This window comes from Chenopodium album, chromosome 1, assembly GCF_948465745.1.
Source record: "Chenopodium album chromosome 1, dcCheAlbu1.1, whole genome shotgun sequence".
NCBI classification, from domain to species: Eukaryota; Viridiplantae; Streptophyta; class Magnoliopsida; order Caryophyllales; family Amaranthaceae; genus Chenopodium; species Chenopodium album.
In genome coordinates this window covers 39,861,673-40,005,851 of record NC_137834.1, presented here as the reverse complement: position 1 = coordinate 40,005,851, position 144,179 = coordinate 39,861,673, and the positions used below count along the sequence as shown (strand labels likewise).

At 41.9% G+C, this 144,179-nt stretch overlaps 3 protein-coding genes across 4 annotated transcripts; 1 reads left to right on the top strand and 2 right to left on the bottom strand.

Moving 5' to 3' along the window:
• Positions 1 to 26,296: 26,296 nt before the first annotated feature.
• Positions 26,297 to 33,586, bottom strand: LOC145631526 (uncharacterized). The gene is made up of 2 exons (XM_081683633.1): positions 33,442 to 33,586; positions 26,297 to 26,823 (listed from the first exon to the last, which is right to left on the bottom strand). The coding sequence occupies exons 1-2, from the start codon at positions 33,584 to 33,586 to the stop codon at positions 26,297 to 26,299; spliced, it is 672 nt and encodes a 223-aa protein (XP_081539759.1).
• Positions 33,587 to 43,999: 10,413 nt separating this feature from the next.
• LOC145631517 (uncharacterized) lies at positions 44,000 to 65,973 on the top strand. The gene is made up of 4 exons (XM_081683620.1): positions 44,000 to 44,090; positions 46,408 to 47,459; positions 65,105 to 65,241; positions 65,358 to 65,973. Exons 1-4 carry the CDS (start codon positions 44,000 to 44,002, stop codon positions 65,971 to 65,973), a joined length of 1,896 nt encoding a protein of 631 aa, XP_081539746.1.
• A 229-nt stretch (positions 65,974 to 66,202) lies between these two features.
• On the bottom strand, positions 66,203 to 91,360 carry LOC145555522 (NEDD8-activating enzyme E1 regulatory subunit AXR1-like). 2 transcript variants are annotated; one of them, XM_081617258.1, is made up of 14 exons: positions 91,031 to 91,360; positions 89,991 to 90,163; positions 89,256 to 89,419; positions 86,214 to 86,324; positions 76,309 to 76,388; positions 75,795 to 75,945; positions 75,526 to 75,619; positions 73,741 to 73,829; positions 71,360 to 71,433; positions 71,109 to 71,271; positions 69,111 to 69,196; positions 67,327 to 67,410; positions 67,065 to 67,245; positions 66,203 to 66,680 (listed from the first exon to the last, which is right to left on the bottom strand). In XM_081617258.1, the coding sequence occupies exons 1-14, from the start codon at positions 91,066 to 91,068 to the stop codon at positions 66,597 to 66,599; spliced, it is 1,572 nt and encodes a 523-aa protein (XP_081473384.1). In that variant the 5' UTR covers positions 91,069 to 91,360; the 3' UTR covers positions 66,203 to 66,596. The 2 variants fall into 2 exon arrangements, with proteins under 2 accessions (XP_081473384.1, XP_081473390.1); XM_081617264.1 differs by lacking the exon at positions 67,327 to 67,410.
• Between the last annotated feature and the right edge of the window lie 52,819 nt (positions 91,361 to 144,179).

Here is a 144,179-nt window from a genome sequence, read left to right as displayed (position 1 = left end):
TATGGTGGCTCAGATGAATTAGTTGTTGAAGGTTATACTGACGCAAGCTTCCAAACAAACTAAGACGATTTCAAATCACAGTCTTGAAACATGTTCTGTCTAAATAGAGGAGCGTTTAGTTGGAAGTGTGCCAAGCATAGCACAACTGCAGATTCTACAACTGAAGCCGAATACTTGGCAGCTGATGAAGCAGATGAGGAGGCAGTTTGGATTCGTAAGTACGTTGGTGAACTTGCTGGATTACCCTCCATCAAGGGTCCAATAACCCTTTATTGTGACAACAATGGAGCTATTTCTCAGGCTAGAGAGCCAAGGGAACATCATAAGGTCAAACATGTCAAGTGGCGATTTCACATGAAAAGGGAATGGAAGTCAGAGGATGAAATCAGAATTTGTAAAGTTGGAACATACGACAATGTAGCCGATCCATTTACTAAACCTCTTCCTCAAGCGAAGCACAAAAAGCACGTTGAGGCGATGGAAATCAGGCACGTTGGAAATTGGCTTTGATTTCCCTATTTAGTGTTTTAATTAATTTTGAACATGTTAATCTGAGACACTACGATGAACCATTCAAGTTTTGGAGTAATTTAATTTCATGCAATTTTATCACTCCACTTCTATTTAATTGTGGTTTAGGATTAAATATTGAGTCCATTCAATTATGAGAATATTAAAATAGGGTATCAAGACCAGTCCTAGATAAAGAAACATCTATTAAGTGAACATTGAATATTATAATTGAAAATTATCCCTAATCAAGGCCATTTAAATGATGGACGACTAATGACCACTTGAGATTAGTGTGTAGTTTGATTTATAGCACTGTTTCTTGTGCTACAGGGGCATAATTGTCTTAAATCATTTTCACAAGTATTGGTTTAGAACTATACTGGATCGATCTATGAGATTACTTTAAGAAGATTTAAAAATCATCATAAGTAAACTTCTCATTATGTCTATCGGAACCTCTTTCCTCGACCATGAATATTGTGAGTTCTCTTGTTTGAGTACTAGTCCGTTTTGATGTTAGTCAAACGTCTGCCGTACATAGAGATTATAACTGCAACACTCGGGCTTCTAGGTCCTCTTAGTAAGAGAAGCTGACAATATAATAGTTGGAATGTCCTCCTATTTACAATAGGGAATATGTCTTTATTGTTTACTAGGCCTCTCGTAGAGCGAGACTGTAAATGCATGGTAGTGTTCAGATGGATTTTAAGATATCATCTGTTTGTTGACAGTCAAACTTGGATTTTGAGAAACACTTCTGGACTTAACAAGGATGATGAATAATCTTACCTTATAGTTCATGAAGAGAAATTAAGTGACATAGGAAATAGGCTATACACAAAAAATGCACTTGTCCGGAAGGACAAGTGGGTGATTGATAGGAATGGTGTCCTTCTAACAAGTGTATTATTCTGATAGAGGGTTCGAAATTATTATAAAGCTAATTATTCAGTGAGGTCAAGCGATCAGAATGTCTAGTAAAAGGTCGCTTCCAATCAGTAATATTAATCCATAATTAATATCAGCTTAATCTTGACTGAACCCTTCTGGTTACACCCAAACAACTAACAATCCGATATTTAATGAGTCGCTAGAGTATTATGAATTCAGACGTCGGAAATGGAGCTAGGAGCGTCGAGACCGAGCGTCACAATTCGAGTCGAATTAATAAAAGACGAGATGATAAAATCAAATTAATTAATCAACAATTACCAAAATACCCCTAACATCCGAATGCCCCAAGCAAACTGAGTGCTAGGGACAATGTTGCTAGCATGCGCACAACACTAGGGCTAGAGTGTTGGGTGTGCATGGCTAGCTAGCTAGCTGGCGCAACGCTAGCAGCACCAGCCACGCAAAAACAGCACCAGCAGCCCGCATTGCGTGCATGGCTTGCTGCCACATGTGCGGGCTGGTACAACGCCAGCACGTTGCTGCTAGCGTACTAAGCTAGCTTGGATGGCAGTAGGCTTCGGCCAGTAGCCCACGTATACGCGTGGCTTACTAGGCCGAGCCTTCAACTAGCCCACATGCACGTTGCGTGCACAGCCAGCTCGGCCAAGGCAAGCCTTGGTGATATGAAATAACCAAAAAAACTCAAGAAAAAAAGTGGAGAAATCAAGTAACAACAAGTTCAATAAAAAAATAAGGATAAACCTATTTCAAAATCACAAAGATAAATGAAATAGGGGTCTTAATCAAAGCCAACACCAAGTAAAGCTAGGATTAAGGTGTAACCACAAAGATTACAAGGTAGCAATCACAAAGAAAGCAAGATAATCACAAAGAAAGCAAGATAATCACAAAGATTATGGTAGAGAGAGAAATTCTCTTTGATTACAAAATCAAGCAAAGTTCAACATTTAATTTCTTGCAAAACGTCTTAAAAACAACTTAAATAGTGCGCATAAACTGACAAAAAAGCGGGAAAAGGTTCGGCCGAACTTAGGGTAAGTTCGGTCGAACTTGTGGGTAGGTTCAGTCGAACTTTTGGAGTTCGGCCACTATGAAAAAATAAGGTCTGAAACTGCCTGGAAGTTCGCGCGAACCAGCTTTGGTTCGGTCGAACTCCCCTGCTCCTGGACAGGTCAACTACAAACGTTCATAACTTCTTCGTTTCTAGCTCAAATTTGGCATGTGACCAGTCGTTGAAAAGCTCTTGAACTCTACTTTCACCTCCAACTTGAATAACCTAAAAATTTCTTGTAACGAAGGAGATATGTCTGAATGAAGTAGTTGCATCAAATAATAAGCTTCTTGTCTTCAAGAGTGATGATGGTTAGCCCCGAAAGGTGACCTTTAAGGAGCTTGGCCCGACTTCGTGTCGTGACACATGGAACGTCTTCCACTTCTTCCACTAAGTTCCATGCACCCGCGTCACTTGGTGCGCAAGCCTAGCGTCACATGGCGAGTGGTGATTGGTCCTTGTGGCTTGAGAAGGGCGACTAAGGGGAAGCTTGGGGAGGAGGGAAATGGTCCCCTCCCCTTGTGGTCCTCACCTACCCTCTCCTTCCATGTATTTCACTTGTTGATTAATTATTTGTTTAAGATTTCTTTTTATTTTAGATTTAAAAATAAAAAGGAAATTGATTTTACCAACTCTCCCACATTGATGGGAGAGTGGAATTCTCATATGACATTCTCTATAAATACCCACCTTGGGAATTGGAGAAAATCACTTTAGTAGGAACTCAAAAAGGCATCTCCACTTGAGAGAAAACGTTTAAGTTAATGTAGGGAATATTTCAAGCCATCCCACGCTTGAGCCCCATTGTGATTATACACTTAAGCATAGTGGCATCTAAAGGGAAGGAAGCTACAGTAAAAGAGTCGCCAACAATTTTTAGGAACTTGTAAACCGTTTACAGGGTGAAGGTTACACCCCTTAACGATCCAGGAGATCGTTAAATCCAATAGGTCTGGAACCATGACTGCAAGTTCGGGGATGAAGGTACAAATTCAACCTAAAAGAGATTGAACCTGCCCTAATAATAGGCATCTACTTTAGTCTTCTCGTATTCATGTGCGCTTTCTGACTAACATACAATCAATAGATTAACCCTAAACCTGTTTAATCTATGTTGGTTAAATATTTAATGCACAAACAAACCTATTATTGGCGATCACTTGAATCATATTATCCTAAACAAGATTATTATCTTATTAAGCGTGATTACAAGTACAAATTCCCTTTACACATGCATAAAATGTGTGATCAAGCAATAACAATAATAATATATCAAGCAACACAATAATCACAAATTATATGTAAATTATCTGTCAATTAACAACTAACATGAAATAATTCGTAAATTAACAAATTACGTAAACAATTCGTAAATTAACATATTACGTGAAACAATTTTCTAATTAACAAATTACGTTAAAATATAATTCGAGACAACAATAATCATCATCATAATAATATTTATAACAATTATAAAAATAATCTTGTTAACAATAAAGTATAATAATATTAGCAAGATCCTAGGAATAATACTAACACGATTAATAACAAACTCTATCATGTCACTAAACATTAAAGATCAAAGCTTTAGCCCTAACATGATACTAACATGATATTAAGAAAGAAATAGGAAGCATCATAAAAATCATACTTGATATTAGAAATTTTATTTATTACCCTAAACATGATACTAGGAAGATCAAAACACCCTAACATGATATTAGGAATCAATAAAATAATCTAAGCATGATTTCTATATCAAAATATCAATAAAGTAATTAAATTACTTACTTGGATGCCTCGTATCTCTTCTAATAACAAAATACACACGTTATTAACTTCAAGGAAAAATAATAATCAAACAATTAAATTAAATAATTGAAATAGGGATTTGGGACCAAACCCTCAGAAATATCAAACCTTTTTTTTTTGGTAAGTAAGCAATTATGTTAATCACAATAAAAAGACTGTACAAAATGTACAAAAACAACAGACTATGAAAGGCTACCCAAAACAGCACAAGAGCCAAAGGCCCAAACCAACCCCTAGAAGCCTAGAAAAACCTCAACCACCTCCAGGAAGGGTGCTGAGGAAAGACAGGTGTAGACACCTAAAAATGTCTCCCCAAAACCAAACCCGATGATAAATAACCTTTCACCGCTACTATTGGTCGGGTTTAGTATTTAATCCCGAGAGTGCTTAAAAAATCGTATTTTAATAAATTCATACTTTTGAGCGGTCCATGGATTAGTCTTAATGTTTGGTAAAAGCATAGTTTTAATTTCAGCCCAAACTTATTAGTTAATTTTTAGCCCAAACCTTTTTTATTTTGTTGTTTTATTATTTATTTTTGGCCCAAACCTTTTATTTATTTTTATTTAATTATTTTCTTATTTTAGCCCGAATAATAAAAAGTCAGAAAAAGCCCGAAATTATCAATCGGCACTTTAAAAGCCGAAAGAAATTAGGGTTAAAAATGAATTTAGACGGTTGATGGACTGAAAAATTCCCGCGCCACGGCAGACTGCCACCGTGTCACGGGAATGCTTCCCGTCTGACGGTAGGACTTCCCGTGACACGGGAGGTCTGCCGTGACACGGGACGTTCCGTGTCCTTTCCGCGTAAACCCTTAACGCGTTTTTCATCCTGTTTTCTGAAAATTTCCCGCGTCACTCCAAAACTGTACCGTGTCACGAGAAAGTGTACCGTCTGACGGTACAGTCTGACCGTGTCACGGTACAGTCTGACCGTGTCACGGTACAGTCTGACCGTGTCGCGGGATACTTTTTTAGGGTTTTTATCATTTTAGGGTTCCGTGTGCTCCCTCAGCACATTTTCCCTATAAATACCCCCTCATTTCTGATGTACGGGGCACCGAGAATTTTATTATTTTTATTTTCTCTCTTCTATGATATTAGCCTAAACACTAGCCTACCCTTTTCACTTCAAAATTCCTTCTTCAAGCACTCAAAGGTGTCCATATTTTACTCGAGGTTCTGTCCTTAAGCCAAGGCGTGAAAGGTAGAACTGTTTGAGGGTTTGGCCCCAAAATCAATTTTATTTAATTTAATTAGTTATTGTTTATTTTATTTTCTTGAAGTTACTAACTCGTTTATTGTTTTGTAGTTGCAAACAAACAGATTCAAAGTAAGGATCATGCTCTTTTATTTTTATTATCTTTCTAACGATTTTATGTTGTTGGAATTGTGATTAAATTGGTTTTAATATTAATATTTGTTCTATTATATTTATTTTGATAACCATATTGCATGTTTAAAGGGAATATGTAATTGAAAATCACGCCTAATAAGATAATTTGGACAACCGGTTTAGGATCCTCTTAATCTTATTATTAATTGAAGTGATCACCAATACTTTAGAATTATGTGTGCATTAATATTAAACCAATTTAGTTAAATAATAGTTTGGAGCGAATTGAATATTTTGTTTGTATGCCTTTGAGATCACAGGAATACTTTTCACTATAAGAATCGAGTAGAGGCCAATACGGGCGAATGTGACTCCATGACTCACTTCGTACCATCATCCCCGATCCTCCTTTCGTGGTTCCGAACCATATGGAGTTAGTAATCTCATGGATTATGAATGGGGTGTAACCTTCATGGGTCAATCGTTGTTGCCTTCGTTGTCCCTTAATCGTGGTTGCCTTTTTATGATCCGTGAACGGTTTACAAGTTCCTTAAAAACTTGTTGGCGACTCCCTACTTTTTTGTCCCTAATCGTATATGTCAATTCCTACTTCCTATGAGTGCCAAGCATATTCACCACATGCTTTAACGTAGGCGCAGTTCGAGCGACGCTTACAATTTGGCGACTCCACTGGGGAGGATTCTTAATTATTTATCGATTTGAGTGATTGGTATTTAATTAAGATGAGTGGATGAGACTTGAAAGATTCTTGAAAAAATATTCCTGTGATTAATTTGGCATTTTTGCATCTGCATAGACGTTTTAACGTCGCGTTCAGGTCTGTCCCGTAGGAAAAATTGGATAACTTGGTTGCGCGCGAAGGAAAACAGGGCACCAGTCAGATTTTTTGACTGTCGTGCCACGGCAGAATCTGCCGTGTCACGGTACAATGCACCGTCTGACGGTGCACAGTACCGTGACACGGGAATTTCTGTCGTGTCACGACAGTCCTAAAATCAGCCCGGTGGCTTATTTTCTTTCCTCACAGTCGACTTCCTTCGATTTTTCTTAAAAAACGTATGTGTTCTACATGAATCTTAGCCCCGGGGGATTTAAGTTCTATCGACCCTAAAACGCTCATGGCAATAAGGGTTCATCCGAGTTATTAAATCCACCCAAACCATAGAGTCGAGTTCGATTTCATCACGAACTCGTGGAGCCGCCCGTTGGCATACACCCTCAAGGGAGGCTGCCTTGCTAACGCGTCCAAACTCTTAACCATGGTACCCTTTTGACACCCAAAGCTTGACCAATAGTTGAACATAGATCTCGACTCTAGGTTGCGAACTTTTTTTACATCATCGTGCCTAAATGCTGTGTGGTTGTTTGGTGCTAACCCTCATGTGTTTGCCCTTTTGTTTAACCCATGACCGAGGGTTTTTATTCTCACATAGTAATTAGTACGGACCTAAAATCGATTAAAATCTGAATAAATCACGAAACTGACCTGGAACTGCGCACCGTGTCACGGCATTTTCTGCCGTGCCACGGTGAACAGTGCCGTGACACGGGGCTGCCTGCCGTCTGACGGTAAACTGCACTGTGTCACGACAATCTGTACCGTGACACGGTGCCCAGGAAAGTGTCCTGTTAGTCTTTTTTTTTTATTTTTGTGCGAATGTTGTGTCCAGTTTTGTGTTGTGTCTAGCTATACGGTCAAAATACGCGTCTATAACCTCACCTAATTACTCACGTATCGTGTTCAAACACTTTTTTTTTTTTTTAGTCATGCACCACTTTTTGACCGTATTTTAGGGAAGTCTCGTTTTTGTGTCGTTTTTTTTTCGGAGTAAGTCGGATAGTATCCTCCCATGTTTTTTTTTTAAAAAAAAAAAAATAATAAATTTCTGTTTAATCCGGATAGATTAAGGTTAAGTTTGGTCATTAAAGGTGTGTTTGTTTCGGTGTCATAGCACTTGGACAAGAAGCAGGGGTAGATTGTTACGGTTCGAGTCCATACCTCAAAAACCTCTTATACCAAAGAGGCGTACAAGGAAACCACCTCAATCATCTCCACGAGATCCATCTCCTGTCTACTTTCAACCAATGGCCACTAAGGAAGACATTGAGAACCTCAACAGGACAATCGAAAGATTGTCTGACATGATGCAGACACTCACCACTAGAGTCAGCACTGTAGAGCAAGACAATCAAAACAATGTCACTACTGCTGCAATGGACAAGATCAAGGAACAGATGAGCAAGATTTCTGAAGAGTTCACTTATGTGGAACAACCTGTCACCTCTTCGTCCATAAGAGAGAAGCTTCCTGAGAAGTTTTCCACTGCTGACATTCCCAAATTCAAGCCTACTGATAATCCGCTTTTCCATTTGAAGGCTTTTTCCGCAACTATGGATCTTAAGGGAGTAGATGTGACACTCTTCCCTACGGTGTTTCCTCTTTCCTTAGAGCATGCCTGTCAACAATGGTTCTATTCTTCGGAGTCCAAGCATGTCGCGACCTGGGAGGATGTTGCTGAAAGCTTTATGAACCGGTACAAGTGTAACATCCAGGCCAAGACTTCTGAACGTGAACTCTCCATTCTCAAACAGAAAGAGAATGAAGGCTTCACCACTTACTTAAGCAGGTGGAGAGAAACAGCTGCGCTCTTGGTGGATCCTCCCAAGGAGAAGGAAATGGTTCGCTTGTTCATTGCCAATCTGACTCATAAGTACAAGCAACACTTAAAGTTTCTGCCTCTAAGTACCTTTGAAGCTGTATACGATGTTGGAATCAATATCGAAGATGAACTGATGAAGTCTGTTGGTAGCAACAATAACAACATCACTTGGAAAAACAAGAAGAACGACACTCCTTCTTCTTCGTCTTCTAAGCCCAATAATGCTACCAACAATATCAACATCAATGATGTGTTGGCCCTTAATGCTCCTCCTCAAAGATTCCAAAGGCAAAGGAGGGTTTATACGCCTTTGGGAATGACTTATGATGCTGCTTATGACCGTTTGCATGGTCAGGGACTGATTATGCCAATCGGACCATTTCCAGAACCTCGACCTGAGAATAGGACCGCTAGCTATGACCCCAATGCTTATTGAAAGTATCATCAAGGCAAGGGTCATAACACTGAGAAGTGTTGGAGGCTGAAAGATGCAATCCAAGACCTGATTGATGCTAACCAACTTCCTGTCCCTCCAGGGGGCAAGAAGCCTAACAGTCAAACAGGTCCTCTTTATGATGCTTTGGCTATCATGGGAGATGAAGTCTCCTTTGATCCGTCAATACTCATTCAACCTATGAATGAACCTCTGCCGGAAGTTGTATTTATCTCAAGTACTGAAGAAGTGAATGGGATCTGGGATAGTGATGATGAAGACGTCTATCTCAAAGACATAGCCTGTTCATCTCTCGGCACCAGTGAAGATGTTTGGGGGGACTTTGAGGTTAAGGTTCTCACCAGAATTGGACGGTTGCAACAACCTAACTCACCTCCACTTCCACCACAATCACATCCGATAGTTGATCCCATCGACCCTGTGAATAGCGATGTGGTCAAACAACTGCAAAAGACCAAGGTGGAGATGAATGTATGGAAGCTTTTGGCCACTTCCCACGAGCATCGAAAGGTTGTGATGAATGATCTGGTGAAAATAGGAGTCGATGATGACATGACTCCTCAAGGATTGGTCAACTTTCTCACTACTGAGCTGCCGAGTACTAGCAATCTGATTTCCTTTTCTGATAAGGATCTATCCCCGAAAGGGGGCCAACATAATAAGGCCTTACACCTCACTGTAGTGTGTAGGCAGATGAATGTTCCCATGAGCCTGGTTGATAATGGCTCTGCAATCAATGTGTGCCCACTCCGTACTGCAAAGAAGTTGAGTATAAAGAATGAAGAATTGACTCCCTCCACTCAAGGGATTCGAGCTTATGATAATACTCGCCGTCAAGTCGTGGGTACTATCATATTGAATATAACTACCGGGGCCATTGAACGTCGCACCAAATTTCAGGTGGTCGTCCATTAAGGCCTCTTTCAATCTGTTGTTAGGACGCCCTTGGCTTCATGAGCTAAAGGCGATTCCTTCATCGCTCCACCAGAAAGTGAAAGCCATAGTTGGAGGGGTTCCGATTACTATCGATGCTTCTCCTATGCGCATTCAAGTTATTGATACTCCTATCGTCCATGTTGAACATGACGAAGAAGATGAAGATCTTTGGGGGTTTTCACTAGATGATGTTCTTGTGATCGAAGAAGAGGAAAAGTGCCATCTCGACTTCGATCCCTATTCAAACACCAGTATCAACGCCATTCTGAAGAAGCAAGGTCACTTCCCAGGAATGACCCTTGGGCTCTAAAAGAAACTGGCTAAATCTTGGGGTCACCCTGGTGCGCTCCAGAAGGACACTTTCGGCTTAGGATTCGAGCCGACAAAGGAAGATCTGAAACAAGCTGCCTTGAAAATGAAGGCTCGCAACAACGCTCGAACCACGAAGACGGAAATGGCCATGGATCCATATCCGTTCACTCTTAACGGCCAGTACATCAAAGAAGGGGAAGACTTCCCATGCTATGAATTCCCTGAACCATTTGTCCATAATGGGATCCGTGAACCAGGATTCGAGGTGTTCCTCGATTGTGACTTCATTGATGAAGAGCTCTCCATAGTCGAGAAGTCAGCTAGCCTGAACTCTGATGATCTGGGAATCAACCTTCTTTTTGGAATGGAGAAGAATGAATCCAAGCCGGTCTGCAATGATAACTCTGAGCTCGTTCAAGCCATCATAGCAAACAAGGATTTCGACCCCTCCGAGTTAATCGTCCAAGCTGATACCATTTCAAGGGGATGGCGCAAGACATTGAGGATCACTACGCCGAGTGGAGAGAAGTTGGAAATAACTGCTGGCGAGGTTCCTATGTTTGATGAGTCTGAATCGTCTGGGTCCGAGTCCGAGTCTGAGTCTAAGTCTGTAGACGAGTCCTTAGAGTCTGAGGCCGACCCTCTTTCTGCTATAGAGTTCAACCCTGAGTCTCTTGTTGAGTCCTCTCTTTCTAGTCCTAATAATTCTGGTGAGGTCGCAGCTGACCTTGCCTCTCTTAATGTATTAGCCAATGAATTCAATGAAATGAGTACATTTGCTTACGATGCGTGCCATTCCTCTAGCACTGATCAATATTGCTTTGCTAATGATAAAAATGACAAAGAAATAATAAAAGCAATGGAAGAACACGAAAATAAAACAGCAGTTATTGAAGATACAGAAACAGTTAACATTTCTAATGATACGACTGTTAAGGACGTAAAAATTGGATTAACACTAAGTCAAGATGAACGCAAAGAGCTAATTAATTTGCTTAGTGAATTTGTTGATGTATTTGCTTGGTCATACCAAGATATGCCAGGAATTGACAGGGATATAGCTCAGCATACGATACCACTCATTCCAGGTATGAAGCCTGTCAAACAAAAGCTACGCCGAATGAAACCAGATGTTGCTCTCAAAATCAAGGAAGAAATCAGGAAGCAATTGGCCGCAGGTTTCATCAGAGTATCCAAGTATCCGGAATGGATAGCAAATGTGGTTCCAGTTCCAAAGAAGGATGGAAGGGTCAGAATGTGTGTTGATTACAGGGATCTCATTAAAGCAAGCCCAAAAGATGGGTTCCCTCTACCTCACATTGACATTCTGGTCGATAATACAGCAAACCATGCACTCCTGTCATTCATGGATGGTTACGCCGGATATAATCAGGTATTGATGGCCGAATAAGACATGGAGAAAACCACATTCATCGCACAGTGGGGTACATATTGCTATACGGTAATGCCATTCGGGTTGAAAAACGCGGGTGCCACCTACCAAAGAGCAGCTACAACATTGTTACATGACATGATGCACAAAGAGGTGGAGGTCTATGTCGATGATATGATTGTCAAATCTAAGGATCGCCCAGGCCATATCGTCGCACTTTGCAAGTTTTTTGAAAGACTCCGTAAGTACAACATGAGATTAAATCAAGCAAAATGTGCATTCGGAGTCACGTCAGGCAAATTACTTGGATATGTGATCAGTTCCCGAGGGATTGAAATAGATCCTTCAAAAGTAAAAGCGATCATGGCCATGCCACCACCCAAAAATGAGAAGGAGATTCGAGGCTTCATTGGAAGGTTGCAGTATATAAGTAGGTTCATATCAAAGCTCACAGCAATATGTGAACTTATATTCAAGAAGCTTAAGAAGAATGTCCCAGTCACATGGGATGATGATTGCCAAAAGGCTTTTGACAAAATCAAAGAGTATTTGGCAAACCCACCCGTGCTAGCGCCAGCAATACCTGACTTTCCTCTTCGACTCTACCTTACGGTCACAAGAGAAACGATGGGGGCAATGCTAGCACAAGAGATCGAAAGCAAGGAGAATGCAATTTATTACTTGAGCAAGAAACTTCAAGGATATGAGACGCGATACACACTACTCGAGAAGTTGTGTCTCGCACTTGTATGGGCCGCACAGAAACTAAGACATTACATGCTCACTCATACAGTGCATGTCGTGTCCAAGATGGATCCCCTCAGATACTTGTTCGAGAAAGCAACACTCAACGGCAGATTATCAAGGTGGATAGTCAATCTGGCTCAGTTTGACTTGAGATTTGTGCCACAAAAAGCCATCAAAGGTTCTGCAGTTTCTGACTTCTTAGCAGACTTTCCGCTAGAAGAAGCTGAAAAAGAAGAAGATGAGTACGATTTCCCTGACGAAGATTTACTCATGACCGAAGATGATAGCTGGACGCTCTATTTCGATGGAGCTTCAAACCAAAAGGGATGTGGTGTAGGAGTCTTACTCGTATCACCCAATGAAGAGCACATCCCAATTTCCATGAAGCTCGACTTTGATGTCACCAACAATGCCGCAGAATATGAAGCATGCATTTTGGGGTTAGAAACAGTTGTCGCCTTGGGAATTAAGAAACTCAGAATCTACGGTGATTCTTCACTAATCATTAACCAGATCTCCAAGAGATGGAAAGTGAGAAGTGAAAGTCTCGCTACGTATCAAGATCATTTAGAAACTCTCACTGAGCAACTAGATGAAGTGGAATATACGTATTTGCCAAGAGAAGAAAACCAGTTCGCCGACGCACTAGCTAAATTAGCATCAATGGTGCAAATTCCAGCCGACACAATCAGAATGCCACTGACCATAGAGAGAAGATATGAACCAGCTTATGTTCATGCACTTGACGATGAACAAGAACCACAGCAAGAAGACGAAGAGCCATGGTATACGGACATCCTTAATTATGTGACAAGAGGAGAATACCCTCCTAATGCTGATAAAAGGGCACACCGTGCTTTGAGGCTCCTGGCGTCACAGTATGTGCTCATCAGAGGAGAACTCCACAAGAGAACTGCAACGGGAAGGAATCTCTTATGTATAGCCAAGAAAGAAGCACATAAAACCATGGAAAACCTTAACGCTGGTATATGTGGAACTCACATGAATGCAAAGATGTTAGTCCAGAAAATTCAACGACAAGGTTACTATTGGACTACTATGGAGAGAGATTGTCACGAATACGTAAATAAATGTATGAAGTGTCAAATCTACGCAAACTTACAGCATGTTCCACCTTCGCTTCTCTACACGTATACTTCTCCATGGCCTTTCTCCACTTGGGGCATTGACATCATTGGAAAAATAACACCACCAGGACAAGGGGGGCATGAATTCATTCTCGTAGCAATCGACTACTTCACCAAATGGGTCGAGGCTGCCTCATATGACAAGCTGACGGCAAAACACGTAGCTCAATTCATTGAGAAACATATCATATGCCGCTATGGGGTACCACATGAGATGATCAGTGATAATGAAACACATTTCCAAGCCGAATGCGCGGAATTATTACAGAAATATCATATCAAACATCATCGATCATCACCTTACAGACCACAAACAAACGGAGCAGTCGAATCGGCCAACAAAAATGTGAAAACTATCATCGAAAAGATGACAGAAAATTATAAAGATTGGCCAAGTAAGCTACATTTCGCTCTTTGGGGTTATCGAACTTCTGTTCGTACATCGACAGGGGCTACCCCTTTCTCTTTGGTCTATGGAGTTGAAGCTGTACAACCAATCGAGCTCGAAATACCTTCTCTTCGAATCGCATTGGAAAGCCAACTAGATGAAGTCGACTGGATTAGAGCAAGATACGACGAACTGGTCTTGCTTGATGAAAAACGCTTGGCAGCTTTGCATCATGTCCAAACCTACCAACAGCGTATGGCACGACATTTTAATAAAAAAGTCAAGACCAGAAATATCAAAGAGGGTGACCTAGTGCTTAAGGCACTTCGTAAAAATGTGTTAGATCCAAGAGGAAAATTCAGACCGAACTGGTCAGGCCCGTACATTGTTAAAGCCATCCTGTCTGGCGGAGCGGCACAATTGGTAGACATGGATGGCAACGGCTTCCATAATTTAACCAACTTGGATCAACTCAAGAAATTCTATGCCTAGTCGCATGGGTTCATGACCCAATAGAGCTACGTTTGGCCTGATTCCTTTTTAGGATACGTAGGCAACCCCTCAAGGGGGCCCGTCCACTTTGAAAAAAAAAAAAATCCGCCCTCTGTTGATCAAATACACGCGTTGGTTCAGCACTGCGTCACGGCCAAACAAAAAACAAAAAGGAATTGCCGCGACACGGGACAACCTACCGTGACACGGGACTGTTCACCGTGACACGGTGGGTCCGAACGAAATAAAAGGAAAGAGGAACTCCCGTGACACGGGAAATTATCCCGTCTGACGGGAGAAGTTCCCGTGCCACGTCACCCTCTGTCAGCAAAAAAAAAATAAAAAAAATAAAAATTGCCGTGACGCGGGAATTTGTACCGTGTCACGGGACCCTTTCACCGTGACACGGTGGAATTTCAGTTTTTCCGTCTTATTTTTGGAATATTGGCGCATTCGTTGCGAATTAATTGTTCGAGTTTTTATTTTCGTTCTTCCATTGCGTCCGACTCCTTGACTCGGATAAATAAATAATAAAATAAAAGTCATTGTAATTTTTTTTTATTTTTAAGGCTGAAATAAAGGTGCTATTATTAAAATAAATGCGACTACAAGTATTGGCATCATATGCCTTATTTTAAATAATAATTATAAATCATAAAATGCAAAGCACAACTGATCTAATCTCTCTTCTCTTTAGGAACATCCTTCTCTTGCTCAATTAGGTCGGCCTTCACCATTAATGTGTCTTTTGTATCCCGAACCGTCACACCCCTAGTCGAACTTTCACCCCTTTCACCTCTCTTGAACTTTTTCGGTTGTTTCTCCCTATACACCATTTTTTCTTTACCCTTCCCTTTCACATAGTTCTTCTTTCTTGGCATCATAGGAGTCTTAAACTCAATCCCTTGTGTTCTCGGACCTAGACGATCTTTAGGAGGAGCTTTCTTATTTCCAAGACGACTCTTCACATCAGACTTGCGTGATCCGAGTCGTTCCCTCCTACTTCTAGGGTTCAACCATGCCTTATATGCACTAGATAAAGGAGGAGGAGCTTGGTCACTTGCAGAAACGGTCCACAAAGGTCTTCCAATCCAATAAGCCTCGTACTTGTGAACGTTACTTTCATGCAACGATACTTCACGAGGACTATCGTTATAGCGTGGAATTACTTGTTCAAGTCCATACTGCCGCATCAGTCGAGAAGGGCAATAAAAGGTCAGTTTTGAGATACTAGGAACACGGCAATATGGAGTTTCATTCGTGCCAACCATCCTAGTAAGCCTCCACCAAGGCACCACCCAACGAATGGAAAATTCCCTCTTTGCAAAGAAATTTTTCCAGTCTTCATACGACATGTTCGCAGAGTAATTCTTTTTCCTACGGACTAGGTCGTTAGGGCCATATTATTCAATATCGTCGGGGGCTTCAAATAATTCCAAACGCTCCATCAACCAAATCTGCAAAAAAAAAAAAGAGAAAAAAAATCAGTCAAAAAAAAAATCAGTAAAATTTTCCCGTGACACGGGATTTCATCCCGTCTGACGGGAGAAGTCCCTGTGTCACGGCAGCAAAAAAAATAAATAAATAAAAAAAAATAAAAAAAAAATAATAAAAAAATAAAATCAAGCAGATTCCCGTGACACGGCAGGTTTTGCCGTGTCACGGCAGACACCCACCGTGACACGGTGCCTGTTTTGTGTCACGGGGGCTACTCAGAGCGTATTTTTACCTGCAGTAGTACCAGAGAGCCCTTCCTGATGGCTTTCCGGTCAGCTTTTGCCTCGTCAAGACCACGAAATGTTTCTCCAAGGCACGTCGGCATAGGAGATCTTCCGGATTCAACATGCTCAAGCACAGACGCTAGACAAGCATGTCCTACCCTACCGTTTGCAAATAGTAGCTTGCTAAACATGCAAAAAATATATGCCCTTCTACGATATACATGATAAGACTCAGAGATAGGGCGATTAAAATATAAATTAGCAAGTTTTTCTAAGTCTACTTCATTACCACAAACAATTCTATTTAAATCTGGATCTGTTAGATTCAGATGGCGTTCAAAATCTTGGTAATAATATTCACGTAGGGTAGGCATGGCAATAAGATTTCTAGCAGGAAATCCAAAGATTGCACCAAATTCCTCCGGCAGAGGACAGATTTCATCATAATCAAATTTAAAACAGTGTGTTTCTGGACTCAAATAATCTAATGCTGCCCTAAGAAAATCATGTTCAATAGCTACGTGTCGCAGGGCTAGCAAACCCCTGACATGAAATAATTCTAACTCTCTTTTTTCAGCATTGGTTAAAGAATAAGACCAGTCGCGCAATGTATTGTCAAAATTCTGAGACATGATTATTGAAATATGAAATTCTAAATTATTTTGTGTTTCGTAATTATGCATATCATGGATAATCTGGTCTTATTTGATAGCAAAAGCGCTCGAAACTGCCCAGAATTTATCTTTTCATACGCGTAAAACACACCGCTGAATAATACGCGTCCCGTGACACGGTGGATAATACAGCATATCATGTATTGTCACGGCACTTCACGCGTTCTCTTTTTTTTTCAACTTTTCCCGTATCTATCCGGATTTTTTATAATATTTTATCTTCACCGTCTATTTTTCAGTTTTTCTGAGAGTTTTACTTCTAATAAAATTCTCACTTTTTTTTATCTATATTCTTGTTATTATTATTATCTTTATTTTATTTATTTATTTATTTTAAGATTTTATTATCACTTTATTTATTTTTTTGTCTTTTTATTTCTTTTTATTTTGGGGAAGGTAATTTCACTTATTTTATTTCTTTATCATTTTATTTTTGGGAAGGTAATTTCATTTATTTCATTTCTTTATCATTTTATTTTTATTTCTTTTGGGGAAGGTAATTTTATTTTGCTTGTCTTTTTATTTCTTTTTCTTTTGGGGAAGGTCGGTACCCTCCATTACTCCACTTATGTTTTTTTCGTCGTGTCGTTAATAAATACACAATCACACACAAGGAGTCTCAAACACACACTAACACACAATAATAAATATATAAACCGTAAATAATGTACAAAGAGTCGTAATACATAAATATGTCAAGTGTCATCATAGTATGTACAAACAAAAACCCTCGGTCAAAAGTCCCTAGAGCCAGAATCAGTCTCATATCCACCCTGTGCATGTGGCCCATCCTGTGCATATGGGAACGGCGAACCGAAGAGTCCCTCGACCATCCGAGTACGGGGAGTAGCGTCCCTACTAGTCCCCGTAGCCCCAGCAGTAGCCAAGCTCAAGGCAGGACCCGTCCAACCGGAAAACGGAGTAGACTGGCCTAGAGACACTGGAATCGTCGGTGAAGGCATCGTCCCATACATTGGAATCGAGAACAAGCCCGACAGCGGTGGAGGAATCCCGGATAATGGAACTGAAAATGAACCAGGATCTAAAGGAGTAAGAACAGACCCAAACTCAGGCTGTGGAGGCTGTGAAAACGACTGTCGCTGCCCCTGACACTTGCCCGGAAAGCGCTGGGAAGACTGACCATGCTGCCACTGAGCCTCCTGAAATGGCTGAGTAGTCTGAGGCTCTCGCTGAAAATGAGAACGTTGGTGAGCCTCAGGAGATCGTCTACCACGACCAAGCTCCTCCTTGTCCGAGTCTCTGGGCCTCGAACGCGAGCGGGACCTCCATCGCTCCTGAAAGATACAAAATCAAAAGGTGTCAACAATGCAAAATAAAACAAATGGTAGAAATGAAAAAAAATAAGTGATACCTCAAGAACGTCGCTAGAGCTCCGACAACTCGCACCACGCCGAAGCTTGATGATGCAATACTTCGGGGCGTCAACCAGCTTCATGAGTCCCATCATCTCCGGGCGGTTAGGCTGAGGATAAAACAAAGAAAAGTCAGTAACAAGTGGCGTTAAAAAGATGAATAATGCATCAAAGAAAACTCACCAGCTCAAAGACCTCGGGCAGAGACTCCTGCGCCTGTCTGTAACCCTCTGGCGCGTCAGCAATATGATCCTCGGTGATACCAATCGGCCCTGGATAGCGGACAGACTGAGGAGGAATCTCGATCCTCCCCACAGGGCGGATGGTCGTCTGAAAATATGATCGAATAATCAAGTTATTCGACTATTTAAAATAGAGACTAGTAAAGAAGATTCTCAAAATAAATCATACCTTAGAAAGACGGGGTGGAGGAGCTAGAGAGGGAAGCAAGTCCCGCGCATAGTCACTCTCCATGTGAACCAGCTCCTGCCATGGAAGAGTATAGCGCTCTCCCCTGTTGATTAGCTCTCTGATCAAGCGGGAGTCCAGCATCGACTCTGGTGGGGTTGAGGGCACCACAAAGCGATCGCCGCTATGCTGACGGACGACTCGCTCCCCCAAATACCAGACAAAGCGTCCGGTACCAACCAAAATGGTACGGTACGCTGAAAGACGCAGGGCCTCAGGTAGATCAGTCATCCCGCCCCAAGGACGATACTGGACATCGATGGGAACCTGGAAACCATAGAAATAAAGTTAGGCGTGAAACAACGGAAACAACATCAGAAGGAAAGAACGCAACAAAACTAATCCTTACGCCAACGGAAGAGGTGCCTCGGCGTAGTAGCCCACGAAGTGTCGGAACGGACTCCACCCGCGACTCTCCTCGGTCACGCCAGCTGGCCCCGACAGGGATATCATGGACCGCTCCGCGACGCCGGCGAGGAGCCAAGCCTGGGAAGTACTCGTAGAACCATAGCTGCGATAAAAGTAATCTTTAGCACATGAGTCGAACAAGCTAAAGTGAAACAAAAAGGGAAAAGATCATCACCTCTACGACTCTCCACAGGCCATAAACGGTGATAAGGGACTCGTCATCCAGCAGCCGGCAGCCATGACGTAGAGACAAAAGAAGATCCGCGTACCCAAGACTGGCCCTGCTATAGGATCCTATCTCGGGGATCCTGGCCAAAGAGGGGAGGTAGCAAAGGAGCACGCGTGAACTCCTGTCGGGAGAGAGGGTCATAGAAATCAGGATCAAGATGAAGATCCGCTGCTCAGCCGTCGTATCCTCCATCTCGAAGCCGCGAGCTAGAATTGAAGCCAGCTCCGATCGTCCACTCCTAGGACCACCTCGAGATACTGGTCGGGTCCTGATGTGCTGAACAATCGGACCCAACAAATCAGCTACCTCAGCCGATCCCCAAGATAGATCGGACATCTGACCTACAGCCCGGTCGGTGAAGCGCAGCCCGCTGATCATGCTGAAGTCTAGAGGGGTCACCGTCATCTCCCCCCAAGCAAAATGAAAGGTGTTGGTAGTATCCCAGAAATACTCCAACAATGCGCGAACGACTGTCGCGCCGCAACCCCGGGGGCTGCGAAGCCCTACAACCGCCACGTAGAAATCGATCAAGCCAGCCGATTCCCATAAGGCGCTCGTAGCAGGATCCCTCATAATGACCTGGTGAAGTCGAGGAATCAAATCGCCGGCTCCGGAACCATGTTGGCGAAGCGTGCCATCGACTATGCCGGAGAGTGCGCGATGAGAGACGTGGTTTTCACGGTAGAAAACCAACTGGTCTGGAGTCCACGGAGGTGGAACCCACCTACCCCTACTCGTAGAAGTCCGAGGCTCGGACTCTAAGAGGTCGTCGTCCATGCCCTCAGGGACAGTGGGAGTGTCCTCCCGGAAAGCCCGACGCCGGCCGCGGGTAGAAAGATTGCAATTTCGTCGTCTAGGCATGCTATTATCAAAATCTAAATGTTTAGCATCATTTCCTAAACATTTAATTCAAGTTGCAAAAATAAAAATACTTAGCATCATTTCCTAAGTTATTTAATTATATGCTAAATTTTTACCTCAAGGCTAAAAATTGGCAAAATTATTGTATTTAGTTTCTCCATGACAAACTAATACTACAGTTCTCCTAGCCGCATGATACTATGTTCTCCATGACAATATAGTACATACGCAAAATATGAATCAACACATCATTTCACAAGATTCACCACCATTTCAAGAGCAAAACATGAACATTATTTCACAAAGTAGCACCCAAAAATGGTGATTTGCTCAATTCTCCATCAAATCATGCAATTTTTGTCTTAAATCTCTCACAAACACACATGTATACATATACAAGTAAAATCATGGCAACAATTTCAACATAAAACTTCAAAATCAAAAACCCTCAAATTGATTTTTTAGGGTTTGTCATGAAATTATTTATGTGAAGCAAATTCAAAGCAAAAATCAAAGGAAACTTACATGGATGCTTGTAGAGGGTCGAAAATGAGGAAAATAGCAAGAAATTACAGCAAATTGGTGAAAATTCGAACTCCAAAAGCACGAAAAAACTTCCGGCCACCAGCAGGACCGTCGCGACACGGTCAACAAAATCCGTGACACGGCGAGGCTGTCCCATGTCACGGCGAGCTTCACAGGCGACGGAGCTCTGGCGGTTCAGACGGCAGCTCCGGCGGAGACAGCAACAGCAGAAGCGAACAACAACAGCAACAAATCGCAACAAAAATATTAAAAAAGAAAAAAATAGATCTGCAGAACCGCCGTGTCACGGTTGCCGATAACCATGTCACGGTGAGCTTCGACGGCCGGCGGTTTACCTTAAACGTGGCACGGCAATTTTTGTAAGCAAGAAGTGAAAATGGAGAAATATAGAGGAGATGAGAAATGGCGAAGATGTGAAGCAAAAATGTGATTTTAAAGCAAAAGGTAACCGTGCAACGTACCCCGTTAACCGTGTCACGGTTACCGTTATTTTGTAACGGCACAATTTGACGTGGCGCGTTGACCAATTCAAACAGCAAAATAAAAAAAAGGGGGGAAAAAGTTCCCGTGACACGGGATTCTGTCCCGTCTGACGGGAGTCATTCCCGTGTCACGGGAAGTATTTGACGTGGCGCGGCAATTCTGCACTTGTTCAGGGAATATTCCTGGCCTTTTTGACTAGTTTGACTGATTTTTCGAGATTATTGAGCGGTTATTTTTCGCTAGAATTACGCGGAAAATTCCAACTGATATTTAAGAGGGACTAAAATTACCATTTACCCCTGGCAAGCGTCAAAGTCTATTTTTCGGCATTTTAAGCATTTAATATGGTCAGATAATCGGCTTAAAATTGTGAATCATCTGCGGCCCACGTTCGGGGATAATCGAACCATCATACACTTACCAATTTCAGCAATCGTCGGCTTTCCTCAAGCTTGGAAAGCATTATCGGTGGATTTTTCTTCAAGTATAGAAAACCGCCAAGTCGGCTTTCCTCAGGCATGGAAAGCATTATCGGTGGATTTTTCTCCAAGTATAGGAAACCGCCAAGTCGGCTTTCCTCAAGCTTGGAAAGCGTTATCGGTGGATTTTTCTTCAAGTATAGAAAACCGCCAAATTCTTTTGTCGGCTTTCCTCAAGCATGGAAGGCATTATCGGTGGAATTCTTCAAGCATAGAATGACACCAAATTCGTTTGTCGACTTTCCTCAGGCATGGAAAGTATTATCCGGTAGCTTTCTTTTGGCTTAGAAAACTACCAAACTCTTCAGTCGGCTTTCCTCAAGCATGGAAAGCGTTTCAACAAATGTCACTCGGTGGATTCCTTCAAGCTTAGGAAGTTGCCAAATTCGTTTGTCACCGATACACTGGTGCCAGATACGTATTCTATCCCTTTACTCTTTTATCTGTGGAATTAACATTTTTCTGCAGGTATCGGCGTATGCAGAGTGATTTAGGATAGCAGAACGTCTTAAATCATTCTCCGTCCCTATCGGATACTTTGACTATCGTTTTCGAAACTGACGTTTCTACAAACTCAGTCAAAGTGGGGGCTTCTGTAGACACCTAAAAATGTCTCCCCAAATTCAAACCCGATGATAAATAACCTTTCACCGCTACTATTGGTCGGGTTTAGTATTTAATCCCGAGAGTGCTTAAAAAATCGTATTTTATTAAATTCATACTTTTGAGCGGTCCATGGATTAGTCTTGATGTTTGGTAAAAGCATAGTTTTAATTTCACCCAAACTTATTAATTAATTTTTAGCCCAAACCTTTTTTATTTTGTTGTTTTATTATTTATTTTTGGCCCAAACCTTTTATTTATTTTTATTTAATTATTTTCTTATTTTAGCCTGAATAATAAAAAGTCAGAAAAAGCCCGAAATTATCAATCGGCACTTTAAAAGCCGAAAGAAATTAGGGTTAAAAATGAATTTAGACGGAAAATGGACTGAAAAATTCCCGCGCCACGGCAGACTGCCACCGTGTCACGGGAATGCTTCCCGTCTGACGGTAGGACTTCCCGTGACACGGGAGGTCTGCCGTGACACGGGACGTTCCGTGTCCTTTCCGCGTAAACCCTTAATGCGTTTTTCATCCTGTTTTCTGAAAATTTCCCGCGTCACTCCAAAAGTGTACCGTGTCACGGGAAAGTGTACCGTCTGACGGTACAGTATGACCGTGTCACGGTACAGTCTGACCGTGTCACGGGATACTTTTTTAGGGTTTTTATCATTTTAGGGTTCCGTGTGCTCCCTCAGCACATTTTCCCTATAAATACCCCCTCATTTCTGATGTACGGGGGGGCACCGAGAATTTTATTATTTTTATTTTCTCTCTTCTATGCTATTAGCCTAAACACTAGCCTACCCTTTTCACTTCAAAATTCCTTCTTCAAGCACTCAAAGGAGTCCATATTTTACTCGAGGTTCTGTCCTTAAGCCAAGGCGTGAAAGGTAGAACTGTTTGAGGGTTTGGCCCCAAAATCAATTTTATTTAATTTAATTTAGTTATTGTTTATTTTATTTTCTTGAAGTTACTAACTCGTTTATTGTTTTGTAGTTGCAAACAAACAGATTCAAAGTAAGGATCATGCTCTTTTATTTTTATTATTTTTCTAACGATTTTATGTTGTTGGAATTGTGATTAAATTGGTTTTAATATTAATATTTGTTCTATTATATTTATTTTGATCACCATGTTGCATTTTTAAAGGGAATATGTAATTGAAAATCACGCCTAATAAGATAATTTGGACAACCGGTTTAGGATCCTCTTAATCTTATTATTAATTGAAGTGATCACCAATACTTTAGAATTATGTGTGCATTAATATTAAACCAATTTAGTTAAATAATAGTTTGGAGCGAATTGAATATTTTGTTTGTATGCCTTTGAGATCACAGGAATACTTTTCACTATAAGAATCGAGTAGAGGCCAATACGGGCGAATGTGACTCTATGACTCACTTCGTACCATCATCCCCGATCCTCCTTTCGTGGTTCCGAACCATATGGAGTTAGTAATCTCATGGATTATGAATGGGGTGTAACCTTCACGTGCCAATCGTTGTTGCCTTCGTTGTCTCTTAATCGTGGTTGCCTTTTTATGATCCGTGAACGGTTTACAAGTTCCTTAAAAACTTGTTGGCGGCTCCTTACTTTTTTGTCCCTAATCGTATATGTCAATTCCTACTTCCTATGAGGGCCAAGCATATTCACCACATGCTTTAACGTAGGCGCAATTCGAGCGACGCTTACAACAGGCAACTCTTCTGAGAACCACACAAAACCTGCTACCTTCTAGGAAGGGCACAGGAAGAGCTGAACTCAGGAAACAACACAAAAAAAACTCCAAAAAGAGACTAACATCAGAGATAATAAAACACTAAAAAGCAATTATAGCATATGCCTAAGCTTAAACAGCCATTTACAGTCTTCTGTCTTCCATCTAGCATCAATAAGTTGTTGAGCTCTTCCACTAACTTCTCTTCTGATTGTTTTTACCAACACCTCAGGATGTATTACAGCATGCTGCCAGAACACATGATTCCTGGCTAACCAAATGTTGTAAATAACAGCACTCAACGTGGCAAGATAAAAATTGCTCTGAATCTTATTTTTCCCCAGATTCCTCCAGCTCTTCCAGGCCTCACTAATATTATCCTGCTGTAAACCAATGCCCATCCAACTACAAACACCAGTCAAGCATCTCTTACTGTAATTGCAGACAAAAAACAAATGGGTAATAGTTTCAGTCTCTTCTCCACATAGAAGACATAGATCATCAGAGCAAACCCCAAACCTTGAGAGCTTATCCCTAGTTTTGAGCCTCCCCAACATTGCCAACCAATTTACAAAAGAGTGCTTAGGAACATTGAACTTATTCCAAACCCACTTGCTCCAAGGAACCTTATCCAAATTGCCCTGCAACCACTTATAACAATCTGCAATTTTATATTGTTTGCTAAGCCACATATTACTAGTAAATCCTTCCTTTAGCTCCTCCTTGACCTTACACATCAATTTCCACCCCCATCCAGCACTTCTCTTGGGACTATACTGCCACCAATCTTGCCCTTTTAGATAAACTGAGTGCACCCATTTTACCCACAAAGACTCAGTGTTCTTAGCAATCTTCCACACATAGCTACCAAGAGCTTCCCTATTCCACAGCAAACAGTTTCTAATCCCCAAACCACCAGCAATTTTAGGTCTACACACCCAATCCCAAGCCAAGGTAGGAGCTCTACTCAAAACAGCCTTGCCATCCCATAAAAAAGCTCTGCAGAGTTGAACAATCCTGAGCATCACAGTCTTAGGAATTAATAAGCACTGAGCCCAATAAGTGTGAAGGCTCATAAGCACTTCATTTATCAAGGTAGCTCTAGCAGTATATGACAAATTCCTACTACTCCAACACTGAATCTTATTAAGCATTTTGTCAACTATAGCATCATAATCAGTGACTCTCAAATACTTGTCATTCAAAGGAATTCCAAGATATTTAAAAGGCATACTACCAACAACAAAACCAGACAGCTGTAGAATAGCATCCCTGGTCTGATTCTACACATTACCAAAATAAACAGTTGTCTTATCAGTGTTAACCTACAACCCAGATCTTCTTTCAAAGGACTTCAGAGCTCTGAGAAGTAGCTTAACATAATCCACATTCCTATAAGAGAACAGCATCAAATCATCAGCAAAGATAAGGTGGTTCAAAGCTAAGCTCTTATATCTCTGATGGTATTTAAAATCCTTTTTCTTCCCAATTTTCTTTAACATCCTAGTCAAGTACTCCATGACCAACACAAATAATAAGGGAGACATAGGATCACCTTGTCTTATCCCTTTTTTCCCAGCAAAAAAACCATGCAAACCACCATTTAACATCAAAGAGAAAGAAGGAGTACTAACACACTCCATAATCCAATTAGTAAACTTTACAGGAAACCCTAAAGCCCCAAGAATATTTTTTATAAAGCTCAAACTTATAGAATCATAAGCTTTCCTCAAATCCACCTTAACTGTACACCTAGGAGGCATTCTCTTATTACTGTAACTCTTTAGCATATCTTGACAAACCAAGATATTGTCCAAAATGGATCTTCCAGCAACAAAAACACCCTGGCAAGGATCAACTAAATCAGGAAGCACTTCTTTGAGCCTTGCACAAATGAGCTTTGAGATGATCTTATAAACAACATTACAGCAAGCAATTGGCCTAAACTGAGTCACATTATTAGCATTATCAACTTTAGGCACCAGGGTCAGAGTAGTGGCATTGACTTGCTTCAGCAACTTACCCTCAGCAAAAAAATTCAGCACATCTTTAGTGACAGCTTGACCAGTAACATCCCAAGTACTCTTGAAAAATTTACTTGAAAAACCATCAGGGCTCGGGGCTTTATCATCATCAATTTTCCAAAGAGCCTCTTTCACATCTTTCTCACTAAAACTCCTGCATAAGCTATCTAACTGTTCAACACCCAGACATTTCCCTTCCTGAATAACACTATCATGCACCTCACCAGTAGCAACAGCACTGCTACCTAGGAGAGCTTTATAATAGTCCAGAAAAGCCTCACAAACTTTCCTAGGTTCAGCCAATACAGTCCCATCCTCACAAACAATAGAATAAACACTTTTCTGAATTCTCCTTTTCCTCAGAATTGCATGAAAAAATGCAGAGTTCATGTCCCCATCTTTTAACCAATGAACCTTGGCTTTTTGCTTCAAAAAATTATACCTAGCAGTATGAGCCTGAGTATACTCCTCCCTTGCTATTTTCTCTTGCAAAATTAAATCTCCATCCCTAGGGTCACTCTACAACTAAGACTGTATATCTAACAGCTTCTTTTCAGCAACAGCATCAGCTGTCTCAACACAAGTAAAACTAGTCAAATTAATGCTCTTAAGTTTCTTTTTGGCTTCAGTTAACTTCCTAACCAATTGAAACATATCAGTTCCCTGGAACCCAATAGCCCAAGCTTCCTTTACAGCATCCAAAAAACAAGGAGCATTAATCCACATATTAAAGAACCTGAAAGGTTTTTTCAACTGCATACCACCATCAAACAGCTGAAAAACACATGGACAATGATCCATAAGACCCTCAGGGAAAAAAGTGGCTTGCAGATTAGGAAACTCATCCAGACAAGCATTATTCACCAGAACTCTATCAATTCTAGTGCTCACTCTACCAATCCCACCTTGTTTATTATTCCAAGTATAGAACATACCCCCAGTTTGCCAGTCAAACAGCTGAGCATCACTCAAACACTGTCTAAATGGCTCTACTTCAGCAAGAGTTACAGTAGAGCCCACCCTATCACTAAGATTAAGAACATTGTTAAAATCTCCACCAATAAGCCAAGGACTATGTGTTGTATATTTGGAGTATCAACCCGAAATATACAAGGGATAAACCAAGATAAGTAAGACTAATGAACCAAATAGCTTCTTAGCTACAGTCACACCACTAAGAAACGAAATGGGTTCCTAAGATCACAAGCCAACTAGTAGTCTAAGCTAGTTAACTAAGCAAAGGAATTGAAATTCCAAATCCAAGAATTTCTGGTTTGTTTCTAATCCAAGAAACGAGTGTAAAACACAAAGTTTGTTTGTTCGAATAATCTGATTTTTCATTCACATTTGCTTGCTATTTATAGTAAACAAGCATCCTTAAGTACAAGCTAACTTAAGTGACTTTCAGCTTACTTGTTACACGCCTAAGCTAAGCATCAAAAACAGATTTTGTGTCTAGATACATTAATAAAAGAAGCTAAGCTTAACTAGATACATCAAAGGAAAAAGTGGCGGTTTGTAACCTCCACATTAAGGCTTCATAAAATCAGAAATAAAGAGCATAACTCTCCCTTGATTCACGCCCAACAAAGCAGCAAGTAAGAAGCAAAACAGCCCCTTAATTCACGCCCAATTCAAACAGCAAAAAGAAGTGTAACTCCTCCTTGATTCAAGCCTTGGATCAAGCTTGAATGTATGTAGACAAGAGTGTACTTGGACGCCTTTTAGATGCTCATTTGCTGACTGAAATCTACGCCCACTTGAAGGCTTAATTGAAAGCTTGTAACTCCTCATTGAAGCTGATTGTAACACCCAAGTTAAAGCCTTGAAATTCCTTTTAAAGAATTTCGGATTCTATGCTTCTTTCACAAGCTTAAATGGCTGCCTTCTTGATGTATCTTGCACTTGTACTTTGTGTGAATGTGACATTACATTTCCGAACTATAATCAGCTAAAAGAACTAAAGAAAAATGTAACTAATTTGCAAACTTAAAATAAGACTAAAGTTTACAACTTATTCAAAGCATAAAAGAACTAGAATGAACTAGTTAATAAGAACAACAAGAAACTCAAAGGATTGAATATCTTGCTGCACATAGATAGAACGCATAGCACCAATGCATGATGCTACGTCTTGGACCAAAGAAACGTCCATAACCAAGTTGTTAGGCTTGGCTACAACATTCCCCCCTTCTTGAAAAGAGTTTGCCCTCAAACTCGGCAACTCTTCAAACTCATCATAGTAAGGTGATAAATCAGCCACATTAAAGGTGCTAGAAACACCATAGTCTCCGGGCAATTCAACCTTATAAGCATTATCATTCACCTTTTCAACAATAGCAAATGGACCATCACTACGAGGACTAACCTTGGAACGCCTCTTGGAAGGAAATCTTTCCTTTCGTAGATGAATCCAAACCAAATCACCAGGTTGAAAACGGACCTCCTTTCTCTTCTTGTCATAGTAGGCTTTAGTCTTTGCATTAGTTTGTTCAATTCGAGAACGAACTTGCTCATGCATAGACTTGATTTCTTTGGAACGCACCTCGGCATCATGACTAAACTTGTTAGGTGAGGGAATGGGAGCAAGATCAATAGGAGTACAAGGATTGAATCCATACACAACTTCAAAAGGACTCAAACCGGTTGTCTTGCTAGGCACTCTGTTGTAAGCAAACTCCGCATGAGGGAGCATCTCTTCCCATTGCTTGGGACGTTTAGTAGCCAAAGTTCGCAACAAAGTTCCCAAAGTTCTATTAGTCACTTCGGTTTGACCATCTGTTTGAGGATGACTTGAAGTGCTAAAGTTCAATTTTGTGCCCATCTTCTTCCATAATGTAAGCCAAAAATGACTTAGGAATTTTGGATCACGATCACTCACCATGGACTTAGGTACACCATGTAAGCGCACAACCTCGTTAAAAAACAAGTTAGCAACATGAGTAGCATCATAAGTTGTATGACAAGAAATAAAATGAGCCATTTTAGAAAAACGGTCCACAACAACCATAATGGAATCTTTCTTTCGTTGGGTCATAGGAAGTCCCACAACGAAATCAAGACTAACATCTTCCCATGGAGCTTGCGGAATAGGTAAGGGCAAAAGATAGCCTTGTGGAAGACTATGACTCTTGGCCTTTTGACAAACCACGCATCTTTTCACAATAAACTCCACATCACGAACCAATCTAGGCCAATGAAAGTACTCTTGCACAAGAAGAGTAGTCTTCTCTATGCCAAAGTGTCCCGCCATTCCTCCTTCATGAAACTCTTTGATAAGAGATTCTCTTAGGCTTGATCTTGGAACGCACAACCTGTTTCCTTTGAACAAATAGCCATCTAAAATGTAATAATCTTTGTAAGCATGATTAGAACATTTTAGAAATGAATCACCAAAGTCATGATCATTTTTGTAACTTGCTTTCACATCTTCAACACTAATTACTTTTGCCTTGAAAGAATTCAAGAGTGTGTATCTCCTTGAAAGGGCATCAGCTCCTTTGTTCATGGCGCCTCTCCTATGCTTGATCACAAAATGAAAAGCTTGCAAATACTCCACCCATTTGGCATGGCGTGGTTGGAGTTTTTGTTGGCTTTGAAGATATTTGAGAGCTTCATGATCTGAATGAAGGATGAACTCCTTGGAAATGAGGTAATGTCTCCAATGGTCCAAAGCACGAACAAGAGCAAAGAACTCCTTATCATAGGTGCTATACTTCCGTTGTGCTTCATTGAGTTTTTCACTAAAGTAGGCAAGGGGACGCCCAACTTGTGACAAAACAGCACCAATACCAACTCCACTAGCATCACATTCTACTTCAAAAACTTCATCAAAGTTAGGTAAAGAAAGAATAGGTGCACTAGTAAGTTGATGTTTTACCTCATCAAAGGCCTTTTGAGCCTTATCATTCCAAACTAACTTCTGATTTTTAGTTAGCTCGGTGATAGGTGCCATGAGAGTACTAAAATTTCGCACAAATCTCCTATAGAAAGAAGCAAGTCCATGAAAACTACGAACTTGTTGAATTGTTTGTGGCGTGGGCCACTCACGAATTGCAGCAACTTTCTTTTCATCAACTTCTATGCCTTGAGAGGAAACTTTGAAACCAAGAAAAATAACTTGGGAAGTGAAAAAATGACACTTCTCTAAGTTACCATATAGTTGCTCACGAGCAAGGGCTTCAAAAACCTGTTGCAAATGCATAGCATGCTCTTCTTCTTCCCTACTATACACCAAAATATCATCAAAATAGACTACAACAAATTTACCCATGAAAGGTTGCATAACCTGATTCATAAGGCGCATAAATGTAGATGGTGCATTAGACAAACCAAATGGCATCACAAGCCACTCATAGAGGCCCTCCTTTGTCTTGAAAGCGGTCTTCCATTCATCTCCTTCGAAAATTCGAATTTGATGATAGCCACTTCTCAAATCAATTTTAGAGAACACTTTAGAACCATGCAAATCATCAAGTAAATCATTCAACCTTGGAATAGGAAACCGGTACTTGATAGTGATCTTGTTGATTGATCTACTATCAACACACATGCGCCACTCTCCATTCTTCTTAGGCACAATCAAGGTAGGACAAGCACATGGACTAAGAGACTTACGAATAAGACCCTTTGACAACAATTCCTCCACTTGTCTTCTAATTTCCTCGGTTTCTTTGGGATTGGTTCTATAGGCTGGTTTGTTTGGGAGCATGGATCCGGGCACAAGATCAATCTTGTGTTGGATGTCACGCTTTGGGGGTAATCCGTGAGGGATATCTTTGGGGAAAACATGGGAATAGGTTTGGAGAAGAGAGGTGAGGAGTGGGTGGTTTTCTTCTTTGGACGGTTGAGAGGGGGTATCAAGTTGGCTCAAAATGAAGTGTTTGTGAGCCCTATACTCACGAAATTCAGATTTTATGAGAGTGGTGAGGGAAGTGGGAGGCGTGGATATGGGGTGGTCATTTTTGAGGATTAAAGGGGTTAGGACAATTTTCTTTCCATCCTTGGAAAAGGAGTAGGTGTTTTTGTAACCATCATGCATCACACGTCTATCAAATAACCAAGGTCTACCAAGTAAAACATGACATGCATCCATAGGTTCAACATCACACCATAATTTTTCCTCATAAGTTTTACCAATGCTAAATGATAACAAGACTTGTTGTGTGACATGAATCCCTTTACTATGACTTAACCATTGAATTTTATATGGTGTAGGATGAGGGATAGTTTTCATTTTCAGCTTGTCTATCATTACTTGTGAAGCTACATTGGTACAACTACCTCCATCAATAATCAAAGTGCATACCTTTCCACCAATGGTGCAACGAGTGTGAAAGATTGCCTCACGTTGCAAGCTCCCTTCTTGGTCCAACAAATTGCTTAGTGTGCGTCGAACTACCAAGCATTCTCCTTCATCCGGACCTAGGCACGCATACTCATCATTCTCTTCAAGATTGCTGTCCTCTTCAACCTCTAATTCGTTCTCCTCTTCATACTCTACCAAAGTAACAATTTTTTTATTTGGACAATCACTAGCCATATGTCCAAGGCCTTGACACCTAAAGCATCTTCTTGGGGCTGGTTTTGGGTTGGAATTTTGGGTGTTTTGTGAAGGTGGTTTAGAAGTAGGCTGATTGGATGTGGGTTTGAAAGGTGGGAAATTGGATGTTTGCTTTCTTTGGGGAAATGAGGTTTGAGATGCAAAACGTGATGATTCACTTTTGCCTCTTGCTTTTTGTTGCTGCTCAATCTTATGTGCTAAGATAATGAGCTCTTCAAGGGTGGTGTAAGGGTGTAGTTCGGCCACATTGGCTATTTTTGGGTCAAGTCCACCTAGGAACCGAACCAAAGTTTGAGGCTCATCTTCCTCTACTCCACACTTCATAACAAATCCTTCAAACTCTCTAGCATACTCCTCTACAGATTTCGTACCTTGCTTAGGGGTATGGAATTTTGAAAAGTTTTCTTGCACATAGTATGTGGGAAGAAACTTTTGTTTCAACAATTTCTTCATCTTAACCCATGATCTCACTTTTTCTTTGTCTTGCCGTTCCCTCTTGGCGCACACACTAGCCCACCAAGTTGAGGCATATTTTCGTAGCTTCAAGGCCACAATTTTCACCTTTTTCTCTTCCGGTGTTTGCTTATAGTCAAACACTCTCTCCACTGTTCTAAGCCATTCTACAAACTCATCGGCATCGAGTTTGCCATCATACTCCGGAATGTCTGCTTTTATGTCATTAATAGGCCGTGACCTTTCTCTTTCATGAGAAGGCCTATCATTGTGATTGAAATTAGATTCACTCAATTCTTCATCACTTTGGAGGGGTGAGCCCTCTCTCTTATGGCGCATCTTATTAGTAAGATCTTTCAGTTGATCTTGCATATATTTCATTCGTTGCTCCATATCTTCTTTCTCTTGTGTAACCTTATTGACATATTCTTGCCAATTAGGGGGTGGGACGCTGGACATGGTTTGTGTTTGGGTATGTGTTTGGGGTATGTGTTTAGGTATTTGTTTTGCTAGACCCCCTCCTTCTAGCGCCAAATGTTGTATATTTGGAGTATCAACCCGAAATATACAAGGGATAAACCAAGATAAGTAAGACTAATGAACCAAATAGCTTCTTAGCTACAGTCACACCACTAAGAAACGAAATGGGTTCCTAAGATCACAAGCCAACTAGTAGTCTAAGCTAGTTAACTAAGCAAAGGAATTGAAATTCCAAATCCAAGAATTTCTGGTTTGTTTCTAATCCAAGAAACGAGTGTAAAACACAAAGTTTGTTTGTTCGAATAATCTGATTTTTCATTCACATTTGCTTGCTATTTATAGTAAACAAGCATACTTAAGTACAAGCTAACTTAAGTGACTTTCAGCTTACTTGTTACACGCCTAAGCTAAGCATCAAAAACAGATTTTGTGTCTAGATACATCAATAAAAGAAGCTAAGCTTAACTAGATACATCAAAGGAAAAAGTGGCGGTTTGTAACCTCCACATTAAGGCTTCATAAAATCAGAAATAAAGAGCATAACTCTCCCTTGATTCACGCCCAACAAAGCAGCAAGTAAGAAGCAAAACAGCCCCTTAATTCACGCCCAATTCAAACAGCAAAAAGAAGTGTAACTCCTCCTTGATTCAAGCCTTGGATCAAGCTTGAATGTATGTAGACAAGAGTGTACTTGGACGCCTTTTAGATGCTCATTTGCTGACTGAAATCTACGCCCACTTGAAGGCTTAATTGAAAGCTTGTAACTCCTCATTGAAGCTGATTGTAACACCCAAGTTAAAGCCTTGAAATTCCTTTTAAAGAATTTCGGATTCTATGCTTCTTTCACAAGCTTAAATGGCTGCCTTCTTGATGTATCTTGCACTTGTACTTTGTGTGAATGTGACATTACATTTCCGAACTATAATCAGCTAAAAGAACTAAAGAAAAATGTAACTAATTTGCAAACTTAAAATAAGACTAAAGTTTACAACTTATTCAAAGCATAAAAGAACTAGAATGAACTAGTTAATAAGAACAACAAGAAACTCAAAGGATTGAATATCTTGCTGCACATAGATAGAACGCATAGCACCAATGCATGATGCTACGTCTTGGACCAAAGAAACGTCCATAACCAAGTTGTTAGGCTTGGCTACAACACTATGGACAACACCAGCAAGCATCTTTAGCTGATCCCATAGCTCTTCCCTTTGCACAGCTTCATTCAGACCATACACAAAATTAACCTCAAACTGAATACCAGTAGCCTTATGAACTACTTTACAGTGAACTAACTGCACCTCAACCTTGATCACCATCACCTTAAATATTTGAGACTACCAAATCACCCAAATTCTACCATTTTTATGCTTACTGTAATTAGAGCAAACAGACCAATCACCACCAACTCTATCAAACACCTTACCAAAATTCCTGTCCTTCACTCTGGTTTCAAGAAGCCCAAACAAACCTATATTATGTTGTCTTATGAACCACAAAACATCACATAACTTGCTAGGCATATTTAGGCCCCTAACATTCCAAAACCCCACACTATCCATTGAACAGTTCAGAGCATTCCCCTTCCTCCAATACCCTAAATCTGTTACCACTACCACCAACCAAGACAACACCTGCTGTAACAATATGGGAGCCTCAAACAGTGGATCTTGTCCAACAGCATCAGTCACATCAGCTGTCCTGCTCCCCCTCACAGCATTAGTTTGCTGCTGAGTAGATCTAGTCTTCTGAACTGGTCTCCACATTTGCTTAGGTGGCTGCCTATGCTGCTTTTTTGTTCGCACTTTGTGATTAGGTCATTGAGCATCCTCATGCCCCATACCATGACAAACCTTGCAGATTATAGGCTTCCACTCATACTCCACTTTCTGAGTAATGCACACACCCTTTTCATCAAGAAATGCAACATTACCTGGAAATGAAGCATTAATCTCAACCTCTACCATCAAACGAGCATAATTCAATTTCTCTTTAGAGGTAGTAGCTCTATCAGTCTTAATAGGATTGCCAATTAAGGAGGCAATCTTCATCAAAGCATTCTGACCCCAGAATTTAAGCTCAAGCCCCACAAGCCTAACCCAAACAGGAACCTTAGTTACTGTCTCCTTAGCCAAATCCAACTCAGGCTCCCATGCTTTCATGATAACAGGCTTCTTGTCAAACAAAATGGGTCCAGCATTCAGAACCTTATCTCTATTCTCAACAGTTCTAAACCGAACTAAGAACACCCCATTATCCATCAAAGAGATCTTATCTATCCCATACTTGCCCCAAACCCTTCTTATGAATCCATTAATCACATTCAATGGAGGTTTAGCACAAACAATGTAGCACACAATCGCGGACTTCCAAAAATCAAGTTCTGGTTTCACATTATCCAAAGTAATCTGCACCAAATGACTAACATCCTGTCCATCAACACAAGATTTTCCACCCCCGGAGAGATCTAAACCCTCATCCCTGGTACCCTCAAATAGAGATTCCAGCCAATTTAATCGAGCAGGAGGAGATTGAAAAACAGGGGATTGCAAATCGGGGGTCTCGGAAATTGGGGGAAACAAATTAGGAGTAGGATTAGCATGCTCAATCATCAAAATAGGAGTTGGATTATCAAATTTTAGAACACTATCACAACAACCATCAGTTCTAAGCTCAGCATCAATGGCGGAAGCAGAATTATGGATTACATGTAACCACGCATTGAAGTCTTCTTGATGTGCCCCTCTCTCCTCCTCAGTAATCTCTATCTCCGGAATAACATTCTCCTTTACTTCATCAAGCCAGCTCTCAACTGAGACATCTTCAGTAGCAATGCTCTATTCCTTCTTCTTCGTAAAATTCCTTGTTCTGGGTCTAGAATTCTGCCTTGCCTTCTGTTTTTTCTTCGATTTAGACCCTGAACTCTTGCTTCCCTTACCCTTCTTCCTCTTTGCCATTGAAATTGGGCTAAAAATCGAAGCTCAAATTTGTGGGTTTCAATCGATTTTTCAACTTTCTCTCTCTAGTTCTTGAGACTTTCTCTCTCTAGTTCTTAATATCAAACCTTTCACATTTAGGGCGAAGGCAACTTCGAACTTGGCTAAGTGTTTCTAGAAATAATGTATGAGAAATTTTGAGAGATGGAAGGTTTAGAAAAAGAATAGAGAAAGAAGGAAAGCTTCTAACTTTTAGAGACAGAAAGAGAGAGAGATGATGATTGTGAATGATTAAAAACGGGGAGATACGACCCCTATTTATAGAAAAAAAATAGCACGTAAATCGAAAGAAAAGAGTTCGAGTCCTATTCAAAATAAAATACCTCCTGTCACCGACGACAGGAGCAGCTCCAGATGATGTGAATTATTGATCCGAAAATCAACAAAACACAAGGGATATGTTTAAGTCTAATTCTATACAGGAAATCCACCAAGAATTAAACAAAAACTAAGATTAATCAATTAAGAATCCACCTAATTAATCAATCCAAACGAATGTTTTAACTAAAACAAGCAAAACAGCAATTGATCGCAATCAACCAAAACTCAAGTATGCAACTTAAGAAATAAATCTGAATATTAATCTATGTATCCTTATTTGTGTGTTTACAGCCCTATTTATAAGACTTAGTTTACCTAGGAAGATTAGGACAAGTCCCTAATTCAATCCTAATTAAACTAGAATTCTAACTTGCTTGAAGAGCAAGCACCTTGGAGCACAAGCATATGCCAATCTCCTTGGAGAACAAGCACACGCCTAAACTGATTTATTTTGCTAACTAACTGATTTTAAAAGCAACTAAATAATGATTAAAGATCCTAATGCTTGAACCAAGAAAAACCCTTTCAAGTGAAAGGTAAAAACTTGTAAGCAAAATCTAAGTAAAGAAAATTCAAGAAAGTTCAAGAAAGTGAACTAGACTCCAAGAAAAGTCACTAAGCAAACCGTGGCTTTGTTTTGATATCCAAGAAAGTGTCCATGCAATGCTTGGTTTGAATCAATGTTTAGGGACAAGCTATCTTGATGCATGATAAGCAAATCTTCGAAGTTCTCCATGCTTAGACTTGCATCATCCTCCTCTTCTTCGAAAGAATTTGTCCTCAAATCTCGAAGTTCTTCATCAGGAATGTACTTAGCCAAATCGCCAACATTGAATGTAGCACTAACTCCATATTCTCCCGGAAGTTCTAACTTATAAGCATTGTCATTGATCTTCTCAATAATCTTGAAAGGACCTTCACTTCTAGGCATCAACTTATTCTTGCGTTTTCCTGGAAATCTTTCCTTTCTCAAATGTAACCATACCAAGTCTCCAACAGTGTAACTTTGTTGCTTTCTATGCTTGTTTGCTCTAGCTTTGTACATGTCATTTACTTTCTCTATTCTTGTTCGAACTTGAGCATGTAATTTCAGCATACTCTTCAACTTAGACTCGGCATCTTTGTGAATTAACTCACCCTTAGGCAATGGAACAAGATCAATTGGAAGTTTCGGATTGACTCCATAAACTACCTCAAAGGGACTATGTTTGGTAGCATATGTAGGTGATCTATTATAAGCAAACTCCGCATGAGCTAACTTGATGTCCCAATCCTTTTGTGTCTTACTCACTAACCCACGCAAAAGCGCACCAAGAGTACGATTAGTAACCTCGGTTTGTCCATCAGTTTGTGGATGGTAAGATGTACTAAAGAGCAATTTAGTTCCCACAAGCTTCCATAGAGACTTCCAGAAGAAACTCATGAACTTTGTATCTCGATCACTCACAATAGTTTTTGGAATTCCATGCAATCTAACAATCTCTTTGAAGTATAATTCCGCCACTTTCATAGCATCATCCACTTTGTGACAAGGAACAAAATGAGCCATCTTAGAGAACCTATCCACAACAACCATAATAGAGTCTTTCCCCCGTTGTGTTCTCGGCAATCCCACAATAAAATCCATAGAAATATCTTCCCAAGGTGAATCTGGAACAGGTAAAGGAGTATACAAGCCTTGATGAAAAGTAGCCTTCGCTTTTTGACAAGTTGCACACCTAGAAATAACTAGTTGCACATCCGTGAGCATCTTAGGCCAATAGAAGTGTTCTTGTAACATACTCAAGGTCTTTGTAATGCCAAAGTGACCAGCAATTCCTCCCCCATGAGCTTCTCTAACAACTAGCTCTCTAATAGAACACTTAGGAAGACAAAGTCGATTTCCTTTGAAAAGAAAACCATCTTGCAGCAAATAAGAACCCACGGCTCCTTTAGAACACTCTTCAATCAATGTAGCAAAATCATCATCACCTTTGTAGTATTCTTTGATCAATTCAAAACCAAGTAGCTTGCTATTTAGAATTCCAATCAAAGTGTATCTTCTAGATAATGCATCAGCCACAACATTCGATTTCCCTTCTTTGTACCTTGAAGAAAAATTAAATGATTGTAAAAATTCAACCCATGTAGCATGTCTAGGATTGAGCTTTTGTTGTCCATGTATGTACTTCAATGCTTCATGATCAGAATGCAACACAAAGTGATTAGGTCGGAGATAATGACTCCAATGATCTAAAGCTCTAACAATGGCATAGAACTCTTTATCATAAGTAGAATAGTTCAATCGAGCTCCTCCCAATTTCTCACTGAAATATGCAATAGGCCTCTTCTTTTGGAGTAAAACTGCTCCAATTCCAACTCCACTAGCATCGGTTTCAACTTCAAAAGGACTTGAGAAATCTGGTAACGCAAGTATAGGTGCTTCACATAGCTTCTTTTTTACCAACTCAAACGCACTTTGAGCTTCTTTAGTCCATTCGAATTTACCCTTGTCCTTCTTCAAACATTCGGTCATAGGCGCCACAATACTTGAGAAATTCTTGACAAATCTTCTATAGAACGAAGCTAGACCATGAAAAGACCTTACTTCACTCATATTAGTAGGAATAGGCCAAGTTTTAATAGCCTCTACTTTTGAATGATCAACTGAAACTCCATCCTTTGATACAACATAACCAAGAAAAGTAACACTAGGCACTAAGAAGTAGCATTTTTCAAGCTTAGCATAGAGTTTCTTCTCTCTTAACACTTCAAACACACTTGTTAGATGATTTAGATGATCATGCAAATTTTTAGAGTATATCAGAATATCATCTAAATAAACAACAACAAACTTGCCAAGGAAAGGTTTAAGTACCTCATGCATCAACCTCATGAAAGTGCTAGGTGCATTAGTGAGTCCAAACGGCATCACCAACCATTCATACAACCCTAACTTAGTCTTGAATGCTGTTTTCCACTCATCTCCTTCTCTCATTCGAATTTGATGATAACCACTCATAAGATCAATCTTAGAAAACAACTTTGAACCATGTAGTTCATCAAGTAGATCATCTAATCTTGGAATAGGAAATCGGTATTTGATAGTGATGTTATTCACACTCCTACTATCAATACACATGCGCCAACTCCCATCTTTCTTTGGGACAAGTAAAGTAGGCACGGCACAAGGGCTCATACTTTCCCTCACGTATCCTCTAGTCATAAGCTCTTCAATTTGCCTTTGCATCTCCTTTGTTTCTTCCGGATTACTTCTATAGGCTGCCTTATTAGGTAAGGGTGCTCCCGGAATCAAGTCAATTTGATGCTCTATCCCACGAATAGGAGGTAGTCCCGGAGGTAATTCCTTAGGAAAGACATCCTTGAATTCTTCTAAAACAGATTCCAATTCATACGACCTCTTTGCTTGTTTATCTTGATCAATTCGAATCTCATTAGAAACAAGTATATATACCACATTGTTGCTGCAAATCTCTTTTTCTAATTCCCTCTCACTAATCAAATAAGAATTCTTTGAATTAGAGGTAACATTAGAAGACTTGTTGCTTATCAAAGGTTTTAAAGCAACCGGTCTCTCTTTTTCTCCTTTTCTCACAACATACACATTAGTCCTTCCATCAAACTTCACAAATCTATCATATTGCCAAGGACGGCCTAATAGTATATGACAAGCATCCATAGGACAAACATCACACAAAACTTTATCATGAAATTTACCAATTGAAAAGGAGATTAAGGCTTGTTTAGTTACCTTAACATCACTCGAATTATTAAGCCAATGAAGCTTATAAGGGCTTGGATGTTCTGTAATTGGCCACTTCAATTTGTCTACCAAAGTAGTAGATACCACATTAGTGCAACTCCCCGTGTCTATGATCATGTCACACAACCTATCTTCTACCTTGCACCTTGTAAGAAAGATTTTCTCCCTTTGATTGTTTTCCATAGGTACGGTTTTAGAGTGTAGCGCCCTTCTTAGAACCAAACTTTGACCATGAGTCTCGGGATCAATTTCGTCAACATGCCCCTCCTCTTCTTCAAAGTTTTCCTCTTCGTTCTTTTCTTCATAGTCACTACCCTGCTCACACTTAGCTTGTTCTTGTTCCCACTCTTGAGCAGTCATTACTCTTTTTGATGGACAATTAGTTGCAATGTGACCAACACTACCACACTTGAAGCACTTCCTATCTTCAACAAGCTTTTTAGGAGCTTCAAATTTTGATTTAGTCTCCTTGTAGTTCGAACTAGAACCACTTTTCTCCAAGCTGTTCTTCTCAAAAGGTTTAGTGAAACCCTTTACAAAGGACTTAGTGTACGTCCCTTTCTTCCCCTTTATCTGTTTTTCAACTTTCAAAGCTACCTTGCAAACATCCTCAAAGGACCAATATTGTTGCAATTCAACTTTTTCAGCAATATTATCATTCAACCCCGAAATAAATCTAGCAATCTTATGCTCAACAATCTCTTCTAAGCCACATAGCATGCATAACTTTTCAAATTCACCAATATAATTCTCAACAGTCATAGAATTTTGTTTAAAAAGTTGCATCTTAAGATAAACATCTTGAATATAATCACTAGGTACGAACCTTTTTTTCATGTGCTTCTTGAGTTGTTCCCAAGTTGAGATTCTTGCACGCCCCTCCTTATGCCTCTTCTTCTTTAGATTATCATACCAAAGACTAGCATAACCGGTCAGTTTCAATTCAGCCAATTTGCATCTTTTCCTTTCATCATACTCCTTGTAATCAAAGAGTGTCTCGGCCCTTCTAATCCACTCAAGGTATTTTTCAGGTTCATTCATACTCCCATTGAATTCGGGAAGATCTAATCTAAGGTTCCTATCATCATCCTTTGGTCGATCTCTCCTCCTAGGCCTTGGTGATTCATCACTTGAGGAATAATTATTTCGTGGCCTCCTTGGGTTCCTCCTTGGTTGTTCTTCTTCACTTGAACCAGAATTAGGGTTAGAATTCCCTTTCCTTGAAGAATCTCCAGCACGAGTATCAAGCCTTTTTAATATCTCATCCATCCTTGCTGCCAACTCGTCAATTCGCCTATCTCTTCTAAGATTTTGAGCTTGTTCTAAGGTTAATCCCCTTGGAACTTGTGGGACCTCCTCGTCACTCATGATTCCTACACAAACCAAGTCAGTTTATGCAAAAATCTTGATTAAAAGATCGAATCTTGAAGGAAAACTAGGCAACACAAAAACCGGACTCCCATCCGCAAATCAGTGCACAAACACCAAATGTTTGAGGCTGTGTAGAACGCGTTACTCAACTAAAATTTATGAAATTTGATATGGTGATAGCTGGACGTTTTTAGAGTTCAATGCAAAAAGAATCACGCAAAAATTCCCAGCCAATTGTTCCCAGTTTAATTTTTGTCGAAGTTGCGCAAACCTGCTCTGATACCAAAGATGATGTGAATTATTGATCCGAAAATCAACAAAACACAAGGGATATGTTTAAGTCTAATTCTATACAGGAAATCCACCAAGAATTAAACAAAAACTAAGATTAATCAATTAAGAATCCACCTAATTAATCAATCCAAACGAATGTTTTAACTAAAACAAGCAAAACAGCAATTGATCGCAATCAACCAAAACTCAAGTATGCAACTTAAGAAATAAATCTGAATATTAATCTATGTATCCTTATTTGAGTGTTTACAGCCCTATTTATAAGACTTAGTTTACCTAGGAAGATTAGGACAAGTCCCTAATTCAATCCTAATTAAACTAGAATTCTAACTTGCTTGAAGAGCAAGCACCTTGGAGCACAAGCATATGCCAATCTCCTTGGAGAACAAGCACACGCCTAAACTGATTTATTTTGCTAACTAACTGATTTTAAAAGCAACTAAATAATGATTAAAGATCCTAATGCTTGAACCAAGAAAAACCCTTTCAAGTGAAAGGTAAAAACTTGTAAGCAAAATCTAAGTAAAGAAAATTCAAGAAAGTTCAAGAAAGTGAACTAGACTCCAAGAAAAGTCACTAAGCAAACCGTGGCTTTGTTTTGATATCCAAGAAAGTGTCCATGCAATGCTTGGCTTGAATCAATGTTTAGGGACAAGCTATCTTGATGCATGATAAGCAAATCTTCGAAGTTCTCCATGCTTAGACTTGCATCATCTTTTAACTAAAACAAGCAAAACAGCAATTGATCGCAATCAACCAAAACTCAAGTATGCAACTTAAGAAATAAATCTGAATATTAATCTATGTATCCTTATTTGTGTGTTTACAGCCCTATTTATAAGACTTAGTTTACCTAGGAAGATTAGGACAAGTCCCTAATTCAATCCTAATTAAACTAGAATTCTAACTTGCTTGAAGAGCAAGCACCTTGGAGCACAAGCATATGCCAATCTCCTTGGAGAACAAGCACACGCCTAAACTGATTTATTTTGCTAACTAACTGATTTTAAAAGCAACTAAATAATGATTAAAGATCCTAATGCTTGAACCAAGAAAAACCCTTTCAAGTGAAAGGTAAAAACTTGTAAGCAAAATCTAAGTAAAGAAAATTCAAGAAAGTTCAAGAAAGTGAACTAGACTCCAAGAAAAGTCACTAAGCAAACCGTGGCTTTGTTTTGATATCCAAGAAAGTGTCCATGCAATGCTTGGTTTGAATCAATGTTTAGGGACAAGCTATCTTGATGCATGATAAGCAAATCTTCGAAGTTCTCCATGCTTAGACTTGCATCACCAGACGACAAGCTCTGTCACCAGGCGACAGACCTGTCGTTTGGCGCTGGGACAGCTTTTTTGCGGATTTTTTTTTATCATATCTTTTGATCCAGAAGTCCAAATAAGTCATATAATATGTCGTTAGAAAGCTCTTGAAGTCTACTTTCCAACCCAATTAGAATCAGATTAAAATAATTTGTAGATAAAAAAATATGGCCGAAATATTAGAAGGGTGTCAGTTTTGGATAGAGTTTCGTATTCCATTCATATCTTTTTCATTATAGCTCGAATTAATATTATAATATATTATTGGAAAGATAATTTCAAGATCTATCCAACCATATAAGATTTGGATAAAAATTATGAGGCAAAAAAATAATATCTGACTATCTTAGAACATCTTTAAATTCGAATAGAAATTGGGATTTATAAGAAGGAAAGTTTTATTCAATTTCAAACTCTTTGATATTATCTTTTCAAAAAGGATAATTAAGAAATTTTAAAAACTTATGGAATTTTCAAATTAATCCTAATTAGTTTAGGAATAGGATTAAACCTTTGGACCCTCCACATGATCATTGGGTCATAGGTAAAATCCAGTTTGGGCCCAGTTTAGTATATTAGCCATAACTTCCTCATTATTCATCGGAATTGGGCTTAAAATATATCATTGAAAAGGTCTTTTCAAGCTCCATCCAACTACACTATTATTGGACCCATATCATGGACCAAACTAAACTGGAATGCACGTTTTTCATAAATAGGGAAAAAAATAAATATTTTCAAAAATAGAAAGAAGAGATATTTTAAATAAATATATCCTCATCACTAGACTTTTCACACTTTCACTTTGTTCAATAACAAATGACATGAAAGGTATTTATCACTGGGTTTTGTTTTGGGGAGACACATTTGGGTGTCTAAAGTTAATATAATAATCGAGTAGTGTTTTGGTCTGACTCGGCTAAACTCCAAGTAAGAGACCGATGGGTCAAGTTGCGGGTGGATATCGTAGGAGGTCTTTGCAATTGCAAGACTCGACTTTTCAAGTAAGAGCTCTGTGGTGTGAGCGAAGCACGCGACAAGGGCAAGATGGTTTTTTCTCTCTTTCTTATTATTTGTGTCATTTAGTTATATTGATTGTGAGCGGGTCTTGGGGTCGGGTTTTGTTCCACAGAAAGTCAGACTTTTCGAAACCCAACAAAATGCCAATTGTGGGTGGCTATTTGTTGATGTGCTTGCACCATAATTGAATTTTTTGGGTGGTTCACCTAAGAGAAAAGAATTTCTTCGACAAAAACATGTTGAACATGTTGCGGAGGCACTTTGGGTGAACTTGAATGGGGAACTAGTTTAAATCAGGGTGAACTTGAATTTTGTGGGTGGTTCACCTAAGAGAAAAGAATTTCTTCGACAAAAACATGTTGAACATGTTGCGGAGGCACTTTGGGTGAACTTGAATGGGGAACCAGTTTAAATCAGGAGCGTAGCTTGAGTAGACTTGGTGATACTCGTTGGGGTTCTCACTTTAGAACCATTTTGAATGTGCTTAATATGTATCCCACGATGCTTGAGTCACTTGACGACATTGAGCTATTTCTAATCGTGTTGATAGGAATAAAGCTGAGTCACTTACTCACTTATTGATGACATTTGATTTTATCTATGTGGCACATTTGATGAAGAGTATATTTTCTATTACAAATGAATTGAACATGACATTACAAAAAAGTGATCAAGATGTTGTGAATGCAATGACAATGGTTGATGTAACTAAGAGAAATTTACAAGAGTTACGAGATGATGGTTGGAAAAAGTAACCATATTTATGGTTAAGTAGGACATTGAAATTCCTTACATGGAGGAAAAGTATGTTGTCCCTGGGAGACGACAATTTCATGGTGGTAGGCCACAAGTGACTAATCTTCACCATTTTCGAGTTGAAATTTTGTAAGTGTCATTGATCTATAATTGCAAGAACTTGATTATCAGTTTGATGAGGTAAGTAAGGAATTACTTATATGTATGTCTTGCTTCAATCCCATTAACCAATTTTCTTCTTTTGACATTAACAAATTGATCCGACTTGCTAAATTTTATCCCAATGAATTTTCCAGTGTTGAAATTTCTTTTAGGGACGATTCACTTAATAATTTTATTGTGTATATAAAAAGTGATGAGAGATTTTTTAATTTGAAGAACCATAATAAGCTTTCCATGAAACTTGTTGCTTTTGAAGTTAGTGTTGCTTCTCCCTATGGCGACAACAAGTGTTGAAAGAGCAGGAATGACTCAAATTAAAAGCAAATTGCGCAATAACATGGGAGATCATTTGTAGAATGATTTGTTTGGTTACTAGTCTAGAAAAAGATTTGTTTTTGAATGTAAGCATTAATGCTATCGTAAACCGATTCCAAAATATGAAAACTCGACGAGAACAATTGTAAATTTTTAAGTAGATGATCGGAATTTTTTATTACATTATGAATTTACCTCTATGAATGAATAGACGTTTTTTTTTTTTTAAAAAAAAACGTCTATATCCTTTTATGTGGGTAGATATTGGTGCCCCCTCTCCGTTGAAAATCTGCCACTGCTTGTTACCCTATAAATTCTAAATCCGAGCAAAAGTTTGGAAAACTAAGCAAAAGTTATTTGTACACAAAAATAAAAAAAAAATAAAAAAAATCTAAATCTAAGTACCATGAACTATTAATTAAAAAAAATGATAATTTGATGTGTTAACAATTCACCAAAATAATAGTTCCTCCATTTTCTTTGAATGCACCATTTGTGATTTCACACTCGCTAATGCATAACTTTGGTCATTAATATGTTAAAAATTTAAATTCTACTTTAGTACTTCCTCCGTTTCTATTTAACTAACACGTTTAATTTAGGTACATATATTAAAAAGAGGAGAGAGAATTAGAGACACTGATAAACTAGTAATGCAAGGTGTAAACTTACCCAAAAAGGAAACGTATCAACTAAAAATGTATAAAAAGTTTTGTATTTGAAAAGTAGATATCAAAACAAACCTAACTAGATCCACATACTATATTTTTCCTTACTTACAAATCATAAAGGATGATCAAATGAGATTGTATGGATAATATAGAAATCTTAACAGTAATAAAATAATAAAATCATATCATATACTACCTCTGGTCCAAATTACTCGCAACTTTGGGGTATTATTTGTGAGATATAAAATATTCCAAAATTGCGAGTAATTTGGATCGGAGGTAGTAACTAATATATAAAGCTAAACTTGTAGCCAGACGACGAAATAGCGACACTTGGAGTTCCAAATTTTCGCCAAGTGTCGCGCCACGTAGGATACAATTATATATAATTCAATTTGTAGGATAAAAAAATTTAATTTAGAATTCTATTTTCAATCAAATTTGGATAGAGTTTTAGGATAAAATTGTTAATTTAGAGTTTTATTTTCGATAAAGTACCAATATTTCGTATGTACAAATTAAATTATAATTTTATTAAAAAAAATTATAACACTCATAAATTATCATATAAATTTAATTTTTGTATCATAGTATTTTTTTGGAGCAAAGGAATTAGCTCAAAATGCACCACATCCATTATTTATAATATATTCTAATCAATTAAAACAATATACTTACAATCTAATATAATTTTATTACTGTGTGTAGACGTGTCAATCAGGTCGGGTCATGAGTCATTTCGGACAGGGTCATTATTTTAGGTTATGGGTTAAGAAATGTTTTTCACCAATGTTATTATTATTAGTCATTACATGCCTACTATATAGTTTAAATCATCACAAAAACACATCAATTCCTAACTAATTTCGTATCAATGATATGTTTTAAAATTTGACATATAGATTAAAAATTTATCTTAAAATTCAATAAACAACCCGGGCATCGCACGGGCACAAAACTAGTAACTAATATATAAAGCTAAACTTTTATCCAGATTACGTGACAGTGACCCTTGGCGTTCTAACTTTTCGCCAAGTGGCGCCGCCACGTTGGATAGATTTAAATAGACTTCATAAGATAAAAAAATTATAGAATTTTATGATAAAATTGTTAGTTTGGAGTTTTATTTTTGATAAAATACCAATATTTCAAAGGTACAAATTTTAGAGCAAATGTGCAAGAATGCTCAGTTATAGCTGATATAATCAACAAATATGAGAGAGCTTCGGGTCAGAATGTCAATTTAAGCAAGACTGAAGTTGTGTTTAGCAAAAATGTGGAACTGGATCGACGACAAGAAATTATCCAGATTTTGGGTGTTAGGGAGGTTGAAAGACATGAGAAGTACCTTGGTTTGCCCACTATTCTCGGTAGATCAAAAAAAGCAATTTTTGCAGGGTTGAAGGAGAGATTGTGGAAGAAACTGCAGGGTTGGAAGGAAAAGCTATTGTCTAGACCGGGTAAAGAAGTGCTTATAAAAGCGGTGGCTCAGGGGATTCCTACGTATATGATGAGTATATTCAAAATTCCCGATGGATTTATTGATAATATTCACTCCATGCTTGCTAGATTTTGGTGGGGTTCTACGGAGACAACACAAAAAATGCATTGGCAACGATGGGAGAATTTGTGTCAACCTAAGGCCCTAGGAGGTTTAGGGTTTAGGGACTTAAGATGCTTTAATCAAGCTCTGTTGGCCAAGCAATTATGGAGACTTCACCATAATCCGGGTACCCTTATTCATACAATTTTGAAGGCGAAGTATTTCAAGAATTGTGACGTGATCAAGTCCTCTTGTGGCTACGACCCAAGCTATGCTTGGAGGAGTATGTGGGGCGCGAGAGGTGTTTTACTTGAAGGTCTTAAGTGGAGAGTAGGGAATGGAAGTGCTATAAACGTGTGGGATGAAGCATGGTTACCGGGGAACTCATCGGCAATTGTCCGGACTCCAATTGCAAATAGTGATATGGGGCTAAGAGTGAGTGATTTAATTGATCACAATTGTGGCGAATGGAATATGAGCATTATTTCAAGTAATTTCAACAGTGAGGATGTAGCGAAAATCCTCAAAATCCCTTTGTCTCCAAGTTGCCCCGTGGATAAAATGTTTTGGTGGCCGTCCAAGGATGGTGCATACTCGGTTAGATCGGGGTATTGGCTTTGCAAGAAGGTTCCGGCTGTTATGCAGGGAGCGGATATGAATGAGGTTTGGAAACTGATATGGTCTCTGAAATGACCCTCAAAATTACAGCACTTCTTGTTTAGGGTAATTTTACCCCGCCAAGTGGTCCAACCAGAGGACGACACGTGTCAGCTTTAGGTTGGCCTAAAGTGGACCAATCTCCGCCTGACACGTGTCACTCTAGAAATTAAGGGAAAAAGGCGGCTTTCAGGCCCAAATCCCGAGAAAGCCGCAAAGCGGCGCAGCCCACCAATGATTAGGGTTTAGTGACCTAATCAGGGGCACAAATCCCAAAGACCCTATAAATAGGGAGATGTCCCTCTTTTTGAGGGCACGTTTTACCATTTACTACATACAGTCCCTGTGATAGAGACATCTGAGCTTGGAATCCGAGCAGATACCCACCTAAATTTCCGCACCTTTTTCTCTCTTCCTTCAAGTTACTAACTTGTTCGTCGGAGGCGGAGCACCAACCAACCGGTGTCTCCGTTTGTTTTGTAGGTACAGCTCACGCCGGATCAGTCTTCATGTTGTAACTCTCCTGAGGGACAAAAACACCCAAAACATTTGGCGCCGTCTGTGGGGAGAGTACCTCGAAGATGGTTTAAGAGTCTATACCACCCCCTAACCGTCTAGGCGATGACCCATAAGTCTTTACAAACTAGGAGGATGAGGATCCTCAGGTCGAAACCTTTACAGCCGATGATGGCTCGCTCAGAATCAAGAGCATCCGGCCTAGAGACATTCTGGAGCGGGGTGCCTCCCAGGCGGGTACAAGCCGACCCCTTGGGCAGCCGGAGGGGGAAATCCATACGGCCGCTGGATCAGCACCTGTCACCCGAGACGAACTCATGAGGTTCATGACAAGTTTAAAGGGTGAGATTAAAGAGCTGATCACCCAGAGCCGGGCTGGCCCAAGCAGTGGTCAGTCGGCCAAGAAGGCTCCTCTGGAAAAGGGGAAGTCAGTTAAAGATCGGCAGCCAACTCCCCATCCAAAGGTGAAGGCAGCCGGGACCATTGATTGGTCCAAGATTCTTCTTCCTAAGAGGAATAACAATAATACCCGCCGGACTCAGCAGCCGGTGGGAAGTAAAAAGTCATCTCTTGATGCCTGGGAAATAATCAACCGGAAGAGAAATCAACAGTTGTCTGAGTCGGCTTCAACGTCGAACTTCCCTGACAGCTTCAACAATTCTTCTGCAGGGAATGCTCTCCCCCTGCATGAGAGCCAGACGGGTGGTAATACCGTTCATTCTAGTCCTCAGATGATTGGAACAATGCCGTATGTACCTACTCAAGTTTACGGTCAATATCCCCCTCACTTCATGCAACCGGCCCTCTTCGGGGGTCAAGCGGCATATCAAAATGTCTAGCCACTGGACTGGCAGCTCCGTCTGCTACGCCTGGGTGAACAACCTTCTGCGTTCACCCGGGAGATAACCGAGGCGGCACAGCCGGCCAAGGTTAAGAATGTATTGGTGGGGACCTATGATGGTACCACCAACCCGGAAGATCACCTTATGGCATACACCAACCTCATGTACCTACAGGGGTTGGACGACGCCACCTGGTGTCGATGCTTCCCGGCTACATTGAAGGGCATTGCCCAACAATGGTTTGGCAACTTGCCAGCCGGGTCCATTGACAATTTCAAGAAGCTCGCCTTCTTGTTTGCCTCCAACTTCTCAATGAACATCCCTGCTAAGAAAACAAGCCTTGATTTGAGCAATGTTAAGCAGGGGGAGAGAGAAGGGCTGGGCTCCTATGTCAGGCGGTTCAATCTGATCAGAATTCAGATTCAAGGACTGTCTGACGAGGTAGCTTTTACAGACTTCTTCAAGGGTATGAGAGACGGGTCGACCTTTAAGTTCGACCTAGTCAGAAAAGGGGCTTTCACCTTACAGGCGGCCCTGAGGGAGGCGGAAAGCTACATTCAAGCTACCGACCTCTGCTCGCCTGGTAACCAGTTGGACTCCAAGAAGTCCGACAAGTAGAAAGACAGGCGGTTTGCTCAGCCGGTCAAAAATAAAGAAGAGAGCAAGAAAAGAAAAGAAATCTAGGCGGTTAATGACTCTGACCAGCCGTCCTAGAAGAAAAAGAAAGAGTTTAAACCGTACGTTCCTAAGTCCGAGTTTAACAAGGACTGCAATTCCATCCTCATGGAAATCAAGGATCGGTTGTCCCTAGAGAAGCCGAATCCAATGAAAAGTTCCATTCAGTCAAGGAACAAGAACAAATTCTGCCAATACCATGAGGAGGTTGGCCATGACACCAACGACTGCTTCAGCCTACAACGGGCGTTGGACCGTCTGGCTGAAAAGGGGATGTTGAAGTCTTACATTTCCAAGTCCCCAGCCGGGGCAAAGAAGAAGAACAAGGGCCAGTCATCCAAGACTACCCCCCAGCCTGCTAGTAGCTCGGATACCGACAAGGAGCCGGTCCACACAATAGCAGGCGGGTTCTCCTGTGGTGGCCCTACCATCCGGGGCACCAAGAGCCATCTTCGACAGATGGACAAGGATGATGATGAGCAGGCGTCTGCAAGCACCTCCTTCCGAGACGTCTTGATCACTGAGAAGGACAGGGGCAGCGTCCGCCGTCCGCATGATGACCCGGTCGTCATTGAATGTAAGGTTGCCAACCAGCTGGTTGGAAGAATCCTTATTGACACCGGCAGCTCATCAGACATCATCAGCCTCCGGTGCTTGCAAAAGCTGAAATACAACGTCAGCAGTATGCATCCGGTCACCCACCCCTTGGTTAGCTTTGGGGGTGGGATGGTCTACCCAGCCGGAAGAATTGACTTACCCATCCGGCTGGGAGAGAAGGGCCAAGGACGACATATTGTCGTCAGATTCTTGGTCGTTGAGGAGTTGACCGCCTACAACATTATCCTTGGCCGGCCAACCCTCAACGTAGCCAAGGCAGTAATCATCCCGTCTCTCATGCTCATCAAGTATGAGAGGGATGACGGCACTGTTGGTTCCCTGAATGGGGATCAGAAGACGGCCCGAGAGTGCTATCTCTCAGCCGTCAGAGACACTGTGGCCCTAGGCGGCCAGGAACCAATAGACCTTGACAATGTCAAGGATGTCGACCCAGCACCTGCCCCACCAGCAGCCGGGAAGAAAAGAAAGGCACCTCTGTTGGTGGAGGTTAAGAAAGAAAAAAAATAGCAATCACTGACCGAAGAACGGTCAGATGAGCTCCGTCCCCAACCGGCTGGTGAAAACATTGATCTCGTTCTGGATGACAGCCGTCCAGAACGTACTGTAAAGGTGGGGACGGTTGCTCATGCTACCTTGGGTGCAAGCTTTTCTGCTGAAAGAATTCAAAGACATTTTTGCCTTTGAAGTGGAAGAGATGCCAGACGTTAGCCCAGATCTCGTTGTCCACAAACTCGCCGTGGACCCCAAAAAGAAGCCCATCCGGCAAAAGAAAAGAAACCACGGCGAAGAAAGAAGTCAGGCGGCAGCTGCCGAAGTCAAAAAGCTGCTAGACGCCAGGTTCATTCGGCCTTGTAACTTCCCCGACTGGGTGGCCAATGTGGTTCTTGTTAACCGAATGGGACATGGCGCATGTGTGTTGATTACACAGACCTCAACAAGGCGTGTCCAAAGGACAGTTACCCGCTTCCAAAGATTGACAGTCTGGTCGATTCTACACCTGGTCACGCCATGATGAGCTTTATGGATGCCTACTCCGACTTCCATCAGATACCCCTGTGGAAAAAGGATCAAGAAAAGACGGCCTTCGTCACTGATCAGGGGTTATTCTGTTATACTGTGATGTCGTTTGGCTTGAAAAATGTGCCTGTCACTTTCCAACGGATGATTAATACGGTCTTCATTAATCAAATTGGGAGAAATGTGGAGGCGTACATTGATGACATGATAGTCAAATCCAAGCTACAGACGGATCACCTTGCTGATCTCCGAGAAACATTCACCACCCTTAGGCGGCATAAGGTCATGTTAAATCCAAAGAAATGCGTCTTTAGTGTTGAGTCTGAGAAGTTTCTCGGATTCCTGATTGATCAAAAGGGGATAGAGGCTAACCTCGAAAAGATACAGGCGGTGATAGACATGAAGTCACCCCATTCTGTCAAGGGAGTGCAGAGACTCACCGGTTGTCTGGCCGCCCTGGGGAGGTTCCTCAGCCGGTTAGGCGACAAATGCCTCTACTTCTTCCAAGCAATCAGGAAGAAGACCAAATTTGAATGGGGGGATGATGCTGAGGCGGCATTCCAGAGGTTGAAAGAGCATTTACATTCTCTACCTAGGTTGGTCAGTCCTTTGCCTAGGGAGACGTTGTACATGTATTTAGCCGTCTCAGATCATGCCCTCAGTGCTGTTCTCCTTGCTGAGCGAGACGACGTGCAGCTCCCGGTTTACTTCATTAGCCATGTTCTTAAAAATGCTGAACTCCGGTACCCCATGGTTGAAAATTTTGGCCTTGCTTTGTATATGGCATTCAAAAAACTGAAGCCTTACTTTTTGGCACATCCGGTGGTGATTTACACCGACCAGCCACTCAAGCGGCCAATGTCTACCTTGGAGTCATCCGGGAGAATGTTGAAATGGGCTATTGAAATGCAAAGCCTTGAAATCACTTACGAACCAAGAAAGGCAGTGAAAGGTCAGGCGTTTGCCGACTTCATTGTTGAAATGACCCGTCCGGTGGCTCCGGATAATCTTGATCAGGTTTGGAAAGTATACGTAGACGGGAGCTCTACAAAGAACGGCTGTGGTGCAGGCGTAATCTACGAGTCTCCTAAAGGGGACAGATTTGAGTATGCACTACGCTTCAAGTTTCAGGCCTCTAACAATGAGGCGGAATATGAAGCCCTGCTAGCCGGCATTCGCATGTGTAAGGCGGCAGGGGCCATGAAAATTAACGCCTACTCTGATTCCCAATTGGTTGTTAGCCAGTATGTGGGAAGCTATGAGGCTACTCATCCGGCTATGATCAAATATCTTCAGGCATCTATGAAGACCCCATTGGAATTCTGGACCAAAGCTCTACCTGGATGGATGGCATCCGGGCTTACCTCTCAGACGGTACACTTCCTAATTCGCCACAGGAGGCAGCCGTCCTGAAGAAGCGAGCTGCAAGCTTCGAGTTGAAAAATGGAGAACTCTTCAGGGTGGGGTTTCTTAAGCCCCTGTTGAAGTGTGCCACCCCTGAAAAGGGGAAGGAAGTTCTCGAAGACCTGCACTCGGGATTCTGCGCCTCTCACATAGGCGGCAGGTCCCTAGCCGTCAGAGCTAGACGACATTATTTTTGGCCTACTCTTGAGGCAGACGCCAAGGAGTTGGTAAAGAAATGTGACAAGTGCCAAAAATTTGGCAGACTTATTCACCGTCCGGCTACTGATCTAACGGCCATCCACAACCCTATCCCGTTTGCAAAATGGGGCATGGAAATTCTAGGTCCTTACATGCCTGCTCCAGGCGGAAAGCGCTACATCTTGGTGGCTGTGGATTATTTCACCAAGTGGGTGGAGGCTGAGACGGTTAAAAATATCAAAACCTCAGACGTGATTTCCTTCATCTAGAAAAACATTATCACCCGGTATGGGGTACCTATGTCTATGGTATTTGATAATGGTCCTCAGTTTGAGACGCCTCAGCTAAAAACTTGGATGGGAGATCAGGGGATCTCAAGCTATTTTGCATCTGTCGGCTGGCCCCAAGAAAACGGCCAAGTTGAAGCTTTCAACAAACTCATCTCAGACGGCATTAAGAAGAAAATAGAAAGAGTCGGTGGCTTATGGGCAGAAGAGTTAATCCATGTCCTATGGGTCATCCGAACAACAGCGAAGGGGGCAACCGGTGAAACCCCATTTCTCATGGTTTACGGTGCTGAAGCCGTCTTGCCCATCGAACATTACGAGCCGACTCTCAGAGTCATGCTATATGATGAAGAGGCAAACTGGGAAGCAATGCGCCTGGCATTGGATTCACTCCCAGAACGCAGGGGCAATGCCGCCTTGCGTCATGAGATTTACCGTCTGAGAATGACCAGAGCCTACAACAAGAAGGTACACAAGCGTCCCTTGAAAGTTGACGACTTAGTGTTATGAAAAATGGAGGCAACCGGTAGGGCCAATGAGCTGGGGAAGCTAACTCCAAATTAGGAAGGCCCCTACCGGATCTATGAAGAAGTAAGGGAAGACACCTACCGCCTGGAAACTCCAGATGGCAGGCGCCTGCCTAGAACTTGGAATGTAGACAATCTGAAGAAGTACTACTTCTGAGAATGTAAGTTTTTTGTAAACAGTGAGTCAATTAATGAAGATTCAGACTTTGTTTGCAAAATTGTTTTGTTGTTTTTTTATTATCCGCCTGGGTAATACTCAGACGGATTCTTCATATACCTAACTAAGTTTGATCCTTAGTAAAGGTTACATTTGTTTGATCGCCTGGGTAATACTCAGATGGATCCTTTGTTTATTTAACTAAGTTTGATACTTGGTATGATTTAATAATTGCCTGTCCGTCTGGGTAATACCCAGACAGGGTTTTTTGTTTAACCAACTAAGTTCGACACTTAGTGTAAATTCAATGTTGTAATAACGCTCGGCCAATGCTCCGATTAAAAACTAAGCACAAAAACGCTTAGTGGCTATACAACCGGTCCTAAACAAGACCAAAGGCTAAAATGGCCGGATGGTTGCTCATTTTATAAAATCGCCTGTCCCAACATGGACAAAGGCGTCCGGCGACACCCCTCCGGGTGCAATCGTCGCAGAGAACAGACTATTTGTCGGTTCTACGTACCCATGCAGACGACAAAAATTGAACGACTGAATTGGTTAACTCATAACCATCTGACCAGAATGATTTGTGAAGAACGATCAAGTTACCAAATACCGGATGCCCTGGGGCATCAGTCAGTCACCGGCTGAAGTTCTCACTTAGGTTATTTATTCCAAAATTGCACTTTCTATCCCAATTGGGGCAAAAGAGTTGTTCAATGGCTATGAAATCTCTACCAAGACGGACAAACTCTGTCTGGGTAGTGACTGGAACGCCTGTTGGTGTACGGCTGTGCACTTGGTTTGGGGCAATCACTACTGTGATTGATTGACTTACAAACGTATCATGCTCTTTGCAGCATCAGACGTTTCCAAGTCAATCAACCAACTCCATTTGAAACCAATCACACAGCCGTCCGGGAGAAAAGAGAAATTGTTAATTAACCCGGCTCCATAGCCGGTAAATACAAAGATATTCGGCACGCAGGCCGGAAAAGTAAGTTTTAGCATACTGCCGCAGAAAAGAAAAAATAAAAACAGAGATTGGCATACTACCGCTGAAAGATCACTTCTGGCCTGCAGGCGGTGCCTCCTGGTCCTCTTCCTCACCATCTAAGGGAATCTCTTGTGCTACACCTGGACCAGGTTGCTCAGGCGCAGGGAGCTCATTGTTGGAGTTGACCCAGGCATCAAAGGACTCAGGCTCTGGCTCACCTCTGTCTCTCAGGTACACCACGTACTTGGCATAACTGTGAGCCAGTGCCCAGATGATGTAATCCGCGTCTGTGTACAAGGCAGCCCAGGCGATTTTCATACGGGCGTCATTGTCAGCATCACTCTCAGCAACCAGGAGGTTTTGCTCCGCCTCCAGGGTTGCTGCAAAGTTTGTCTGAGCCTGAGCAGCCTCCTTCTCCAGCCTCTCAACCTTGGTCTTCATTTTGGTGTTCTCTTCAGAAACACCTTGAAGTGTGCCAAGGTCCGCCTGAGCCTTCTTGAGCGCCTCATTAGCCTTCTTGAGGCTCTCATCCGCCTTCTTCTAGGCCTCCTCCGCTTTCTTCTGGGCCGTCTCAGCATCGCCCGCCCGTTTATTGGTCGTCTTCAGATCCGCCTCCAGCTGCTGGATTTTTGACGCCTGTGTCATTATGATTGCTTTAGTTTCAAGTTCATTTACGATAGTTGAGTATAAAGCAACATTATCAGCGTCTGTGGCAGACTTCTTGGCCCTTTTTACCTCTTCCCGTTTGCGGGAATAAGGACGCTTGAGCCCGTCCACCAGCAGCATAGCCTGCAAAAAAGCAAGCGGTATGAGTATTGCAAGAGGGATAAAACACTTGGAAAAAATAAAATTGACAAGTCTCTTACCTCAGCCAGAAGGGATAGAATGCGTTCCAGATTGAACATCTCTATCCCAGGGATGTTGTCTTTATCCCTCTTCCGGACGGCGTCAAGCATGGCCTTGGCATGCTTCTGGACGTCTGGCCAGCGGGGAGATTGATCTGCACCATAATCAATACGTGATGAGTGCGAAACTAAGGCAGCACCTATCTGTTGCCGACCGTCTGAAGATGACGTCTATTGAGAGTGGGATTTCACCCGCAAAGGCCACGCCAGCTCAAGCGGGGATTCAAAAGGGTTCTTACCTTCAGAGCCGGCCAAGCGGGAACCGCTTGCAGGCGTGGTGAACCCCGCGGCTGCTGATAAGGGGTTGACGAGATCAAGGCACACGCTGCCTCCTATCTTCTCGTTTCGCCCCGCTATCCGCAGCTGCTGATGCCCGGCTGAGGCGCCAGGAGTTGACGCGGAGGTGGATTTTTTAATTTTGTTGAGAACGGCGGGGGTCTCTTCCCTAGCCCGTTTGAGTTGTTTCTCAAACGTTTTTCCAACCTCTCCTCCCTGCGGAAATAACCAAAGTTAAAGTTAGCATCCGGGAAAAATAATTTTAAAAGATCAACTTATGAAAGGGTCAGACGTTTGTTACCTCGGCTTTGACCTCAGCCGCAGCCTTTTCCGCAAGCTCCTTGCGGATGACTGCAGAGGACCGCTTGGGAGTCTTCTCCGTCTGTAGCATGTTTAATGCTTCTTCTGCAAAAAGAGAGATTGGTCAATATCATAAATCAATTCTGATACGAAAGCACTACAGGCGGATATAAATTCAGGCGCATACGTTTGGTAAAAATAAACATGGGCACGGGCCGTGCCGGCACGGGCCCGGCACGACTCCGACACGGCACGGCGGCCCACCTGTGGGTCGTGGGCCATGCCGTGAACAAATTTCTGGATTTTGGCACGGGCACGACACGTGGCACGGCGGGCGTCACGGTGGCCCGCACGCTGGCACGACCCGCCGGCACGGCACGTGGCACGGCCGGGCACGACACGGCACGGCACAGACACGGCCCGGCACTGCCCGGCACGGCACGGCCCGTGACCGTTGGAAAACTAGCCGTTTTTGGCCGTTTTCCAACAGCTATAAACGGCTAGTTTTCCACCCCATTTCCCACCCAAATTCCCTATAAATACCTCATATTTTCCTCCATAATTTTCACAATTCATCAACTCATCTCTTCTCTCTTATTCTCTAATTTTCTTACTCCCAAATTCTCAATTCTCAAATACAAATCATACAATCTTGCTCTCTTTTGTGAAAAGAAAAAAAAAATTCCTACTCTCTTATAAAATTTACATTTTTACTATTATTACTTTTATTAGTCTACTACCAAAAAAAAAAAAAATTGTTATATTTACATTCGGGAAATTATAAATTCGAGAAATTATAAGTTCGGGAAATTATAGATTTGGGAAAGCATTGAAGCGTCATTGTAAGATCTAACTCAACTTTATTTTAAATTGTTATTGTTATTATTATTGTTAGTTGTTAATCTTGTTATTATTATTATTATTATTATTATTATTATTATTATTATTATTATTATTATTAGGATAGTGAGTTAGTGTACATTCTTTCTCTTTGTTTCTATTTTGTTTTTTTTGCTTTCAATAATTCCATCTTGTTCTCTTTTGCCTTAGCTTTGCTCGAGGACGAGCAAAGGTTTAGCTTGGGGGAATTTGATAAGTGACATTTATGTCACTCCTAGGGGTAGTGTTTAGGTCATTTTCGTGTTTATTTTCCCTTATTTTTCCTTTTATTCTCTTGTTTTCTCTTTAATAAAGTTTCTAGTTTATTTTGGTAATTTTGGTGTGTTTTAGTTTATTTTCTTTATTTTATTAGTTTTAGTCTATTTTTCCTATTTTATTTTTATTTTATTTGCTTGCGTAGTTTTAATTATTTTTAGTTTAGTTTTATGTCTCTTATTTTCTATTTTATTTATTTTATTTTATTTGTCGTGGTTTTGTTTTATTTCGTCCTTTGTTTATTTTCATTTTATTTTATTCTTTGTCCCAATTCTCTCCTCAATCTTGCTCGTGTTTGTAGGTGTGTTCGAGGTTCAAGGCATACGCTACAATATTCAAATGGAGTGAGTCTCGGGTTTGCCCTGCTACTTGCTGCTGCCCCTTAACCTTCACCCCACGTTTCACCTTATCCTCCACCACACCAAAACACCGCACATCCCTTGCTCCCTCATCTCACTTAAACACCACCAGTTAACCCCCTATTCTCACACCAGCAGCAACAACAAAACTGCAACAACAGCAGCCCAGCACCAGCCACCACCTTCACGCACAACAGCGCAACAATCAACTCCACAACAGCACCTAACACCGCTGCAACCCCTCACACCACTCACCACCAGCCACACAACATCACACACCACCAATCCACACCAGCACCACCAGCCGCAACAGCAGCCGCACCACCATAACCCAAACCAAACCAAAACCACCGCAATCGACCTCCCTCAACCAATTACAGCAGCCGCACACCTAGCAGCCACCAAACAACACCAACACCTAGCAGCCCACCAAACAACCTCACACCTTACCACCACCGCGCAACAGAGCAGCCACCACCAGCATCAATTACAGCAACAATTGCGCCACATCGTCACCAATTCGCACAACAACAGCCCCAAATCAGAGAGAAATGCAAGTTCATTTGGGTTCGAGCAAACCCATTGAGAAGTTCGGTCGAATTTCGAGTCAGAGACTTTGGGGGTTTTGTTATTCAAAGAGGAGTGGTCGAACATACCCATGGTTCGACTGAACCAACCCCGTAGTTCGGCCGCACCAACCCGTGGTTCGATCGAACCATTTCACGAGCTTCGCACGCGATTGTTAATGAAGACCAACGACCTTGATTGATGCTCATAATAGGCGTTGATGATGCGATTGGTGGTGATAGCCGTTCATTTGGTGCTTGAGTGAAATCGGAGGGTGGTGATGCAATGAAGATAATTGATGTTGGAGCTTGGTGATGATGATAGAGCAACCATGAATTTGGAAAAAGGGGAAATCGGGGTAGCTGATAATTTTTGGGGATTTTGGTTTTATTTTTCTTTTTCTTTTATTTTTATTTCTTTTCCTTTTCCTTTTCTTATTTCTTTTCTCTTTTATTTCTTTTCTCTTTTATTTTCTTTTTATTTTCCTTTTCTTTCTTTATTTTATTTTCCTTCTTTTATTTTTCTTACTTTGGCTAGCTTAGTATAAATACCCAATTTTGGGGGTAATTAGAAAAAAACATTGAAGAACTATCTATTCTTCTCTCTAATTAGTTTTAGGTTAGGTTAGGTTAGGATTAGTCTTCATTGGTAGAGAGAGAAAGTGTGGTTTTCTTCATTAATGAACTTGGATCTTGAAGAAGGAGCTTGTTCAATCCTTTGTAGACCTTCATCTTCAATTAATGAGCAATCTCTTACTCTTTCTCTTTACCTTTGTTCTTGATTTTGTTTATTTGCTTTTATTTTTCTTCTTTGCTTATTAATCATGTTGATGCTTATTGATTTTATGATTGATATTGTTTTCAACATGATTTGTGAGTAGTCACCTAGCCAAGGGTGTGGGGATGGTGTAGTTGCTAATTGTTCATGCTTTTAATGTTGGGGTTATGTTAATGGTGATTAAAGTCTTTGCATGCTTGATATTCTTTGGTCTTTCTTGCAAGTGCACATTGTTAGTTGATCAAAGATGAGTCTTTACTAACAAGTAACGGAAGTTGACTTAGTTGAGATTCATTACTATCGATTGTTATTTAATAGTACCTCCTAGTATATGGTTCTAATGTGGAAACATAGAGGCTATGTTAGGAGAAGCCAATTGACCCCGGAAGGCGGCTAGATTGGACCCTTTACTTCGATATTCATGCATGTTTAGTTTACCATTGATACGCTACTTTGTTATTGTATGGTCAAGCGTCAACTTCACCTACCCATTTCCCTTGGTGCCTTAATGTTTTATTTCTTGTTTTAGCATCTTTAGACTTTAGTTTATTTATCTCCTATTCCGGACTAGCTTAATTGTCGATAACATTTGGTGGTGTTTACCGTTCTCTGTGGTTCGACCCCTATGCTTGCCTTATACTCGTATTAGGTTTGTTTAGGTTGTATAAATTGTATTTGATCTAGGGATAGACAATTGACGACGCGTTTATTCCCTTGTCACTCCTAACCTCTCCTACTTGGGATCTCATTGATCCAAGTAATCTACTATTATTATAATTATTTTTAAAAATTTAATTTATATAAAAACTACTTACTACTTACTAATTCTTATTGTTATTGTTATTATTATTGTTGTTAATTGTTATTATTATTGTTATTGTTACTTTGTTATTGTTATTTGTATTATTATTATTATTGTTATTGTTACTTTTATTGTTATTATTATTAATTAATCATGGCATCAAACCTGAACGCTTCCTCCTCCTCTAGAAAAGCCAAGTCAAAACGTAGGGAATCACCAAACCCAAACACTTCAATGCCTATGCCCCCCCCTAACATGCCCTTTCCCTCCCCTAACATGCCCTTTCCAAACACTTCCACCCCTTTCTTTCATCCCCAAAACACGGGAGGGCAAGAACAAATGGATGATATGACTCCTTGGACCCAATTTCAACAAAGCCAATTTCAACAACATGAATTGCCTTTTCATCCTCCTTCCCAAGGTAGCCAAACACAAGCCTCCGGGTCGAGTCAACCATCATCCACCCAAATGCCCAACACCCAAAATCCTAACATATTAGAGTGGTGTACCGAAGAGGATTTTGCTCAAACCAAAAGAAAGAGTGAAGTTTGGTCACATTATCAATTAAGTAAAAATGGACAAAAAGCCAAGTGTCGGACTTGTGGTAAAATTTTCTCGGCCGATACCAAGGGAGGGACGGGACACCTTAGTAGACATTCAAAAAAATGTGGTGGACCATCTAGTGATCCAACCCAACCCAAAATTTCTCAATTCCATCCACAAGGCTTCATTTACAATTACGAGAGAGATAGGAATGAACTTGGGAGAATGATTGTACATGCGGAACAACCTTTTCTTTTCGCCGAAAATGATGCCTTCAACAACTATATTAACCGAGCACTACAACCAAAACACAAAAAAATCTCCCGAAAAACCGTTCGATCTAAAGAGTTATCTAGAGTACAAATTGAAATTAGTAAATGAATTAGCTAATCTTCCTAGTAGAGTTTCTTTAACCGCCGATGCATGGGATGGTGGTTACGGACTCCACTATTTATGTGTTACTTGTCATTGGTTAGATAATGAGTGGTTGTTACAAAAACGCATCATTCATTTCAAAATGCTTGAATACCCTCATACCGGTCTTAACATTTCACATCATTTAATGGAATCCATTGATGCATATAGTCTTAGGGATAAAATCATGTCTATGACTTTCGATAATGCAACTTCTATGACATATAGTGCGAATTTGGTCAAATCCCAATTGACCGATGTTATATTAGATGGAGATGCACTTCATGTTAGATGCATTTGTCATGTTCTTAACTTGTGTGTGAAGGATGGAACACAAGCAATTGGTCCATTTTATCACAAAATAAGGAATGCTATTATGTCTATTAATAGCTCTAACATGAGATATCAAGAATGGAAAGGTTTTTGCAGGCAACAACGGATAAAAACCATAAAAATAGCACCGGATTGTCCAACTAGGTAGAACTCCACCTATGAAATGTTGAGTCGGGAAATCGAGTACAAGGTTCATTTAACACTTTTTTATAATATGAAATTTCCAGAATGTGCTTTACTAGAAGATGATTGGGTTAATTGTGAAAAATATATGCAGTTTTTACAATTACTATATGGTATGACACATTGTTTTTCTTCTGTATATAATCCTTGTTCTCATTCTTTTCTTAGCAATGCATGTTTACTTGCACAACTTTTTGCGGAACACCGATCACAACATGTTTATCATGGATATCTTCCATCCATGGAGGAAAAATGGCGTAAATATTACACCGATATTCCTATGATTTATATTTTTGCTTCTATTTTAGATCCTAGGCAAAAATATGATGGCACCTTTTTATTAATTGATATTTATTATAGTAACATGAATTTTGAAGATGATGTTGAAACTTTTATAAATAAGGTGACTGATCAGTTTTTTTCTTTATATTGTGTTTATGAAAGTAAATATGGAACCGTGTCTCGATTTGCCCCTTCTCAAACATCCAAAAATGTAAGTAAACGGGCCAAAGGTTTATTTGCACAAGCTGCTAACATGATGTCCAAGTTTTCAGGTACGGAATCATCAAGTAAGAGAACACAAAGCGATGTTTCGGAGTTGCAAATGCACTTAAGTTACGACTTCATGAAAGGCATGGACGATGAAGAGAAGTTTGGCCTCGACATCCTCGATTGGTGGAAATCACAAGTCGTGAAACATCCAATTTTGTCGGCAATGGCTCGTGATATTTTTGCTATCCAAGTCTCCTCCGTTGCCTCCGAAAGAGCTTTTAGTGCGTCGGGACGAGTTTTAGACGATAGAAGAACAAGACTAAAACCCGAAACACTTGAAATGTGTGTTTGCTTCAAGGATTGGTTGGATGCCGAAACTCGTTCTCAAGATCGTACTTATGCACAAAACGACGACGATGAAGGAACGTCGAATTCTTTTAGTTCTCATACTTCTCAATCAACTCAATTGGCGGATGAACTTGAACCTCTAGGAGACGAAGACGAAGATGAAGACGAAGGCGAAGACGAAGACGACCAATAATAATTACATGATTACATATTTACATTATACACTATTGTATTCTTTTTGTATTATCGAACTTTGTATTCCGTATAATAAATGAAGTTATTCAATATTCATACACTATTGTACGATTTTTAATTATCATTACTTATTTTGTATTATTGAATTGTCGTACATTCGTACCGGCTACCGTCATATAATAAAATAAGTTATTCTTCAATTTTTTGTGTTTTCGGATTATCGCACTCGTATTTTTTTATTATATGCATTGTTGTTTTTTGCTAAATTAATAAAATTGTTTTTATTTGTTTAAATAAACTTAAACATAATTATTAATTAGATAAATAATTTATATAACCTAAATTAAAATAAAGTTGTTCAAAAAATGAAAACAAAATATATTAACATTAACATAAACATAAATTAATCACATATATTAAGTTGTACTAAAAAAAATATATATCGTTTAATTCGTTTTTTTCATTTATTTTAAATAAAAAAAAAGGGTGGCACGGTTTGGCCCGCGGCTCGGCACGGCACGGCACGCAAGGCACGTGGGCCGTGCCGTGCCGTGGGCTGGGGTGTGCCAATTTCAGGCACGGCACGGCCCCCACCCCGGCACGGCCAGGCACGGCCCGCGGCGGCACGGGCACGGCCCGTGCCCATGTTTAGGTAAACATGTGTCCTAGCCCGCAGGCGGCTAGGAAACACTCGTCCCTGAACCAGGCGCTCTTGGGGATCTAGTTCTTGGGGACTTTTATTGTTTCCCCGGTTGACAAGGTCGCGTCTGTGAGGCCGAAAAAGTCTGCCTCAATGATCTTGTCAAAATCTTCCTCTGGGATCCGGGGAAGAGCGCACTTCCGGCCCATCAAGTCGGGCTTCTTATTGTAATGACGGAATTCATAATTCTCCCGTCTGCAGGGAGCTGACATCAGGTAGAACCTGTGCTTCCAGCCGTCGAATTTCGAGACCTTGTCCAAGGTCATCATGTATTGGGGATGCGTGGTTAAAGTGTACCACGCCCTCCAGACGTCTGGGCTTCTGCTAAGATAAAGAATACTAGCAAAAGCCTCCCAGCCGGGGTTAAGCCCCTGGAACTCGCAGGCGGCAACATACCCCAGAATGTTTGTCCAAGAGTTGGGGGTAAGTTGCCAGACTCCGAGGTCGTAGCCTCTCAATATTGCCTTCACCGCTTGGTGAAGGGGGAAGCGAAGACCAGCCTTGAACGCCGCCTCATAACAGCCGAAATAGCTGTTGGCGTTCTCTTGATCATCCTCCCAGGCGATGGTGCCATCCTCAGGCGGCACCCGGATTCTATACCCGTCTCCTAACGGGTGCATTTGCGTAAAGTTTTTTAAGTTCTCCTCCATTTGGATCCGGTCCTTGGAGGAGACGTGGATGTTGAAGGGATCGTCCTTCTCGTTCCACTTCTTCCTTTCTTCCTCCTCGCTATCCTCAAGCGGGGGTAAATCGTCGCTGCTCTCAGAGGTAGAGGCGAAGCTGTCGCTCTTCGTCTCCTCCTCATTCTGGGTCAAAGGGGCTGAGACGGCCTCATCGCCGCCTTGGTCGCACTCTTCCAAAAAGGAATCAGCGGGAGTTGAAGGGGCGCGCGGAGGGGATCTCTCCAGAGCCGTCTGGTCTCCCTGACCAGACGTTTTTCCCTCAGGCGTTTGGCCGCCTGAGCCTTCGCTTCTGTAGTTTGGATCAGTGGCCGTCTGCATAGTCCGAGCCATTGTGTCCTGCACAGACACATAAATGGTCGGGATCCAAGGCAAAGGGTGGTCCCAACACCCCTAGACGGCACTCCCAGTCCTAGACTCAGCCGTCCCAGGTGACCGGCTGGACTCTAACCTAGGCTGTGCCGTGTGTGTTGGTGATGCATCCATTTATTGCAAGAAATATGTACAAGCGGTGAAACAAGAAAAAGAGCTGAGAGAGGCAGAGACGGTACCTTTGGATTTGATATCTGAAAACGGACGGGTCCGGCTGGGTTGATGGAGTACGAGCTTCCTTGCTTGCGCCTGACTCAAACGGATGACTTCTGCTCTCTCAAAGTTCTCTCTCTAGAAAATTTTTGTAAACGTACAAAATTATGAGGGTAAACGGCTATATATAGAGGGTAAATACGGGGGCTTTTCCGTAATTTACTCGGAAGGTGAACGGTTACTTCTTTATGGTAAAATTACCACCAATCGGAGCGTGACACATGTCACAGATGCCACGTGGCGTGCCACATCACATCTGTGAGGGGCAAATGTTTAGGGTAATTTTACCCAGCCACGTGGTCCAACTAGAGGATGACACGTGTCAGCTTCAGGTTGGCCCAAAATGGACCAATCTCCGCCTGACACGTGTCACTCCAGAAATTAAGGGAAAAAGGCGGCCTTCAGGCCCAAATCCCGAGAAAGCCGCAAAGCGGCGCAGCCCACCAATGATTAGGGTTCAGTGACCTAATCAGGGGCACAAATCCCAAAGACCCTATAAATAGGGAGATGTCCCTCTTTTTGAGGGCACGTTTTACCATTTACTACATACAGTCCCTGTGATAGAGACATCTGAGCTTGGAATCCGAGCAAATACCCACCTAAATTTCCGCACCTTTTTCTCTCCCTTCAAGTTACTAACTTGTTCGTCGGAGGCGGAGCACCAACCAACCGGTGTCTCTGTTTGTTTTGCGAGTACAGCTCACGCCGGATCAGTCTTCGTGTTGTAACTCTCTCGAGGGACAAAAACACCCAAAACACTTCTTGTGGAGAGCTTGTAAGGGTTATCTTGCTGTTAAAGAGAGGTTGTTCTATCGCCACATTGTATCTGAAAAGTCTTGTATCATCTGCAATGAACCTAAAGAGACTATCATTCATGCCACCTTTGGCTGTAAGGCAGCGAAAGAAATATGGGCTGCTAGCCCTCTCGCATCCAAGGTAAGTGCTTCCCTTGATAATAGCTTTGTGGAGAGATTTTTATGGTGTTCGAAGAATGTATCGAAAGATGAGCTGTTATCTATTGCTACACTTGCATGGGCATCATGGCATTGTAGAAATAAATCCATTTTCGAGCAAAATGACTTTTGTGTTGTTGATGTTGCTCGTGGGTGGGTGAATTTTGTGAAAGAGAGCAACGAATATGCCTTGAAATCTGGCCACGGATCAGCTCAAATTGTGAATGCTGCTATAAGCTGTTGGCACTGTCCTGCTGCAGGGATGGTAAAGGTGAACTGTGACGCGCATTTAGGCACGAAAACAGGGTTGGGTGTGGTGATTCGGAGTGAACAGGGGGTGTTGCTGGCTGCTACAGTGCCTGTGTTGGAGGCTGGTTGGGATGTTGATGCTGCTGAGGCAACAGCCTGCAGATACGGTTTCCAAGTGGCAAGGAGGTTAGGCTTCAACAATGTGCACCTTGAATCTGATGCTGCAAGCGTAGTGAATGCTGTGAAGTCGAAAGCTAAGGGTTTCTCTCCTATTTTCCTATTGTATGATGATATTTCTAGTTTGTCGTCTTGTTTTAGTTCCTTTTGTTTCTCTCATATTAAGCGTGCGGGTAATACCTTAGCCCATAGTGTTGCACGATGGGATACTAGGGGATGTATTGAACGTGTTTCTCTTGGTCCTTTCCCCCAAAGGTTGACAACTTTGGCGGAAATTGATCTCCTATAATGATAATTCGCAGCTTTGTTTCAAAAAAAAAAAAATATTATTCAAAAAAATTATTATATTATAATTCTCAAAAATTATCATATAAATTTATTTTTTTGTATCATAATATTTTTTAGAACGAAGGAAGTAGTTCAAAGCGTAAAACATCCCTTTATAATATATACTAATCGGTTAAAATAATATATATAATTCACAATCTAATAAAATTTTATTAGGGTTGGGTCATGAGTTATCCCAGATTAAAAATTTATATTAAAATTAAATAATCAACCCGTGCACTGCACGGAGCACAAAACTAGTAAAGTATAAGAGTAACAACTTTCTAGTCATAAATTTTACGTAGTAGCTCTCAACTTTCCATGAGATCTGATGGTATCTTGTTAAGTATATATATTACGGAGCACTAATTACAATGAAGGGTTTGTGCATCTCCAACAAAACGAGAGAGTTGGTTTAAAATGGAATGCAGGATTCCAGTATCCCCAAAGCTACAAAAGATTGATCAACTAAGTTTGGAAATCGCCCAACTATAACAGTATACTTTAAGCTTTTCTACACATTATGCAACATAATGGTAGCCAAAATGCGAGCCAACGTGACTGCTACTCTTGCGTAAACACTTACTATAAGAGCAATAATTGAGACTTGTGATCAATGCCGTTAAAAATGAACGTTCCAGTCATAGGAATAAATTGTTTTGTGATAAGCTGCATGGACAAAAAAATGACTAGTTAGACACAATATTTTCGCATATGCCCCAACAGCAAATCAGAATGATGGCAACAGCTAATGCGAAGAAAATTCAATATGGCAGTAGCCGAAACTGGTGTGATATGCATTCTATAATGGATGGTTGTTTTTTTTACTTATTATTATTGTTGATGAGAACTGCACATGATAAACAACAGATCTGAGAAACCATTCAGAGGAAAAACAGAGTTTGAAGCCATAGAGCTTGACTTGCCAGCAAATGCTTAAGTCATAGCTTTCAAGTTCCTCTACTCATATAGTTTATAAGATCGAACTCTTGGCACTATGGAACTTGGACAATAACAGAATAAAACCATAAATACTAGACCAATGTAGCATACCTTAATCACTTCCTGTGAAGCAATCCCACCAATGAAAGCAGCGACTGCATGGAGCTCTGCAGCTCCAAACCGGCAAATTTCATAAATGAGATCCTCGGTCAAGATTGAGCCACTGCAGCCCATGTCGGTCAATAAGCTTACAGCCAAAGTCTTCAAACGTGATATATCTTCATCTATCTCTCTGCCAAAAGATGAAGTTGCAACATTATGATCCATTACTAAATTATAACGACATGTACCTATTCAAGAGAGTTAAAGTTACCCGTCAAATTGGCCCGGAAAACTATTATAGTTGGCAGCAAAACGATCTGCAGCTCGCAACAAGATGTAAAACCCAACAGCCATGCTGGTATGAAAGGGGGGGGGGGGGGGGGAATTTGTCAAGCATTTTTAAGGAAAAGAATAATGATAAACTTGAATGCAACTAGGCGCATAGCAGCTATTTATTTGGAATGCATATAGGAGGGCTAATTGGTATATTTACATGACATTTGATAATTTTTGTAAATTTTATGGGTAAAGTGGTATTTTTTAATGTACTATTATACATGTATATTATACTATTAAAATATAGGTTGTCTTAGTAGTACTATACATAGGTAACATTAGTGGTACAATATTTGATGTACAATTTATATATTACCTCCGTTAGATGTTATGTGCAACTTTGAGGTATTATTTGTGAGATATAAAATATTCCAAAGTTGCACATAACATTTAACGGAGGTAGTATTTATTTGTACCAATTTGTACCACTAGAAAAACATTTATAGTACTAAAGCATTTAAAGGTACTATTTACCTATTTAATGATACTATTTACCTATTTAATGGTATTTTATACCAATGTTCATATTTACAACTCATCCACCACTCTTTTGTCTTATCGAAGTCTTATTCATGCTATTTATAAGGCAAGTAAATAGCAGTTGTGCACCCAGAGTTCTCCACCAAACTTAATTTTATTGTATTGCTCCAGCAGCTCATCACACAGCAAAACACACAAAAAGTTATAAGGCCCACAGGCATAAATTTCTTACTCCCTAGTCCCTAAGTTTCAAAATAAATGCCCCATTTTGACTTTTTTGCACTATTTACATAATCCACTTTGACCAATGTTAATGATTCATACTTCCTCCGTTTTTAATAATTGCAACACACACTTTTACACGGTATTTACCTTATAAAAAGTATAACAAATTTCTTATGAATCACGCATGGACATTCATATCCCTAAAAATATTATTTTACATATTTACCCCATTTGATTTCAAAGCCTTAAAATTGTCTCTAGAATCTCCTAAATTCAATTATTTGCAAATAAAAAGATGTCTATTTCAATATTTAAAACCATCTTTTACCTTCTCCATTTTTGTTTGTTTATCCTATTTGGAATTTGATCAATATTTAATACAAAGTATCAAAGAGACCCTAAATTAGTTTTAATATATAAGGTATACAAGAATTATATAATTGTGAGATGTCTTATTCAATTTATTTAATTCGTCTCAATAAGTTCTTAAAATTTATTAGACAATTTTATTTCTTAAACTCAATTTTTTTACCGTTCACTCGCTAAATCAAAGTAGCTCTACGAAAGTAACACATTTGTCACCTATAAACAAAAGGTTAAAACAAAGAGTCAGGCAAATAAGCATAGGGCATAAAGACCACCAATAATAATTCTTCTCAAAAATGGGACTTACATAATTTAATACACTTAAAAATGGGGGTGAGAGATTGCTAGGAGTGTTGAGAGTATTAAAAAAATGAAGTATATAAGAAAAAATATAATCACGTGGGTACTTGTTCGAATCGTTTCAACATATAGTTTCCAAATATTAAATTTTTATAATTATCCTTATTGATAATTAATGATAGTTTTGGTCAAAGTTCTACATTGGGATGCATGGCTTAGTTTGATTAGGGCATTTATTTTGAAACAAAGGGAGTAACACTAAAAATGCAAAGCAATTTTTCCAGAAGTATTCAGATTGCAAGGGATAGATAGTACAAAAACACTGCTTTGTGACGACAAAAATAATACCTATAATCCTCATCCGTCAAATACTTCTGCAACTCGGAAAGGTTAGGAGTGTTGAGCTCCTCTTCGACCATCCGGTATCTGCATACCTAGGAAAATAAAGTATAAAAGACACAAGAAAAATAGGAGTAGAAAAGAAAAGGTTCTTGGATCTAGTGGATCCTCAATGAAAACAATGTTACTATGCTACATATATGGGCTCAATCATGCTAGATCTCCAACTTATGGAATAACATAACAGCTTCTAACAAGAAGAAATATGCACAGTTATTAAAAGAAGCTGCTTCAGGAAGCTAAGAGCCTAAGATAATAATTTTTTAAAGGTGGGAAGCAGTATTACTGCTCAGAAAGTTAAAACAATAACATGATGAATAAGAAATTAGAAAACTAGCCTTTGACAAAAGTGTACAGAATCTAGTTATACATAGGTGGCTCTAAGTAAAGAATCATATTGGACCTGGATTCTGACCGCATTATTGCCAAACAAGCTCCTAATTAAGGGAATCTAGTTCTTTATATAGGTGCCTCTTAGAATAATGCAAGTGATGAGTGGTGCCTCTACAGAGGTTATGTTGAGGAAAATTTGATCACAGTCCAGTATGAAGTTTAATTTTTAAACCAGATTCAAATGCTATAAAATGAGGAATCAGTTACCAATTTAATAAACATAATTATTTCATCTTAGAAGAGGCAAGTCTCAGGACATAAACGTATCAAGTAACTTAGAAAATGAAGCTGTTAAAGAAGATATTGAGAAGCTTAATCAGGAAGGCTTTAACAATATTCAAGTCACTGATACAAGGGCTTTAAAGGAATTGTTGATGGCACAAGAGAAATTACATGCTAACCCTAGGGATATTGCACTAGCCAACAAAGGCATGAGGCCAAGCTTATAATGAACTTCATCATTATAATATTTCATTTTCAACAAAAGGTCACAATATAAATTGCCTGGTTAATAGAGAGGAAAATACGTAGTACTCGTGTCTAAATAGAGCATGAAAGCCGGAACATCACAAAATAAATCAATGCAGAGAGGAACGAACAGGGTGAATGGGTCACAGATTATCAGAAGATTCAACATACTTATGTACAATACTCTGCTGATTTCTTGGATCAAGCAAAAGGTAACAGAAGCAAGGTGAAGCAAGATATAGTAGTGTTAAGAGCCAAATTTGTAGAGGATCAACACACTTTATTAAACTGTCTTTACTGATTGAAGACTACTGAAAATTAAATTAATGATACCATTTTTAATATATTCCTCAAACTAAAGCACCAGAATCAAAAAAGATGACTATGGCAGTGATTTCCTTTAAAGCAACTAGGTCAATTATTGGTAAAACTATAACAGGAGCAAATGTGGAAACTTTTCAAAATTAAAAGATGCTAGACGCTGTAAACAAAAGCACTTTTACTATGGTTCAAAAATTTGAAATGAAGTGGGAGATTATAGGCAAATAGCCTAATGTACTGCGACATATATGACTAATATGCGCATAACAAAGCTATTTTATTCTCAACTGCAAAAATTTCTTCCCCAAGGTGCTTTTGTGGCTGGTAGACGTAACATGAATAATGTCCTAGTATGTCAAGGTCTCGAAAACAATACAGGAAAAATACAACTCAAAGAAGCTGCATGATAATAATAGACCTCAGGAAGGCCTATAATACAGCTAAGTTGGATAATACTATGTAGTTCTCCCACTATATATTATGAGAACTACATAGTAACCAATGAATTCTAAATTAAAAAATACAATGAGGCTTTAAGGAATTGAGAGTGTAGTGAGAGACAATCAGGAAGAAAAGTGTAAGCAAAACACGCATCAATATTCAAAGCAAGATAATTTACAGTCTAGTGACACAAACAGCAACAGGCACATCAAACAATAACCTACTCCTTTGGTGAAACAGCAACAGGCACATCAAGCAAAAAGTGAAGTCAGTCATGATGCTTACAAAATATAAGAACAGAAAAAGTAATCTTATCATACTTACTGTGAGTTTTCTAGCATTCTTGCAAAAACCTTTGATTGTCATCTTGGAAATGCTTTGCGGATCTCTACTAATATTCTTCAGAAGATTTTGCACACGCTTATCCATAGCAAGAAAGTCACCTTCAGCCTTAGCCTGGTAAACCTTTTGGAGATTCACGTATTGCCTGACGGGAAATGAAGAGAAATAAGCAAAACAAATTTGCCACAATGAATATTAATTGAATATCTTGCTTCAATAAATTTGTTACTAACTCTGTTGAAGATGTCATATCAGGAATTGATCCTTCGAGCGGAAATTCACCAGCACCTTCGTTAGCAACAAATTCCTGCACCATTACATTAAACAAAAGAGAATAAGAAAAGCAAGGATGCAGTATATACAGAGTCTGCAAAAATCTCAAACAAACAGCAACTAAAACAACACAAAATCAAGAACCATTGATATATGTACATAGGTCATATGGTTTTTCTAGCCTCTAATAATATATGGTAGACTTATATATTCTGCAAAAATCTCAAACAAACAGCAACTAAAACAACACAAAATCAAGAACCATTGATATATGTACATAGGTCATATGGTTTTTCTAGCCTCTAATAATATATGGCAGACTTATATATGGAGATAGAGAGTGTTCCATCCAAATAATTTCTATTTAAAACATGTTCAGGAATTTATGTACTCTGTCTACGAGAAAAATAAAATCTGATTTACTCTATTTCCCTCTGCACAATTAAACTCATCAACTCTAAAAGTGAGAGCACTGAAAACAAGACAATTTCCAAACAGCCACTAATGCATAATGCAATTTTAGAGCTCCATTTCCCAATTATTCATTTTGTATGAGGCCAGGCAATAAATAATTAGGCACTAATATTATTTGGGATTCATATGTTAGTTTGTATCACTTTATTAAGTAACAAGATTTAAGAGTAAGGAATCATTGAACACAACCATCTAATCGAATGCCTGAAGTACTATATGCTAGTGCCAAGTGCAATAATAAACATAAGTAAATCTGTCCCCTCGAATGCCTGAAGTACTATATGCTAGTGCCAAGTGCAATGATAAACATAAGTAAATCTGTCCGGGATACAATCTAACTTATTCCTAGATTCACGTTAATAAGCCATGGAAAATTGAGATAGGGAATATAAATTCACTTATGTGCAACATTAGTTTTCTGCAAGAGCACAAAGAATGAGAAAATATATCACCAAAGCCTATAATATGGATATCGTTAAGATGCGAAAGGAGGAAACTAGGATTAGATCATATCCAGTTTTTAAGATGCATTTTTGAGCAAAATCCTTCAATGAATTGCATGGAGAGCCTTCATTTTAGCCCACAAATTGAAAGCTTGGTTTATTAATACAGAAAAAAGGGTGTAAGGCACGGATTGGAAGTGATTGACATATTAGTGGTTGCTGATAGAGATAATTTGCCAGAGAGACATCTCTGGTGATTGTCAACATCATCTTCCCCAGTGGTCATCTCTGGTCAAGCTTATTCAAGTAGTTTATATTCTCTGTCTTCAAAATATGTCGCTTACCCTCTGTTTCTTTGATCTCCATTTATACCTCTTTATCCATTGCCTCTGTCTTTTTATTGCCTTCATTCTTTCTTGATCCCTTCCCCTCCACTCTGATCTACCATTTCTCTCTTTCTCCTTTTCTTTCTATTTCTCTGTGAGTACCCTGTACCAGACTACCAGCAGCCCTTTTCTTACCTTTTTACCTGACTAGGCAATGACATTATATTCACGTGACTCATATTTAACTATTTCTCTCCCTTTTCAATTATGTGAGTACACAGTGGGACGTGAGCCTATGCATAATTTTAAAATAAATAACATATGGGCTTGTTTGGCATTATTTTTGGTTTTCAGTTTTTTGTTTTTTTGAAAACCAAAAACCAAAAACAGGAAACAAGAAAAAGGTGCTTTCACTTTTCTGTTGTCAGTTTTTAAAATTATCATGATTTTAATAAGTCTAAATAATTTTTGATTGATTATGTGACATGTATAATATACTTTTAAAAAACAAAAAACCAAAAAACAGAAAACCACAGCGATGCCAAACGAACCCATAACTTCTCGTTTTTTAGTTACAATTTAATTTTATTGTATTTTGATACGGAACTCATTAGCAGAATAATAATACAGTGGGAGATACGTGCTCCTTGTGTCCCAAGGCACATGCCTTGCACCTAGGCTCAATAGACCTTTTGCCTAGGCTCTAGAGACCTTCTACGCATCACGTCTATTTACAGCTATTAAATGCCAAGTTGAATTAGCTACAGAAGGTAGCAGTCAGAAGCTCTTGAGTACTAGCGAGTGACATCAAGCAGAAGATGACATACAGGAAAAGAATAATAGTTGTCTATAAACCTACCTGAACACCAGGATGCAAGATCGAGAATCTAAAAATATAATGTTATCTTATCATAGCATAATTTTCACAAACAAATATACAGCAAAACTTAAGTACAATATTAACATTCTTCAAAAAAAAAACACAAAATATTAATATGAACTGAAGCATATGATTATAATTTAATTCTAAGTATACAGATAAGGTAGTCAAAAACATAGAAAGTATTTGTCTCTGAAACAACTCAACAGATTACCAACCTTCAAGGCCGCCACCATCACCCAAAAATCAGATGAATTGGAATTAATTTCAGCACAACTGTCTTTCAGTATTTGCATCAGATTTGGACCTATAAGTTGAAAAGAGATACAGCTCATAAGAATAATTGAACCAACTAAACTTTTAATCCAAAACTCAAATTTCAAACAAGAAATTTTATATAAGACCAAATTCTGACATCATATGTGTTTGTATATCTGATCAGTATGGTGGCAGACTGTCTTTATGTATATATGGTCCTTGCATGGATTTGGCCAATTACTTTCTGCCACCCATGTCTTACTCCATTATTTCTTCATTTTTCTTTTCCTAGGATCTAGATTCTAGATATCAGAAATAAGACATGGTAGTTCATTTTTGGTCGTACAATGAGCAAAAATTTATTTCTAACCAAATTTTTTGGTAATTACAATTCTACTGCTATTTACAGCAGAATAAGGTGTCCTAAACAAAAAATAAATAAATAAATTTTTCAAAGCCTTTCAATCACTCAAAAATACAATCATGAGATTTCACATTTTCACATCATACTTCCAGAGCTAATACCCAATCGGAGGGCTTAAAAAAAAAAACCAACATAAATGGAAGAACACGATCCCTGAAAAAACAGCTTTTCAAAGAACCCTACAATGGCTTGCCCAACAAATTCTTTACAGATTTGAAGCATAACTAACAGGCAACAGGGCACAACTTAGAAAGACCTAATAACCTCAACAAAACCTTCCATAAAAAGGGCAAAACAAGAGAAGATATTTACTATTATATCCACCCTACAGTACACAAATTCAAGAGACCAATGCAAAGCTTAGATCAAATTCCAATTTATAACAGACCAAAGCAATAAACCAGACTGCACATATAATTTATACATTACAAAGGTAGGCACGACAAATACCTTCTATAGACACATCCAGAAGCTCATTCATCAAACAAATATAATTCTATTGACTCTGTAGGAAAGAAGCTTAAAAAGGGCCCTATACAAGTTCTCAAAATTGGGCCCTTAACTTATACTTAAAATATAAATACACAATTTATACGAACTTAACAAATTCCAGTAAATTAAGAAAACAGTCGTCAATTGCATGAACATAAAGAACAACATGAGATGATTAAAAATAATCAATCAAGAAAATAAGAAATTTATTGGCAGTTGCTGCACTGACAATGTGATAGATTAGTGGGTTTATTACTAATTTTTTAATTGTCTAGTTTACAAGAAATATCACAGATCTGGAGAGGTAAGTAGCATCTTTACCTCAATCCCCAGCAGATCAACAATGATTTCGAGAAGCAGGGGTCTCAAAGCTCATACACACAAGGGAAAAAAAATTAGGTGTGGGGTGCGGGGGAGAGAGAGAAAGAGAGATTGCGTGCCAAATGATGTATAAAGTAATATTAGATCTCCTGATCTCACAAGAACAGGCCCAATGTTTTAACCATTGATCCACCAATTTATGCATATCACATAAAACTAAACATCAAAAATCTGGGGGCCTGTGTGATCGCACAAGTCACGCCACCAAGGACCCATGACAAGGTGATGTTCATAAACACCATATTATGGAAAACAATAACACCCTCATTACTAGCAAGGATTTAATAGAAAATATTTACATACATATACACACCGGTGTAGATCTATTGCATCACGTGGCAGTGTGGCATAGCATAATGAAAAACAGTAGTCTCAATTTCAGTACAATAGTATACAATATTGTTCATGTAGCAAAAACAATTGATGTAGCAGAGAAGTAATTACTCACCGATTCCTCGAGGAGCAAAGAGCTTAAAGGAGGCATCAACAGCTTCTTTGTAGTTATCTTCATCAAGACCAATCGTCTTTGATTTGAGAAGATCCTAAGGTGTGTTATAGATAAGACAAAGACTATTAAAAGAAAAATCTCATATAAAAATCAAAATTAAATTAAATAAGCAGAAAATTACGATAATAAGGAAGAATTCTTTAACAAAATGCAATGTCAAGTAATTACAAAAAATATATTTTACAAATCAAATTTGACAATAATCAAACCTTGAACTCTTTTTTCTCTTCTCTAGTTGACGGAAGGGCCCCACCGTGACTTTGAGCCCATTCCTCAGCCACTTTTACAAGAATCACAACATAGGGTATGTGCTTGTGAGAAACCGGATCTTGCACATTTATATCAATAGATTCTACAAACCTGTATCCAAAAACAATAAGCATTTAGCATAGAAAATGACAATCATAATTCATATATCACCCAACCCAAAGAAGACCATGTATTAAATCTAATGCCACCTTTTCTTTTCTTTTTTTTTTTTTCTTTTTTTTTTCCTATGTGCCACCAAGGGGATGTGACTCATGAACATGTACAAATGTAGGATTGTAGGTCTGTCAAAAATTAAGACTTCTAGCTCTTATATAACAACTTATCAAAAATTAAGCCACATATAATGTAAGTATGTCATGGTTGCATAGCTACAAGAATCATGAAATTATGCATTCACAAGCAATACAGTAGAGCTTATTTAGGAGACATGATTAAGTCAAAAGAAAATACCACCTCTTGAGCTCTGGCCACGGATTATTTAACCGAAGATCATCCAAGAAATGGTCAGGCTTAGATTCAATCACAGTGTGCTCCTGATACAAAGACAAGCAAAAAGATAGTAAGATACAAGAAAGTTTTTTCCACAAATTTTATTGCAAAATACTCTACTTCACTAGATTCAGAATGCAGCAGTAGTAAGAAGTTGTCATTTTTAGAGACCATTTGGCCAGGCTCATACAGTTTTTTTTTAGTTGAATCCCAGTTCCAAACAGGGCTAAGTAAAAGCATAATTGGGCTCCCAAGAAACCCAAATGACTTCTGGAGACTTTAAAAACGAAATCTACAATTTGTAGCTTCTTAAAACAGTCTCTCAAGGAACTCAAAATAACACAATTAAAGCAGGAAAAGACCACTTATGCTCTATTTATTTCCTCAGTTTATCCCCTTCTTCTTTTCCGAAAGTGTTCACCAAGAACCTAATGACTTTTCTCTCTCCTCAACCTCCACCATGGACTTCCTTTGTCCGTAACCACCATAAGTCCATGACATAAGTTAGACCACCCACCACAACCAGTTTTTCTGCAACCTGCTACAGCCAGCAATCCTGGGCTATGGATGCTTTTTGGTGGGAAAATTTTAATTAATTGAGAGACAGAGAGAGTAAGTAAGGTGATGCTGCGGTAATCATTGGAAAGAGAAAATAGATGGATTAGTGTCAAGTTATTCAAGTACTATTCCGTACATCCAATGAATAGTTTGAACAATTTCCATGTTTACCACTTTACCCATCCCACTATAGTTTGAACACTTCCTTTTTCAGTAAGATTCCATCAAATCATCAATCATGAACTATTTCTTACCTTCCTTTTGGCCTTTTGGGCCCACAATCTTTATACCACACCTACTTTTTCATTAAACTAGGTAGTCTACGCACTCGTTGCGCTCACATAATCAATTTTAATGGTCGAATTGTAATAGCTTTGTCATGAGACTCGTGACACCTAAAACTTATTGGTTGGGCTTTAGAACAATACACTAAGTAATAAATCATTGACAATCTAAGTAGCACGGAAACGGATACGGGTACAAAAACAAGTACGGATACGGGATACGGCAAAAACAAAATTCCAAGAAACGGGTACGGCAAGAATACGGCAAAAAAAATCATTAAAATAAAAATCCATTTAAAGTTTTTTTTTTTTTAAAAAAAATTATTCCATAAATAGTTGCACTACAAATTAAAAGAAATAGGTGTAAAAAAAAAAAAAAAAAAACCACCTACTGACTACAAGCAACAATAAATCAAAACAAAAAGTTAAAAAAAAAAAATAAAAAAAAATAAAAAAATAAAAAAAAAACTAAAAAATGTCAGCCCACTTACCTTCTTATTCACCATATAATCATATATGAGTATTATACGAAGTCGGAGTATTTACTAGTATATACTTCCACTAATCTGGCAGCCTAGTTTTCCCACCTACCCAGTACCCACGTGAGGGAATTAAATAAAACTAAATAATATATTAGCCCACTTACCTTCTCTCTCCTAGTTCAAAATTTTAGATCTAAAGCTCGATTTTAATGGAGGTTCTCCATTTCTCTCTCATTTTCACTATCTTTTTCTTGTAAAAGCGAAAAATTCATTTATAAAATTAATATTTTTTCTATAACTCAGTCGATGCGGAGGTCAGTCGAAGAAAATTCACGAAGTCATACAATTTCTAGGGCGATTTATCCAAGGAATCGTGGTCGCACTCTGTAGTTGGCTTTTTCAATTTTTAGGGTTCTTGAGAAATTGAAATCAAATAAGTAAATTTGGGGTTTTTTAATTTTAAAATGGGTCATAAAAGAAGCAAATTCGTCCTCGAAACGTACCCAAAGCTGCTCCCAGCCGTCCCCAAATATCTGCGCGTACCACTTTTCAAGGGGACGTATCCGGGCCGTACCCGTCCCCGATACGTCCCCGGTACGGGAGACGGCTGAAGATTGCCGTATCCGTGCATCATAGTTGAAAATCATACCCTTGTGTAAATACGGAAATGTAACACTTGAAAATATATACACACTATATATTCACATTTTGATTGTGAGTTTTTTTTTATTATTATTAATATTATTATTTTTTATTTTTTTGTAAAAAAAGAGTCACAAGGACAGGTGATGAGAATCGATCCCAAGATCGTCACCTGGAAATCTGGAATCGGGAGGGGAACTCTAACCACTTCAGCTATCCCTCATTCTCTTTGTTGTAAGTTATAATATACATCCTCTATCACTTTTAGTTGCAACACCTAAAAATATATTTATACTATTCACGTTTTTATAACTAATCTTTATTTTTATTGACTTATTTTGTTGGGCAAAATAGTCACGCGGCATCTTCTTAGAGTCATCTCGACTTATATACTACGTATATGTTTTAAATATTTAATCTTTAGATGTTTTAAAGGAGAAAGTTTCAAAAAAAAAATGTCTAATTAGGTGATGAGGTAAGCAAAACACTAAGGAGTGATTTCGGTGGGTTTGTTTGTTTGTTTGTGTGTGTGTGCGTGTGTGTATTTAAGAAAATAGTAACAAAGTGAATTATATCTAGCCTATTCCCCTGCCCCTTTGCTATAGACTCAACTCAATCCTGCCAATGAAACAGTAATCACAAAGGCAACACACAAATATTAGAGGAAAGCTTAAGGATATTTGATTGATAATAGAGAGATAACTACAAGGATTACTGCTACTGCTATTTTACTTAAAGGTGGAGTCTTGGAAGAAATGCTACGGCTACTTCTAGTCTAGTGATTACATCAAAATCGGCATACCCTTACAAAACCCTGCTTCCCCGCTTTCCCCTTAAATACTGAGTCACCCTTTTCCCAGGTTACCCTAGAATTCAGAGAAACCTGTCATGCTCTGCCAGGTGGCTGTACACCCAAAACTCATAGAAAATTCTCTTTTGTCTTCTACTGCTCCTGCCCTTTACTTGTTTTGTGCCTTCTCTTTTCATAGACTTGAATTGGTTTGGATGGCTTGGATGGACTAGCCCGATCTATTGCAATACTCCCCCCGGGGACAGTCACATTGTCCTCAAGGTGGAAGTGAGGGAAATGCTGATCTAAGGCTCCAAACTCTTCCCAAGTTGCTTCAAATGTTGGCAACCCCTTCCATTTTACCAACACCTCGACCCTAGGATCCACCCCCTCTCCTTTTTGCCTCACTTCCAAAATCTCTTCGGGCTCCACCACAAGCCCCAAGTCAGCAGTCAGTTGGCTGGGTAATGTGGGCAGAACTGGAGAGTCCCCTACAGCCTGCTTCAATTGGGAAACATGGAAGACAGGATGCACTTTGCTTTCCTTCGGCAGATTCAGGTGATAAGCCACTTTGCTGATGCGCTTAAGTATCTCAAATGGCCCGTAGTAACGAGCTGCCAGTATCTCAAATGGCCCGTTGCAGCCTTAAGAATACCATATCCCCGACTTCAAATTGCACATCTCTTCTCTTACAGTCTGCTGATTCCTTCATGAGTTGCTGGGCACGATTCAAGTTCATCTTGAGTTCATCTAAAATCAGATCGGGCTCCCTCAAACTTTCGTCCAGATTACCCACTACCGTGGCTTGCCCCTTCACCTTCCCCAGCCTGGGGGGTCCCTCCCATACACCACCTTGAATGGCGTCATCTTAGTGGCTGTATGCGGTGAGATGTTGTATGAAAACTCAGCCCATGGAAGCCATTGTGCCCAGGACGTAGGCTGGTTAGTGATAAAGCAACGAAGGTAGGTCTCCAAACACTTGTTCACAACCTCCGTCTGGCCGTCCGATTGAGGATGATACGAGGTACTACGCTTGAGGTGTGTTCCTTGCAGCCTAAACAGCTCCATCCAGAAGTTACTCATAAAAACCTTTTCTCTGTCGGAGACAATTGGGAGTGGGAACCCATGCAGCCTGACCACTTCTTTTACGAACATGTCAGCCACCTTCAAGGCTGTGGAAGGGTGTTTAAGGCTGATAAAGTGGCTGTATTTGGACAGACGGTCCACCACAACCAAAATTGAATCCACTCTTTTCGAAGGAGGTAGCCCTTCAATAAAGTCCATTGAAATCTCTTCCCAAATCGCCTCCGGCACAGGTAATGGCTGAAGTAATCCTGCTGCCCCTTGCTGTGATGTTTTACTCCTTTGGCATACCACACATTGTTGCACATACTCCCCCACACGCTTCCTCATACCTGGCCAAAACCATTCCGCGGCGAGCTTCAAGTAAGTTTTCACCTCTCCCACATGACCCCCTGTCTGAGTATGGTGGTACTCACCCAATAGAACCGGAATAAATTTAGATGTCTTCGGCAAAACCACACGCCCCTTGTACAGCACTCGATTTCCTTCTAAAAAGAAACCCCCTCTCAAAGGTCTTTGAGCCAAGGGTCCTCTGAGATTTCCCTCTCTAGCTCAGCCCACTCCACAATTTGTGTTGAAATTAAGGCCCCCAATTGAACCTCACTGCTGTCCTTACGGGAGAGGGCATCGGCCACCTTGTTGGATGGTCCGGGCTTGTATTGTATCTCAAAGTCCATGCCCATCAACTTACTCATCCATTTTTGATACTCCCCTCCGACTTCACGTTGTTGTGTGAGGAACCTCAAGCTTTGTTGATCGGTCCGGATGACAAAATGCCTCCCTAGAAAATAATGCCGCCACTTCATAACTGACAAGCTAATGGCCATCAACTCCTTCTCATAGATGGATTTGGCTTGATTTCTCACCCCAAGAAGCTTGCTAAAATATGCTATGGGCTGCCCTTGTTGCATCAACACCGCCCCAAGTCCATACCCCGAAGCATCCGTCTCAACAACAAACTCCAATTGAAAATCGGGCATCCTCAAAAGCGGGGCTGTCATCATGGCTGTTTTGAGGGTGGTGAACTCATGGGCTGCCTCACTAGACCACCCGAAATTGTCTTCCTTCAATTGTGAAGTGAGAGGTCCCGCAATTTGAGCATAGCGAAATACAAACTTCCGATAATACCCCGTGAGACCGAGAAAGCCTCCCAACATAATCGCCTTCACCTTCTCCATATCCATAGCTACTCCCTCCTTGGATATCACGTGGCCTAAATAAGCCACTTCTTCCTTTCCAAACTCGCATTTCTTCCAATTTACATACAACTCGTGCTTCTTCAATAACTCCAACACAACTCTCACATGTTCCCTGTGTTCCTCCTCATCTTTGCTATACACAAGTATATCATCGAAGAATACAAACACAAACTTCCTCAAGTAAGGTTTGAAAACCTCATTTATAAGGGATTGAAATGTTGTCGGCGCATTAGTCAACCCAAAAGGCATCACAAGAAATTCATAGTGGCCTTCGTGTGTACGAAACGCCGTTTTATGAACATCTTCTGGCCTCAGATTTGGTGGTAACCGGATTTCAAGTTCAATTTCGAAAACCACCTAGCCCCATGCAATTCATCAAGTAACTCATCAAAGACCAGAATCGGAAATTTATCTGGCACCGCGTCCTTGTTCAAGGCTCTATAATTCACACAAAATTGCCAACTCCCATCCTTCTTTTTCACGAGAATCACCGGGCTAGAAAAAGGACTCGTCGAAGGTCTAATGATGCTGGCTTTTAGCATTTCGAGAATCAACTTCTCGATTTCATCTTTTTGGATTTAGGGGTACCGGTATGGTCGGACACTTATGGGATCACTCCCTGTTTTGTGTATAATTGAATGCTCGTGGTCTCTATGAGGTGGTAAACCCACTCGCATTTCAAATACTCCTTGAAAGCTCCGCAACAATTTTGTGAGAGCAGGGAGGTGCGAGGTGGGAGGTGGCTGCTCGGCTGCGCCTCCTTTTTCTCCGTTTAGCTCATTTAACTCTACTAACAACCCTTGCTTCTCCTTCACCAAATTCCTGATCATGGCTTTTAAAGTGGTTTGTGCCTTTTCGAGAGAAGGATCCCCTGTAGGTGTAATTGGCATTCCCCCCATACGAAATTTCATAATGTGAGTCTTCCAATTCGTAGTCACCGCCCCCAATTTCTCGAACCACTGTACTCCAAGAATGACGTCAGCACTTCCCAACTCCAATGGCAGAAATTCCTCTACCATGACAACTCCACCATCGAGTTTCAATTTAACCCCTTTTCACACCCCGTACCCTTTAATTACCTCGCCATTACCAGAGCTACATTGAACTCACCTCCCTTCAAGATCAGTACGGCCAACTCCGCCACCAATTTGGCCGAGATAAAGTTGTGGGTTGCCCCGGGATCAACCATGACAACCACGGATTTTCCGGCCACTACCCCCCGTAACTTCATCGTTTTGGGATTAGATATCCCGATGACGGAGCAAAGCGACACCTCAACCGCTTCTTCGCTCTCCTCCTCGTCTTCTTCTTGCGATGGTTCTTCTCCGGCCACCAGGAGTACGCTGAACTCCTTCCTTTTGCATCGGTGTCCCACATGCCAGGCTTCATCACATCAAAAACATAAATTCTTCGCCCTTTTTTCTTGCACCTCTACTCCTCATGAAATTCGAACTCCTTCCTTGGGAGATTCCCGTTGTTACGGCCTTATTCACAGAAGCATGGGATTCGGTGGGTTGGGGCCAATTCTTAGCTGGGTTAAGTACCCCTTATGTTTATACCTGACCCACCAATTTTGTTGGATGGAAGAGTTGTTCCCACGTGTTGGGCCGGCCCACTTGGGCTCAACCTCTTGGACTGTTTTCACCTCACTCTTCAACCCGTTTATAAATTGACCCAACATCATAGATTCGAGAATTCCATCCAGAGGGGCTGCCATCTCTCTATATACTTTCGCCTGTACTCCTCCACCATTCCAGTTTGCTCCATTGCCAACCATTGTTCGTATAACGAACCGGTGTGAGATTGCCAAAATTTATACAACAACCTCTGTTTCAGGTCGATCCACTTCCCAATCAAACGCCTCTTCTTCTCCCATTGAAGCCACTTAAGGGCTGCGCCATACATGGCCACCACGAAAGCTTCAAGCTTCTCTCTTTTGGTTAGCTGATAAAACTCAAAAATCATCTCAGCCCTCGACACCAAATTAAATAAATCAATGCCCTCAAAAAGCAGCATCTCAAGCTTCTTGTGTTTCAGTGGCCGTCGTTGCCGCCACCGCCACCAAGTCCATTTGGGTTGTCATATTGTTCCTTCTCTCCCATACCTTCACCCCGCCAACCCCGATTGTTCCTCACTGGGGTGTTGCGAATCTCATTCTCTCCTTTGAACCCGACTATTTTCGCCATCAAGGTGGAGAAATGGTTCAAAGATGGGTTGCGGTTGTAGTGGTGGCCTGCTTGACCTCCGGCTGCCGTCTTCTTCATTTCTTCACGAAATTTTTTATTGTTTTCCCTCTCAATCAAGGCTAACCTCTCGTGCTCTATTCGGAATCGATCGATTCTCTCTTGTAGTCGCTTGGTGGTTCTTGCTAGTGTTTCCTCTAACCGCCTATGTTGCACGGAAACGGATATGGGGACAAAAACGGGTATGGGTACGGAAACGGGATACGGCAAAATCAAAATTTTAAATACGGGTATGGCAAAAAATATATATAAATCCCTAAAATGTGAAGAAAAATTTAAAATAATTCATTAAAAAAAATAAATCAATAATATTACAGTGAGTACCTTTTAAAATGAAAAAAAAAAAAAAAAAAAAAAAAAAAAAAAAAAAAAGAAGAAGATGAAAGAAAGTGCTCCCTATACACCTATGCCAGTCTGCCATCTACAGAGTCACTGACTTCAAGTCAAAGAAATAAGGGGAAAAAAAAAAGTTCGAAGAAAGAGAAATAGAAGCAGAACATAGAGAAGAAAGAGAAACAGTTACAGGTCGAAGCCTCGCCGGTGTCGGGGTGGTCGCAGGTGGTCTTTGGTCGCCGCACACGACTAAATCAGGTCGCACCTCCAGGGAATTGTCGTTTGCAATAGTTAGGGTTTGTGAAAATTGGGGGAAATCGAAAATTAGGTTCGTAATTCACTAATTTGGGGTTTTTTTTTTAAAAAAAAAAAAAGTTGACCTTCTAAGGAAACGTCAGAAGATCAAGAGGCTAGCCGTCCCCAAATTGGCTTATTGTACCACTTTTGAAGGGGACGCCTTAGGGACGTTTCTCGGCCGTACCCGTCCCCGAAACGTATTCAGTACGGGAGATGGCAGCCATTTGATGAATCCGTGCAACACTGCTTACCGCTTCCTCTGTCTAAACCGCCCTTTCAATGGTGGCTTCTTGCGTTCCAAGCTTCTCGGCAATACTCTTAAGATGAGCCTCCCGTAAGTCGAACTTCCCCTCCATGGTCTGTAATCTGGATTCAACTTCTCCAAATTTCTCATCCGTCGCGTTAGCTCGTTGGATTAGTGTTTGAGTCACCATGATCGAGTGCTGAGATACCAATTGCTATAGACTCAACTCAATCCTGTCAATGAAACAGTACTCACAAAGGCAACACACAAATATAAGAGGAAAGCTTAAGGATATTTGATTGATAATAGAGAGATGACTACAAGAATTACTGCTAGTGTTATTTTACTTAAAGGCGGAGTCTCGGAAGAAATGCTACGGCTACTTCTAGTCTAGTGATTACATCAAAATTGGCATACCCTTACAAAACCCTGCTTTCCCCTTAAATACTGAGTCACCCTTTTCCCAAGTTAGAGAAACCTGTCATGCTCTGTTGGGTGGTTGTACACCCAAAACTCATAGAAAATTCTCTTTTGTCCTCTACTGCTCCTACCTTTTGTTGTTTTGTGCCTTCTCCTTTCATAGACTTGAATTGGTTTGGATGGCTTGGATGGACTAGCCCGATCTATTGCACCCTCGAGGAGGATTATTATTAGGTTAAATAGTTTTGTCTTCTAACTCGACATCAAATTATACTATCTCCTCCTATTCCTCTTCTTCTTCATGTGGCTTAGCTCCGAAGGCGCTTTAATGGAATACTCTTTCGCTTCAATGGAGGAGAGAAAGAGAGTAGGGAAGTAAAGGAGGAAGGAGAGAGAAAGGGGGGTTTAAGAGAGGAAAATGTGGGAAGTTTAAAGGGAAGGAAGAATAACGAAGAGAAACAAATACGGGAAGCATAAGAGTTAATATGACATAAATGGGTATATGGGTAAATAAACATTTTTAGGGGTAAAAAAGTCATCACACTATTCATAAGAGTTCTTTTGAACTTTTTATAAGGTAGGGAAATAACTAAATTGATTCCCCACTAACTACCATCACACCGACTTTTATATTAAATTAACAATTGATCATCCAACCACAATTTATCGCCTAAAATTAATGCAGTAAACAGTGTATGCATGATTTTCGGACAGGAGTATATAATTGTTTTTCATGTTCCCGAGGGAAAAGTTGTTTTGAAATTTAGCTTTCAGGTGTGATAATGGAAGGACTCCAATCATTTTCAACCCACTCAAAACCAAAGTAAATGGTTAATGAAATGTTAATTGATACATATATAAATAAACACATTTGTCAATTATTGGAAAACAAATATGCAATCAAAACAAACACAGACAAGGTGCGACCAGAAAAAACAATTGCATTATACATAAATAAAAAATAAAAAAAATAAAAAAATAAAAAAATAAAAAAAAAAAAACACCATCAGAATTAACACATAATTTTTATATATATTTCAAATTTAGGCTACTCAATCCAAAAACAGCTAAATGAAAATTCCACAAATAAGAATACCAATCATCATCCATTACATGAGTATTCCCATCCACGGTAAATTTTATACCATTAGATGTTAGCAAAAAGTTATACCATGGAACATTACCATGGTATAAATGAGATTTTACCAAAAGATGGATCCATGCATATTTAAGAAGTTAGCACACTTTAGATAAATACATAAACAGCATAAATATCAAAACTTCTAAGCTTTACCTTTACACTAACACGTACAAGGCCAGTTAGGCCATAAGATCGAGCATATACTAACGTCACATTAGCCTCCCTGCAGATTCTATCCAGCTTTATCATCTTGTCTTCCACCAACTGTACGGTAATGTAACTTTTTCAGGAATATGTTACAACATCAATAATTTAACATACAGCAAGGACTGATACCAAAAGTTTAACCAACATAAGCAATAAGTGAGACTGAATGCATACATCATCAGAAAAGGTATATGAGAATTACAAACTTCAAACTTTATAAAAGAAAATAGCTTCAAACATCACAAACATTTCATGATTACTAACTATTACCAACATTCAACACATCAATACCCTTCACTTTGGACCACAATTAGACATTTACTTCTTAGCATAAGATGAAGTGCAAGATTAGGTCATTAAAAAAAAATTCCTCCTCTCGCTCCATGTAATCCAAGCTAATCATGAACTGCGATTTTCATACTTAGTTGCATTGCAATTTGCACACAGTACTCAAATTACAGAAATGATATTGGGTAAGTGCAGAGGAGGGAAAGTGATTTAGGTTAGGTTACAGGGCATAAATGGCTCTTGATAGGGGCATGGACAAAAATAGAGTCCATTTTGGTGGAAAAGAGCTAGGCTGGCTGACATGGTTTCAAGTATCTGCTGATAAGAAATGTGCCAACTGAGATGTATCTAATTACCAACTTGCAGAATCTTTATTCACTAAGTTATAAAGTTCCATCATGTGTCAGCCAAAACAACTAACAAGGAGCCAATATGAAGCCAATATAGGCCAATAGACAACAAAACATTCTACATCAACAGAAATATTATATACAGCACCATTATTGCATCCATCAAAGTGGCAACTGTGGATAGGAATGGTGGCCCTTATTTTTTGTGGTGGTGATGGTGGTATTGAAACTGAATAAATCTAACTGTCTAAAAAGTGGGAAGACAATATTTCAGGAAAACTAATTAGAACATTTTGGGAAAGTAGAAAACAGCTAGAGCCAAACCCTTGCAAAAGCAAATGATATGTGATTGTGGTTAGGGAATTTTGACAACATGATACAGCAACAAAAATCAGTACAATGCGGCACAAAAGTACATATTTAATTATTATGTTTAACATGGTAAATGAAAAATCACATCCATCTCACACAGATTGATAGGTAAATTATAACATAAGTTGTAAAGAGGATGCCAGCTGTGAATTCATAAATTACTGATCAAATTTCTGCCCTCTCTCTCCACCCCCCCCCCCCCCCCCTTTTCTTCTCTCCCTCCCTGCCTTTGAGAACTCCGGTGTCAACATACAGCCAGCTAGTAGTTATCACCAACATAGCAGACCGGTAAACCAACTCAATTTTCTAGCTTCAATAGCTTTAAAGGCCTTTGCACTTCCTATCCCTTGTTCATTTCAATGATTTGCACACGTTTTCCCCTTGATTTTATATATGAACTTATTGCCTCTTATCTAACTTTTTTTTTAATCATGAATCTCATGATATAAAATCTATAACCCTTAAATAAACTTACTGAACTTATATTTCCTCATTTGTACACAAACTTTAAGCTAGCTAGCTCAATTAAAGAAATATATTTTATAATTAATTTCTAAATTACACTATGCGTGAATAGGCCCCATGACCTAGTTGAATGTGGGATTTGGTGTAAACATTCGGAACATTTATCACTAACCTTAGGTCAATAAATCTATGGTAATAAATATTTACCAATATCACTAAAGAAGCACCAACCCTTTACGTTACCCATTGAATAAAGAGGATTATTTCATAGTTATAGTCTTCATTTCCAATAAGTGTCAATTATCTTTGACTCACAGGCCTTTTCATGATTTTGACTTGAATGAACAGAGAAGAAAGGCATTATAACAGAATGATACAAATTACTTTAGTGTAGGTAAAATCTATGTTACATGAACATGGCATTTTTATAGTCATACCCGGGTCAACACGACCTGACACAGACCCGGGTATGAAATCCGTTTCGGATACGTCATCAGGTCGGGTACAACAATGTTGTCGAAGAAGAGGAGTCGGGAACTTGGGACATTCATGGTGGCCATGAATGAAGCTTAGAGAGAGGGAGAGGAAGAAGAAGGTCTTTTACTTTTTTTCATTTTAATCTCATTTCCTGTTGGTAAATTGTTAAAGTAAAATAATACAAGGGATAATTTTTTTTTTTTAATGTTTACAGCTGTAAGCTTGTAAAAGTAATGAGGTTTTTTTTTTGGTATGCACAACAAGAAGTTGAAAATCATGTGTTGTAGTCCACGATTCCATGTAGTAGGGTAATGGTTGTAAAAGGCTTCACCTTCTTTAATGGTAAAATTGAATAAAAATTTTCTCTCCCCAAACAAGACTAATTATCTGTATTTTTTAAAATTATTATGTTAAAAAATTTATTGTTGTATCTTGACCCGTGTCCAAAGATAATATGGTGTCTCCGTGTCCTAAGTTTTGAAAATGACGTATTTGATACTCGGGTCCATACCCATATTGGATACTCAAACTTGTGTCCATGTAACATAGGGTAAAATCTTAAAATAGTCTCAGACTAACACAAAATAATGTCCATCTTATCATGCATTCATTTACTCAATAGGATGTTAATATGTTACATGTTTCACACCCCTCTTTCTTCTCCTATCCATTCTCTATGCACTAAGGTGTATTTGTTTCAGCAACTTGTTTCGTAGCTTTTGATTTTTACTTACCTTCAATGGATATCTTCTTTCTACATTAATTTTTGTTCTCTTAATAATTTGCAAATATATTGTACAAGGAGATGCTATGTAAATCTTAAAAAAAATAAAAAATAACTTTAGTACACCATTACATAAAGACAGTTGCACAACATGTGCCTACAAACAAAAGATTAGAAAACATAAAATGGAAATCCATAACAAGCATGTTATGCCAGGTACATTAGTTGATAGCTCAAGAAACACCTTAAATCATTCTTTAATAGTTGATGATCAAGAAAAAGCACAATTAAAAGCTGGATGAGAATGCATACCTGTGTAGCTATCACCAAGGTAAATTGTGAAAAGAATGATGGATTTGACTCAATTAACTTCTCAGGTAATTCAACAATAAACTTTGCATTCACAGCATCATTGAGCTCTTGCAGGAATGCACAGACACATTTTGCCTTTGATTCACCAAGACTGGTTTCATCCACTAGACATCCCATAAGAAACAATTAGAAAGCCAATGTATACTAAATAGAAAAGAAAAGGAAGTTTGTTACTCAGAACACACGGATATAAAGAGAAGCAATAGTCATGAACCATCAAACTACCATGAGGAAAGGAAAAGCTTAAGCAAAATAGTATTGAACAGTTTTTACAGCAGTAAAGACAAATTACTCATACATCCAAAATCCTGAGAAATGTATACCAACAAAATGTAAGAGATAAAATGCATTACAGCAAAGAACAACAAAGAGCCCTAAATGTTGATATGGTGCCTTGTGTATGCTTCCTATTTACAATTTTTAAAAACTTCGTATACTTACAGAATTATTTAGTTAAACCAGGGCATTAGCAGCTTCAAGCATAACAAGATGAAAACCGCAGATCAAAGATTAGCTAAATTCTAAGACAAATTTGTCATCAGTCCAGAAACTGTAATATAATTTTTAACACAAAATTGTGTTTAACAAAGCAGTTACTTACGACAGTTGCACCTAAAAGAAGGCATCACACGGCAAAAAAGGATACAAAATTTTCAAAAAGGGATAGAATAATACCCATGAAGTTATTTCCAAGATCACCAAGTTCGACCTTTGATCCATCAACCACAGTGATGCTGCCAATCCCACCAAGAACCAAATTCTTCAAAGTTTCAGACCCAGTAGGTCCACAATTCAGCAAACAGACAGTCGCTTTTTCCAACGCTGTTTGTCCTTGCTCACCCCATATCCTGCAGCCAGTAATTGCTATTACCTCTTGCCTTTCTCAGCAAACTAATTGTGAACTTGCAATAGAAATAAGATCTTTCACAACATTGGTCTCAAGTATAGGATACAAAGTTAAGCATGCCTACATTTGCACGTCAATATAGCAAATGGTACGAGGTGAAAAATGAGTTAACCTTGAATCTGAGTTAAGTATTCTCTTACTCTTCAACTAAACGCCTCTTTGGCCTTATTATCTTAAGTCTTCACCTTAATTTTGCTGAAACTTCAATTTAATTTATTGATTGAACTTTATTTTTCCAATAAAACTTGACTTTGAGTAATACTTGATTTTTATTCATTCAATGTGTATTTGTTCTATTCAGATTTAATGATCAAATTTATCAAAAACTAATATTTACTGATTTTTATCAAAAACTAATATTTATCAAAAACTGATTTTACTAATTGAAACTATTTATAACTGATTAAAAGATGTGAGCTTGATTTAAACAAATAAAACTGATTCATCCTAAATAATGCACAGCATAATTTTATTTTATTTGTAAAGGTTAAAAGAACAGATACTTATGCTAGCAAATAAACAACGAAAATTTCAAATAGTCCAGGAAATATAAGAGGAAATTGAATTTAAATTGCAGATTGTATAAAATTATGAGCACAATCAACCATGAAATCATCAAATCTTCTAGCACACACCCAAATACCCAATTGAAAATTCAATAAGAATAGAACAAAACATGTAAGCAATTCAACAATTTACAACACCAAAGATGCTCAATCACCTAATGATTAAAAAAAAAACAAACAAACTCAAAATTCGTCAATAAAAACAACAATTCAAGAATAATGGAATTAAGAAGATGTAATACCGAAGTTGTCGATCATATTTGACTTTAGGTTCTGCCATTGATTATAGAAATCGGGTAGCTTGAAGCAGCAAGGCCTGGGTTTTGGGTTGCTTGTAACGCAGTTTTTTGAGATGTTGTAATGTGTTGAACTCGAACTCGAACTCGAACTCGAACTCGAACACGGGTGCGACCGTGCGTGAGAAGCAGTAAATGCGTTTGGTTTAGATGAGCAAAGAACAAATGCAAATTGTAATCGTTGCCGGAATGAGGGTGTTGAGCGATGGTGGAGGAGCAAAAAACACTTTGAGAGAGTGAGCGACTAGTTTTGTTTATTGAAACGAAGTATATAGTTACCCGGCTCACCCCTCTAAAACAAAAAAAAACTGTTATTAAATATTTGTGAATATCCATTATCCTCCTTTGTATCATTTCGGAACAATCTAAATTTATGGGTTTATACTCTTATCCAATTAAACCCTAATATATTGTATGGATATATACACTTTATCATATGGAATAATATACATAAATTTAGGGGTTGTTTGGTTACACAAAGAAAATGGAGGAAGTGGAAAATCATGGGAATTTGAAAATACATGAGTTGTTTGGTTGACAATAAAAAGTGTAAATGAGGGAATTGCAAATTCATGGGAATTGTGACTTCCCACAAAATATGGGAAGTTAATTACCTAACGCATTTACTGCTTCCCTCATGCCAACCAAACAACTTTATACAATTCCCATTATTTTGATGTAGGAATTTAATTCCCATGAAATACAAATTTCTATGGGAAATAATTTCCCATAGCAACCAAACGACACCTTATTCTCTTTCAATCTCTCATATTTCTCCTTATTTCACAACACGGTATCAGCACCAAAGCTCTAATCAATATATAAATTTTATTGTTGATTTCTTAGGTTAATTATTAATTCGTTATATACTGAATGTGCTAAATTATACTCATTATTATCTTGTTGTGTCGCATCTTGGGAAGAAATTAGAAGGAGATTAATCTTGATCATGGGTTTTGATCTTGTAATAATAAAATCACACGTTTCAAGAATGTCATATCATTTCAATCCTCATTAACTAATTTGGGACTAGTACAAGAAGTCTCACGTCATTAATAATTTGGTTACAAAGAACTACTCGTATTATTTTTCGATTGCATGGGTTTGTTTATCTTGAATCATCTTTATTTCGGGGGTTTTTGTCCCTTGGGAGAGTTACAACACTGAGACTGGATTCAGCAAAGGACGCCTGTACCTGCAAAGCAAACGGACCGCCAGATGATCGGTGGTCCGCCTCCGAAGATTAAGTTAGTAAGTATTCGGAGTAAAACGTGCGGAAGTAAAGTTATCCGCTCGGATTCCAAGCTCAGGTAAAGTGTTGTCTGTTCCTTGAAAACGACAGCTCTGTAATAAATGTGAAAGTGACGTGTTGTCTCGTATTGCGTGTATTTTTTTCTGTCATAAATGTAGAAAATGTCCCTATTTATAGGGTCTTTTTGAAAAGTGTGCCCTCCCTAGGATCTGGTGACCTAGGGATTAGGTCACGCCGCAAAACGGCGCCTCAAGGTTTGGGCCCTTGAAGGCCGCCATTCCAGAGGCAATGCCTGAGTGACACGTGTCACTGAGCCCAAAAGGCTTTTGGGCATCTTTTAGGGTGACACGCGTCGCCCTCTTAATGGTCCATGCTGGATCATCAATCATTTTAGAACAGAAGAATGTCCGCCTACCACGTGTCACCATCTCAAAGGCCCAGATGGCACCTTTATCAATGACACATGGCGGTTTCTGATTGGGCTACCTGCCAGGTAAAAATACCCAAATCATTTGCCCCTCACAGGGGTCACGTGCATTGCACATGGCACATGTGACAGGTGTCATCATCCGACTGGCCGGATTTTCAAATTACATTTTGGGGGGGAAAATTAGGGTTTGCCCTTTCTATAAATAGGGGGGTTTGACTCCCCTTTTGTTTTCACACCTTTTCGAATCTTGGAGAATCTTTGGACTTTTGACTTTCAAAGACTCTCAAAGACCTAGACTTGTCAAGCATCCGACGCTCGGCTTTCTGTCCGTCTGTTTCAGCCAACCAGGCGTCTCGTAATACCTTCTTCTAAGGTAACTGCCTGCTCTCTTCTTTTACTTATTCTTTATTGCATTTTTCATTTATCAAATGGTTTCCCAAACGTACACGACATGGCCTAGGTTAGCGATCAGCCGGTCACCGGGGACGGCTGAATCTAGAACTAGGAGTGCCGAATGCTCGTTCGAGAACTTTCCTTTAAGTACATCTCCAAATCCGACAGTGTCTGTGCATCTGCAGGACACGATGGCCCGAACAAAGCAGACAACGAGGAGATATAGGCCGGATGGTTCCTTTTACCATTCAGACAGTGAGACTGTCAACTCTGACGGCTCCATTAGGGTGCCTGCTAGTGAAATTTTTGAGCACCCCCCAAACCCTTCTTCTAACCTTCCCCAAACTCCAACTTATTACTCTTCCCCTTCTTCAAGCGGCACCCCCAGTGATACTATACTGCGGGAAGCCGACAGTCAATACTAGGCCGAGCCTTCGGAACAGACATCGGAGGAGAGTCTAGGGGAGGACCCTGCTGGCCCCAGCCGGCAGTCCCCTAGCTTTGGGGAGAGCTCTGATGACGATTCGGCCTCGTCATCTTCTGAAAATGCCTCTGTTACTTCAGAGGAGGCCCGAGCAAAGATAAGCACTGCAAGCTAAGGGAATCCTTGTCAGTGGAAAAGGGAGAAGGCTGGGCGGAGCCAAGTGCTTCTAGGCGCTTGGAACGCGCCCCCTACTATCACCATGTCCCGCAAAGCAAGCGGGCTTCTATGACATCCGGTCTTGCCAATTTCAAGCGCAAGACCGTAATGGGTCATGGCTTTTCCTTGTCTGTTCCCAACAAGGATGATACGATAACCTGGCCGACCTTGGCCAGTTATAAGGACCAAGCATTCGGCTGCTACGAAGCGGTCCTTCAGGCTGGTCTTCGCTTCCCTCTCCATCCGGCCGTGGAGAGAATACTGGACGGATACCAACTGGGTATCTTGCAACTTGTCCCAAATTCATGGATTAATATCATCGGGTACGTTGCCGCATGTCAAATGTTGGAGGTGGATCCCAGCTTTGAGGCATTCGCCCACATGCATTATCTCAGCCGAGCGCCTGCTAAGGGCGGCGAAGGCTGGTACACCTTGTCCACCTGCAAGGGGTACATGATGGCAGTCGGCAAGGAGAACAAGTGGAAGGACTGGAGAACAAAGTTCTACATAGTCCATTCCTCTAATAGCTGACTGAACCAAAAATACAATAGGTGGAACAAGGATCCGCCCCTCCTGGCTGGCAAGAGTGCCTTGCCCCCTCTCCCTAGGCGGGCCCAGGAGGAAATTTTTGACCGGGGTCTGTTTAAGGTGTCCGTTCGGACAAATGAGCAGGGGGAGAAAATAGTCGTCCCCCAGAGCTACATTCCCCTTTACAAGTGGCTGGAGGATGGGGCGTTCTTGGCCGCTTGTGGGCTGAGCTCTGAGATGCCGAGAGGTAGTCGGCCGTCTGATTTTATGCAACCTTTAAATTGCTTTTCAATGTTTGGTTATAAAGTCTAACTCCTACTTTTGGTGCAGACAAAGCTATGGAAAAGGTCTTGGCAACAAAGAAACCGGCTGCCGTCTCTGCAGCAAAATATCGCTCGAACGTCCTTAATCGGGCGAGTGACGAGCAGAAAACAGTCGGGACTCCCAAGGTAGCTATTTATGACACTTTGTATATTTTTCAACAAAGATTAAATTTTGCCCGCCTGTTTTTCTGACGCCTTTCTTTTTGCTCATGCAGAGTGGTTCCACCAGGCCCTCTCCCTCCAAGCAATCCCAACCCAAGATTCAGACAACTGGGGCTGGTGATGTGAGTGCATCCGGCAAGAACCGAAAGCACATTGCTCACAAGCCCTAGAGAGGGGACAACTCTACTCTCGAAGCTGACAGGGAGGTCAGCAAACCGGATGCTACTCAGGCATTGAAGGGTGGCTTTAAGCAACCCAACACTACTGTCGGCTCAGCAGGAGAGAAGAGGTGTCACGGGAAGGAGGAGGAGGTTCAGCCGGACGGTATAAACCGCGCCTTCATTGAATTTCTACGTCAAGATAGTTTCTTAGAACTTCTTTGACTAACTTTAATTTTGCAGCTCCTGTGCAAAGGCCGACTGTCGTCCAGATGGCCAAGGAGATGATGAGGGCGCTTGACCCAGAGGACAAGGCGTCCGTAAGAGGAGTCGGCACCCTTAACTTGGATGCCATCTTGGGGAACCTCTGTGAGGTAAAAAGTTAGCTTAATTTTCTTAGTATTTAAGCACATATCCGACTGGTCTTGACCATTCGGCTCTTTTCTCATTTTCAGGCTATGTTGCGCATCCAAGGGCTAAGAAGGCTAATCCAGGAGAAGTCTAAAGAGGTAACAGCCGCTAAAGCTCGAGCCGAGTCCGCCTTAGACCGAGCTCAATTTGAAATTGCTCAAAATGATCTTCTGACCCTTGATATGATGTATTCCCAGGCGTATGCCAACCTTCAGGTAAAGAAGGACTTGGATTCGGCTCGCTCCAAAATCATTGACCTTAAGGCCGAAATTAAAGGTCTAAAGGAAAAGCTTGAGCCTCTTCAAGAGGCCAAGAAAGAGGCCGAGAGGGCCAAGGAGCGGGTTGGCCGCCTGGAGGTGCGCCTGTCGAACCAAGAGAAGCAGTTGAAGGCCAAGTTCCAGTCCCGAGCTGAGGAGGAGAAGGAGGCCCTTGTCAAACAAATGATGGAAGACTATGAGGCCATCATGCGGATGGCATGGGAGGCGGTACAGCCGGGTGCTGACTATAGCACCTGGAAATCCAAGTTTGATCAAGCAAACGAGGATTTCAATGCTGAACTTCTTCGCCAATCTGAAGAGGAGGCGAACAAGGCTGATGCTGATGGCGAAGAGGCCGGCTCCTCATCAGGCTCTTCTGGGGACGAGGAGGGGGACGAAGAGAATGAAAATGCGGAGCAGCCGGCAGGTGAAGATGCGGCTGCCAATGTTGATAACTCCCCTGCCCCTTAAGCTTTTTATAAGTTCTTTCTACGGCCGAATGGCCATTTATCTCATCTTCTGGCCTGCGTGCCGAGTAAATGTGTATCATTACCGATCGAGGGGTCGGGTAAATTAACAATTTCTCTAGCTTTGCCAGCAAACAATCTTACCCATTCTTCTGGTGGTGATTGGGCTTTTTTAATTCAAAAACATTCGGCCGTTTGGCTTAAGTTATTCATACTGTTGTTCTTTAAATTTTTTCATTGCATGTTTTTTGGCTAAGTATTATAACATGTATACCATGCGAATGTTCTTGCCCCTGGACGGATGTCGAGTGGTTTCGGTTGAGTGGATTGATTGACTTAGAAATTATTGATACTTAGAAGAGTATGCATGGTTTCTAAGTCAATCAATCACTATGGTGATTTCCCCAAACCACGCGACAGACGGCCATCCGGAGCTAATGAATAATTGTTTTCATTCGGCCATTGGCACAAACGAAATACAAAATTCTTGACTTAGCGAATTTGCTAAAAAAGAAAACCTTCGCCTGTTTTGCCCCAAGAGCTAAAAGCAGGCGCATCCGGCCATAGGCCTCATCGATATAAGATGCTAAGTTTTTAACTTAGTCTTAATTTTACATAAGAAGAATAATCCGCCTGTCTTGCCCCAAGAGCAAAGAACAGGCACATCCGACCCACATGTCTCTTTTTCAATCTGCTAAGTATTTTAGCTCAAAATTTTTTTTTTTTTAAGTAATAGTCCGCCTATCCTGCGTTTGGACAGAAACAAGCGTATCTGGCCAAAGGCCTCATAAGTTAACTTAACTTGTAGATTAGTAAAAAATTGCTGCCTGTCTTGCCCCAGAGCAAAAACAGGCGCATCCGACCTAATGCCTCAATAGCCTCTACTTATGAAACAGTGACCCTTTTCCGACTATGCTAGAATAGTTAGAAAATTCAGGCCTTTTAGATTTCACTTTCGATTAAATCAATCGACTGCGAATGCTGCCTTAGCATTCGGTAGGGCCGGTTGATGTATTTGTAGAGCAATGTGCCACCCAAATGGGAGATGCTTCTCCTCGACGAATTCGCCCGAATGGACGTCGCCGGTTATCTGACTCATGTTGGAGCAGACAGTCATACTCATGTTGTAGCAGACTATGACCATTCGGCCTCTATTTATTTTTTAATATCCGGCCATTGGCCTCAAAATGATTTTATCTGGCCTTAGGCCTTTTAAAGAATTAAGCAAATATTCGTTAAGTGTTAGCATAAACTTAAAGAATTTCGTAGGAACGACTGCTTTAAAGCAGTCGACTCCTTCAGAGAGGTTGGGGCGTCTGCTGTTGGGACAGACGCTTTCCAAATACGTTGCCTGTCTGTATTTTTTACAGGCGACACTAGTAAAAAAGACAAGTTGGGAAATGAAGGCATATTCTCATTAGCAAAATTTGAAATGACAAAATTTGAGGTATTTACATTCGTACTTAGAAATAGTACTTTTTCAAGTTGTCTACATTCCAAGTTCTAGGCAGCTTCCTGCCGTCTGGTTCTTCTAGGCGGTAGGTGCCGTCTCTTACTTCCTCATATATTTGGTAGGGGCCTTCCCGATTTGGGGTTAGCTTTCCCTGTTCATTCGCCCTACCGACTGCCTCCATTTTCCGTAGCACAAAGTCCCCCACTTTGAGAGGACGCTTGTGTACTCTTTTGTTATAAGCTCGTGTCATTCTCAGACGGTAAATCTCATGGCGCAAGGCAACATTGCCCCTGCGCTCTGGAAGTGAGTCCAATGCCAGCCGCATGGCCTCCTAGTTAACTTCTTCGTCATATAACATGACTCGAAGAGTCGGCTCATAGTGTTCAATGGGCAGGACAGCTTCTGCACCATACACCATGAGGAATGGGGTTTCTCCAGTCGCCCCTTTAGCAGTCGTTCTGATGGACTAGAGGACGTGTGGTAATTCATCCGCCCAAAGGCCACCAACCCGCTCAATTTTCTTTTTAATCCCGTCTGAGATTAGCTTGTTGAAGGCTTCGACCTGGCCGTTTGCTTGAGGCCGGCCGACTGATGCAAAGAAGCTTTAGACCCCTTGGTCTCCCAGCCAAGTCTTGAGTTGAGGCGTCTCAAATTGAGGACTATTGTCAAAAACCATAGACATGGGCACTCCGAAACGAGAGATAATATTCCTCCAGATGAAGGAAATGACATCTTTTGTCTTGATGTTTTTGACCGCCTCCGCCTCTACCCACTTGGTAAAGTAATCCATAGCTACCAATATGTAGCGCTTGCCGCCTGGTGCTGCTGTGTAAGGCCCAATTATGTCCATGCCCCATTTAGCAAAGGGTATTGGGCTGTGGATGGCCGTCAAGTCTGTGGCCGGACGATGGATGAGCTTGCCAAACTTTTGGCACTTGTCACATTTTTTTACCATTTCCATGGCATCCAACTTCAGAGTAGGCCAGAAATAGAGCCGCCTGGCCTTGGCAGCTAAAGACCTGCCGCCTATATGGGAGGCGCAGAAACCCTCATGCAAATCTTCGAGGACCTCTTTACCCTTCTCTAGGGTAACACACTTCAACAGTGGTTTCAAGAAACTAGTTTTGAAGAGTTCTCCTTGTCTCAGCTCCAAGTTTGCCGCTTTCTTTTTCAGAACAGCCGCCTCCTGAGGTGAATCAGGGAGCGTGTCATCAGCAAGATAAGCCTGGATGCTGTCCATCCAAGTAGAGCTTCGGTCGAGAATTCCAATGGGATCTTCATTAGATATACTTCTCTTTTCCATGACCTCCCAGAAGACCGACCGAGGCGTTTCACAGGAGGCGGATGATGCTAGTTTTGACATAGCATCCGCCTGATTGTTTGAAGATCTGGGCACATGAGTTAGATGGAACTCCTCAAGTGTCCCAACTTCACTTTTGACCGCCTGCAAATATTTTATCATGGCCGGATGAGTGGCCTCGTACGTTCCATTGACCTTGAGTACGACTAGTTGAGAATTAGAGCAGGCGTCAATCTTCTTTGCCCCTGCCGCCTTGCAATACCGAATGCCGGCTAGCAGGGCCTCATACTCGGCCTCATTGTTAGAGACCTGGAACTTGAACCATAGTGCATATTCGTACTTGTTTCGGGGGTTTTTGTCCCTTGGGAGAGTTACAACACTAAGACTGGATTCAACAAAGGACGCATGTACCTGCAAAGCAAACGGACCGCCGGATGGTCGGTGGTCCGCCTCCGAAGATTAAGTTAGTAAGCGTTCGGTAATAAAACGTGCGGAAGTAAAGTTATCTGCTCGGATTCCAAGCTCAGGTAAAGTGTTGTCTGTTCTTTGAAAATGACAACTCTGTAGTAAGTGACGTATTGTCTCGTATTGCATGTATATCTGTCTTGTCATAAATGTAAGAATGTCCCTATTTATAGGGTCCTTTTGGAAAGTGTGCCCTCCCTAGGATCTGGTGACCTAGGAATTAGGTCACGCCGCAAAACGGCGCCTCAAGGTTTGGGCCCTTGAAGGCCGCCATTCCAGAGGCAATGCCTGAGTGACACGTGTCACTGAGCCCTAAAGGCCTTTGGGCATCTTTTTGGGTGACACGCGTCGCCGTCTGAATGGTCCATGCTGGATCATCAGTCTGTTTAGGGCAGAAGAATGTCCACCCTCCACGTGTCATCATCTCATAGGTCCAAATGACACCTTTACTGAGGACACGTGGCGTTTTCTGATTGGGCCACCTGGCCGGGTAAAAATACCCAAATTATTTGCCCCTCACAGGGGTCACGTGCATTGCACGTGGCACCTGTGAGGTGTCTTCATATGACTGGGCGGATTTTCAAATTGTTTTTTGGGGGGAAAAATTAGGGTTTCCCCTTTCTTTAAATAGGAGGGTTTGACTTCATTTTCGTTTTCACACCTTTGCGAATCTTGGAGAATCTCTGGACTTTTGACTCTCAAAGACTCTTAAAGACCCTGACTTTTGTCAAGCATCCGACACTCGGCTTTTCTGACCGACTGCTTCAGCCAACCAGGCGCCTCAAATACCTTCTTCTAAGGTAACCGCATGCTTTTTTCTTTTATTTTTTCTTGCGTTTTTCATTTATTCAAATGGTTTCCCAAACGTACACGGCACGGCCTAGGTTAGCGATCAGCCGGTCACCGAGGACGGCTGAGTCTAGAACTAGGAGTGCCGAATGCTCGTTCGAGAACTTTCCTTTAAGTACATCTCGAAATCCAACAGTGTCTGTGCATCTGCAGGACACGATGGCTCGAACAAAGCAGACAACAAGAAGATATAGGCCGGATGGTTCATTTTACCATTCGGACAGTGAGACTCCAAATTCAGACGGCTCCATTAGGGTGCCAGCTAGTGAGATTTCTGAGCACCCCCCAAATCCCTCTTCTGACCTTCCCCAAACTCCAACTTACTACTCTCCCTCTTCTTCAAGCGGCACCCCCAGTGATACTATACTGCGGGAAGCCGACAGTCAGTACCAGGCCGAGCCTTCAGAACAGGCGTCGGAGGAGAGTCTAGGGGAGGACCCTGCTGGCCCTAGCCGGCAATCCCCTAGCTCTAGGGAAAGTTCTGATGACGATTCGGCCTCGTCATCTTCTGATAGCGCCTCTGTTAAGTCAGAGGAGGTCCTAGCAAAAATAGATACTACAAGGGAGTCCTTGTTAGTAGAAAAAGGGGAAGGCTGGGCGGAGCCGAGTGCTTCCAGGCGCTTGGAGCGCGCCCCCTACTATCACCATGTTCTGCAAAGCAAGCGGACCTCCATGACATCCGGTCTTGCCAATTTCAGGCGCAAGACTGTAATGGGGCATGTCTTCTCCTTGTCCGTCCCCAACAAGGAGGATATTGTAACCTAGCCCTCACAGGCCAGTTATAAGGACAAAGCCTTCGGCTGCTACGAGGCGGTCCTTCAGGCTGGTTTACGCTTCCCTCTCCATCAGGCCGTGGAGAGGATACTGGACGGACACCAACTGGGTATCTGGCAACTTGTCCCGAATTCATGGATAAATATCATCGGGTACGTTGCTGCCTGTGAAATGCTGGAGGTGGATCCCAGCTTTGAGGCATTTGCCCATATGCACTATCTCAGCCGAGCGCCTGCCAAGGGCGGCGAAGGCTGGTACACCTTGTCCACCTGCAAGGGGTACATGATGGCAGTCGGCAAAGAGAACAAATGGAAGGACTGGAGAACAAAGTTCTACATTGTCCATTCCTCTAAAAGCCGACTGAACCAAAAATACAATCGGTGGAACAAGGATCCGCCCCTCCTGGCTGGCAAGAGTGCCTTGCCCCCTCTCCCTAGGCGGGCTTAGGAGGAAATTTTTAACCGGGGTCTGTTTAAAGTGTCCGTTCGGACAAACGAGGATGGGGAGAAAACAGTCGTCCCCCAGAGCTACATTCCCCTTTACAAGTGGCTAGAAGATGGGGTGTTCTTGGCCGCTTGTGGTCTAAGCTCTGAGATGCCGAGAGGTAGTCGGCCGTCTGATTTTAAGTAAACTTAAAATTGTTTTCAGTGTATGCTTATAAAGCCCAACTCCTTCTTTTTGGTGCAGACAAAGCAATGTAAAAGCTCTCGGCAACAAAGAAGCCGGCTGCCGTATCTGCAGCTAAGTACCGCACCAACGTCCTCAACAGGGCGAGTGATGAGCAGAAAACAGCCGGGACTCCCAAGGTAGCTGTTTATGATACTTGGTATATTTTTTTAATAGAGGTTAAATTTTGCCCGCCTGCTTTTCTGACGCCTTTCCTTTTGTTCATGCAGAGCGTTTCCACCAGGCCTTCTCCCTCTAAGAAATCCCAACCCAAAATTCAAAAAACAGGGGCGGGTGATGTGAGTGCATCCGGCAAGAACCGGAAGCACATCGCTCACAAGCCCAAGAGAGGGGACGGCTCTACTCTCGAAGCTGACAGGGAGGTCAGCAAACCGGATGCCACTCAGGCATCAAAGGGTGGCTTTAAGCAACCCAACACTGTTGTCGGCTCAGCAGGAGAGAAGAGGCGTCATGGGAAGGAGAAGGAGGAGGAGGCTCAGCCGGACGGTATGAGCCGCATCTCTGTTGAATTTCAATACTTAATATTGTTTCTTAGAACTTGACTAACTTATAATTTTGCAGCTCCTGTGCAAAGGCCGACCGTCGTCTAGATGGACAAGGAGATGCTACGGGCGCTTGATCTAGAGGACAAGGCATCCGTAAGAGGAGTCGGCACCCTTAACTTAGATGCCATCTTGGGGAACCTCTGCGAGGTAAAAAAGTTAGCTAAATTTTCCTTAACATTTAGCATATATCCGACTGGTTTTGACCATCCGGCATTTTCTTATTTCCAGGCCATGCTGCGCGTCCAGGGGCTAAGACGGCCAATCCAGGAAAAATCGAAAGAGGTAACAGCCGCTAAAGCTCGAGCCGAGTCCGCCTTAGACCGAGCTCAATTTGAAATTGCTCAGAATGAGCTTCTGACCCTTGATATGATGTATTCCCAGGCGGACGCCAACCTGCAGGTGAAGAAAGACCTGGATTCGGCCCGCTCCAAAATTGATGACCTTAAGGCCGAAGTTAAAGGCCTTAAGGAAAAGCTTGAGCCTCTTCAAGAGGCCAAGAAAGAGGCCGAGAGGGCCAAGGAGCGGGTTAGCCGCCTGGAGGGGCGTCTGGCGAACCAGCAGGAGCAGCTAAAGGCCAAGTTCCAGTCCCGGGCTGAGGAGGAGAAGTAGGCCCTTGTCAAACAAATGATGGAAGACTATGAATCCATCATGCGGACGGCATGGGAGGCGGTACAGCCGGGTGCTGATTTTGGCATCTTGAAATCTAAGTTTGATCAGGCAAACGAGGATTACAATGCTGAACTCCTTCGCCAGGCTGAAGAGGAGGCGAACAAGGATGACGCTGATGGTGAAGAGGCCGACTCCTCTTCAGGCTCCTCCGGTGATGAAGACGGGGAAGAGGAGGATGATGAAAATGAAGAGCAGCCGGCAACTGATGATGCGGCTGCCAATGCTAACAATCCCTCAGCCCCTTAAAGCTTTTTAGTTATTTCTGCGGCCGAATAGCCATACATTTCATCTTCCGGCCTGCGTGCCGAGTATCCATGTATCTTTACCGACCGAGGGGTCGGGTAATTTGACAAATTCTCTGGGGTGGCCAGCAAACAATCTTACCCAATCATCTGGTGACGATTGGGTCTTTTAATCTAAATTCATTCGGCCGTTTGGCTGAAATTATTCATATTGTTGTTCTTTAAATTTTTTCGTTGCATGTTTTTCAGCCAAGTATTATAACCTGTATAGCATGCGAATGTTCTTGCCCCTGGACGGATGTCGAGTGGTTTCGGTTGAGTGGATTGATTGACTTAGAAATTATTGATACTTAGAAGAGTATACATGGTTTCTAAGTCAATCAATCACTATGGTGATTGCCCCAAACCACGCGACAGACGGCCATCCGGAGCTAATGAATAATTGTTTTCATTCGGCCATTGGCTCAAACGAAATACAAGATTTTTGACTTAGCAAATTTGCTAAAAAGAAATCCCTCGCCTGTTTTGTTCCAAGAACTAAAAGCAGGCGCTACCGGCCTAAGGCCTTGATGAGATAAGATGCTAAGTTTTAACTTAGTCTTAATTTTACTTTAGAATAATCCGCATGTCTTGCCCCAAGAGCAAAGAACAGGCACATTCGACCCACAAGTCTCTTTTTTAATCTGCTAAGTATTTTAGCTCGTTTTCTTGGTAAGTAATAGTCTGCCTGTCCTGCGTTTGGGCAAAAACAGGCGTATCTGGACAAGGGCCTCATTAGTTGTCTTGTAAATTAGTAAAAATTTTCCGCCTGTCTTGCACTAGAGCAAAAACAGGCGCATCCGGCCTAATGCCTCAATAGCCTCTACTTATGAAACAGTGACCCTTTTCCGACTGTCCTAGAACAGTTAGAAAATTCTGGCCTTTAAGATTTCACTTTCGATTAAACCAAACGACTGCGAATGCTTCCTTAGCATTCAGTAGGGTCGCTTGGTGTATTTGTAGAGCAATGTGCCACCCAAATGGGAGATGCTTCTCCTCGACAAATTCGCCCGAATGGACGTCGTCGGTTATCTGACTCATGTTGGAGCAGACTGTGACCATTCGGCCTTTATGTGTTTTTCCTAATATCCGGCCATTGGCCTTAAAATGATTTTATCTGGCCTTAGGCCTTTTAAAGATTTAAGCAAATATTCGTTTAAGTGTTGGCGTAAATTTAAAGAATTTCGTAGAAACGACTGCTTTAAAGCAGTCGGCTTCTTCAGAGGGATTGGGACGTCTGCTGTTGGGACAGACGCTATCCAAATGCATTGTCCGTCTGTATTTTGTACGTACAGGCGCCACTAATAATAAGAAAAGACAAGCTGGAAATGAAGGCATATTCTCATTAAACAAATTTTTAAATGATAAAATTTGAGGTATTTACATTCGTACTTAGAAGTAGTACTTTTTCAAGTTGTCTACATTCCAAGTCCTAGGCAGCTTCCTGCCGTCTGGTTCTTCCAGGCGGTAGGTGCCGTCTCTTACTTCCTCATATATTCAGTAAGGACCTTCCCAATTTGGGGTTAACTTTCCCTGCTCATTCGCCCTACCGACTGCCTCCATTTTCCGTAGCACAAAGTCCCCCACTTTGAGAGGGCGCTTGTGTACTCTCTTGTTGTAAGCCCGTGTCATTCTCAGACGGTAAATCTCATGGCGCAAGGCGGCATTGCCCATGCGCTCTGGAAGTGAGTCCAATGCCAGCCGCATGGCCTCCTAGTTAGCTTCTTCGTCATATAACATGACTCGAAGAGTCGGCTCATAGTGTTCAATGGGCAGGACAGATTCGGCACCATACACCATGAGGAACGGGGTTTCTCCAGTCGCCCCTTTAGCAGTCGTTCTGATGGACCAGAGGACGTGTGGTAATTCATCCGCCCAAAGACCACCAGCCCGTTCAATTTTCTTTTTAATCCCGTCTGAGATTAACTTGTTGAAGGCTTCAACCTGGCCGTTTTCTTGGGGCCGGCCGACTGATGCAAAGAGGCTTGAGACCCCTTGTTCTCCCAGCCAAGTCTTGAGTTGAGGCGTCTCAAATTGAGGACCATTGTCAAAAACCATAGACATGAGCACCGCGAAGCGAGTGATAATATTCCTCTAGATGAAGGAAATAACGTCTTTTGTCTTGATGTTTTTGACCGCCTCTGTCTCTACCCACTTGGTAAAGTAATCCACAGCTACCAATATGTAGCGCTTGCCGCCTGGGGCCGCGGTGTAAGGCCCAAGTATGTCCATGCCCCATTTGGCAAAGGGAATTGGGCTGTGGATGGCCGTTAGGTCTGTGGCCAGACGATGGATGAGCTTGCCAAACTTTTGACACTTGTCACATTTTTTGACCATTTCCATAGCGTCCGACTCCAGAGTTGGCCAGAATTAGAGCCGCCTGACCTTGGCAGCTAAAGACCTGCCGCCTATATGGGAGGCGTAGAAACCCGCATGCAAATCTTCGAGGACCTCTCTACCCTTTTCTGGGGTAACACACTTCAATAGGGGTTTCAAGAAACCAGCTTTGAAGAGTTCTCCTTGTCTCAGCTTGAAGTTTGCCGCTTTCTTTTTTAGAGCAGCCGCCTCCTGAGGTGAAACAGGGAGCGTGCCGTCTGCAAGATAAGCCCGGATGCTGTCCATCCAGGTAGAGCTTCGGTCGAGAATTCCAATGGGGTCTTCATTAGATATACTCCTCTTTTCCATGACCTCCCAGAAGACCGACCGAGGCATTTCACAAGAGGCGGATGATGCTAGTTTTGACAGAGCATCCGCCTGATTTTTTGAAGACCTGGGCACCTGAGTTAACTGAAACTCCTCAAGTGTACCAACTTCACTTTTGACCGCCTGCAAATATTTTATCATGGCCGGATGAGTGGCCTCGTACGTCCCATTAACCTAGAGTACGACTAATTGAGAATCAGAGCAGGCGGCTATTTTCCTTGCCCCTGTCGCCTTGTAGTACCGAATGCCGGCCAGCAGGGCCTCATACTCGGCCTCATTGTTAGAGACCTGGAACTTGAACCGTAGTGCGTATTCGTACTTATCTCCCTCAGGAGATTGACAGATAATCCCTGCACCACAGCCGTTCACAGTGGAGCTCCCATCCACATACACTTTCCAAACCTGGTCTGTATTGTCCGGTACAACCGGCCTTGTCATTTCGACAATAAAGTCGGCGAATGCTTGCCCCTTTATTGCCTTCCTTGGTTCGTAAGTGATTTCTAATCCTTGCATTTCAATAGCCCATTGAAGCATTCGTCCAGAAGACTCCAAGGTTGTGAGTGGTCGTTTGATCGGTTGGTCAGTATAGACTTCCACCGCATGCGCCAAGAAGTAGGGTTTTATCTTAATGGCCATGTAAACGGCAAGGCCGAATTTCTTAACCATGGGGTACCGAAGCTCTGCGTTTCTCAGAACATGGCTAATGAAATACACCGGGAGCTGGATGTCGTCTCTTTCAGCTAAGAGAACGACACTGAGGGCATGATCAGAGATGGCTAAGTACATGAAGAGCTTCTCTTTGGGCAAAGGGCTGACAAGCCTTGGCAAAGAGTGCAAATAAGTTTTCAGCTTTTGAAAGGCCACCTCTGCATCATCCCCCCATTCAAAGTTGGTCTTCTTTTTGATTGCCTGGAAGAAGTAGAGACACTTGTTGCCTGACCAACTGAGGAATCTCCCCAAGGCCGCCAGACAACCTGTTAGTTTTTGCACTTCCTTCACAGTACGGGGCGACTGCATGTCGATTACCGCCTGTATTTTCTCATGGTTGGCCTCTATTCCCCTTTGGTGAATCAAAAATCCGAGAAACTTCCCAGCCACAACACCAAAGACACACTTTTTTGGGTTTAGCATGACCTTGTGCCGCCTGAGTGTGGCGAATGTTTCTCGGAGATCAGCAAGATGATCCGCCTGTTGTTTGGATTTGACTATCATGTCATCAATGTACGCCTCTACATTCCTTCCGATTTGATTAATGAAGACCGTATTAATCATTCGTTGGAAAGTAGAAGGCGCATTCTTCAAACCAAACGGCATCACCGTATAACAGAACAACCCCTGATCAGTGACGAATGCCGTCTTTTCTTGATCTTTTTTTCACAGGGGAATCTGATGGAAACCTGAATAGGCGTCCATAAAACTCATCAAGGCATGTCCGGCTGTTGAGTCGACCAGGCTGTCGATCTTAGGCAATGGATAACTATCCTTTGGACATGCCTTGTTGAGGTCTGTGTAGTCAACACACATCCTCCAAGTTCCATTCGGCTTTTTTACTAACACAACGTTAGCTACCTATTTCGGGGGTTTTTGTCCCTCGGGAGAGTTACAACACTGAAACTGGATTCAACTGAGGACGCCTGTACCTGCAAAGAAAACGGACCTCCGGATGGTTGGGGGTCCGCCTCCGAAGATTAAGTCAGCAAGCGTTCGGAAATAAAACGTGCGGAAGTAAAGTTATCTGCTTGGATTCCAAGCTCAGGTAAAGTGTGATAAGTGACGTATTGTCTCGTATTGCGTGTCAAAATTCTCTCTCTTGTCATAAATGACATAATGTCCCTATTTATAGGGTCCTTTTGAAGAGTGTGCCTTCCTAGGATTTGGTGACCTAGGAATTAGGTCACGCCGTTTTGCGGCGCCTCGGGATTTGGGCCTTAGAAGGCCGCCATCCCAGGGCCAATGCCTGAGTGACACGTGTCACTGTGCCCAAAAGGATTCTGGAGCACTTTTTGAGTGACACGTGTCGCCACCTGAATGGTCCCTGCTGGACCTTCAGTCTACGTAGGACAGAGGAGAGTCCACCCTCCACGTGTCATTATTCCATAGGTCCAAATGGCACCTATACGGAGGGCACGTGGCGCTTTCTGATTGGGCCACCTGGCCGGGTATAAAATACCCAAATCATTTGCCCCTCACAGGGGTCACGTGCATTGCACGTGACTCCTATGACAGGTGTCAGTATCTGAGTGGTCAGATTCAAAAATTACAGGAGGGAAAAAATTAGGGTTTTACCCCCCTATAAATAGTGAGGTTTGACCCCCTCTTGGATTCACACCTTGGCGAATCTCTGGAGAATCTTGGATTTTTTTACTTAAAGAATCTCAAAATTCCCTAAGCGTTTTTCAAGCATCCGACACTCGGCCAACAATCCGACCGTTCTTAAATCAACCAGGCGTCTTTCTCCCTTCTTCTAAGGTAACGCCTGTTTTTTTTTTCTCTTTTTACTCTTCATTTTTTCTATTTTTGAAAAAAATGGCTCCCCAATTGCATGCGGCACGGCGTAGGATAGTGATCAGCCGGTCACCGGGGACGGCTGAATCTAGAACTAGCGGTGCCGAATGCATGGCCAAAGACCCTGCTTTGCGAACTTCTCCGAATCCGACCGTTTCCGTGTCTGTGCAGGACACTATGGCCAGAATCAAAAGAACAGCAAGGCAGTGTAGCTCCGATGGAGTTTTCTACCATTTGGATGGGTCGACTGTTTATTCAGACGGCTCAATAAGAGTGCCTCGAAGTGAGCTGTCGGAACACCCTGACAGCCCTTCCTATCTTCCTCCTACCCCCACCTATTACCATTCGCCCACATCTAGTGGAACTCCCAGTGATGGAATCCTGGGGGAGGCGGATGAAGAATATCAACCCGGGCCTTCTGGACAGGCGCTGGAAGAGAGTCTAGGGGAGGACCCCGCTGGAACCAGTCAGCGGTCCCCTAGCTCTGATGAGAGCTTTGATGACGAGTCGGCCTCGTCATCTTCTTCTGAGAATGCCTCCGTAACTTCAAAGGAGGCTAGATCAAAAATAGATTCTGCCAGAGAGTCCCTGGCAGTGGATAGGGGGGAAAGCTGGGCCGAGCCGAGCGCTTCCAGGCGCTTGGAGAGAGCCCCCTACTATTAGCATGTTCCGCCAGGCCGGCGGAGCGCCATGGCATCCGGCCTTGCCAATTTTAGGCGCAAGGTCGTCCTAGGCTATGGCTACACTTTGTCGGTCCCTAACGAGGGCGACACCATAACCTGGCCGAGCCTGGCCAGCTATCAAGACAAAGCATTCGGCTGCTATGAAGCGGCCTTCCAGGCTGGCCTCCGCTTCCCTCTCCATCCGGCCGTGGAGAGGATCTTGGACGGATACCAACTGAGTATCTGGCAACTTGTACCCAACTTATGGATCAATATTCTGGGGTAAGTTGCCGCCTGTGAGATGCTGCAGGTGGAGGCGAGCTTTGAAGCGTTCGCCCACATGCACTATCTGAGCAGGGCGCCTGCTAGGGGCGGCGAGGGCTGGTACACCTTGACCACTTGCAAGGGGTACATGATGGTTGTTGGCAAAGAGAACAAGTGGAAAGACTGGAGGACTAAGTTTTACATAGTCAAGTCTGCCGACAGCCGCCTAAACCAAAAGTATAACAGGTGGAATAAGGATCCACCTCTCCTAGCAGGCAGGAGCGCATTGCCGCCTATTCCTAGGCGGGCAAAGGAGGAGATCATGGACGCGGGGTTGTTTACCGTGTCCGTGTGGACGAATGATGAGGGGGACAAGAAGGTCACCCCTCAATGCTATCTCCCTTTGTACAAGTGGTTTGATGAAGGGACATTCTTAGCCGCTTATGGGCTAAGTTCTGAAATGCCGAGAGGTAGTCGGCCGTCTGTTTTATATGCAATTTACTTTTGCTTTTCAGTACCTGTTTAATGGTGCTAACACTTGTTCATTTTTGTAGACAAAGCAATGGAGAAGCTCTCGGCCACAAGGAAACCGGCTGTATCTGCTGCTCGATACAGGTCGAATGTCCTAAACAGGGCAGAAGCAACCACTCACACCAAAGTGGATGAGCAGAGAACTGGCGGCACCTCCAAGGTAGGAAATTGTTATACTTTCATTCTTGGCCAATATTTAACTTGCCCGAATGATTTCTAACTTGCGTTTGTCTTGTATTGATGTAGGGTGCGCCTTCCAAATCTCCTTCAAAACCATCCGACCCTTAAATCCAAAAGACTAGGGCGGGTGACGTGAGCGCATCCGGCAAGGGTGGTCGGAAGCACGTTGCTCATAAGCCCAAGAAGGGCCCAGACGCCTCTTCTCTCGAAGCTGAAAAGGAGATCAGCAAACCGGATGCCCAGAGGGCATCGAAGGGTAGCTTCAAGCAACCCACCACTGCTTTCGGCTCAGCAGGAGAGAAGAGGAGCCTGGGGAGAGAGGAGGAACAAAAGGACGACGGTAAAACCCATTCGCCTCTATTGTTCCTCCATTTAGATGTACTTTAAGTTATTTTTCTAACTTTCTTTTCTTCTCAGTTCCTGTGCAGAGGCCGACTGTAGTCCAGATGGCCAAGTCCATGCTGAGGGCGGTTGATCCTGACGACAAGGCGTCTGTCAGAGGAGTCGGCACCCTTGACTTGGATGGCATCTTGGGGAACCTCTGCGAGGTATGAGTCTTAGCTCAAGCAAATTTTTTTTTTTTTTTTTTTTTTTCTGGTTTTAACCATTCGGCTCTTTTGCAGGCCATGTTGCGCGTCCAAGGGCTCAGGCAACCCCTCAAGGAGAAATCCAAAGAGGTAACAGCCGCTAAAGCTCGGGCCGAGTCCGCCTTGGATCGAGCTCAATTTGATATTGCTCAGAATGAGTATCTGACGCTTGATATGATGTATTCGCAGGCGGAAGCCAATATGCAGGTGAAGAAGGACCTGGACTCGGCCCGCCTGCGCATCACTTCCCTTAAGAAAGAGATTACAACTCTTAAGGAGAAGCTCGAGCCTCTTCAAGATGCCAAAGAAGAGGCCGAGAGAGCCAAGCAGAAGGTGGGCCGCCTGGAGCAGCGCCTCAGCAACCAGGAGCATCAGCTGAAGTCCAAGTTTGAGTCCGTGACTGATCAAGAGAGAGAGGCTCTTGTTAAGCAAATGATGAGCGATTATGAAGCCATCATGCGGGACACTTGGGCGGCTGTACAGCCGGACTCGGACTATCAGATTTGGAAATCCAAATTTGACGAAGCCAGCAAAGCATTCGACGCTCGCCTTATTGAAGAGGCTGAGAATGCTGAGGCCGAGGAAAGTTCTGGGTCCGACTCTTCTGGGGAGTCGTCCTCTGGTGGCAAGGAGGAGGATCAAGCGGAGGAGCAAGAGAAAAAGGAAGAAGAGCAACCGAAGGACGACAGGCCGACTGCCACTGAAGAGGCTCTCCCCTGATCACTTAAGCTTTTATGCTTTTCTGCGGCCGAATGGCCATGTACTTTTCTTTTCCGGCCTGCGTGCCGAGTATTTGTATCTTTACCGACCAAGGGGTCGGGTAATTTGACAATCTTTCTGGCTTTGCCAGATAACAATCTTAACCAATCGTCTGGTGACGATTGGTCTTTTTAACTTGAATCATTCGGCCATTTGGCTGAAGTTATCCATATTGTTGTCCTTTGCATTTTGAATTTTTCATTGCATGTTTTTGGCTAAGTATTATAACCTGTATACCATGCGAATGTTCTTGCCCCTGGACGGATGTCGAGTGGTTTCGGTTTATTGGATTGATTGACTTAGAAATTTTTGATACTTAGAAGAGTATGCATGGTTTCTAAGTCAATCAATCACTATGGTGATTGCCCCAAACTACGCGGCAGACGTCCATCCATAATTGGCAAACATAAGTGTTCATTCGGCCATTGGCTCGAACTAACTCAAATTTCCAACTTAGCTAATTTGCTAAGGGTAAACCTCTGCCTGTTCTGCCCCATAAGCAAAAACAAGCGCCTCCGGCCATAAGCCTCTTTGAGATAAAATGCTAAGTTTGTAACTTAACCAATTTTCTTTAAAAATAATTGTCCACCTGTCTTGCCCCATAGGCAAGGATCAGGCGTCATCCGGCCAATAGCCTCAATAAGTGCTAAGTAGTTAACTTGTATATTAATCAAATATTCCGCCTGTTTTGCCCCTGAGCAATAACAGGCGCATCCGGCTTTATGCCTCGCTTAGCCTCTACTTATGAAACAGTGACCATTTCTGAACTGCGCTAGATAGAAAATTCAGGTCTTTTAGATTTCACTTTCGATTAAAACAAACGACTGCGAATGCTGCCTTAGCATTCGGTAGGGCCGCTTGATATATTCGTAGAGCAATGTGCCACCCAAATGGGAGATGCTTCTCCTTGACAAATTCGCCCGAATGGACGTCGCCGGTTATCTGACTCATGTTGGAGCAGACGGTCATACTCATATTGGAGCAGACTGTGACCATTCGGTCTCTTTTTGTTTATTAACATCCGGCCATGGGCCTCATCATGATTTTATCTGGCCTTAGGCCTCTTAAATGATTCGTTAAGTGTTGGTGTAAACTTGATGAATTTCGTAGGAACGACTGTTCTAAAACAATCGGCTCCTTCAGAGGGATTGGGACGTCTGCTGTTGGGACAGACGCTTTCCAAACATATTGGCCGTCTGTATTTGGTACAGGCGACACTTAAAAACTTAAATAAAAAGATAAGTTGGGAAATGAAGGGATATTCTCATTAACAAAACTTGAGATTACCAAATTGAGGTCTTTACATTCGTACTTAGAAATAGTACTTTTTCAAGTTGTCTACATTCCAAGTTCTGGGCAGCTGCCTGCCGTCTGGTTCTTCCAGGCGGTAGGTGCCGTCTCTTACCTCCTCATAGATTCGGTAGGGGCCTTCCCAATTTGGGGTTAGCTTTCCCTGTTCATTCGCCCTACCGACTACCTCCATTTTCCGTAGCACAAAGTCCCCCACTTTGAGAGGACGCTTGTGTACTCTTTTGTTGTAAGCCCGAGTCATTCTCAGACGGTATATCTCATGACGCAAGGCAGCATTGCCCCTGCGCTCTGGATGTGAGTCCAATGCTAGGCGCATGGCCTCCCAATTCGCCTCTTCATCATACAACATGATTCGAAGGGTCGGCTCATAGTGCTCAATGGGCAGAACAGCTTCTGCACCATACACCATTAGGAATGGGATTTCTCCCGTTGCCCCTTTAGCAGTCGTTCTGATGGACCAAAGGACGTGTGGTAATTCATCCGCCCAAAGGCCACCAGCCCGCTCAATTTTCTTTTTAATCCCGTCTGAGATTAACTTGTTGAAGGCTTCGACCTGGCCATTTGCTTGTGGCCGGCCGACTGATGCGAAGAAGCTTGAGACCCCCTGGTCTCCCAGCCAAGTCTTGAGTTGAGGCGTCTCAAATTGAGGACCATTGTCAAAAACCATAGACATGGGCATCCCGAAACGAGTGATTATGTTCCTCCAGATAAAGGAAATGACGTCTTTTGTCTTGATGTTTTTGACTGCCTCAGCCTCTACCCACTTGGTAAAGTAATCCACAGCCACCAATATATAGCGCTTGCCACCTGGTGCAGTTGTATATGGCCCCAGAATGTCCATGCCCCATTTGGCAAAGGGTATTGGGCTGTGGATGGCCCTCAGGTCTGTAGCCGGACGATGGATGAGCTTGCCAAACTTTTGGCACTTGTCACATTTTTTTACCATTTCCATGGCATCCGACTCCAGAGTTGGCCAAAAGTAAAGCCGCCTGGCCTTGGCCGCGAGGGATCTGCCACCTATATGGGAGGCGTAGAATCCCGAATGCAACTCTTCGAGGACTTCCTTCCCCTTTTCAGGGGTAACACACTTCAACAGGGGTTTCAAAAAGCCAGCCCTGAAGAGTTCTCCTTGTCGCAACTCGAAGTTAGCTGCTCGTTTTTTTAAAACAGCCGCCTCCCGTGGTGAGTCAGGGAGCGTGCCGTCTGTAAGATAGGCTCGGATGCTGTCCATCCAGGTTGAGCTTCGGTCAATAATTCCAATGGGGTCTTCCTCAGATATACTTCTTTTTTCCATGACCTCCTAGAAAACTGACCGAGGCGTTTCACAGGAGGCGGATGATGCCAATTTGGACAGAGCATCCGCCTGATTGTTTGAAGACCTGGGCACTTGAGTTAGATAAAATTCTTCAAGTGACCCAACTTCACTCTTGACCGCCTGCAAATATTTTATCATGGCCGGATGAGTGGCCTCGTACGTTCCATTAACTTGGAGTACGACCAGTTGAGAATCAGAGCAGGCGGATATCTTCTTCGCCCCTGCCGCCTTACAATACCGGATGCCGGCCAGCAGGGCCTCATACTCGGCCTCATTATTAGAGACCTGAAACTTGAACCGTAGTGCGTATTCGTACTTATCTCCTTCAGGAGATTGACAGATAATCCCCGCACCACAGCCGTTCACAGTGGAGCTCCCATCCACATACACTTTCCAAACCTGGTCTGTATTGTCCGGAACAACCGGCCTTGTCATTTCGACAATAAAGTCAGCGAATGCTTGTCCCTTTATTGCCTTCCTTGGTTCGTAAGTGATTTCTAATCCTTGCATTTCAATCGCCCATTTGAGCATTCGTCAGAAGACTCCAAGGTTGTGAGTGGCCGTTTGATCGGTTGGTTAGTATAGACCTCTACCGCATGCGCCAAGAAGTAAGGTTTAAGCTTCTTGATGGCCATGTAAAGGGCAAGGCCGAATTTCTCAACCATGGGGTACCGAAGCTCCGCGTTTCTCAAAACATGGCTTATGAAATACACCGGGAGCTGGATGTCGTCTCTTTCAGCTAAGAGGACGGCACTGAGGGCATGATCAGAGACGGCTAAGTACATGAAGAGCTTCTCTTTAGGCAAAGGGCTGACAAGCCTCGGCAAAGAGTGCAAATGAGTTTTTAGCCTTTGAAAGGCCGCCTCTGCATCATCCCCCCATTCAAAGTTTGTCTTCTTTTTGATTGCCTGAAAAAAGTAGAGACACTTGTCGCCTGACCGGCTGAGGAATCTCCCCAGGGCTGCCAGAAAACCTGTTAGTTTTTGCACTTCCTTCACAGTACGGGGCGACTGCATGTCGATCACCGCCTGTATTTTCTCAGGGTTGGCCTCTATTCCCCTTTGGTCAATCAAAAATCCGAGAAACTTCCCAGACTCAACACCAAAGACACACTTTTTTGGGTTAAGCATGACCTTGTGCCGCCTGAGTGTGGCGAATGTTTCTCGGAGATCAGCAAGGTGATCCGCCTGCTGTTTGGATTTGACTATCATATCATCAATGTACGCCTCTACATTCCTTCCGATTTGATTAATGAAAACCGCGTTAATCATTCGTTGGAAGGTAGCAGGCGCATTCTTTAAACCAAACGATATCACCGTATAACAGAACAACCCCTGATCAGTGACGAATGCCGTCTTTTCTTGATCTTTTTTCCATAAGGGGATCTGATGGAAACCTGAATAGGCGTCCATGAAACTCATCAGGGCATGTCCGGCTGTTGAGTCGACCAGACTGTCGATCTTAGGCAGTGGATAGCTATCCTTTGGACATGCCTTGTTGAGGTCTGTGTAATTAACACACATCCGCCAAGTTCCATTTGGCTTTTTTACTAACACAACGTTAGCTACCCATTCAGGGAAGTTGCACGGCCGAATGAACTTGGCATCTAACAGCTTTTTTACTTCGGCAGCTGCCGCCTGACTTCTTTCTTCGCCGTGGTTTCTTTTCTTTTGCCGGATGGGCTTCTTTTTAGGATCCACGGCGAGTTTGTGGACAGCGAGATCCGGGCTGATGCCTGGCATCTCCTCCACTTCAAAGGCAAAGATGTCTTTGAATTCCTTGAGCAGCTGGTGAAGGTTTTCACCCAGCTTTGCAAAGGCAATCGTCCCCACCTTAACATTCCGCTCTGGACGGCTGATATCCAGAGGGATATCCATGTGTTCACCAGCAGGCTGGGGACGAAGATCATCCGACCGTTCCCTGGTCAGTGATTGCTATTGCTTTTCTTTTTTGACCACCACCAGCTGATCAGTCTTTCTTTTCTTTCCGGCTGGTGGGGCCGACTGTTCTTCCTCGACATCGTTGAGGTCAATCATTTGCTTGCCCCGGCCGGATGCTGCGGCCGCAGGCTTGACGTCCGAGAGGTAACACTCTCGAGCCGTCTTTTGGTCCCCATTAAGGGAACCAACTGTTCCATCATCCTTCTCATACTTGAGTAGCATGAAAGCAGGGATGATGACGGCCTTACACTCATTAAGAGTGGGTCGGCCAAAGATGAGGTTGTAAGCCGTGAGCTCTTCAACCACTAGGAAACGGATGGTCATATGCCGACCGTCTCCCCTGCTTCCCAGACGGACAGGTAGGTCAATTCGTCCGACTGGGTGCACAAGTCCTCCCTTAAACCCAACTAAGGTTTGGGTGACCTCCATCATGCTATCCGGTTTGTACTTGAGATTGGATAAGCATTTGAGGCTGATAAGGTCAGAGGAACTTCCTGTGTCAATCAGAATTCGGCCAACCAGCTGGTTGGCGACTTTGCACTGAATGACAACAGGGTCATCATGCGGCCGACGGACTTTGCCTCTGTCCTGCTCGGTGATGACAACTTTAGGGAAGGTGGATGTGCTAGCTACATCCCCCTCCTCAACAGAATTGACTATCATTCTCTGATGGTCCTTGGTACCCCGAATGGTCGGGCCACCACCGGCAAATCCGCCTGCTATGGTGTACACCGGTTCTTCATCAAGTTCGGCACTCATAGCAGGCTGGGGAGCCTTTTTCTTGGACTGCCCCGGATTTGCTTTTGAAGTCACTTTGGACTTCACATAGGACTTCAGCTGTCCTTTGTCGGCCAGACGGTCGAGCTCCCGCTTGAGACTAAAGCAGTCGTTCGTGTCGCCTGTATGTGGGCTTCCGCCTCTCGCAAGGCTCCTTGTAGGGTAAAGATTTGTTTGCGGACGAGTTCATACTTAAAAGTAGACCCGTTCTTCAGACCCTTAAAGAAGTCTGTGAAGGCGACCTCATCAGACAGCCCATGAATCTGGATTCGGACCAGATTGAACCGCCTGACGTAGGATCGCAAACCTTCTCTATCTCCCTGCTGTACATTGCCCAAGTCAAGACTTGTCTTTTTGGCAGGGATGTTCATAGAGAAGTTTGATGCAAACAAGAACGCAAGCGTCTTGAAGCTATTTATGCAGCCAGCCGGAAGGTTGCCAAACCACTGCTGGGCTATGCCCTTCAGGGTGGCTGGAAAGCAACGACACCATGCGGCATCATCCAACTCCTGTAAATACATGAGGTGGGTGTATGCCAACAGGTGGTCCTCTGGGTTGGAAGTCCCGTCATAGGCTCCAACCAGAACGTTTTTAACTTTAGCCGGCTGCACGGCTTCAGTTATTTCTCTGGAGAAAGCAGAGGGCTGGTCTCCAAGGTGCTGCAGCCTAAGCTGCCAGTCCATCGGCTGATAGCCGTATGCCGCCTGTCCCCCGTAGAGGGTAGGCTGCATGTAAGGTACTACTGGCGCCTGGTACAGTGGCGGTGCCATGTACTGGGCGGGTTGAATCACGTGAGGCCTAGACTGAACCCTTTGGCTGCTTGCTGAGTTCTTCAACCACTAAAAAATGAGTGCAGGGATGATGACGACCTTACACTAAAAAAGAGTGGGAGGGCCAAAGATGAGGTTGTAAGCTGTGAGCTCTTCAACCACTAGGAAACGGATGGTCATGTGCCGACCGTCTCCCCTGCTTCCCAGGCGAACAGGTAAGTCAATGCGTCCAACTGGGTGCACAAGTCCTCCCCCAAACCCAACAAGGGTGTGGGAGACCTCCATCATGCTATCCGGTTTGTACTTGAGATTGGATAAGCATTTGAGGCTGATGAGGTCAGAGGAGCTTCCTGTGTCAATCAGAATTCGACCAACCAGCTGGTTGGCGACCTTGCATTCAATGACAACAGGGTCATCATGCGGCCGACGGACTTTGCCTCTGTCCTGCTCGGTGATGACAACTTTAGGGAAGGCGGATGTACCTGCCACATCCCCTTCTTCAACAGAGTTGACCATCTTTTGGTGTATACCGGTTCTTCATCAGTTTTGGCACTCACAGCAGGCTGGGGAGTCTTTTTCTTGGACTGCCCTTGATTTGCCTTTGAAGTCACTTTGGACTTCACATAGGACTTCAGCGGTCCTTTGTCGGCCAGACGGTCGAGCTCCCGCTTGAGACTGAAGCAGTTGTTCGTGTCATGGCCAACATCCTCATGGAAATGGTAATGCTTGTTCTTGTTCCGATTTTCAGCGGAACCTTTCATAGGAGTCGACTTCTCAAGAGTTAGCCGATCCTTAATTTCCAACAGGATGGAGCAGCAGTCCTTGTGGAATTCGTACCTTGGGACGTACGGTTTCCACTCTTTTTTCTTCTTCTGGGCTGGTTGATCAGAGTTATCAATGGCCCAGACTTGTTTTTTCTTTTTGCTTTCTTCTGACTTAGGAGCCGGCTGAGAAGGCCGACTCTCTTTCTGCCGGTCGGACTTCTTATGGTCCGACTGCTTATTGGAGGAGCAGAGTTCGGTCGCCTGTATATAGGCTTCCGCCTCTCGCAAGATTCCTTGCAGAGTAAAGATTTGTTTACGAACGAGTTCGTACTTAAAAGTAGACCCGTCCTTCAGACCCTTAAAGAAGTCTGTGAAAGCGACCTCATCAGACAACCCATGAATCTGGATTCGGACCAGATTGAACCGCCTGACATAGGTACGCAAGCCTTCTCTATCTCCCTGCTGTACATTGCCCAAGTCAAGACTTGTCTTTTTTGCAGAGATGTTCATAGAGAAGTTTGAAGCAAACAAGAACGCAAGCGTCTTGAAGCTATTTATGCAACCAGCCGGCAGATTGCCAAACCATTGCTGGGCTATGCCCTTAAGGGTGGCTAGAAAGCAACGCCATGCGGCATCATCCAACCCCTGTAAATACATGAGGTGAGTGTATGATAGCAGGTGGTCTTTTGGGTTGGAGGTCCCGTCATAGGCTCCAACCAGAACATTTTTAACTTTAGCCGGTTGTACGACTTCAGTTATTTCCCTGGAGAAAGCAGAGGGTTGATCCCCAAGGTGTTGCAGCCTAAGCTGCCAGTCCATCGGCTAATAGCCGTATGCCGCCTGTCCTCCAAAGAGGGCAGGCTGCATGTAAGGTAAAACCGGCGCCTGGTACAATGGTTGTGCCATGTACTGGGCCGACTGAATCATATGAGGACCAGACTGAACCCGTGGGCTGCTTGCTGGAGTCTCATGTACAGACTGGGAACACCTCACAGAGGTATTCCGAAAGCTATCATGATAAGTCGACGTTGAAGCCGACTCTGATAGCTGGGTCCTCTTCCGCTCAATGTATTGCCGAGCATCAAAGAATGTTTTCTTGCTACCATCCGGTTGTATGTGCCGGATGGCTTTTCTTGTGCCCGTTTCTGGGAAACGGAGCCGGGTAAGGTCAAATTGGGGCTGGGCCTTCTCCGTAGGGGCAGGATGAGGAGTCGGCTAACGGTCCCTGACCGACTTTTGTTTGCCAGCTTGGGCTGGCTTCTTGGCCGACTGCTCCTTTCTAGGAGTAGGCGACTTCGTTGAGGCGAGTTGTTTGATTTCACCCCTGGGACTGCTCAGGAGTCTCATTAGTTCATCTCGAGTGACGGGAGTCGATCCTGCCGCCTGGGAAGGATCACCCGGCCGCCCCGAGGGCTTCTTTGGCTGACAAACAGTTTTGCTTGGCCCTGCCTGGTCAGGGTGACGCTCCCGCTTTTCCTTACTGCGGATGCGTCTAGAGATGAGGGATCTATTTGGATCCACATAGGTTTCGACGTCAGCGTCGTCACCTAAGTCTTGGTCCGTTTGGACCACTATGTCTTCTGGAGACCGATTGGCCTCTTGATTCGGTACAGGTACTTGTGAAGCCATTTCAGAGGTACTCTCCCCACAGACGGCGCCAAATGTTTCGGGGGTTTTTGTCCCTTGGGAGAGTTACAACACTGAGACTGGGCCCTTGAAGGCCGCCATTCCAGAGGTAATGCTTGAGTGACACGTGTCACTGAGCCCTAAAGGCCTTTGGGCATCTTTTTGGGTGACACGCGTCGCCGTCTCAATGGTCCATGCTGGATCATCAGTCTGTTTAGGGCAGAAGAATGTCCGCCCTCCACGTGTCATCATCTCATAGGTCCAAATGGCACCTTTACTGAGGACACGTGGCGTTTTATGATTGGGCCACCTGGCCGGGTAAAAATACCCAAATTAGTACTTATCTCCCTTAAGAGATTGACAGATAATCCCTACACCACAGCCGTTCGCAGTGGAGCTCCCGTCCACATACACTTTCCAAACCTGGTCAATATTGTCCGGTACAACCGACCTTGTCATTTCAACAATAAAGTCGGCGAATGCTTGCCCCTTTATTGCCTTCCTTGGTTCGTAAGTGATTTCTAATCCTTGCATTTCAATCGCCCATTTAAGCATTCGTCCAGAAGACTCCAAGGTTGTGAGTGGCCGCTTGATCGGTTGGTCAGTATAGACCTCTACCGCATGCGCCAAAAAGTAGGGTTTTAGCTTCTTGATGGCCATGTAAAGGGCAAGGCCAAAATTTTCAACCATGGGGTACCGAAGCTTTGCGTTCCTCAAAACATGGCTAATGAAATACACCGGGAGCTGGATGCCGTCTCTTTCAGCTAAGAGAACGACACTGAGGGCATGATTATAGACCGCTAAATACATGAAGAGCTTCTCTTTGGGCAAAGGGCTAACAAGCCTTGGCAAAGAGTGCAGATGGGTTTTCAGCTTTTGAAAGGCCACCTCTGTATCATCCCCCCATTTAAAGTTGGTCTTCTTTTTGATTGCCTGGAAGAAGTAGAGACACTTGTCGCCTGACCGACTGAGGAATCTCCCCAAGGCCGCCAGGCAACCTGTTAACTTTTGCACTTCCTTCACATTACGGGGCGACTGCATGTCGATTACCGCCTTTATTTTCTCAGGGTTGGCCTCTATTCCCCTTTGGTCAATCAAAAATCCGAGAAACTTCCCAGACTCAATGCCAAAGACACACTTTTTTGGGTTTAGCATGACCTTGTGCCGCCTTAGTGTGGCGAATGTTTCTCGGAGATCAGTAAGATGATCTGCCCGTTGTTTGGATTTGACTATCATGTCAACAATGTACGCCTCTACATTCCTTCCGATTTGATTAATGAAGACCGTATTAATCATTCGTTGGAAAGTAGCAGGCACATTCTTCAAACCAAACGACATCACCGTATAACAGAACAACCCCTAATCAGTGACGAATGCCGTCTTTTCTTGATCTTTTTTCCACAGGGGGATCTAATGGAAACCAGAATAGGCATCCATAAAACTCATCAGGGCATGTCCGGCTGTTGAATCGACCAGATTGTCGATCTTAGGCAGTGGATAGCTATCATTTGGACATGCCTTGTTGAGGTCTGCGTAATCAACACACATGCGCCAAGTTCCATTCGGCTTTTTTACTAACACAACGTTAGCTACCCACTCGGGGAAATTGCACGGCCGAATGAACTTGGCGTCTAGCAGCTTTTTAACTTTGGCGGCTGCCGCCTGACTTCTTTCCTCGCCATGGTTTCTTTTCTTTTGCCGGATGGGCTTCTTTTTAGGATCCACGGCGAGTTTGTGGACAACGAGATGCGGGCTGATGCCTTGCATCTCTTCCACTTCAAAGGCAAAGATGTCTTTGAATTCTCTCAACAGTTGGTGCAGGCTCTCACCCAGCTTTGCAAATGCAACCGTCCCCACCTTAACCGTCCGCTCTAGGCGGCTATCGTCCAGAGGGATATCAATGTGTTCGCCAGCAGGCTGGGGACGGAGATCATTCGACCGTTCCCCGGTTAGTGATTGCTATTGTTTTTCTTTTTTTACCACCACCAACTGATCAGTCTTTCTTTTCTTTCCGGCTGGTGGGGCCGACTGTTCTTCCTCGACATCGTCGAGGTCGATCATTTGCTTGACCCGACCGGATGCTGCGGCCGCAGGCTTGACGTCCAAGAGATAACACTCTCGAGCCGTGTTTTGGTCCCCATTGAGGGAAACGACTGTTCCATCATCCTTCTCATACTTGAGCAGCATGAGAGCAGGGATGATGAGGCCTTACACTCATTTAGAGTAGGGCGACCAAAAATGAGGTTGTAAGCTGTGAGCTCTTCAACCACTCGGAAACGGATGGTCATGTGCCGACCGTCTCCCCTATTACCCAGGCGGACAGGTAAGTCAATTCGTCCGACTGGGTGCACAAGTCCTCCCCTAAACCCAACAAGGGTGTGGGAGACCTCCATCATGCTATCCGGTTTGTACTTAAGATTGGATAAGCATTTGAGGTTGATGAGGTCCGAGGAGCTTCTTGTGTCAATCAGAATTTGACTAACCAGCTGGTTGGCCACTTTGCATTCCATGACCACAGGGTCATCATGCGGCCGACGGACTTTGCCTCTGTCCTGCTCGGTGATGACAACTTTGGGGAAGGCGGATGTGCCTGCCGCCTCTCCTTCCTCAACAGAGTTGACCATCTTTCTAAGATGTGTCCTTGGTGTCCCGAATGGTCGGGCCACCCCAGGCAAATCCACCTGCTATTGTGTATACCGGATCTTCATCAGTTTCGGCACTCACAGCAGGCTGGGGAGTCTTTTTCTTGGACTGCCCCGGATTTGCCTTTGAAGCCACTTTGGACTTCACATAGGACTTTAGCTGTCCTTTGTCGGCCAGATGGTCAAGCTCCCGCTTGAGACTGAAGCAGTCGTTCGTGTCATGGCCGACATCCTCATGGAAATTGCAATGCTTGTTTTTGTTCCGATTTTCAGCGGAACCTTTCATATGAGTCGGCTTCTCAAGAGTCAGCCGATCCTTTATTTCCAAGAGGATGGAGCAGCAGTCCTTGTGGAACTCGTACCTTGGGACGTACGGCTTCCACTCTTTTTTCTTCTTCTGGGCCGGTTGATCAGAGTTATCAATGGCCCAGATTTGTTTTTTCTTTTTGCTCTCTTCTGGCTTAGGAGCCGGCTGAGCAGGCCGACTCTCCTTCTGTCGGTCGGACTTCTTAAGGTCCGACTGCTTATTGGAGGAGCAGAGTTCGGTCGCCTGTATATAGGCTTCCGCCTCTCGTAAGGCTCCTTGCAGAGTGAAAATTTGTTTGCGGACGAGTTCATACTTAAAAGTAGACCCGTCCTTCAGACCCTTAAAGAAGTCTGTGAAGGCAACCTCATCAGGCAGCCCATGAATCTGGATTCGTACCAGATTGAACCGCCTGACATAGGAACGCAGGCCTTCTCTATCTCCCTGGTGTACATTGCCCAAATCAAGGCTTGTCATTTTGGAAGGGATGATCATAGAGAAGTTTGAAGCGAACAAGAACGCAAGCGTCTTGAATCTATTAATACAACCAGCCAACAGATTGCCGAACCACTGTTGGGCTATGCCCTTTCAGGGTGGCTGGAAAACAACGACACCATGCGACATCATCCAACTCCTGTAAATACATGAGGTGGGTGTATGCCAGCTGGTGGTCTTCTGGGTTGGAGGTCCCGTCATAGGTTCCAACCAGAACATTTTTAACCTTGGCCGGCTGTTCGGCTTCGGTTATTTCCTTGGAGAAGGCAGAGGGTTGATCTCCAAGGTGTTGCAGCCTGAGCTGCCAGTCCATCGGCTGATAGCCGTATGCCGCCTGTCCTCCAAGGAGGGCAGGCTGCATGTAAGGAAAAGCCGGCGACTGGTACAATGGCAAAGCCATGTACTGGGCCGAATGGATCATATGAGGGCCAGACTGAACCCGGGGGATGCTTGCAGGTGTCTCATGTACAGAGGTATTCCGAAAGCTATCATGGTAGGTCGACGTTGAAGCCGACTCTGATAGTTGGGTCTTATTCTGCTCAATGTATTGTCGAGCATCAGAGATTGTTTTCTTGCTACCATGCGGTTGTATGTGCCGGATGGCTTTTCTTGTGCCCGTTTCTGGGAAACGGAGCCTGGTGAGGTCAAATTGGGGTCGAGCCTTCTCCGTAGGGGTAGGATGAGGAGTCGGCTGGCGGTCCCTGACCGACTTCTGTTTGCCAGCTTGGGCTGGCTTCTTGGCCGACTGCTCCTTTCTAGAAGTAGGTGACTTCTTAGAGGCGAGTTGTTTGATTTCACCCCTAAGACTGCTCAGGAGTTTCATGAGTTCATCTCAAGTGACGGGAGTCGATCCTGCGGCCTGGGAAGGATCACCCATCCGCACCGAGGTCTTTTTTGGCTGACCAGCAGTTTTGCTTGGCCCGCCTGATCAGTGTGACGCTCCCGCTTTTCCCTACTGCGGATGCGTTTTGAGATGAGGGACCCGTTAGGATCCACATAGGTTTCGACGTCAGCGTCGTCCCTTGAGTCATGGTCCGTCTGGACCACTATGTCTTCTGGAGGCCGATTGGTCTCAGGATTCGGTACAGGGACTTGTGAAGCCATCTCAGAGGTACTCTCCCCACAGACGGCGCCAAATGTTTCGGGGGTTTTTGTCCCTTTGGAGAGTTACAACACTGAGACTGGATTCAGCAAAGGACGCCTGTACCTGCAAAGCAAACAGTGGTCCGCCTCCGAAGATTAAGTTAGTAAGTATTCGGAGTAAAACGTGCGGAAGTAAAGTTATCTGCTCGGATTCCAAGCTCAGGTAAAGTGCTGTCTGTTCCTTGAAAACGACAGCTCTGTAATAAATGTGAAAGTGACGTGTTGTCTCGTATTGCGTGTATTTTTTTGTCATAAATGTAGAAATTGTCCCTATTTATAGGGTCTTTTTGAAAAGTGTGCCCTCCATAGGATCTGGTGACCTAGGGATTAGGTCACGCCGCAAAACGGCGACTCAAGGTTTGGGCCCTTGAAGGCCGCCATTCCAGAGGCAATGCCTGAGTGACACGTGTCACTGAGCCCAAAAGGCTTTTGGGCATCTTTTAGGGTGACACGCGTCGCCCTCTTAATTGTCCATGCTGGATCATCAATCATTTTAGAACAGAAGAATGTCCGCCTACCACGTGTCACCATCTCAAAGGCCCAGATGGCACCTTTATTAATGACACATGGCAGTTTCTGATTGGGCCACTTGGCCGGGCAAAAATACCCAAATCAATCTTTCTCATCTATTCATAATATAATAGATTAGCCTTAATCAAGGGCTATACTTTATTTTCTTTTCATTGACGTTTTCATGAGTTGACGTTGACAATATGAAGTTGACGATAAGGCTTGTTTTTATAGTGGGAAAGGTTTTGATATTAGGAAAGTTCTTCATTCTCAACTATCCTGTTATTGTTAATTTAAAACCTTTACATAATATGTTTATATTGTTTCCCAAATTTTCGTATTTTTATTATTCATGGAGTTCAATGAACAATTTGGGAATAGTTGGATTTGATGCAGAATAACTAATTAGTAGTTTTGTTTTGACTATGATTTTTGTTTAGTTTGAATCTAAAAGGGTATTTAGAATTATTATTGAGGTTAATTTTATGAACGTATGGTTTTCATGAACTTGTAGTACATATATTTGTTAGATTTTGGTATAACTTTTCCTATCCGTAAATGAGTTTGTATTTTCTCTATGTTTGATAGCAAATATGAATTGTTTGATTTTGCAATTACTTACCCATATAATTTGTATGTGAAATCCTATGTCTAATGTCTTGAATGTTTGTAAATTGTACGAAGTAAGCCTAAGGCATATGTGAAACTATTTATAATTTATGTATTGAATTATGTTTTTATATTTCAAGTATGATATGAACCATGTGGTTTTCCACTAACGTGAACGTGTAAATGTCGGTTGCTCATGTGCTTGTTTCTATTTTCTAATTAAGCTTTATCAGGCAATATATTGATATAATTAATCTGACAATATAGTTGATTCAATCGATTCAGGTATGTTTTTATTAAAGCATGAAGTAGTAGGTTCTCATATTATTTTTACCTTCTCATTCAATTATAGTATTATGTACCTATTATTATTATCCTTATAAGTGATAAAATTATGAAGCATACTATATACATTATATTGATTGATGTGTGATTAAATTCAATTATAGTATTATGTACCTACTTGAAGCTAGATTATTGGAATGAATGTAAATTAAATATGATGTGCGGACCTGAAGTTCCTTATATTTATAAAGAGTATTCACACGCATAGACTTAAAGTTCCTAGCTTGAACATATAAAAGGCTCAAAACCCTTAAGGATAATACAAAGAAATGTGCATGATCTAAAAAGCTAAAGCATGTTGCTTAGATATCCATTACATACTAACGTGATTCTATAAACACAATGTCATGAAATAATATTATACAAAAGATATTGAATAGTATTCAAGTTATTGAACTTTGGGTGAGAATTTGAATGATTAAAAAGGTAACAAGCATGTTTGCATGAAATTATTCTTGATTATAAAGTTCACAAGTATTTGAGCAAAGAATAGTGTTATGAGTTCAAGAAATTCATTTAACACGCTATTTTGAGCAAATTACTTGAAGAATGTATTATGCCCATAGTTTACAGAATTTTCAACATAAAGATTAATATAATTGGGCAAGATGAACAAGTAAGAGTTTTATAAGAATATTTTTCTTTGCTTGATACATGACATTACCAAAAGAATTTATGGTTTAAATGCAAGGGATTTCAAGGTTGTTGGATAACTTAATTTATTTCATATCCCCACATGCAAGGATTAGGGGGAGATATTATTCATTTCGTTATTATATGTAATCCTTGCACATGAATTGTATGACATATTGATGGTCAGTAGTGTAGGAATGGCAACGGATCGGATTCGGGTCAGATGTGGCTAAATCCGAATCCGATCCGTTTTAGTAAACGGACCCTGGACTCGGATCCGAATCCGAGTCCGAATCCGAAAAATCTGAGTCCGAATCCGATCCGACTCGTAATTTCCGGATCCGAATTCGGTCCGTTTATTCGGACCTCCAAAATGGTCCGAATATTTTTTTTTTATTTTTTGTAATGTCATATACCTATAATTGCTTGTATTGTCATACCAATTAAAGGATAAACATAACATATTTAAATTATAAACTAAGGTACATAACAAAATTTTGCTACAAAACAAGCAAATAATTGTCCCAAGTTATAGAGCATATGCTTATAATCTCGGATTCGGACTCGGATCGGACTCCGTCGGACTTTGCGTAGGGTCCAAGTCTGATCCACCTCCTATTCGGATTCGGATCTATTTTATCGGATTCGGATTCGGACTAATTTTAAACGGATTCGAATCGGATTTTTTCCTTCGGATCGGATCGGATTCGAATCGAACTCAGATTAAATTGTCATCCCTACAGTAGTGCATACATTAGCATTAATATCAATGTCAATAATTTTTTTAATAAAAGCGACCACATAATATTACATATTTACAAATGACACCATCCTTAAGATGGATGTAAATAAATGAATGTCATTGATCATTACTAGTTGTAAATGCTCCAATTAAATTTATTGTTCCAGAAGGACTACATCGGTTACTAATGAAACCTAAAGACGGCTAAAGCGTTGTAGTCCAATAGATTAAAAAATAAATTAATAAATAAATAAGAAGAATTTTCGGGGAAAAGGAATGGAGCAACTATTGATAATGACAAATTTGAGGAAATGATAAATCCCATTACATTTCCAGAAAAAAAAAAAAAATCATTTTTTAGTAAAATCAATATGTCTCATGATTATATAAAAGACTCCAAAAGAGTATGAAATATCCAACAACATTAATGAACATGTATCAAGATTATAGTCAAAACTCCAGCAGAGTATATATAAGTAATTATTGGATAAAATATTAGTTGATTGTCTTGCCAATTGTATAAAGAAACACATGTTGGTGTTCTAATATCACATCACATTCATGGCCATGCATGAAGTAAGTTTACTAAAGTGATCACTAGTGTTGAAAAACTGACCAGAGTTCAAATCTAGAGAAGTGATTGGATGTGATAATTAAATTAGGCCATCCGGGATGGAAACCTGAAGTTTCATTTGATAATGTGCTAACGCTCTCTTAATGTTAAATATATAAAATGAATTGAATGGCAAGACATAACATTGAGATTGAGCTATATTTGGATTGTGATTCATAATAATTTGTATATATGAAAATTTTCAAGGGTTAATAAGTTTTGATTTCTTATATAAAAGAGTAATGGGTGACCAGAAGTTCACCAAAATAACTTATATATTATTGTCAACTATCAAGTGACTAGAAGCTCACCAAATACACTATTTAAGTCTTTAAAGATCTAGAAGATCACCAACTAGTAAAATTACAAGTAAGTGATTTATGCTTGTATAACAATTCTTTTGATTGGGGCTATAATATGTCAGCACATAAGAAAAAGGAAAATAAGGAAATTAAACTGTACAACACATGTCTCCCATGATATTGAATTATTGATCTCCTGAAGAGAAAAAATTATGAAAGATTTAATAATAAATACATATGCGTTATGAAGAAATAATTTAAAATTGCTCTCTAGAAGAGATTAAAGCTTGTTTTAATATAATTATTCTGAGAGATAAATTTTATTGATTATGATCCTCCTATGAAATCAATTTTATTGGAAATTTGTATACTAAGTTGGTGAAGAACTGTGATGCCCCTATATATGAGATATTTTACCAAGTTAGGGGGAGAATTGGAGTAAGTTGGCAAAAATAAAAAATAAAAAAAACCTGATGATCCCTTTATAAATAATGGTAATTTGAAATGTTTTCTAGCCAACTTTCATCCATATGCTATCAAGATATGTTGCACATTGAGATAAAGCTTGCCAATTGTATATATTTGAAACACTACACCTGAAGTGTAGATTGTATACTCGGTTCCAAAATAAAGATGTGGTATATGGCAAGATAGTGCAGTTGACACTTTTAATAGTGTAATAGTATATTAATACCAGGTGTATGAAATACCTTTGAAGTTGTGTATACATCTGAATTATTACAATAGATGGCCTATGATGTAAGACAAATTATGTTGGTACCAATGAAAAATGTATTCAAATATCATTGTCAAAATAGCATGCAAATTAAAATTGTACCTTTATATGATGATACCGGTATCTGATGGAACCGATAAATAATGTCTATGTATGATATAATGGACTAGTGAATAAGGGATCTGGAATATATGTCCATTTTAATGTCGACATAATGATAATAATTGTTTCGGGGGTTTTTGGTCCCTTGGGAGAGTTACAACACTAAGACTGGATTCAGCAAAGGGCGCCTGTACCTGTAAAGCAAACGGACCGCCGGATGGTCGGTGGTCCGCCTCCGAAGATTAAGTTAGTAAAGTATTCGGAGTAAAACGTGCAGAAATAAAGTTAACTCCTCGGATTCCAAGCTCGGGTAAGGTGTTGTCTGTTTCTTGAAAATGACAACTCTTTAATAAATGTGAATGTGACGTGTGATGTGAATTATTGATCCGAAAATCAACAAAACACAAGGGATATGTTTAAGTCTAATTCTATACAGGAAATCCACCAAGAATTAAACAAAAACTAAGATTAATCAATTAAGAATCCACCTAATTAATCAATCCAAACGAATGTTTTAACTAAAACAAGCAAAACAGCAATTGATCGCAATCAACCAAAACTCAAGTATGCAACTTAAGAAATAAATCTGAATATTAATCTATGTATAATTCGTGTGTTTTACAGCCCTATTTATAGACTTAGTTTACCTAGGAAGATTAGGACAAGTTCCTAATTTAATCCTAATTAAACTAGAATTCTAACTTGCTTGAAGAGCAAGCACCTTGGAGCACAAGCACACGCCTAAACTGATTTATTTTGCTAACTAACTGATTTTAAAAGCAACTAAATAAAGATTAAAGATCCTAATGCTTGAACCAAGAAAAACCCTTTCAAGTGAAAGGTAAAAACTTGTAAGCAAAATCTAAGTAAAGAAAATTCAAGAAAGTTCAAGAAAGTGAACTAGACTCCAAGAAAAGTCACTAAGAAAACTGTGGCTTTGCTTTGATATCCAAGAAAGTGTCCATGCAATGCTTGGCTTGAATCAATGTTTAGGGACAAGCTATCTTGATGCATGATAAGCAAATCTTCGAAGTTCTCCATGCTTAGACTTGCATCATCCTCCTCTTCTTCGAAAGAATTTGTCCTCAAATCTCGAAGTTCTTCATCAGGAATATAGTTAGCCAAATCGCCAACATTGAATGTAGCACTAACTCCATATTCTCCCGGAAGTTCTAACTTATAAGCATTGTCATTGATCTTCTCAATAATCTTGAAAGGACCTTCACTTCTAGGCATCAACTTATTCTTGCGTTTTCCTGGAAATCTTTCCTTTCTCAAATGTAACCATACCAAATCTCCAACATTGTAACTTTGTTGCTTTCTATGCTTGTTTGCTCTAGCTTTGTACATGTCATTTACTTTCTCTATTCTTGTTCGAACTTGAGCATGTAATTTCAGCATACTCTTCAACTTAGACTCGGCATCTTTGTGAATTAATTCACCCTTAGGCAATGGAACAAGATCAATTGGAAGTTTCGGATTGACTCCATAAACTACCTCAAAAGGACTATGTTTGGTAGCATATGTAGGTGATCTATTATAAGCAAACTCCGCATGAGCTAACTTGATGTCCCAATCCTTTTGTGCCTTACTCACTAACCCACGCAATAGCGCACCAAGAGTACGATTAGTAACCTCGGTTTGTCCATCAGTTTGTGGATGGTAAGATGTACTAAAGAGCAATTTAGTTCCCACAAGCTTCCATAGAGACTTCCAAAAGAAACTCATGAACTTTGTATCTCGATCACTCACAATAGTTTTCGGAATTCCATGCAATCTAACAATCTCTTTGAAGTATAATTCCGCCACTTTCATAGTATCATCCACTTTGTGACAAGGAACAAAGTGAGCCATCTTAGAAAACCTATCCACAACAACCATAATAGAGTCTTTCCCCCGTTGTGTTCTCGGCAATCCCACAATAAAATCCATAGAAAACAACTTTGAACCATGTAGTTCATCAAGTAGATCATCTAATCTTGGAATAGGAAATCGGTATTTGATAGTGATGTTATTCACACTCCTACTATCAATACACATGCGCCAACTCCCATCTTTCTTTGGGACAAGTAAAGTAGGCACGACACAAGGGCTCATACTTTCCCTTACGTATCCTCTAGTCATAAGCTCTTCAATTTGCCTTTGCATCTCCTTTGTTTCTTCCGGATTACTTCTATAGGCTGCCTTATTAGGTAAGGGTGCTCCCGGAATCAAGTCAATTTGATGCTCTGTCCCACGAGTAGGAGGTAGTCCCGGAGGTAATTCCTTAGGAAAGACATCCTTGAATTCTTCTAAAACAGATTCCAATTCATACGGCCTCTTTGCTTGTTTATCTTGATCAATTCGAATCTCATTAGAAACAAGTATATATACCACATTGTTGCTGCAAATCTCTTTTTCTAATTCCCTCTCACTAATCAAATAAGAATTCTTCAAATTAGAGGTAACATTAGAAGACTTGTTGCTTATCAAAGGTTTTAAAGCAACCGGTCTCTCTTTTTCTCCTTTTCTCACAACATACACATTAGTCCTTCCATCAAACTTCACAAATCTATCATATTGCCAAGGACGGCCTAATAGTATATGACAAGCATCCATAGGACAAACATCACACAAAACTTTATCATGAAATTTACCAATTGAAAAGGAGATTAAGGCTTGTTTAGTTACCTTAACATCACTCGAATTATTAAGCCAATGAAGCTTATAAGGGCTTGGATGTTCAGTAGTTGGCCACTTCAATTTGTCTACCAAAGTAGTAGATACCACATTAGTGCAACTCCCCGTGTCTATGATCATGTTACACAACCTATCTTCTACCTTGCACCTTGTAAGAAAGATTTTCTCCCTTTGATTGTTTTCCATAGGTACGGTTTTAGAGTGTAGCGCCCTTCTTAGAACCAAACTTTGACCATGAGTCTCGGGATCAATTTCGTCAATATGCCCCTCCTCTTCTTCAAAGTTTTCCTCTTCGTTCTTTTCTTCATAGTCACTACCCTGCTCACACTTAGCTTGTTCTTGTTCCCACTCTTGAGCAGTCATTACTCTTTTTGATGGACAATTAGTTGCAATGTGACCAACACTACCACACTTGAAGCACTTCCTATCTTCAACAAGCTTTTTAGGAGCTTCAAAATTTGATTTAGTCTCCTTGTAGTTCGAACTAGAACCACTTTTCTCCAAGCTGTTCTTCTCAAAAGGTTTAGTGAAACCTTTTACAAAGGGCTTAGTGTACGTCCCTTTCTTCCCCTTTATCTGTTTTTCAACTTTCAAAGCTACCTTGCAAACATCCTCAAAGGACCAATATTGTTGCAATTCAACTTTTTCAGCAATATTATCATTCAACCCCGAAATAAATCTAGCAATCTTATGCTCAACAATCTCTTTTAAGCTACATAGCATGCATAACTTTTCAAATTCACCAATATAATTCTCAACAGTCATAGAATTTTGTTTAAAAAGTTGCATCTTAAGATAAACATCTTGAATATAATCAGTAGGTACGAACCTTTTTTTCATGTGCTTCTTGAGTTGTTCCCAAGTTGAGATTCTTGCACGCCCCTCCTTATGCCTCTTCTTCTTTAGATTATCATACCAAAGACTAGCATAACCGGTCAGTTTTAATTCAGCCAATTTGCATCTTTTCCTTTCATCATACTCCTTGTAATCAAAGAGTGTCTCGGCCCTTCTAATCCACTCAAAGTATTTTTCAGGTTCATTCATACTCCCATTGAATTCGGGAAGATCTAATCTAAGGTTCCTATCATCATCCTTTGGTCGATCTCTCCTCCTAGGCCTTGGTGATTCATCACTTGAGGAATAATTATTTCGTGGCCTCCTTGGGTTCTTCCTTGGTTGTTCTTCCTCACTTGAACCAGAATTAGGGTTAGAATTCCCTTTCCTTGAAGAATCTCCAGCACGAGTATCAAGCCTTTTTAATATCTCATCCATCCTTGCTGCCAACTCGTCAATTCGCCTATCTCTTCTAAGATTTTGAGCCTGTTCTAAGGTTAATCCCCTTGGAACTTGTGGAACCTCCTCGTCACTCACGATTCCTACACAAACCAAGTCAGTTTATGCAAAAATCTTGATTAAAAGATCGAATCTTGAAGGAAAACTAGGCAACACAAAAACCGGACTCCCATCCGCAAATCAGTGCACAAACACCAAATGTTTGAGGCTGCGTAGAACGCGTTACTCAACTAAAAATTATGAAATTTTATATGGTGATAGCTGGACGTTTTTAGAGTTCAATGCAAAAAGAATCACGCAAAAATTCCCATCCAATTGTTCCCAGTTTAATTTTTTCCGAAGTTGCGCAAACCTGCTCTGATACCAAAGATGATGTGAATTATTGATCCGAAAATCAACAAAACACAAGGGATATGTTTAAGTCTAATTCTATACAGGAAATCCACCAAGAATTAAACAAAAACTAAGATTAATCAATTAAGAATCCACCTAATTAATCAATCCAAACGAATGTTTTAACTAAAACAAGCAAAACAACAATTGATCGCAATCAACCAAAACTCAAGTATGCAACTTAAGAAATAAATCTGAATATTAATCTATGTATAATTCGTGTGTTTTACAGCCCTATTTATAGACTTAGTTTACCTAGGAAGATTAGGACAAGTTCCTAATTTAATCCTAATTAAACTAGAATTCTAACTTGCTTGAAGAGCAAGCACCTTGGAGCACAAGCACACGCCTAAACTGATTTATTTTGCTAACTAACTGATTTTAAAAGCAACTAAATAAAGATTAAAGATCCTAATGCTTGAACAAAGAAAAACCCTTTCAAGTGAAAGGTAAAAACTTGTAAGCAAAATCTAAGTAAAGAAAATTCAAGAAAGTTCAAGAAAGTGAACTAGACTCCAAGAAAAGCCACTAAGCAAACCGTGGCTTTGCTTTGATATCCAAGAAAGTGTCCATGCAATGCTTGGCTTGAATCAATGTTTAGGGACAAGCTATCTTGATGCATGATAAGCAAATCTTCGAAGTTCTCCATGCTTAGACTTGCATCAACGTGTTGTCTCGTGTTCAGTATATCTTGTCATAAATGAGGGAATTGTCCCTATTTATAGGGTCTCATGGAAAAGTGTGCCCTCCCTAGGATCTGGTGACCTAGGGATTAGGTCACGCCGCAAAACGGCGCCTCAAGGTTTGGGCCCTTGAAGGCCGCCATTCCAGAAGCAATATCTGGGTGACACGTGTCACTGATCCCAAAAGGCTTTTGGGCGCCTCTTAGGGTGACGCGTGTCGCCCTCCTAATGGTCCATTATGGATCATCAATCTTCCTAGAATGGAGGGATGGCTGCCTACCACGTGTCACCATCTCAAAGGTCCAGGTGGCACCTCTACCTATGACACGTGGCGGCTTCCGATTGGGCCACTTGGCCGGGTATAAAAATACCCAAATCATTTGCCCCTCACAGGGGTCACGTGCATTGCACATGACACCTGTGACAGGTGTCAACATCCGATTGGCCGGATTTTCAAATTGTCTTTTGGGGGGAAAAATTAGGGTTTACCCCTTCTATAAATAGAAGGGTTTGACTTCCTTTTGTTCACATTTGCGTGAATCTTCAAGGAATCTTGAACCTTCTGACTTTCAAGGATTTTGACTTTCCAAAGCATCCGACAGCCGGCCCCCTTAGTTCGCCTGCCTCATCAAGCGCCCAAGACTAACGTCTCTCGTTACCTTCTTCTAAGGTAACCACCTGATCCCTTTTCACTAATTTTTTGCATTTTTCTTTATCGAAATGGTTTCCCAAACGCACCCGGCACGGTCTAGGTTAGCGATCAGCCGGTCATCGGGGACGGCTGAATCTAGAACTAGGAGTGCCGAATGCTCGTTCGAGAACTTTGCTTTAAGTACATCTCCAAATCCGACAGTTTATGTGCCTCTGCAGGACACGATGGCCAGAACAAAGCAAACGATAAGGAGATATAGAGCGGATGGTACCTTTTACCATTCGGACAGTGAGACTGTCAATTCCGATGGCTCCATTAGGGTGCTTATCTTTGAGGTTAGTAGAGACCCGCCTAGCACCGTCAGCACTCCAAATGACTCATTTTTGGAGGAGTGCGATGAGGAATTTGAGAACCCCGGGCCGAGTGGATCGGTGTCGGATGATGATGAGCTGGGGGAAGACACTGCTGGCAACAGCCGGCAATCCCCTAGCTCCGATGAGAGCTCTGATAACTCGGCGTCATCGTCTTCCAATTGCGTCCCCCTTGACTAAGAGGAGGCACAGTCAAACTTAAAGGCTGCCAGAGAGTCCCTCTCCGTTGAGAAGGGAGAGGGTTGGGCAGAGCCGTCTGCTTCCAGGCGGCATGAACGTGCGCCCTACTATCTGCACGTTCCGGAAGGCAGGAGGAAGATCATGGCGGATGATCTTCCCAAATTTCTCTCTACCCATGTCATGGGACATGGTTTTCTTCTGTCCGTGTCAGATGCTGAGGACACGGTCACCTGGCCTGAGATGGCTGTTTATGGTGACCAGTGTTTCGACTTCTATGAGGCGGCCATCCAGGCAGGACTTCGCTTTCCTCTCCATCTGGCCGTGGAGAGGATCTTGGACGGATACCAGCTGGGTATCTGGCAACTAGCCCCCAACTCTTGGGTAAATATCTTGGGCTACGTTGCCGCCTGCGAGATGCTGGAGGTGGATCCCAGCTTTGAGGCGTTTGCTCATATGCACTATCTGAGCAGAACGCCCAATCCAAGTGGTATCGGCTGGTTTACGTTGACCAGCCATACCCGGTACATGATGACGCTGCGGAAAGAGAACAAATGGAAGGACTGGCGGACCAAGTTTTATATAGTCTCTTCCCCAGACGCCCAAAAGAACAGGCGGTACAACCGCTGGACTCAGTATCCTCGCCTCTTGGCTGGGAAAAAGGCTCTTCCGCCTGTTCCCAGGCAGGCCCAAGAGGAGATCTTTGACCGGGGCCTCTTTTCTGTGGCCGTCCGGACAAACAAAGAGACGGGGGTTAAGGAGGTCACCCCCTAGAGCTATATTCCCCGATTCGAGTGGCTCTCGGACGGGACATACTTAGTCGCCTGCGGGCTTAGTGCTGAAATGCCGAGAGGTAGCTGGACGCGTGATTTTATTACCTTTGCTTACTTATGATTATTTGTTTCTTTGCTGTAATACCCCGTATTTTTTAAATATTTTATAAATGGAATTTTATTTTATTTATAATATTTATTTGTCATTTTTCGGAATTTAATTTCAAAAGTTTCAAATTATTAATCTGGGTCAAAAATTATTTGAATAAATTATTTTATGCACCTTTATTCTACAATTTATTTCCAATCAAACAAGCCTAACCCATTTGTTTACTTAATTGACCCATTATTTTTATGAGGCCCGTCTTCCTATTTACCCTACAATTGTCTCCTATAAATACCCCATGAATTCCCAAAAATTTCCCACACAAAAAGGTTAGTCTTATTTTCTCTCTCCTTTGTTTTATTAATTTGTATAATTATAATTATTGACTTATGGATTTTGATTTTATTGTTTGAAAGTAATTTAATTAGTATCAAGTTGTATTTTGATGATTAAACTTTATAGTGTACGTTCCTATCATCATCCTTTGGTCGATCTCTCCTCCTAGGCCTTGGTGATTCATCACTTGAGGAATAATTATTTCGTGGCCTCCTTGGGTTCCTCCTTGGTTGTTCTTCCTCACTTGAACCAGAATTAGGGTTAGAATTCCCTTTCCTTGAAGAATCTCCAGCACGAGTATCAAGCCTTTTTAATATCTCATCCATCCTTGCTGCCAACTCGTCAATTCGCCTGTCTCTTCTAAGATTTTAAGCCTGTTCTAAGGTTAATCCCCTTGGAACTTGTGGAACCTCCTCGTCACTCATGATTCCTACACAAACCAAGTCAGTTTATGCAAAAATCTTGATTAAAAGATCGAATCTTGAAGGAAAACTAGGCAACACAAAAACCGGACTCCCATCCGCAAATCAGTGCACAAACACCAAAAGTTTGAGGCTGTGTAGAACGCGTTACTCAACTAAAAATTATGAAATTTTATATGGTGATAGGACGTTTTTAGATTTCAATGCAAAAAAGAATCACGCAAAAATTCCCAGCCAATTGTTCCCAGTTTAATTTTTTCCGAAGTTGCGCAAACCTGCTCTGATACCAAAGATGATGTGAATTATTGATCCGAAAATCAACAAAACACAAGGGATATGTTTAAGTCTAATTCTATACAGGAAATCCACCAAGAATTAAACAAAAACTAAGATTAATCAATTAAGAATCCACCTAATTAATCAATCCAAACGAATGTTTTAACTAAAACAAGCAAAACAGCAATTGATCGCAATCAACCAAAACTCAAGTATGCAACTTAAGAAATAAATCTGAATATTAATCTATGTATGTTTATTCGTGTGTTTACAGCCCTATTTATAAGACTTAGTTTACCTAGGAAGATTAGGAAAAGTCCCTAATTCAATCCTAATTAAACTAGAATTCTAACTTGCTTGAAGAGCAAGCACCTTGGCGCACAAGCATACACCAAACTGATTTATTTTGCTAACTAACTAATTTTTAAAACAACTAAATAAATAAATAAAAATTAAAGAACTAAATAAAGATTAAAGATCCTAATGCTTGAACCAAGAAAAACCCTTTCAAGTGAAAGGTAAAAACTTGTAAGCAAAATCTAAGTAAAGAAAATTCAAGAAAGTTCAAGAAAGTGAACTAGACTCCAAGAAAAGTCACTAAGCAAACCGTGGCTTTGCTTTGATATCCAAGAAAGTGTCCATGCAATGCTTGGCTTGAATCAATGTTTAGGGATAAACTATCTTGATGCATGATAAGCAAATCTTCGAAGTTCTCCATGCTTAGACTTGCATCAACTGCTCTTCCTCGACATCGTCGAGGTCAATTATTTGCTTGCCCCGACCGGATGTTGCGGCTGCGGGCTTGACGTTTGAGAGATAACATTCTCAAGTCGTCTTCTGTTCCCCATTGAGGGAACCGACTGTTCCATCATCCTTCTCATACTTGAGCAGCATGAGAGCAGGGATGATGATAGCCTTACACTCATTTAGAGTGGGTCGGCCAAATATGAGGTTGTAAGCTATGAGCTGTTCAACCACTAGGAAACGGATGGTCATGTGCCGACCGTCTCCCCTGTTCCCCAGGCGGACGGGTAAGTCAATTCGTCCGACTGGGTGCACAAGTCCTCCCCCAAACCCAACAAGGGTGTGGGAAACCTCCATCATGCTATCTGGTTTGTATTTGAGATTGGATAAGCATTTGAGGCTGATGAGGTACGAGGAGCTTCTTGTGTCAATCAAAATTCGTCCAACCAGCTGGTTGGCCACCTCGCATTCAATGACCATAGGGTCATCATGCGGCCGACGGACTTTGCCTCTGTCCTGCTCAGTGATGACAACTTTAGGGAAGGCGGATGTGCCTGCCGCCTCTCCCTCTTCAACAGAGTTGACCATCTTTCTCAGATGGTCCTTGGTGCCCCGAATGGTCGGGCCACCCCCGGCAAATCCGCCTGCGATTGTGTATACCGGATCTTCATCAATTTCGGCACTCACAGCAGGCTGGGGAGTCTTCTTCTTGGACTGCCCCGGATTTGCCTTGGAAGTCACTTTGGACTTCACATAGGACTTTAGCTGTCCCTTGTCGGCCAGACGGTCGAGCTTCCGCTTGAGACTGAAGTAGTCGTTCGTGTCATGGCCGACATCCTCATGGAAATGGCAATGCTTGTTTTTGTTTCGATTTTCAGCAGAACCTTTCATAGGGGACGACTTCTCAAGTGTCAGCCGATCCTTGATTTCCAAGAGGATGGAGCAGCAGTCCTTGTGGAATTCGTACCTTGGAACGTACGGTTTCCACTATTTTTTCTTCTTCTGGGCCGGTTGATCAGAGTTGTCAATGGCCAAGATTTGTTTTTCCTTTTTGCTCTCTTCTGGCTTAGGAGCCGGCTGAGCAGGCCGACTCTCCTGCTGTTGGTCGGACTCCTTAGGGTCCGACTGCTTATTGGAGGAGCAGAGTTCGATAGCCTGTATATAGGCTTTCGCCTCTCGTAATGCTCCTTGCAGAGTGAAAATTTGTTTGGGGACTAGTTCATACTTAAAAGTATACCCGTACTTCAGACCTTTAAAGAAGTCTGTGAAGGCGACCTCATCAGATAGCCTATGAATCTGGATTCGTTCCAGATTGAACCGCCTGACATAGGAACGCAGGTGTAACACCCATTTGTGTGTCCCCAAAACCAAACCCAGTGATGAGTACCTTTCACGTCGAATCATAATCGAATGGAGTGAAAGTGTGGAAAGTTTAGTGTTGCGGATAGTTTTAATTTCTTTTCTCTTCTCTCTGTTTTTGAAAACTTATTTTAAGAAAACAGCCAATCCAGTTTGGTTGGTTCATGATATGGGTCCAATAGTAGTATAGTTGGATGGGGCTTGACGAGACCTGTTTTGGGTGTTTTTGTCCCTCGGGAGAGTTACAACACGAAGTCTGATCCGGCTGAGCTGTACCTGCAAAATAACGGAGACTCCGGGTGGTTGGAGCTCCGCCTCTGACGGTCAAGTTAGTAACTTGAAATGGAATAAAGAGAACGGAAATTTAGGTGGGTATCTGCTCGGATTCCAAGCTTAGGTGCTTCTCTGATGTGAGAGAATGCAAGTGTAATAAATGGAAAAACGTGCCCTCAAAAAGAGGGACATCTCCCTATTTATAGGGTCTTTGGGATTTGTGCCCTTGATTAGGTCACTGTACCCTAATCAGTGGTGGGCTGCGCCGCTTTGCGGCTTTCTCGGGATTTGGGCCCGAAGGTCGCCTTTTTTCCCTTGTTTCTGGAGTGACACGTGTAAAACAGAGATTGGTCCACTTTGGGCCATCCTGAGGCTGACACGTGTCATTCTCTGATTGGACCACGTGGCGGGGTAAAATTACCCTAAACATTTGCCCCTCACAGATGTGACGTGGCACGCCACGTGGCATTTGTGACATGTGTCACGCTCCGATTGGCGGTAATTTTACCATTAAAGAGTAACCGTTCACCTTCCGGGTAAATTACGGAAATGCCCCCGTATTTACCCTCTATATATAGCCGTTAAACCTCATAATTTTTGGTACGTTTACAAAAAATTTTCTAGAGAGAACTTTGAGAGAGCATAAGTCATCCGTTTGAGTCAGGCGCAAGCAAGAAAGCTCGTCCTCCAGAGACCCAGCCGGACCCGCCTAGTTTCAGATATCTCTTCAAAAGGTACCGTCTCTGCCTCTCTCAGCTCTTTTTCTTTTTTCACCGCTTGTACATATTTCTTGCAATAAATGGATGCATCACCAACACACACGGCACAACTTAGGTTAGAGTCCAGCCGGTCACCAGGGACGGCTGAGTCAAGGACTGGGAGTGCCGTCTCGGGGTGTTGGGACCACCCTTTGCCTCGGATTCCGACCAGTTATGTGTCTGTGCAGGACACCATGGCTCGGACAATGCAGACGGCAACTGATCCAAATTACAAAAGCGAAGGCTCAGGCGGCCAAACGCCTGAGGGAGAAACGTCTTGTCAGGGAGACCAGACGGCTCTGGAGAGATCCCCTCCGCGCGCCCCTTCAACTCCTGTTGATTCCTTCTTGGAGGAATGTGACCAAGGCGGCGACGAGGCCGTCTCTGCCCCCTTGGGTCAAAGTGAGTATGAGACGCAAAGCGACAGCTCCGCCTCTTCCTCCGAGAGCAGTGACGATCTACCCCCGCTTCCGGATAGCGAGGAGGAAGAAAGAAAAAAGTGGAACGAGAAGGATGATCCCTTCAACATCCACGTCTCCTCCAAGGACCGGATCCAAATGGAGGAGAACTTGAAGAATTTCACTAAAATGCACCTGCTTGGAGACGGGTATAGGATCCGGGTGCCGCTTGAGAATGGCACCGTCGCCTGGGAGGACGATCAGGAGAACGCCAACAGCTATTTCGGCTGTTATGAGGCGGCGTTCAAGGCTGGTCTCCGCTTTCCCCTTCACCGGGCGGTGAAGGCAATTTTGAGAGGCTACAGCCTCGGAGTCTGGCAACTTACCCCCAACTCTTGGACAAACATTATAGGGTATGTTGCCGCCTGCGAGTTTCAAGGGCTTAACCCCGGCTGGGAGGCTTTTGCTAGCATGCATTATCTTAGCAGAAGCCCAGGCGGCTGGAGGGCGTGGTACACTCTAACCACGCAGCCCCAATATATGATGACCTTGGACAAGGTCTCAAAATTCGACAGCTGGAAGCACAGGTTCTACATGATGTCAGCCCCAACCAGACGGGAGAATTATGAATTCCGTCTGTACAATAAGAAGCCCGACTTGTTGGGCCGGAAGTGTGCTTTTCCCCGGGTTCCATAGGAAGACTTTGACAAGATCATTGAGGCAGACTTTTTTGGCCTCACAGACGCGACCTTGTCAACCGGGGAGACAATAAAGGTCCCCAAGAACTGGATCCCCAAGAGCGCCTGGTTCAGAGACGAGTGCTTCCTAGCCGCCTGCGGGCTAGGGCACATGTTTACCAAACGTATACGCCTGAGTTTATATCCGTCTGTAGTATTTTTCTATCGAAATTGTTTTATGATATTGACCAACTTCCTTCTTTTTGTAGAGGAAGCATTAAACATGTTGCAGACGGAGAAAACCCCAAAGCGATCCTCTGCTGTCATCCGCAAGGCGCTTGCAGAAAAGGCTGCGGCTGAAGTCAAAGCCAAAGTAACAAACGCCTGACCCTTTCATAATTTGATCTTTTAAAATCATTTTTCCCGGATGCTAACCTTAACTTTGGTTATATTTGCAGGGAGGAGAGGTTGGAAAGTCGTTTGAGAAACAACTCAAACGGGCTAGGGAGGAGACCCCTGCCGTTCTCAACAAAATAAAAAAATCCACCTCTACGTCAACTCCTGGCGCCTCAGCCGGTCATCAGCAGATGCGGATAGCGGGGCGTAACGAGAAGGTAGGCGGCAGCCTGGGCCTCAGCCTCGTTAACCCCGTAACAGCGACCGGGGGGTTCTCCACGCCTGCAAGCGGTTCCCGCTTGGCTGGCTCTGAAGGTAAGAACCCTTTTGAATCCCCGCTTGAGCTGGGGTGGCCTTTGCGGGTGAAATCCCACTCTCAACAGACGTCATCTTCAGACGGCCGGCAACAAATAGGTGCTGCCTTAGTTTCGCATTTATCACGTATTGATTGTGGTGCAGATCAATCTCCCCGCTGGCCAGACGTCCAAAAGCACGCCAAGGCCATGTTGGAAGCCGTCCGGAAGAGGGATAAAGACAGTATCCTTGGGATAGAGACGTTCAATCTTGAACGCATTCTATCCCTTCTGGCTGAGGTAAGAAACTTGTCAATTCAATTTTATTTTTTCCAAGTGTTTTATCCCGCCTGCGATACTCACACCGCTTGCTTTTCTACAGGCTATGCTGCGGGTGGACGGGCTCAAACGTCCTTATTCCCGCAAACGGGAAGAGGTAAAAAGGGCCAAGAAATCCGCCATAGACGCTGACAATATTGCTTTACACTCAACTATCGTAAATGAACTTGAAACTAAAGCAATCATTATGACATAGGCGTCTAGAATCCAGCAGCTGGAGTCAGATCTGGAGGCGGCCAAGCAGCGGGCGACTGATGCTGAGATGGCCCGGAAGGAGGCGGAGGAGGCCCAGAAGAAGGCTGCCGAGAGTGCCAAAAAGGCTGATGAGGCGCGCAAGAAGGCCCAGACGGACCTTGGCAATCTTCAGGGTGTTTCTGAAGAGAACACCAATCTGAAGACCAAGGTTCAAAAACTGGAGAAGGAGGCTGCTCAGGCTCAGATAAACTTTGCAGCAACCCTGGAGGCGGAGCAAAACCGTCTAGTTGCTGAGAGTGACGCTGATAATGACACTCGGATGAAGATCGCCTGGGCTGCCCTGTACCCGGACGCGGATTATGGCGTCTGGGCACTGGCTCACAGGTACGCCGAGGACGTGGTGTACCTGAGAGAGAAGGGTGACCCAGAGCCTAAATCCTTCGACGCCTGGGTTAATGCCAACAATGACCCCCTCGTACCTCAGCTACCTGGTCCGGGTGAAGCGCAGGAGATACCCTCAGATGATGAGGTGGAGGACCAGGAGGAGCCACCTGCAGGCCAGAAGTGACTTTTCAGCGGCAGTATGCCAATCTATGTTTTTTGTCTTTCTTTTATTCAGCGGCAGTATGCCAAAACTTGTTTTTTCCGGCCTGCGTGCCGAGTATATTTGTATTTACCGGCTAAGGAGCCGGGTTAATTAACAATTTCTCTTTCTCCCGGACGAGGTCCGGTTAACATTTGATCCATCACAACCGTTTGGTTGGGTGGTCTTTATGAAATGCACTGACTGAGTCGGTTTTGATCATTTTGCATTTGAATTTTTAATTTTTCATTTTTCATTTTTGCCCAACTTATCAAAAGCATGCGGCGATTTTTCATTTTTGCTTAACTCATCAATAGTCCGGCTGTCCTTGCCCCTGGACGGCTGTGTGGTTGGTTTCAAGTGGAGTTGGTTGATTGACTTGAAAACGTCTGATGCTGTAAAGAGCATGATATGTTTGCAAGTCAATCAATCACAATAGTGATTTCCCCAAACCAAGTGCACAGCCGTACACCAACAGGCGTTCCAGTTACTACCCAACGGTGTTTATCCGTCTTGGTAGAGATTTCATAGCCATTGCACGACTCCTTTGCCCCAATTGAGGTAGGAATTGCAATTTTGGAATAAATAACTTAAGTGAGTTCTTCAGCCGGTGACTGACTGATGCCCCAGGGCATCCGGTATTCGGCAACTTGATCATTCTTTACAGGTCATTTTGGTCAGACGGCAATGAGTTGACCAATTTGGTCGTTCAATTTTTGCCGTTTGCTTGGCCGTTTTCTTGGGGCCGGCCAACAGATGCAAAATAGCTTGAGATCCCCTGATCTCCCAACCAAATTTTTAGCTGAGGCGTCTCAAACTGAGGACCATTATCAAACACCATAGACATAGGTACCCCATACCGGGTGATAATGTTCTTCCAAATGATGGAAATTACGTCTGAGGTCTTGATGTTTTTAACCGCCTCAGCCTCCACCCACTTGGTGAAATAATCCACAGCCACCAAGATGTAGCGTTTTCCGCCTGGAGCAGGCGTGTAAGGACCTA

Excerpts from the sequence above, each read along its gene's own strand:
- LOC145631526 (XM_081683633.1), bottom strand. The coding sequence starts at position 33,586 with ATGGTGATCAAGGTTGAGGTGCAGTTAGTTCACTGTAAAGTAGTTCAT. Across the intron at positions 26,824-33,441 it reads TCAGCTAAAGATGCTTGCTG|ATTTTAACAATGTTCTTAAT; the intron begins GTGTTGTCCATA and ends TTATTGGTGGAG.
- LOC145631517 (XM_081683620.1), top strand. The coding sequence starts at position 44,000 with ATGACATTACAAAAAAGTGATCAAGATGTTGTGAATGCAATGACAATG. Across the intron at positions 47,460-65,104 it reads AGGGAGCGGATATGAATGAG|AGAGGTTGTTCTATCGCCAC; the intron begins GTTTGGAAACTG and ends TTGCTGTTAAAG. Across the intron at positions 65,242-65,357 it reads CTAGCCCTCTCGCATCCAAG|AAATAAATCCATTTTCGAGC; the intron begins GTAAGTGCTTCC and ends ATGGCATTGTAG.
- LOC145555522 (XM_081617258.1), bottom strand. The coding sequence starts at position 91,068 with ATGGCAGAACCTAAAGTCAAATATGATCGACAACTTCG. Across the intron at positions 89,420-89,990 it reads TCTTGGAAATAACTTCATGG|TGGATGAAACCAGTCTTGGT; the intron begins GTATTATTCTAT and ends TGGGATGTCTAG. Across the intron at positions 67,246-67,326 it reads TTTCCGGGCCAATTTGACGG|AGAGATAGATGAAGATATAT; the intron begins GTAACTTTAACT and ends ATCTTTTGGCAG.